The sequence below is a fragment of the Spinacia oleracea genome, chromosome 4 (genome assembly GCF_020520425.1).
Source record: "Spinacia oleracea cultivar Varoflay chromosome 4, BTI_SOV_V1, whole genome shotgun sequence".
In the NCBI taxonomy this organism is placed as follows: domain Eukaryota; kingdom Viridiplantae; phylum Streptophyta; class Magnoliopsida; order Caryophyllales; family Amaranthaceae; genus Spinacia; species Spinacia oleracea.
Window position 1 is genome coordinate 155,507,244 of NC_079490.1, and position 144,179 is coordinate 155,651,422.

At 37.0% G+C, this 144,179-nt stretch overlaps 5 protein-coding genes and 2 long non-coding RNA genes across 8 annotated transcripts; 3 read left to right on the top strand and 4 right to left on the bottom strand.

The window, feature by feature from the left end:
• Positions 1 to 10,874: 10,874 nt before the first annotated feature.
• LOC110797001 (uncharacterized) lies at positions 10,875 to 23,039 on the bottom strand. Its single transcript, XM_056842476.1, has 3 exons — positions 22,346 to 23,039; positions 10,992 to 11,782; positions 10,875 to 10,880 (listed from the first exon to the last, which is right to left on the bottom strand). The coding sequence occupies exons 1-3, from the start codon at positions 23,037 to 23,039 to the stop codon at positions 10,875 to 10,877; spliced, it is 1,491 nt and encodes a 496-aa protein (XP_056698454.1).
• A 9,831-nt stretch (positions 23,040 to 32,870) lies between these two features.
• LOC130460080 (uncharacterized) lies at positions 32,871 to 34,703 on the bottom strand. Its single transcript, XR_008919983.1, has 3 exons — positions 34,466 to 34,703; positions 33,888 to 33,952; positions 32,871 to 32,934 (listed from the first exon to the last, which is right to left on the bottom strand). It is a non-coding gene; the product is annotated as an uncharacterized lncRNA (long non-coding RNA).
• Positions 34,704 to 40,467: 5,764 nt separating this feature from the next.
• On the bottom strand, positions 40,468 to 42,453 carry LOC130472337 (uncharacterized). The gene is made up of 3 exons (XR_008932446.1): positions 42,063 to 42,453; positions 41,485 to 41,549; positions 40,468 to 40,531 (listed from the first exon to the last, which is right to left on the bottom strand). It is a non-coding gene; the product is annotated as an uncharacterized lncRNA (long non-coding RNA).
• A 6,109-nt stretch (positions 42,454 to 48,562) lies between these two features.
• LOC110797012 (uncharacterized) lies at positions 48,563 to 66,534 on the top strand. The gene is made up of 7 exons (XM_022002101.2): positions 48,563 to 49,355; positions 50,826 to 50,904; positions 55,308 to 55,444; positions 55,813 to 55,930; positions 56,043 to 56,228; positions 65,164 to 65,235; positions 65,327 to 66,534. Exons 1-7 carry the CDS (start codon positions 48,862 to 48,864, stop codon positions 66,137 to 66,139), a joined length of 1,899 nt encoding a protein of 632 aa, XP_021857793.2. The 5' UTR covers positions 48,563 to 48,861; the 3' UTR covers positions 66,140 to 66,534.
• Positions 66,535 to 68,001: 1,467 nt separating this feature from the next.
• LOC110797013 (fructose-1,6-bisphosphatase, cytosolic-like) lies at positions 68,002 to 72,557 on the top strand. Of its 2 annotated transcripts, XM_022002103.2 has the most exons (13): positions 68,035 to 68,232; positions 68,337 to 68,511; positions 69,614 to 69,661; positions 69,753 to 69,827; positions 69,904 to 69,965; positions 70,098 to 70,164; positions 70,259 to 70,372; positions 70,560 to 70,646; positions 71,537 to 71,607; positions 71,695 to 71,760; positions 71,848 to 71,934; positions 72,013 to 72,088; positions 72,228 to 72,557. In XM_022002103.2, exons 2-13 carry the CDS (start codon positions 68,353 to 68,355, stop codon positions 72,339 to 72,341), a joined length of 1,026 nt encoding a protein of 341 aa, XP_021857795.1. In that variant the 5' UTR covers positions 68,035 to 68,232; positions 68,337 to 68,352; the 3' UTR covers positions 72,342 to 72,557. The 2 variants fall into 2 exon arrangements, with proteins under 2 accessions (NP_001413379.1, XP_021857795.1); NM_001426450.1 differs by having other exon boundaries at positions 68,002 to 68,511.
• Positions 72,558 to 73,192: 635 nt separating this feature from the next.
• LOC110797011 (uncharacterized) lies at positions 73,193 to 74,614 on the bottom strand. The gene is made up of 3 exons (XM_022002100.2): positions 74,335 to 74,614; positions 74,100 to 74,230; positions 73,193 to 73,555 (listed from the first exon to the last, which is right to left on the bottom strand). Exons 1-3 carry the CDS (start codon positions 74,469 to 74,471, stop codon positions 73,548 to 73,550), a joined length of 276 nt encoding a protein of 91 aa, XP_021857792.2. The 5' UTR covers positions 74,472 to 74,614; the 3' UTR covers positions 73,193 to 73,547.
• A 795-nt stretch (positions 74,615 to 75,409) lies between these two features.
• On the top strand, positions 75,410 to 77,038 carry LOC110797000 (uncharacterized). The gene has a single exon (XM_022002090.2). The coding sequence runs from the start codon at positions 75,410 to 75,412 to the stop codon at positions 77,036 to 77,038; it is 1,629 nt and encodes a 542-aa protein (XP_021857782.2).
• The last annotated feature ends 67,141 nt before the right edge of the window (positions 77,039 to 144,179 follow it).

The following is a 144,179-nucleotide window of genomic DNA, read 5'->3' on the forward strand; positions in this document are numbered from 1 at the left end:
CCAGAGAGGTTACCAAGGTGGTAACAATAACAATAGTGGCCAGAACAATGGAAAGTCTGGGGGAAACTATCAGCAAAATGGGAACCAAAGTAATAATGGAAATGCCAATGGAGGTAGCTATAACAAAAGAGTTGCTCAAGGAAAGCTGAATGTGATCACTAGGCAAGAAGCAGAAACTTCATCCGACATCATAGCTGGTACTTTTTCTATTAACTCCATTTTAGTTAAAGCACTGTTTGATTCTGGTGCGACTTATTCGTTTATATCAGTGAGTGTTTTGGAGAAACTAGGATTAAAGGAACCCGAAGCAATTGAGGTACCCATAGTTATACCAACAGGTAGTATAGTAAAGTGTACCAAGATCCATAGGGATGTGCCTTTAACCATAGCCAAAACCGTGTTCTTATCTAGCCTAATCGAGTTAGAATTGGGAGAACTAGATGTAATTTTAGGTATGGATTGGTTAGCATTATTCAAAGCCAAGATCGATTGTGAGAAGCAGAAGATCCATTTGAGATCTAGTCCAGGGAAAGTAGTGTCCTATCGTCGTTTTGGTAAGCCTAGAAGTGTAAGAATCATCACGAGAATGGAACTCGTGAAGCTAGTCAATAAAGGAAACCCCGTGTTCTTGTGCAATGTGAGAGACCTTGAACATGTTATTAAGGAACAACCTAGGACATTGAAGTAGTGAATGAGTTTCTGGATGTGTTTTCGGAGGAGATCCCGGGAATCGCGCCTAATCGACCTATTGACTTTACCATAGAATTAGCACATGGAACTCCACCTATTTTGAAAGCTCCATACCGAATGGCTCCAGCAGAAAAGAGTGAGTTGAAAGGTCAATTGGAGGAATTGTTAGGGAAAGGTTATATCAGACCAAGTGCATCGTGTAACACCCCGACTTCTAATCAATTTTATTAAGTTAATTAATCTATAATTAGCAGCGGAATCCTAGTTTAGTCGGTGCGTCACATGCCGTACCTCTCTATTGAGAGATACAAGGCGCATAATTCAATATTAATCTAAACTAAGATTAATGAAACAAAAGACTCGTGATATTAACTAAATTGTCATAATACAAACCATAAAAATTCTTAGAATTTAAAACTAGAGTTTTAGTACATAATTAACTAGTGAAACCCACTTATTAAACTGAGTAACCTTGCTTTAACTGATACGTCCTCACCACTAATCCATCCCGTTGTCCTCTTCGGTACCTAAAACCAAAAGCAATATCATGAGCCGAGGCCCAGTAACAACTACCCTAACAACGTAAATTCATTTCAATTCATTTTATTTGCAAACAGAAGGAGAGTAGAATATTGTAAAACCTTTTGCAAATCATTTCATAAAATCTTTTGCAATTCAAGATAAACAAATAAGATAAAATAGTTTTCCATTATATTATTAAAAACATTCATTCATGGTTACTGGCAAGTATGAACAGAATGTAGGAAGTCTCCCACCAGATCGTACCATCATAATCAGACAGAAACAGACGTTACCCATCAAGGGGTAGCGGGGTACGAGGGTACGTGCACGACCAGAATCAGAATCAGAATCAGAACAGAACAGATCAAATACTGCCAGAACCTTGTCTTTCGCCTTTCATTATCATGTTTCGTTTCTTATCCATGCGTTGACAGAATATCATTTCATAATCATAAATCATGCTTCGTAAGGCTCATTGAAATCATTCATACTTTAATAAATTCATTATTGAAATCAAAAGAGAATCCCACAATCCAAACAAGAATCGTATCATAAACATGGTTGTAAATCATAAAGCTTTTCTCAAATTCATAAATCATTTCCATAAACGCATTTGCGAAGGGGATTGTGGGTGTTAGCAATAGATGTTACCTTATACCGCAATACGAAATTCTTACTCCTTAACTTTATTGAAACGTTCGCCTTGAATTCCGAGAAACAAATCTTGTAATGTAAGAATTTAATCACGATGTTAGTAGTTATTCGAACCAATTATAATAAAACCTATCATCGAACTACCCTTATATTCTAAATAATCACCAACTTTAGAATTCACTTTAAGAAAACATTTTATAATGCTATAAGAAAACTCTTTTAAAACAAATAAACTTACCTAATATAATTACTTTAAAATAGTTACTCATATTAGAGAAATATGCTTATTTTGTAAAATACGACATTAATTACTTTAGTTTGAAAACAAATATTCATATTAAACTTGTCATGAAAATAGTATAGCCTATTGTAAATATAATTCATAATAATAAAATAATTAAAGTAATAATGAATAATCTATTTTATTTACTTTAAAAATAGGAAAATGTTATATAATAATAATATTATTAATAATAATGAACAAATAAAACATCGTTATAATTTATATTTCAACATCAACGACTTTATCAAATAAGTAAAGTAATAACGAATATTCCATTTTATTTACTTTAAAAATAGAAAAATGATATATAATAGTAATGGTAACAACGATGATAATAATAATAATAATAATAATAATAATAATAATAATAATAATAATAATAATAATAATAATAATTAATTAATTAATTAATATAACATTATTTGAAATAATAATTCAATAAACAATAAGATGTGAAAACAAATCAAATAGCTTAAATAAATATTCAAACATAATTAAATAAGGAGTGGTAAAATTAGAAAGTAGAAATTGGGCCAACTTACTCTTTAATGGGTCAAAGACTCAAAGATATTATTGAGTTTGGGTATTAAAGTTTACTGGTATTTGAGATATTGGTTTTAAGAAGTAAACGACCAAATTTGGTCTTGGTGTTCAAACGGGGAAGGGGGCACGAAGAAGGGCAGCAGAGAAGAGGAGAAGGGTTCGCGGTGCTGAAGGTGGTCGTGGCGGCGGGTTTCGGTGGTGGTGACGCTGCAGGGAGCACAATGAAGAGGAAGGAGAGCGGAGGGAGTCGCGAGAGGAAGGGGAGAGGAGGAGGGCGACGGTGGTGGAGGGAGGAGCAGGACCAGCGGGAGAAGAAGGCAGAAGGAGGAGGAGGAGGTCGAAGAAGCAGGGTGGTGGTGGTTGACGCGGCGGAGCAGCGAAGCAGTTCCGAGGAGGGGGACCGACGGAGAGGAGAAAGAGGGGAGCAGGGAGTTGGGGGTTGCGAGAGGAGAAGGAAGAAAGAGGAGGAAGGCGATGGTGGTGGAGGGAGGACGACGAGCAGGAGGAAGGAGCAGGAGGCGGAGCGAGGACGGCAAGGCTGGCTGCGGTGGTTGGCGCGGCGGTGCATCCGGCGGAGGAGAACAACAAGAAGCAGAGAAGAATTTGGGAGATTTTTATTTGGTTTTCTTTTCTTCAATTAAATTAACTGAAACTTTGAGTATAACATTGAATTGGTGAATGAATTTGGGTAAGTTCTTGCTCTATTTATAGGTGAAATGGTGTGAGAAATCAGATTGAAAATCAATGTTGATTGGATGATTTGGGTGGTGCATCATATGGTGGAGAGAGCTTGATGATGGTGTTTGATTTAGGTGTTTACACGTAGAAGAAGCTAAGTAGTGAATTTGCAAATTGCAAGAAGCTTCCATGGATGGTATGGTGCATCAAGGTATCATCATGGAATTGAAGAAGGAGTGGTGTGATGATGATGACGATGATGCGTGAGAATGATGATGATGATGGGGTTGGATGTGCAATTTTGTTTTTCCTTTTCTTTTGGTTTAAAATTCTGATTTAGGATGCATTTAGATGGGCTTGAATGGCTTATTGGTTTGGGCTTGACTATGTAATGTTGAAACGTTGACCCAATGAATATATTTTAGAAAATAGTTTAATAAATAACTCGATACGTTTTTAGAAAATAAGTTGCCTATATAAAAGCATTACGGTTTTAAAATCGTAATTTTATAAATTAATAAAGTTTTAGAAATTAATTAAACTTAAATCGTAATAACTTTAAAATCAATAAATAATATAATTTCCGCTTATAGAATGTTAAATTCGCTTTAAAATCATAATTTAGTACATCGATAAATTTAAGGAAATTAAATATAATTTATAATCAAAACATTTTAATATCAATTTAAATAACCGAAAGAATAAATATAAATGAAATATACTTCACTCATTTTATAAAAGAAATTTTAAAAGCTCAAATTAAGATGCTTTAAAAGCTAATAAAGCTAATCATTATTAATAAAATATGTTCATAAATACGGGGTATTACACATCGCCTTGGGGAGCGCTAGTCTTGTTTGTGAAGAAGAAGGACGGAAGTATGAGACTCTGTATAGACTACAGGGAGCTCAATAAATTCACAATCAATAACAAGTATCCTTTGCCTATGATAGATGATCTGTTTGACCAATTGAAAGGAGCGAGAATCTTTTCAAAGATTGACTTGAGATCAGGTTATCATCAGTTGAGAATCGCGGATCACGATATACCAAAGACTGCATTTAGGACTAGCTAGATATGGTCATTATGAGTTCACTGTTATGCCTTTTGGGTTAACTAATGCACCTGCTATCTTTATGGACTTAATTAACCGAGTATTCCATGCATTCTTGGAAAAGTTTGTAGTGGTTTCATAGATGATATCCTTGTGTATTCAAAGAGTGAAGAAGATCATGATGAACACTTAAGGTCTGTGTTGAGTACGTTGAGAGACAACCAGTTGTACGCCAAATTCTCGAAGTCTGAACTTTGGCTGGAGAAGGTTGCATTTTTGGGACACTTTGTGTCTAAGGAAGGAGTTGCAGTGGATCCTGCAAAGATCAAAGCAGTTATTGAATGGCCTACACCTAAGAGTGTCTCGGATATTCGAAGCTTTCTTGGTTTAGCTGGATATTATAGGCGTTTCGTGCAAGATTTTTCTAGGATAGCCAAACCAATGAATACTTTGATGAAGAAAGAAGCTAAGTTTGAGTGGAATGATAAGTGTGAAGAAGCATTCCAAGCCATGAAGACGTGATTGACAGCCGCGCCAGTGCTAACTCTGCCAAATGAAAGTGGTACATATGATGTTTACAGTGATGCATCTAAGAATGGTTTAGGGTGTGTTTTGATGCATAACGGGAAGGTGATTGCGTATGAGTCAAGACAGTTGAAACCATATGAATCCAATTACCCTACCCATGACTTAGAACTAGCAGCCATAGTGTTTGCATTGAAGATATGGAGACACTATCTGTATGGTGTGAAATGTAAGATATTCACAGATCACAAGAGTTTGAAGTATATTTTCACACAGAAGGATCTGAATATGCGTCAAAGAAGGTGGTTAGAATTGATTAAGGATTATGATTTGGACATCTAATATCACGAATGAAAAGCAAATATAGTTGCAGATGCCTTAAGTAGGAAATCGAGCCATAGTGTGAATACGTTAGTAGTTGCTAACGAATTGTGCAAGGATATGCAAAGATTGAATTTGGAAATCGTGAGTGGTGAATGTCTGGAAGGAATGATGAATGCATTAACTAACCAACCGCCAGTGTTTGATGAAATCAAAGAGAATCAGGCTGGAGATGTTAAGTGAAGCAAATCAAGGAAAAGATTTCGCAAGGAAAAGAAACGGATTTCAAGATCCACGAGGATGTAAGCTTGAGGTACAAAGGAAGGTGGTGTGTGCCTTAAAAGTGTGGTTAATTGAAGGAAAGGTTGATGAAAGAAGGTCATAATACACCATATTCTGTTCACCCGGGTGGTGACAAGTTGTATAAGGATCTGAAAAAGGTATATTGGTGGCCAAGGATGAAGAATGACGTAGCTGAATTTGTAGCAAGATGCTTGACCTGTCAGAAAGTCAAGATAGAACATAGGAGACCTCAAGTAAAGGTCCAGCCATTAGAAATTTCAAGCTGGAAGTGGGATTGTATTTCAATGGACTTTGTCACTTGTTTATCCAAGTCAAGAACCGGAAATGATACCATTTGGGTAGTGGTAGATAGATTGACTAAGTCAATAGTGTTTATACCAATGAAGGAAACCTGGAAGATGGAAAAACTTGTCAAGCCTTACATTAAGTATGTTGTGAGATTATATGGAGTTCATAAGGATATCGTATCAGATAGGGATTCAGGGTTTCTTTCGAACTTCTGGAAAAGTGTGCAGAAGAAATTTGGTACAACATTGAAAATTAGTACTGCGTTTCATCCAGCCACAGATGAACAAACGAAAAGGACTATTCAGACACTTGAGGATATGCTTAGAGCTTGTGTCATAGATTTCCAAGGAGGATGGGAAGATAGTCTAGATCTTATTGAATTCTCATAGAATAATAGCTATCATGTCAGTATAGGAATGACACCATTTGAGGCCTTATATAGACGAAAATGTAGAAGTCCCTTATGTTGGAGTGACATTAGTGAGACCGTCGTGTTAGGACCTCAGTTGATAGAGGACACAATGAACCAAGTTAGAACTATTCAATCCAAGATTCAAGCGGCGCAGGATCGCCAAAAGAGTTATGCAGACTTGAAGCGTAGGGATGAAGAGTTCCAAATAGGTGACAAAGTGTTGCTCAAAGTTTCACCAATGAAAGGTGTAATGAGATTTGGGAAGAAAGGAAAGCTTATCCCAAAGTACATAGGCCCATATGAGATCCTGGAACGGATAGGAAAGGTAGCATATAGGCTAGCCTTTCCCATGGACTTGCATAGAGCGCACAATGTGTTACACATATCTCAATTAAGGAAGTATATCCCGGGTAAGTCGCATGTGTTGCAACCGGAGACCATAGAATTAGACCAATGTTTGACCTTTGAGGAAAGACCAGTCAAAATACTTGATAGTCAAGTGCGTAGTACGCGGACTAAGGATGTTAAGATTGTTAAAGTGTTGTGGTCTAACCAAGAATCTGAAGAAGCTACCTGGGAAGCCGAGGAAGAAATGAGAAAGAAATATCCAGAGCTTTTTCCCAACGTTAGTTGAGTTACGGGACCGTAACTCGTTTCTTTTAAGGGGGGTAGAGTGCGGTAGAATTTCGCACTTTTTACCTTATTTTCCCTTATTTTGTGCTTAATTTAGTGCTTTTTATTGAAATTGAACTTCATATTGTCATGTTGAATTACTTAAAGAGTACAACAAATAATTTTTTTTTGCAAAGAAAACGCAATAAAGTCTCATAAAGTCTCAAGTTTTAGTTTCAAATTGTGATTTCTGTGCCCAAGTTTCGGGATGAAACTTCTTTTAAGGAGGGTAGACTGTAATACCTCGTATTTTTTCTGAATTTATAAATATATTTTAATGTATTTATAAAGTATTTTTATGAATTTTAGAATTTAAATTGCATTTAATATGCATTTAAGTGTGGTTTTTAATTAAATAAAATATTTATTATTTTTATTTAACTTCGAAATAAAAATTAAATGAATTTATTATTTTAGTATTTAAGTCGAAAATTATTGGGCCGTATTTCAAAACTATTTTAATTAAATTCCGAGCCCAATCCAATTCAGTTGGGACAAAGCTTTTAAGTATTTAATTCTAACTTAAACCCAATTCCAAAGCCCAATGCAAAACCCTAACCTAAGCCCACTAGGTACTAGAAACCTATAAATAAGACCCCTCCCTTCACTTGATCCCCTCACAAAAATTCAGAAATCTCTCTCTCCTCTCTTTTGCTCTCTTCGTCTGTCCCTCCCTCTTGCCCGCACACACGCAGCCGAGCATCCTTGCTCGTTGCTGTTGTTGTGACGTACCCTCGTGCACACGGCTGCCTCGCCTCTTGCACACTCGCCCTCACTCTCTCTTGTTCTAGCTCTCATGCCTCTCGCACCCCTCTGTCCCTCTCTCATCGCACAGTAGCAACGTTGAGTGTTGTTGCTGCGTGTTGTTGTTGTCGAGTGTTGCGCCCATCCTCTCCCACACTCACACTCACCCTCACACTCGCATCTCTTTCTCTCTTCCCTTGTGCCTGCTGCGCCGAGCCGAAGCCTCGACTTGCTGCCGTGTAATATCCCAATATTTTATGATTTCGTAAAATATATTTTATAGTAGAAGTAAAGTTATAGTTACTAATAATGAATTTTACTTGTTAGTTAGTCTCTTTTAATAATTTCCAAAAGTTTACTAAAGCTATTTTAATTTTAGTATAACTCTTATTATGAGCACCTATATATATTCTGTTAACCCTAAAATTACGTTTACCCTTTTGTGTCAGCCGTTCTCCCTGGGTTTAGTGTTGCTTGCGTGAGTTTCCGTTATATTCATCTTCTTGCCTACTTCATTAATCATTCTTGATATTTTGATTATCATCATCACCATGAATTACCTTTTCATGATCAACCCAATTTCCTCTAAGCTTCCTGTTCCTTGTGTCATATTTTCCCATCGACAAGTTTTCATTGAGCAAATAAATTAAGATGTCGCCAATATGACCGAATGAGTCGATACATGCTCTTCTGTACTAGTTTCGATGTTCGATTATATATTTTTCGTCATGGAAGGTAATCACACGCACCTAATCTTTTCAGTTGTTTGTGTAAATTAATTATTATACGTAATATGCACACGTTTATCTCTTGAAGTTGTATAATATTATGAGATTCATTATTTACTCTATCTGTAATTGTATTTTTAATATATGATTGAGATTGACTATTTATTAGGTGAACTCTTATCTTGTGTTCATATGCGTAAGTGTTTTGTTTGAATATATATATTTATGAGTAGATTGTTTGATTTATATTATAATATATGTGTTTTAATAGCTAGAGTTTTACCGTATTATAGCTTAGGAATTGTTAAAGTTCCGTAAATTTCTTTTGAAAAATAGGTTAAAGTGAGATAAGGTTTTGGAGTTAGTGGTATTATTATGTAGAGATCAAGTGAGAGTAATTTTTGGTACAAGATTTATCACGAAAGAAGAGTAACGTTGGAGAAGTATATAGAGGATCGAATTACGTTGTTATGTTTCGGATTACTTTAGGAACTTGTGCCATTATTGGGAAGAATCAATATTGTCTGGTAATGGGTTTTGATCATATTATGAGGGGAAGGTTGAGAATAATTATATATTCTTGGTTTGAGGCTCATCGTTATATACCCTAGTTCTTGGCATGTTTGGTAAGGAGATGATAACAATTAGTAGAGGAGCAAGATACAATCTTTATTATTTTCTTAAAATCCCCATAGTGGGATTTGGTCCAAAAGTGGACTTGACTCAGAGAGTCTTTCTAGTAGCTATTGAGAGTTTCAAGTTTTTATACTTGTTGGTTTATTATTCGAATTACCCATGTCCAAGGCTAGGTATAGAACAAAGAGCAAATATGGCACCTATTGGTTTGAGTACGTTTAGTAGAGGAAAAGATCATATCAATATATTTGAGGTTCACATGAAGAGAAGAGTTATAGTTTCCATAGAGTATGGAGTTAGTTTTATCTTTGGGATCATACTTGAAATGTAGTTTCATACTACATTGTTTACATGAGCCTTTATTATATATTCTACATTAGTATGTTTTTGTATATTACAGGTGATTACTCAGCTTTTTGCTGACGTGTGTTTATTTTTTATGTGTGTTTGCGGCCATGTCTTTTTCTTATGGTGGCCCTGCGACGATCCTTTTGGAATTTGTCCTCTATGGTGAGCAGTCAAGATGATTAGAGCAGATTGATCGTGAAGGGCTGTCTTTAGAAGTTAAAGGAGCTCAAGTGTTACCGTTTAATCTTTTATGACAGTTGTACGGTTGTAAATAGATCACATAGTAATTGAGTTGTAATAGTTTGAGTTTTGTAAGGCTTAGCACTTGACTATGTGGTCAAGTGTGGCAGTAATATCTCCGATATAGGTGTAAGCTTCCGCAATTTTTATAAAGTCTTTTATATTTCTTATTTATTTAAGGTTAGTAAATCGGGGGTGTTACAAAATGCTTCCCTTGCTGCCGCGCACAACACACGCACTCGTGTGTTGTGTGTGTTGTTGTTGTGTTCCGAATAATTCTTTTGCGCCCAATCACATCAAATTCGTGATTGTACCGTGCTATAGGCCGGTTTGGAGGTGATTTCTAGCCTTGACTGTGATTCGCAAAGTGACCCTCATACTTAGATATTCAAGGTACGTACATGTCTAGGGTGACCACCAACTACATGAGAACTATGTGAAGATTATTATTTGTGAATCATGTGAATTGAAGTATTATGGAATTCATGTTTGATTTGTGAACAAGCATGTTATGGTTTATTGTTGAATTATGAAGCCTATGTGAACAGTCATGTTGTGACCATTTATAACCGTTGAATTATGTCAAGCATGTTATTCCAGTTTATATGCATGTATGAGTGTTTCACATGCAAGGATTATGTTTATGCTATTGTACGGGATGTCTTGCATACTTTAAGCCAAGTAATTGTGCCGCAGTGCATTATTTATTATACCGATGTGTAGAATATGTTTGGGAAGTTTATGTGAATTGAACTAAGGACTATTCGTGCCTTGTGCACACCCCGCTTGTTAACTGGCAATGTCGGGTTATCTCAATAGCATATTGTGAAGGAACAATGGGAGTAATATCACTTGAGTCCTATGTTTGATCACAAGTCCTAAAGTTTTAAAATGAAGTGTCATTGTTTGGTTGCTTGTATTTTATGTCTTGTTGTTATGTCTTGAGTTCACCATGTGCATAAAATACTAAATAACGTAAAGTGCAACCCGAATGAGCTTCAAAACTCTTGGAACGTATATACCTTGAGTATGAACAATGGGGGGGAGTCTTGCCGGAAAACTTTTTTTTTTTGCTAAAAGTAATAATTGAATTAATCAAGAAAGCACAAAACTAGATTATGTCTACGAGGCCAAGCCCAAATAGACACAATCTGAGAAACGTTTTACAACCAAACATGGACCAAAAAACACTAAAAGACTATTAAAAATTACAAAGCTTCAAACCACATTACATCAGTACTGAGAGTGATGGATAGCTCAGTTGGTTAGAGCATCCATCCCGGTTCCAGGTGATCCTGGGATCGATTCTCATCCCCGCCCTTGTGGCTCATTTGCACCAAAAACTATTACATCAGTACTGCTCATATACTTAGGCAAAATAGAGCGAATTCGCCCTTTAACATCAGCTTGAATCTTCAAAATAGAGCTGCTAACTGTCTGCACACGTTTGTCCCATAACACTTCATTCCGTACCATCCAAACTTGATATAAACAAGCACACAGGCCAGCGTACATGGTTGCTTTCTGGAATTTAGATAATCTGGTTCGAGCAATCCACCTACAAAGGTGATTAAATTGCAAACTAGAACATGTGATATTCAACCAAGTCTTAATCAAGCTAATAATGTTCCTGCTATAAGAACACTCAAAAAAGAGACGAGTGTGGGTCTCAGGGAGTTGAGCACAGATGGTGCACTTGTCATCAGCACTGACCCCAATGGTGAACAGGTTAGCAGCTGTACGCAGCCAACCTAGAACACCTAACCAGCATATGAAACTATGACGAGGCACATTCAGCCTATTCCAAACCCACCTATGCCAGTTTACCTTAAAATAGGGACCTTGCAGCCATTTGTAACCAGAGCTAACAGAGCAGAGCCCACTTGGGTGTTGAGCCCAAGCGTTACCTCCATACCCTGTAGCCATAATGTTCCTGACAGAGCAAATGGATCTCCAATACCAACTTGCTGATTTCGATGGAGAATAGCTCCACCAATCAGCACCTTTCATATAAACATGATCCACCCACTTGACCCACAAAACAATCAGCTTTAAAGGCAACATCCCACACATATTTAGCAACAGAAGCGGTGTTCCAACTAAAAATGTTGTGAACACCAAGGCCACCAGCAGTCTTAGGTCTGCAAACCAAATCCCAGGCAACAAGGGGAACTCTAAACCCAACAACTTTTCCTTCCCATAAAAAATTCCTACACACAGCCACTACTTTTTTCCAAATGGTTTTAGGCAAGATATGTTAGGTTATGATACATATGACAATTCATAAATCATGCGGAAAAACCATAAAGCCAGGAAAGCATATTATTTACACATAATCATTTAGCATAGTTTAGATGCATAAACTTTGTTGCGTGCCTTCCCTAGCTGCGCCCGAACCGAACAAGAACAAGTCTTTAGGACTCCAAGTGTCGTCCCTCCGTAGATAGTCCACAGCACGTCCGGATCCGCCTTAAGCTTGACCAACTAGGATCGCCCTTAAGGTACTTAGAATTTTCGGCTAATATAGGCAATTGTATGACTGAATTTTTGCTCTCAAAAATCACTTTGAATACTTGAATACTCTATACAAAATAATGACCCTAGGCCTTTATTTATAGAGGTATGGAAAGGGAATTGTAATCCTATTAGGATACGAATTAATTAAACTAGAATCCTAATAGAATTCTTATTTAATTAATTCATCCTTTTAGGTTTAGGAATTTAATCATATGTCGAAACCTGATAGCTTTAGGATTCGTATAGCACACCAACACACACACGCACGCACAACAGCCCACGAGGGGGGCCATGCGCGCACGCGCAGCCCGCGAGCTCGCAGCCCATTGCCACGAGGCCCACACGCTGCCGCAGCGTTGGCGCGCGCTGGGCCTGCCTTGCGGTGGGCCTGGCGCAGCCTTGGCTGGTGCGTTGTGGCGCGCTGGCTTGCTGGGAGATGGCCCGGCTTCGTGCTGGGCCTTCGTCTGGCAGGCCTCGTCCGATGCTAATTCGTACGACACGCTTCCGATTAATTTCCCGATTCCGGAATTCATTTCCGATACGAACAATATTTAATATTTCCGATTCCGGAATCAATTTCCGTTTCGAACAAATATTTAATATTTCCGTTTCCGGAATTATTTTCCGATTCCGATAATATTTCCGATTCTGACAATATTTCCGTTTCCGGCAATATTTCCGATTCCGGCAATATTTCCATTTCCGATAATATTTTCCGATACGTACCATGTTTCCGTTTCCGGCAACATCTACGACTTGGATAATATTTATATTTCCGATACGATCCATATTTCCGTTTCCGGCAATATCATCGTTTCCGGAGCATTCATTTCTTGCCTGTGACGATCTCAGCTCCCACTGAAACCAAGGTCCGTCGATTCCGAATATCCATAGATGGAGTATTTAATGCCATTAAATACTTGATCCGTTTACGTACTATTTGTGTGACCCTACGGGTTCAGTCAAGAGTAAGCTGTGGATTAATATCATTAATTCCACTTGAACTGAAGCGGCCTCTAGCTAGGCATTCAGCTCACTTGATCTCACTGAATTATTAACTTGTTAATTAATACTGAACCGCACTTATTAGACTTAACATAGAATGCATACTTGGACCAAGGGCATTATTTCCTCCAGTCTCCCACTTGTCCTTAGGGACAAGTGTGCATTTCCTAATTCCTTTGTCGCTCGATGCTTGCTCTTGAACATAAGGTAAGAGTTTCCATCCTTATTATGTCCAGAGGTGTTCCTCGGTTTCAGAGTTCAACTGATCAAATAGACAGATAATCATAGCCTATGATTCATCCGAGCACGGCCATGCATTTCACAGTTTCTAGCTCTCCGAGTGGCCTTGTACAACTTTTAAGCATCTCATCCCGATTTATGGGAGGACAATCCCAATCTTGCGATCTTGAGATTAGACTTCGTTTGATAAGTGATTACCTGAGCGTTGCCTTTATAGCCTCCTTTTACGGTGCGACGGTTGGTCAACGTCAAAGCAACCAGTTCTCAAACAAGTTATCTCAAATCACTCAGGTATTGAGGATTTAGTGTCTAATAATTTTAATGAAATTTACTTATGACAGATTTTCATCTCTTACAGTAAAGTTTCATAGGTCTTGTCCGATACTAGTCTTCCCAAAGTAAGTATCTATGCAAATGATTATGACATTGCCATGTCCACATAGTTCAAGAAACAGAACTACTAGTCATCTTGCATTCTAATCGTCTAACGTTTTCTATGCGTCCAATTTTATAGAAAACTCCGACTAGGGACCATTTTCAACCTTTGACATTCAAGTTCACTTGATAGACATTTCTTAGTCACAGGAATTTTCCTGACAGTCTATCTTGAATATATCGTCAAATTGAAGGGACTCATCATTTAATAAACCACAAATTAAATGGAAAAATGAATTCTTTTCATTTGTTGTGAATGATTAACCAATAATGTTTTACAAAGATTTAAACTCTAAAACTTTAAAACATTAAACAGGGATATCAAAGCCATTCTCCAATATGCTTGATTCCCATAGCTGCAGTGTGCGAGTTGTGCTTCGCCTGCGGCAGAGGTTTAGTCAATGGATCTGATAGGTTGTCATCAGTTCCAATCTTGTTTATCTCGACTTCTTTTCTTTCAACGAACTCTCGTAGAAGGTGAAATCTACGAAGTACATGCTTGACTCTTTGGTGGTGTCTAGGCTCCTGCCTGTGCAATAGCTCCGTTATTATCACAATACAGGGCTATTGGTCCTTTAATGGAGGGGACTACACCAAGTTCACCTATGAACTTCATTAGCCATATAGCTTCCTTTGCTGCTTCATGTGCAGCAATGTACTCCGCTTCAGTTGTAGAATCCGCAATGGTGCTTTGCTTAGCACTTTTCCAGCTTACTGCACCTCCGTTGAGGCAAAAGACAAACCCAGACTGTGATTTGAAATCATCTTTGTCGGTTTGGAAACTTGCGTCTGTATAGCCTTTAACAATTAATTCATCATCTCCACCATAGACCAGGAAGTCATCTTTGTGCCTTTTCAGGTACTTCAGAATATTCTTGGCAGCAGTCCAATGCACCTCTCCTGGGTCTGACTGGTATCTGCTCGTAGCACTGAGTGCGTACGCAACATCCGGGCGTGTACATATCATAGCATACATTATTGAACCAATCAATGATGCATATGGAATCCCATTCATTCGTCTACGCTCATCAAGTGTTTTTGGGCACTGAGTCTTGCTTAGAGTTATTCCATGAGACATGGGTAGGTAGCCTCGCTTGGAGTCCGCCATCTTGAACCTATCAAGCACCTTATTGATATAAGTGCTTTGACTAAGTCCAATCATCCTTTTAGATCTATCTCTGTAAATCTTGATGCCCAATATGTACTGTGCTTCTCCTAGATCTTTCATCGAAAAACATTTCCCAAGCCAAATCTTGACAGAGTTCAACATAGGAATGTCATTTCCGATAAGTAATATGTCGTCGACATATAATACTAGGAAAACAATTTTGCTCCCACTGACCTTCTTGTATACACAAGATTCGTCTGCGTTCTTGATGAAACCAAAGTCACTGACTGCTTCATCAAAACGTATATTCCAGCTTCTGGATGCCTGCTTCAATCCGTAGATTGACTTCTTTAGCTTGCATACCTTTTTAGCATTCTTTGGATCCTCAAAACCTTCAGGTTGTGTCATAAACACAGTTTCTGTTAAAACGCCGTTTAAGAAAGCAGTTTTGACATCCATCTGCCATATTTCGTAATCGTAATATGCAGCGATTGCTAACATTATCCGAATAGACTTTAGCATTGCAACTGGTGAAAAGGTTTCATCGTAATCCACACCGTGGACTTGCCTGTAACCTTTTGCAACCAATCTAGCTTTGAAAACTTCAAGTTTCCCATCCTTGTCCTTTTTCAGTTTGAAAACCCATTTGCTTCCAATGGCTTGGTAGCCATCTGGCAAATCGACCAAATCCCATACTTGGTTTTCAGACATGGAGTCTAATTCAGATTGCATGGCTTCTTGCCATTACTTGGAGCTAGGGCTCGTCATAGCTTGTTTGTAAGTCGCAGGTTCATCACTTTCAAGTAATAGAACGTCATAGCTCTCGTTCGTCAAAATACCTAAGTACCTTTCCGGTTGAGATCTATATCTTTGCGATCTACGCGGGGTAACATTTCAAGATTGACCATGATTTTTACCAGATTCTTCTAAAGATCTCTGAGCTTCATCCTGAATGTCATCTTGAGCATTCTCTAGAGTTTGTTGTTCGACTCGAATTTCTTCGAGGTCTACTTTTCTCCCACTTGTCATTTTGGAAATGTGATCTTTCTCCAAAAAGACACCATCTCGAGCAACAAACACCTTGTTCTCAGATGTATTGTAGAAGTAATACCCCTTTGTTTCCTTTGGATAGCCCACAAGGATACATTTGTCAGATTTTGGATGAAGTTTGTCTGAAATTAATCGTTTGACGTATACTTCACATCCCCAAATCTTAAGAAAAGACACATTTGGAGGCTTTCCAAACCATAATTCATATGGAGTCTTTTCGACAGCTTTAGACGGAGCTCTATTTATAGTGAGTGCAGCTGTATTTAGTGTATGTCCCCAAAATACTAATGGAAGTTTGGCCTGACCCATCATTGACCTGACCATGTCTAGCAAGGTTCTGTTCCTCCGTTCCGACACACCGTTCCATTGTGGTGTTCCAGGAGGAGTCAATTCTGATAGAATTCCACATTCTTTCAGATGGTCATCAAATTCATAGCTCAGATATTCACCGCCTCTGTCAGACCGCAGTGCCTTAATCTTCTTGCCTAATTGATTCTCTACTTCACTCTGAAATTCCTTGAATTTGTCAAAGGATTCAGACTTATGCTTCATTAGGTAGACATAACCATATCTACTGAAGTCATCAGTGAAAGTGATAAAGTAGCTGAAACCACCTCTAGCATTTGTACTCATTGGTCCACATACATCTGTATGGATTAAACCCAATAGTTCATTTGCTCTTTCTCCAACTTTAGAGAAAGGTTGATTTGTCATTTTGCCAAGTAAACATGATTCGCATTTACCATAATCCTCTAAGTCAAATGGTTCTAGAATTCCTTCATTTTGAAGTCTTTCTAAGCGTTTCAAGTTTATATGGCCTAATCGACAATGCCACAGATAGGTGAGATCTGAATCATCCTTTTTGGCCTTTTTGGTATTTATGTTATATACTTGTTTGTCGTGATCTAATAATTAAAGTCCATTGACTAATCTAGCAGATCCATAAAACATCTCTTTGAAATAAAACGAACAACTATTGTCTTTTATTAAAAAGGAAAATCCCTTAGCATCTAAGCAAGAAACAGAAATGATGTTTTTAGTAAGACTTGGAACATGGAAACACTCTTCCAGTTCCAAAACTAGCCCGGAGGGCAACGATAAATAATAAGTTCCTAAAGCTAATGCAGCAATCCGTGCTCCATTTCCCACTCGTAGGTCGACTTCACCCTTGCTTAACTTTCTACTTCTTCTTAGTCCCTGTGGATTGGAACATAAGTGTGAGCCACAACCTGTATCTAATACCCAAGAAGTTGAATTAGCAAGTATACAGTCTATAACGAAAATACCTGAAGATGGAACGACTGTTCCGTTCTTCTGATCTTCCTTTAGCTTTGGACATTCTCTTTTGTAATGGCCTATTCCATCACAATAAAGACAGCTTGATGTGGACTTGTCCTGCTTTGATTTAGCATCGCCCTTGGACTTTCCACTTTTCTTGAACGGTCTCTTTCTAGCCTTGAGTAAATCTTTGGCTTCACAGTCCAGTATTATTTCAGCCTTTCTGACAAGGTGAACAAATTCTGCAACTGTTTCTTCTCTTGGTTCACTTAGGTATAGTTGCTTGAAGCGACCAAACCCATTGTGTAGTGAATTGAGCAAGATAGAGACTGCCATCCTTTCTCTTATTGGTGTTCCTAGTAGACTTAGGCGATCAAAGTATGAACGCATAAGATCCACATGGAACCTTAGTGGGACGCCTACCCTCTGTTTAATGCGAAGGAGCTGAACATGTGTTTCTTGGACTTCCATCCTATAACACCTGTTGGGAGAACTAACCTTTAGACCAGACATTGATTCAATCAACTCATGGACGTTCAGGTCCATGTCCTCCGTGCTTCCACGACAGATATCCCTCAGATTCTTGATGAGCGTAAAAGGTTCATAGGCTACAAACCTTCTAGCCCAATCATCAGGGAAATTGTTCAGCATGAGACTCATAACCTTTTTGAGATCCGCATCCCAGGCGTAAAATCTCTCAGGGGTCATGTCTCTGGCATAGTAGCTTGGCATGGGATGTGATAGTACATACTCAAGTCCATTGAGTTTGACTATTTCAACTAGCTTAGCTTCCCATTCAAGAAAATTTGCCAGGTTCAGCTTGACCATAAGCTCAGAACCCATGATGATGTTTTGATTGTTGTTTGCCATAGTTAAAACTACAATTGTAAAGAATAAACAAATAAATAACCATTCACAGTTTCTCTTAATAAACTTAAATTCTAGCATACATGCATAATTCAATGTTCATTAAGCATTTTATTCAAGTTATGTGTTCCGGCAGGTGTGAATAAAATGATTCCAAGATCCTAAAATCATTGAAGAACTAAGCACAGTTTGTCGACTTAATCCTAAAACATCTTAGGTAAGCAAAAGCCTTTTGCTAATAGTCTAGAAACTATTCTTGGTTGATAGGTACGTCTAAGAACTTATTAGGTAAACCTATCGATTTTGCCACGACATAAAAGGACTCCTTACTTATATCGTTGAGTTTCACCAAAACTAACATGTACTCACAATTATTTGTGTACCTTGCCCCTTTAGGACCAATAAGTAACACCTCGCTGAGCGAAAACTATTACTAGATTGATGTAAAGGATATCCAAGCAAGTGTATATTTTGGCATGGCACCTTTTAACTCAATTTTTAAGTTTGGAACTTAAGGCTCTTACTATGTTGGTTAGATTTTAAGTGAACTAAAATCCTTAATCATGCAACATAATCAAGCTTTTGATCTCATGCATTTTAAGACATATTTAAAAGCAATAAATAACTTAAAACATGCATAAGATAAATGTGATCTAGTATGGCCCGACTTCATCTTGAAGCTTTAACTTCAAAGTCCGTCTTGAAAATCTCCGTGGGAGGCACCATTTTCTTCAAATAGGATAAGCTATAATTAAAACTAATTACAACTATTTGATGGTACGCAGACCATATTTGAATTGAAAAACAACTTTGGTACTTTAGACCAATTACATTCAAATTAATGGTACGCAGACCATATTTTCTATCCTATTTGGGCCATACTAGTCACTTCATAACCTGCAAAACAGTACATATACAATATATATCATTCACCCATTCATTATCATGAATGGCCCACATAGCTGGTTAGTAAAACACATTATGCATCACATAAACATTTGCAGCAATTAATCAAGGGCACCAATAATCTACAAATTATTCAGTCCTTATTAATTCTAATCAAGTTGTTTTAACCTTAAGGATTTGTAGACCTAATCAAGAGTTTATGACTAAAAAGAGCTCCCACTTAAACCAATAAATTCATATGCTTTACTAATTTTAAACATAAAAATGTATTTCTAGTCTAACCGGAAACATACAAATTTAATTAAAATTTAAAGCTCATATAAATTTATAATTGAATCCAAAAAGTTTAATTTAATTTCAGTCGTATTTAAATTAATTCATGATTTTAATTTTAGTAAAATAATTAGAATAAATAAAATTTATTATAATTACAATATTCAAAATTAAAATCCAAGAAAATAATTTAAATTATTAATTTTAAAATTAATTAAAATTACGTAAACTGAAAATTTCAAATTAAAATTTCAAAACGATCTAATCGCAACGCAACAATCCCACGCAACGCACGCCCATGGGCCACACGCACACAGCCATCGCTGGCCATGTGCGCGCAGCCCATGCGCTGCGTCGCATCGCTGCTGCTCACCATCGCAAGGCATCACGCGAGCTGGTGCTCGCTGCGCGCGCCAGCGCTCGACGCAACAAACGTGCTGCCGCAGCCCATCGCTTGGCGCAGCGCTCGTCGCACGTCGCAACAAGCAAGCTGCTCGCCATCGCTGGGCGCAGCGCTCGTCGCACGTCGCAACAAGCACGCTGCACGCCATCGCTGAGCGCAGCGCTCGTCGCACGCACACTAGCGCTCGCTGCGCGCGAGGCTCCGCATGCTTGCGCGAGGCAGTGCGCGTTGTGGCGCAGCTCGCTTGCTGCCCACACGCGACTGCTCGTGCCTTGCTCTCGCCCTCGCCCATTCGCCCATCGCACACAGCCCACGACACAAGGCAGGGCTGCTGCCTTGCGCTCGTGCACCATGGCCTTGCTCATTGCATTCGTACCGCATGGGCGACGAGCTCCCTTGCTCGTCGTCACATGCCCGCACTATACAACACCCCTTAAGGGTAACACGTAGCGTCCATTGCTTTGTGCGTGCAAGTTATATGAGCGAATCGCATAAAAATTTAAAATTTATATTCAAAATTAATGACAAATTAATAAATAATATTAATTTCATAATTTTAGGGCGAAAAATCGAAAATTTATTATTTAACTGATTTCCGATTAACATGGATTCAAGTCTAGGTCATAAAAATTTAAAATTTAACATAAATTTACAACTTTTATGGTGGTTTTTAATCATAGGTATCTAATTAAATTATAACTAATTATGAAAATCAAATTAATTCTAAATTATTCCAATTTTCAACAAATTAATCATAATTACAAATTAGATTGCATAATTAACAAGGCTAGGCATTCAAACTTGTTAAACATATACAGTAGGTCAATCAAAAATTCAAGATTTATCAACAAGAATCGCAAATATTTAATTTAACATCTTAAAATTACGAAATTTTGCATTCGAAAAACTAAAACCTCCGAAAAGTCATAGTTAGGCTTCGAATTTGAGAATTCTGGGTTCGGCCGAAAAATATTATTTTTGTCAAAATTTTAGAATGCCTTTTACATGCGGAATTGACACAAAAATCACTCGATTTGGATGAGTAACGAAGAAACTGCCGAAAAACTGCGTACGTATAATTAAATAAACGCAATTTGCAATTAATTAACAATTACGAAAATTAATCACCCTTTTAATTCTAGCAAATTTGTAATATTTAACCATGTTCATGCAATTTAGATTATGAAAATAATAAGAGGCTCGTGATACCACTGTTAGGTTATGATACATATGACAATTCATAAATCATGCGGAAAAACCATAAAGCCAGGAAAGCATATTATTTACACATACTCATTTAGCATAGTTTAGATGCATACACTTTGTTGAGTGCCTTCCCTAGCTGCGCCCGAACCGAACAAGAACAAGTCTTTAGGACTCCAAGTGTCGTCCCTCCGTAGATAGTCCACAGCACGTCCGGATCCGCCTTAAGCTTGATCAACTAGGATCGCCCTTAAGGTACTTAGAATTTTCGGCTAATATAGGCAATTGTATGACTGAATTTTTGCTCTCAAAAATCACTTTGAATACTTGAATACTCTATACAAAATAATGACCCTAGGCCTTTATTTATAGAGGTATGGAAAGGGAATTGTAATCCTATTAGGATACGAATTAATTAAACTAGAATCCTAATAGAATTCTTATTTAATTAATTCATCCTTTTAGGTTTAGGAATTTAATCATATGTCGAAACCTGATAGCTTTAGGATTCGTATAGCACACCAACACACACACGCACGCACAGCAGCCCACGAGAGGCGCCATGCGCGCGCGCGCAGCCCGCGAGCTCGCAGCCCATTGCCACGAGGCCCACACGCTGCCGCAGCGTTGGCGCGCGCTGGGCCTGCCTTGCGGTGGGCCTGGCGCAGCCTTGGCTGGTGCGTTGTGGCGCGCTGGCTTGCTGGGCGATGGCCCGGCTTCGTGCTGGGCCTTCGTCTGGCAGGCCTCGTCCGATGCTAATTCGTACAATACGCTTCCGATTAATTTCCCGATTCCGGAATTCATTTCCGATACGAACAATATTTAATATTTCCGATTCCGGAATTAATTTCCGTTTCGAACAAATATTTAATATTTCCGTTTCCGGAATTATTTTCCGATTCCGATAATATTTCCGATTCTGACAATTTTTCCGTTTCCGGCAATATTTCCGATTCCGGCAATATTTCCATTTCCGATAATATTTTCCGATACGTACCATGTTTCCGTTTCCGGCAACATCTACGACTTGGATAATATTTATATTTCCGATACGATCCATATTTCCGTTTCCGGCAATATCATCGTTTCCGGAGCATTCATTTCTTGCCTGTGACGATCTCAGCTCCCACTGAAACCAAGATCCGTCGATTCCGAATATCCATAGATGGAGTATTTAATGCCATTAAATACTTGATCCGTTTACGTACTATTTGTGTGACCCTACGGGTTCAGTCAAGAGTAACCTGTGGATTAATATCATTAATTCCACTTGAACTGAAGCGGCCTCTAGCTAGGCATTCAGCTCACTTGATCTCACTGAATTATTAACTTGTTAATTAATACTGAACCGCACTTATTAGACTTAACATAGAATGCATACTTTGACCAAGGGCATTATTTCCTTCAAGATAAAAATACTAGCCCAATAGGAATGCATTGAAAGAAGCACAAAATTCACAAGTTGCACTCTGCCAGCATAAGAGAGAGACTTAGAGCCCCAAGATCTCACTCTTAAGGTGATTTTATCAACCAAAATATCACAATCCTTCACATTCAACTTTTTAGAAGAAATAGGGACTCCAAGGTAATTAAAGGGCAATTTACCAAGCTTGAATTTGGACAGATAGACCAAATCATCTAACACATCAGGTTTCACATTGGCAGCATAAATAGAAGACTTGGCCTCATTAGCCTGTAAACCAGAAGAGGCAGAAAAAGTAGAGAAAGCACTGAGTAACAACCTAACTGATTGGACATCCCCTTTGCAAAATAGAAGCAAATCATCCGCAAAACAAAGATGGTTCAACTTCATATTTTTGCAACTTTGATGAAAGGAAAACTCAGGTTTCCCACCCACAAACATAAGCAATCTGGACAAATATTCCATATAGATAACAAACAACAAGGGAGAAAGAGGATCCCCTTGCCTAAGACCACGTTTGCCAGGGAAAAAACCGTTCAAAGATCCATTAATAGAAATGGAGAACATGGGGGAGGAGACAATGGACATGATCCAAAGAACCATTTGCTTAGGAAAATTAAGAGCAAGCAACATTTCCTCAACAAACGGCCATAAAATAGAATCATAAGCTTTCCTAAGATCGATTTTCATCATACACTTAGGGGACCCAATATTCCTAGTGTACCTTTTAACAATATCTTGGCACACTAAAATATTTTAGACAATCTTCCTGCCAGCAACAAAGGCCCCTTGAGTAGGAGCAATAACATCAGACAAAACCAATTGTAATCTAGAGCACAACAGCTTTGAGATACACTTGAGCAACATAGAGCAACAAGAAATAGGCCTAAAATCCATCACAGAGGTAGGGTGAGAGCTTTTAGGAACCAACGTAATGCTGGTGGCATTGATTTCTCTCAAAAGTTTCCCACTAAGAAAGAAATCCTTCACAGCATTACAAACATCAGGACCAACAACAGACCAAGAATCCTTGAAAAATTGACTTGTAAAGCCATCAGGACCTGGAGCTTTATTCCCATCAATGGAGAACATAGCTTTCTGGATATCCACATCAGAGCAAGGAGCACAGAGAACAGCATGCAAAGAATCAGGAACAATAGAGCCTAATTGAACCACAGAAACCCTCACAGGTTCTCTATGATCAAGGGTGGCCCCCAACAAGGATTTATAATACATGACAAAAGCATTGGTAACCCCATCAGGGGACTGAATACAAATTCCACTTCCATCTTGGATAGAATGGATGCTATTAAACTGTCTTCTCAACTTAATGCTTCGATGGAAAAAACTAGTGTTCGCATCACCATCTTTTAACCAATGAAGTTTACTTTTTTGCCTCAAGAAGCTAAGGAAATCAGTATGGGAAACTCTATAGCTCTCAGCAGCAGCAGACTCAAGAGAAGACATATAGAAGGATCCCCAGGAGAAGCATGCAGTTTCTCTTGGCAATCCCTTAAATGAAGCAAAGCCTCATTCTCAACTCTCTGAATATCACTAAAACTATCCCTGTTTAACAATTTTAGAACATGTTTTAACCTTTTGAGTCTAGAGACCAACTGGTACATGTGGACACCATATAAGGGAACATCCCAACTCTCCTTAACTCTGTCTAAGAAAGAAGGGTCAAGACCCCACATGTTGAAGTACTTAAAAGGTCTCTTACCCGAGGGGAGAAGTTTCTGAGTACAAACAATAGCAGGACAATGATCAAAGAGACCATCGGGGAGAAATTGAGCAAGAGAATCTGGAAAACTAGACATCCATTCATCATTTCCCAAAACTCTATCAATTTTACTAAAGACCCTAGCACCACCACTTTGCTTATTATTCCAAGTGAAAAAGCAACCATCAGATTTAATATCAGAGAGCCCGCACAGGCCAACACAATTTTTAAAACCCTCAATTTCAACAGCATAAATGGGAGCTCCCAATCTATCTCCAAAGTTCAAAGGATTATTGAAATCCCCACACACAATCCAAGGAAAAGAGATCTTATCCCCAATTCTAATTAAATCATCCCACAACTTGTATCTATCATTCAGGTCATTAGAGGCATAAATGAAGGTACAGAAGAAGCTGATAGAAGAAGAGAGACAAGAAACCAAGCAATGAATAAACTGACTGGAATTTTCAACAATATTGACATAAAACCGAATAGGATTCCATCCCACAATGATTCTGGAAGTAGAGATATGCTGAATATTGGTTGAGACGCCCCAACCCTCACAAATGGACTGGTAAACACTAGGGAAACCCCCTAGCTTTACCTTGGTTTCCAAGAGACCAAACAGACCAACATGATTGGAAAATAGAAGATTCCTAACCTCACCTTTCTTGGTCTTATTGTTGATCCCTTGGACATTCCAACAACATATACTATCCATTAGCCGGAAAACTTCTGCTCCTTGAATGATACAAGCCATTGTTTCATTCTTTCTTTTATTCTTTTATGCACTGGAATTCCGTCGGTATGTCCCCACTGTCGGTAGGAGTCTGACCTTTACTTATTTTAGTGTATGGTTGGCTTCCATCACCATTTTCTTTTCTTTTATGGATATTTTCTTTTACCCGTTCGAAGCTAATTCTTATTAATCTGTGAGTCAAGAGTCGTGTCAAGTGTCGAGTCTTGTCTCTGCGATTACTTGTTATTAAATGGCTTTTGCATGTGGATTATCATATTGTTGAGTAAAGCATATTAGACTAGGATTTCGTTCTAGCTTATTCGTACTCAGCTTTTTGTTTCTTTCGGTCATGGCCTTTGCCTTAGTGACCCTATGATGATCCATCATTGCATTTGCGTTGTTGGGGAGTAGATTTTAATAAACAAGTTTGTAGAGATAACTTGCGGGAGAAGTTATCATGGGATTGTGTTTGAGAGACTGTTTTCTCTTCCGTATTTATAAACTCTACATTTATTTTCTAGTCATGACTACAATATTTATCTAAACTTTAGTTAATAGATTTCAAAACTATTTAATGTTTGGTTTTTGGGCCTTAGTGGTTCCAAGTTGTTAAACGACCATTAACTATTTATTATGTTTGAAAGTTAGTAAAATTTCGCTGCGTAATTCTGGTAAATAACCTTAGCCGTTATCACGGTGGCAGTAATATCTTGGTAATTCCTTTGTTTTAAGTTAGATTTTTTTTTATAAAAACAAGGAATTATTAGGGTGTTACAAGTAGACTTAGCCTAATTTGAGATTGGTGGGCGCAGGTCTCTGACCCTAGAATCAAAGGGCCCAATTTTTTGGACCACTCGGTAGATATCAAATTAGAAAAGGTTGGGTCAAAAGTCCACGATGGTTTGAATTTGAAGGAAGCAAGAAAGGTAATGGCTTTGATGGTTCGGAGTATAATGGGGTTATGGTCTGGTTGAAGGCTAGGGAGATGGGTAACACTAGACGCAAGAAACATGGACAACCAATCAGAATTATAAAGAGCACGGTCTAGCCTTTCAAAAATGGGTGTCAATTTTCTACGGTTATTCCAGGTAAAGCGTTGACCATTAAAACCCGCATCAATTAAAATACAGTCATGAATGCAATTAAGGAAGCTTGTAATTTATGCATTTTTGGATGTTTCCCCCCAAACTTTTCCACAAGAGAGGTTATTTCATTAAAGTGCCCAATTGTCAACCATGGACCTGTAATTTATTGAGAGAAAACACGGAGCTCCTCCCACGCAAATTTCCTATCTTTAAACCCCGGGCTAGCATAAATAGCTGACAAATAAAAATATTTGAGGAAGAACATACCTGAATCACCCTATTCATCATCTGATTACTCTTCCTGATCACCGTAAAGGCGACATCGGTGGAGTTCCAGAGGACAAGGATACCCTCTGCAACTCCAATCGGCTCAACCATCTCAAAGTTATCATACGAAACACTCATACGAAATACTCCTCAAGATCTTCTCCACATTCTTCCGACCAGTACACAGCTCCGTAACAACAATAACCTCGGGTTTATGGCAATGGATTAGGTGATTTAGGTTCCCTTTGAATGAAGGGCGGGAGACACCCCTTGCATTCCATGCTAATGTGGTCATGGATTTAAGCACTAGTGGTGTTGCAAAGAGATTGTACCTCTCCATCCATTGAGTCGTTTCCCGGATATCTATTGTCTTCCCCGACTCTTTGATGTAGAGTAAATGGTCGTTGCAAGATATTTGGATTCGGGTTAGGAGGCTCGATCTCCCTATCTTGGAGTCTGTTTTTGCAGTCAGCCCTACTTGGTTGTACCCGTAGGCCGTCCTCAACATTTTGAGTTGGTTGGACCACCCCTCCAAGGTGAGAGAGAGAGAGAGAGGAAGGGTAGGGTCAACATACAAATTTCCCTCAAGGGAGGGAGAATCGGGGCCGGGTCGCATAATTGGGTTAGGGGTGGCGGAATGATTTCCCCCGGAGGAATATTGCTGTGTTGCGTATCAACGCCCATTTAAGGACTACCGGCGCCGCTCCCTGCATTTCCTCCGAATCCGAGAGATTAGTGAAATGCGCGGGCACCAGGTTCAATAGGTCGGGTAGGATTGGCGGTTCTTTTATCGGTGGTCACGTCATCAGAAGATTGGAGAGATGCGCTGGAACAGTGTGTGGTTCGCGGATGATTCTTCTCATCACCGCCGAGCTCATCCTCGTTGGTGGATCTGATGGGTTCTTTGGTGGTCTATAGTAGTGAACCTCGTTTGGAGAAAACTCATGTTGGGTCCATAGGGGGGATAAGGCGTAGTACATTATTTCCTCTTCCCTTGAGAAGTAAACATGAATTGGGTTTGGTGGGCTTGAGTGTGGTGGTGGGAGTCTTGCATGGTAGATCCAGTGAGATGATGGGAGGAAGAAGAATTAATGATGAGAATTGTGGTATATAGATGTGATTTTTGGTGGTGGACGACGCTAGGTTGGCCGGCACAGGGTTGGTGTTTTCATGTGGGTTGGTGGGTGGAATTTGGATGGCGGTGAAGGAAAAGGAAGGTGGGTTCTGGTGGGGTAAATTTGTGTTTTTACCTTTTGGGTATAACTGGGGTGGGTTGGTTTGTATCATGCTTTCGACACGTGTCACACTCAAGTCATGACTCACCGAGTTGATTTCCGAGTTCAAGTTTCCTTTTCGGGAAATTTCCCGCCAATTGCTGGTTTTATTTTTGTTATCACTTTTGGTCCTTGTCTCTGTTTTTTTCATTTTTTGTGACCTTCTTCCACCCTTCTCTTTCCGGTGAGTTTGGATTTTCCGACATAGTGTTTTGCGGGTATCACTCGGTTGGTTCTTCTCGGTGGTTTAGGAGGGCAGTGGTGGTTTGGTAGGTCAGGATTATTGCATCCGGTGCATTTGTTGTAGAAGACAGCGTCGATTAGGGTTTTTTTGAAGTTTTTGATCCAGATAGAGGAATGCACCACTCTATCTTCGTTCACTTGGCAGAAGATGCGTGCATACGAAGCTCTGTTAAGTTCCGTACCTTAGAAATCAGTCTTGGAATATTTTCCAATAGCATCTCCGATTGATTTGAGCACGTCCAACCTATGGAATTCAACCGGTAATTCTGGCAGGTCAAACCACTTTGGTATGGCTTGGGCTTTGGCTCTTGAAGGGTGGAATTCCGGTTCCCATCGCCTTATGGATAGGAAGAATTCGTTGATAAACCACAATCCATCTTTCAGGAGCCTGTTTGCTCCTTTGATAATAGGTATTTTAATCGAGTAAAAGCCTTTCCCCAATCCTATTAGAATTGGTACCATTTTCAATTTCCACAATTTCTTGAGTTGTTCCGAGAGGAAGTCAGCGGCAAAGGAGGTACCCATGACCTTTATGATAATCGTTGATTTCCAAGGGTTTTGGATGGCTTGTAGAAATTTTGGGGAGAGCGGAATAATCACATCCGTAGATGCGTCAAAACCCCTTGGAGGTATGAGGGTGGGCTGGTTGGGGGTGGTGTTGCTGGAGATGGCTGGAAGTGTTGAGGTTAAGATGTCTTTGATGGATAATTTCTGGGGTTGTTTCTGTGAGTCTACATTCATGGGTTGGGGTTGTTGATGGGGGTTAGGATGGCCTGAGGCTTGGTCAATATTCTGGCTGCCGGACTTGCTGGAGTTACCTAAAGCTGGAGCAACGGTTATTGGTGAAGATGTTGAGGAGGTAGACGATGATAGCCATGGATGGTCGAGCGAGGTTGGAGCAAGGGGGTTCAGGAGGTTTCATTTCAGTTTTTTCTCATTTTTCCAAATAGTCATTATTATATGGTCCTATTACATAACTTTGTCTACTCTTCTTTGATTAAGGTCCATTGAAGAATCGAGGTAAGTTCATATCGCACATTCTCTATACATCATCTCATAACTTTATAGAATTCGAAATAATTTTTATGTACTCCAACTATTTGTTTTTCTAGCTTGTTGTTTACCTTTGTAATTGTGTTCTTCTTAATAAATAAATAAATAAATAAATAAAAGGAAAAATTACTTTAAATAATCCAACCTTTTGACGATTTTACGTTAATAATCCAACCTTTGAATTATTATATAATAATCCAACTTATGCACCCCATTAACTTTTGTTGCACCTATTTGACCGGTAACCGGGTAAGAGGGTAACTTTTTTTTTCCTCTCCTTTCTCTGTTCTTTCTCCTTCCCCCTCTGCTCCCTCCATTTTTCAGCGTTCTACCTCCTTCCTCTTCCTCCCTATTCTTCTTGGAGACCATTTTCTCTCTCCCCTACAATCAATTCTTTCATCTCTATCCTACAATAAGTTAAATTCCTAGCTCTTTTCCTTAATTTCTATAAAAATCAAATCTTTTTTTTTTTTGGGTAATTCATTTTTAGGTTTGTAAATTTTAGAAAAGAGTTAATTACTGGGTTTTGTTTGATTTTATGGACTTTTTGATGGGTTGTTCTGAGATGGTGTGGATTGATTATAACCAAATAAAGGAGGTGACAGAAGCAAGGGTGGTTAGTTAACATTGCAGCCTACCCGCATTTGCACCTTCATATATGTATGAACCCAATTGGCCTACCTTGAAATCTCCATTTCCCAGTTCCCACCCATTCGATCTCACATTTCCGTTCTTTATATAATCATAGATATCCTTGCTCATACTCAGTGGTTTATAAAATTTCAATAGAAATTCGTCAATTCTTCATTATCTATCTCTAATACCAAATAAACTTTGTAAGTTCTTTTATGTTGTTGATTTCTTCAAAAAATAAACTGAAATGGATGGTGCTTTTTTTTGTGATTGATTATGAGTTTTTCACACTTGCAATAAACCACGAATCATAATCATTTTAGATATTCAATCTAGGATTACGCGAGTCGTTGAGTATGATGTTACCGGTTCCTTTGCAATTGATGGAATCGATCACAAAAAATTGGACAACTAAAAGGTTCAGATAGACGGAGTTGTGGGGAAAGGGGGGTAAATGTTGAGGAAAGCTTGGAGTATGATTTTTTGAGTGAAATTGATGTTATATGGATTGGGCCGGATCCTTTGATTTTGGGAAGAAAGAGATGATGGGATGAACAAATTAATGAAATGCAGAAATGGGGAAGGAGGAGGAATGGAGGATAAATTAAAGACAACAAAAACATTAAGGAAAGAGGAGAGAGATAAGGAATCTACCAGTTGCAGGAGCAAGGAAGATGATAGGAAAAAAATTAAGAAGGAAGATGAAAGAAAAAACAAAAAACTTAGAACAAATTATTGCATTACACGTGTATGGGTAACCTGTTGTATCAGGTTGGTGACCTGTTGGGTGCAATAAAAGTTGATGGGGTGCAAATGTTAGATTATTAGATAATAATCCAAATGTTGGATTATTAACAGGAAATCGTCGAAAGGTCGGATTATTTAAAGTAATTTTTCCTAAATAAAAAGCATGTCATATGTGCATGTTTATACTTCTTACTCTCACCTATTAAAAAAATGGTTTTTTCACCAAATATCCTCGAGCTTTAACTTAATTCACCAAATACCCTCGTGTTTTCAATAATTCATCATATACTCCTGAGGTTTTAAAAATTCACGAAGTGACCCCACCGTCAAGTCACTGTTAGAATTTAGGTTTTTTTTAAAAAAAATCTTCTTCCTCTTATCTCTCCACCTCCATCATCAAATCAGAAGAACACAAAGGCTAATGACTACTAGAACTTCCATTGTTGTTGAGAAAAAAACCAAATAACCAATTCTGCTAAATTTTTGAAAGCCCAAAAAACCATTTATTAAAAACCCAAAAAACAAACCCAAAAAACCAATTCTAAAAAAACCCCAAATTGCAAAAGCTTAATTCTTACTTCGAGACCCCAACAATGGCGGACGAATCCCCAACACCATACCACATTGATATCAAACTCCTCCCCGATGATGATTTGAATGGAAAATCAAACACACTAACCTACAAAAGTTCAATCCGTTCTGCTCCAATAGACACACGATTTTCCCTATTCAACCACTGCAATTATGTTCGAAGTAAAATCGAGAAAAAAGGGAAAATCGAGAGAAGAGAGAGCGAGTCAAACTCGGTGGCAATGAAGTGGAAGAAGATGGTAACGGAGGAGAGAGAAAACATAAGACGATGAAGAACTTAGAGACTATGAGTAAAACGACGACTTTCCATCTCCACCAGTGATGATGGACCGACATTTGCTTTCTTGAATAACAAATTCTTATTCTTCTTAAATGCTATGATAATCCTGAATGAATTTCTTTAAATTCCTTGATGATTAATTTCTGAAAAGTAATGCAAAATGCAATTGATTTTGATTGAGTGTAATGATTCTAATTTGGTTGAGAATGATTTGATGAATTATTGTTGAATAATTTGATTGAATAATGATCCGATGTAATGTTTTTAATTCTGGAAAGTAATACAAAATGAATTGGACGGAGATAGGAGAAGGAAGATGGTGAAAACTAACAGAAACTTGACGATCTTAAAGCAATAAGGGCAAGTCGTGAATTTTTTAATATCCTAATGGGTATATGGTGAATTTTTAAAAAGTCAGGGTGTACGGTAAATTATTGAAAACTAGAGCATATTTGGTGAATTAAGTTAAACCTTGAAGGTATTTTGTGAAAAAACGAAAAAAATCTTCTGTAATACCTCGAAAATTTTAAACGTGATTTATTAAAATTAAAAATATTTATTAGCTTGATTTTGTTTTAAATAATTACGAATAATCGAATTTCGTTAATTTAAACGTTTTTAAGATTTATTTTAAACGATAAGTTTATAAACAAATATTTATTTATTTTTTGATATTTATATGAAAATTATTTTAGTTAAACATTTCTATTTTTAGTAGTTTCCAAAAATAGCAACAAAATTCTGAAATTGGCCTAATTTGGTGATTACGAAAATGCCCTTGAAAGAGAAAAATTCATTTTCTCTTCTTCTTCCTCCTCTCCACGTATGTTTCATCCCTCCCTTTCCTTGAAAATCAATCCAAGTTCATGCCTTGGAGACCAAGGACTTCTCCTTCTTCTTCACTCTACCTATTTACAAAAATCAGATTTTCCAATTCAATTTCAATAAATCAACAAAACACAAAATTCAATCTCACTCTCCTTGATTTTCTGTGATTCAAACCCACTATCACCAACAACCACCGTCAGCCACCACTGCAACCACCACTGTCCACCACCATTATCACCACCACCCAACACCACCCAACCACCTTCGACCACCACAACACCTCCCTCACCCTCTCCCTCCTCCGCACGCATCCCCTGCCCCGTTCCCCTGTCTCCCTCCCCTTCTCTGCCACGCTGCACCACCCACGCCACACACCACCACCTCCAGCCACCATCACCACCTTGCCAGCCAACTTTCACTCCTAAATAACCCGACAAGCCGCCTTACTTCCGCCCAAAAACCGCCACAAGCGCCCCTCAAACTCCTCTGTTTCCTCCCTTGTTCGCACCTCCATCTCTCTTCTTTTGACCGTCATGCCGCCGCCCAGCCTCCACCATCACTGCCGCCCTCCGACGCGCGCACCGCGACGTTGAGCCACCCACCCCAGCCTTCCTTCCTCCCTCTTCCTCGTGCCCTGCCTCTTCGTGCCTCCTCCCTCCCCTTTGTTCGTGCCTCATTCAAAAAAAAAGGAGGAGAAGAATCAGTTTCAATTGAAACTTGATTCATTTTCCTCCAATCCAAATTTAAGTTGGGCCAACCTTCCATTTGGGCTTTAGTGTAACACCCCGACAATTCCCATTTTCTAAAATAACCCTTTTTTTAAATATAACTGTGGGGAATTATCAAAGTATTATCGCCCGTGTGAAAACGTACGGCTTATTCAGAGTTTTGCAGCGGAAAACATAAAACTAATTTGAGGTTTATAGGTAATTGATTACAGGTTTAATCCCAAAACCAATAAACGAAAATGAGGAAATATAAATAGTACGACAAATTTCAAATCCAAGTTAACAAATTAAATCACTTAATTAAACAAATAGAGCTACAAGCTCTCTAATCCCGATCCCAATGATGCATCATCTTCGAACCTGTAGATGGGCAACGCTTATTAATCCTTAGAGACTGCTCACCAAAGATGGGTCATCACAGGATCAATAGGCATAGCCATGATCAACACACACAAACAAAGCACGTAATCAGCAAAGCTGAGTACTACATACTAAAGCAATAATAATCCTAACATGATACTATTAAACATAATTAAGGCAGACGAAGCATGATAATCTGACGACCATACTTAACTAGACTAGGCTAGACTGGACTAGACTTTTATAACAATAATATTATTTTAATTGAAATAGGCAATGGACCGAGTTTTCTAGCTAGACGAGGTACGGGCGCGACTCCGTAACCTCAGTGACCTGCGATATCGAGGAACGTTTGACTGAAAATAGGACGCGGTGATCAATCCGGTCCGAATGAAAGGCCATGGGCTACCACCATGAACCCCAACTCCTGTTTGTCCGTCACTTTAGACGTGCACAGTCTAAAGCTATTGCTACTCAGTTTCACTTTACATGATTTACAAATTGACACCCTGTTATGACTCAACAATCACATAAGGCATGCAACTCACATTTATTTACAACTGTTTTTATCTTGGAATTGAGTAAGTGATCACAAAGGCATCAAACAAGACTCATTCCAATTAACTTCAATCTTTTCTTTAATACTGATCAACCCCTGTATATGGGTATAAGGTTTCAACTTACTAAATAAGGTCCTCCGCCCTCATAAAGTAGTGAAAAGCTAAAAGGGAACAACAATTAACTGATCTGAATTATATACTGAATAATCTAGTGTTCCCAATCAAACATGTTTGCATCAATCTTCCATACTAACATGTTATAATCCTCAAAATGCAATAAAGGTTTAATATGCTCATCCAATAGTATCAAACATGCAATTTCAACCTGACTAAGTTCATCAATAACATTAACATAACCAAGTTCATCAACAATTCAACATGGTTTCAACAATTAGCACACATTCCAAGCACACAGGTATGTACGTACCTTGTGTAAACAAACTAATAGGCCACTTTAACACTTTCAGAAGTCGCCTAAAGAGAATTCTCCGCCTAAAACAACCAACAAATATTCCCAATCAACTTCTAATCACTCACAACAATAACAAAGCATTCTAAATACATCCTAAACATATTTAGAACATTCCGTAACATTGAAACGTGCACATTTGATTTCCTAGCATCATAATTATTGAATTAGTGATTGAAATTCGTTGAAAACTCTTCGCAAACATTATACTTTAAATTTCCAGCAATATAAATTCGTTTAAACTTCGTCAAGACCAAAGTAACAAGCTTAGAACATCCCAACAATAATTTTAATAATCCACAATCATCCTACCATAATTTAAAACCATTAAACCCTTAAAATTCATACTTTAAATAATTCAAACTCTTATTTCAATCAAATTATATAATCTGAAAATTAATAATTTAATTATGCAAACATATAAATATGAAATTCGTAAGTAAATCATAAAACTATAAATTTAATTCAAGAAAACATAAATTAAATTAATAAAACATAATTAAAACATGAATTAGTTTTAAGGGTTTAAAATTAACCAAAGAGAGAGGAAGAGGAAGTGCTGGCCGGCGGTAAACAACACACGACAGCGGGCCTGGCGGCGGCAGGGCTGGGCGACGCGGTGGTCGGCAATGGTGGTTGCGTGTTCGAGCAAGAAACACAGAAGAGAGGGAAAAGTTGCTTGCGTGTGTGGAGGAGAAGGATGGAGGCCGACTGGGCAGCAGCAACGGGTGGTGCGGCGCAGCGTGCAGGGGAACGACGAAGGTGGCTGACGGTCCTCGGTGGTGGCTACAAGAAGGCAACACATTAAGGGAGAGAGAAATTGCAAGGAATAAAGAAAACAAGGAGGGATAAGGACGACGAAGGAGAAGGAGGTGAGACCTTACCAGTGGCCACGGCTGGTGGTGGTCTGACGGCCTTGGTGGCTGCAGCAACGGACGTGGAGGCGGGAGGGAGAACGACGAGAAGAGAGGATAGAGTTGTTGAGTTGTACGTGAGTTGAATGAGGATGGAGGGTTTTGGGTGTTTGGTTTGTACGTGAATTAGAAAAGAGAAGAGTGTAGTTGGTTTTATTGAATTGGGCTTTGCCCAATTGGACTAGGACTAGAATCTAGGTTGTTGAATCCAAAGTGGTTAGGATTAAATTCAATCGAACGTGTTTTCGTAAAACGAATTGTTTCAATGTAAAGTTCTAAAATTATTTTGATTTCATAAATCGTTAAAAATTTAAAATGTAATTAACTTAAATAAATATACGTTAATTATATATTTATTATTAAAATTCGTAAATTCTATTAAAATATAAATAACTATACGTTAAAATATATTAATAAAATCTATAAGTTTACGGGGGATTACAATCTACCCCTCTTAAAAGAAGTTTCGTCCCGAAACTTGACACGAAAATTCACCCATTTTTTCAAAGGTTTTCAACTTATTCTTACTGGAGAAATACTCTGTGCCATTCTTGTGCACTCTTTTGCCAACTAAAAGTTACTTGTAATATTCAAGAACACATTTTCTTTTGCGGAGAATCTATTTACTTGCATCAACATGTATAAGTTGCTAAAAATAAGCATAAAATGCATAAAATTGCTATAAAATAGGTAAAAAAAATGCGAATTTCTATCGCATTCTACCCCTCTTAAGGAAAACGAGTTACGCCCTCGTAACTCATCTTAGGGAATAAGTTTGGATATTTCTACTTCAACGAATCCTGTCCCCAATGCTATATTTCCACTAAAATCGAAGCAAGTGGGATTTCTACACTTCTTTCCACACAATTCCTCAACAGGTGCCATCTTAAAGCTTGCATAGTAACTATTGTTGCAAGAAATTCAATCGACTCTAGGTGGTTTTACTCTAGGTGATTTTCCCAATTACCCTTAAAGTCAATAACACGGGTTTTCAACATAAATTCCGTTAGTAATCTCAATCTGTCTATCGGTTGCAGGGTGGAAAGCAATATTCATTTTCAATGTTGTCCCCAAGATTCAACTGGACCTTATTGCAAAAATTTCAGCCTTTTTGTTCTCGGTAAGGATCTTACATGTTGCCCTATAAAGGTAATGTCTCCAAATATTCGTAGATAACACCATAACAGTTAACTCTAGGTCATGGGTTTGGTAATTAGCCTTATAAGGTTTCAATTGACGCGACAACAGCTAAATCTAGAAAGCTTCCTCACATTTCTCACTTCACTTGAAATTCTATTCCTTTTTCATCAAGTTGGTCATTGGTTTTGCTCTCTCGAAAAGTCTTTCACAACCTCCTATAATGGTCATCTAGGCTTAGAAAACTTCAAGTATCGGACACGTTCTTTGGAGTAGGTCACTCACTCACAGCTTGAATCTTAGCATGATCTACAGAAACTCTTTCTGGTCAACTTTTCCTTTTTACCAAACCTCCTTATGTCATAACTCTTGGTCTTAACTCTTAGCACTTCCACCAATTCATACATTCCCATCTTTTCAAGACAACAAATGATTTCTAACGATCCTGGACCACACGAATCTTCTCTAAATTTTATTCCCTTAAGTAACGTAGTTTTCAATCAATTTAATCTTCACTTTTCCGTCGGTGTCACTTATACACACATGACTTCAAGATTTGTATACTTCATTTAATAAAACTAGATTCTTTCTAAGCGTCTCCAAAACAATCCTCATGTGTTTGTCATGCTCTTTCTCATTCCTTGGATAAGTCAGGATATCATCAATATAATAACGAACTTAATTCGGAATTCGTGGAAAATCTTATTCATCAAACCCATAATTATGGCAGGTGCATTGGTTAACCCAAAAGACGTTACTCTAAACCCTTAATGACAATAACGAATCCTAATGAGGTTCTAAGTATATTCTTACCAGCTACTCTCAATCGGTGGTACTTTAAACCCAAATCAGTCTTCGAGAACACACTCGCCCAATTCAATTTGTCCAATATGTCATCTATTCTAGGCAAAGGATAACTTCTCTTGATGGTGTTTAGTTCCCTAAAATCGATGCATAATTCCATACTCTTATCTTTCTCCTTAACAAACAACACATGAGCACCCCACGGTGATGCACTAGGCCTAATATATTCCTTGACCAAACAACTCTTGCAACTTTGTCTTAATTAGCTCATTTCAGGAGGTGTCATTCTATCAAGTGCTCTGGATATAGGTGTCGGTCCGGGATTCAACTCTATTGTGAACTCAAGGGCTCTAGCTGGTGACGTACTCGCAATTTCACTCGGAAACACACCAACGAATTCATTCACCATGGGAACATCCTCGATCTTCACTCCAACTTCTTTACTCACATCTAGCACAATACAGAAAAATAGTTCACACTCTCTATTCATCAATTTCCTCACTTGCATTATAGAAATCACTAAAGGTTCTTGGACTTCTCAAAACATTCACATGAGGTCAACCTTCCCATAGGGTTCCTTAAACTTACTTTCGGAATTTCACAATCTACCTTAGCCTTGTAAAAACTTGGCCAATCCATTCCCAGAATTACATCTAGGTTTCCCATTAAACTCTATCAAGTTAGAAACGCAATCTTTTATCTTCAAAGGAAAGTTCTTAAATAACTTGGTACACCTTAAGGTTACACCAGTAGGTATACTAACAGGTAAATCAATCATTTCAAAATCTACTAACTTCAGACTCTTAATAACATATGACAAAACGAAAGAATAAGTTGCTCCCGAATCAAATAATGTTTTAACTAGCACGGAGTTAATAGAAAAAGTACCATGAACTACGTCTGCAGAATGTTCAGCTTCATTTCTAGTCATCATGAACGGTTTTCCTGGAGCCTTATTCTGGTTGTTGTTATCATTTGCAGGTTTATTATAGTTCTCTTGATTGTTTTGTGCCCCTCCAGGCTTTGAATTTTGACCTCCAGACTGGTTAAATCTCACTTGGTTCCCATCTCCATTACTATTTTGTTCCTTTCTGTGCTTAGTGAAGCACTCATACTCCCTATGCCCCCTTTTCTGACAATAGTTGCAGGTCACTAATTCTCCTTTGCAATTCTTACCAGGGTGATTATTGTTGCACCTCTTGCAGTGATACATTGTCTCAGATTGGTTCCTATTGTTGTGCCCCTGTTTGTTCCTTCCTTAAAAGTTTCCATATCCATTCCCATTCCCATTTTCATTCATATTCCTCTTGAAATTCCCTTGGTTTTCCCCAGCATTAAACTCTTTTCTTTTCTCCCCAAGAACAATATTTTTCTTGTCCCTTCTAGACTGCAAACCATAAATATGAGCATCTTTCCCATACACAATCCGAAGATGTAAAGGTTTCCCCACCTAATCCTAATTGGATCTCCTCAGCAGTGCTAAGCCTAACTCTATTCTCTCTCCACCATAAATCAGCTTCATCTTTCAAATACATGACAACTTGACCCACTCTCATATTCTAAGGACAGTTCACAGCCTCAAACAATTTCTCAAATTCTATAACCTAGTTCTCTAAAAGTAAGATCAGTTTCCCCCTTAAAGTATGGTGACTTAACTTTGGCTAGTCTCTCAAACATGTCCCCAGCAGAATCGGGACGCTCAGTTCTCTCTAGGATCAGCTTTTCCGCCAAGAGGCGAATAGCAACAACTAAGTCATTATTGTTGGTCATTCTATAACACGACCTGAAATTAATATACTCTATCTTAGGTTCTAAACATCACTTACATGTCATTCTATATCAAGCAATATTTGATTTGACCATAGAGATCGCCTCAATAAACAATATTCACATAAAATCATTTACAAAGGTGCAACAATCATTGCAAAATAATTCTCCTCTATCATTTGCGAACGACATTCACATAAAGGACATCCGATCGAGGGAAACAAATCAAATTCAATCATCACAAATAATAATAATAAAAGAAATTATTCCTCTTCGCGTGCCCAAACTAAATCATTGACCACTTGGATAATTAAATATTTAACTTTAATTCCTCAAAAGAAACTTGTATTTCCTAAAGAAAATTTTATTCCTCAAAACAATATTAATAACAATTTCTAAACCATAATAACGTACTTGTCCCAAAATAAAATAAAAGCGCTATGCAATAAATTTAAACTACCGTTGGCGACTTGTCCCACAATATTCCCAACATAAATAAATAATGAAACAATCTTAGAGAGAAACATTATCAATCTTGTTCTTTGATTCCTTATAACTTTCTAGAGTAAAGGGCTCGTATTTAAATTCATCATCATCCTCGGTATTAAAATATTAAGCTAGTTTTCTCTGCCTTGTGGATCTTCGTAGCCTTTGAGACTAAGGTCATCCTATTCTGGCTCAGTATCACTACATTATAAATATCAACTCTAGTATGCCCTCTAACACGGTCAAACTTACGAATGGCTTCCTCATCCCTATCAGGGTCTCCTTTTCTTAATATATGACGCATAGTGCGTTCAAAGCTGGTGCAACTATTAATGTCAGACTCATAATCCATTTCATTCTCATGATCACTTAGTACAATTGGGTTGCTCTTGAATCCTAGCAAGATATTCACATCTAAACACCACTTTCTTCACAAAAATATCAGTGGTCTCTATATCGATCTTTCTCGAGAGATCCTATGTTGGTATACTTAGAAAGGAATATTTTATTTCTGAAATAAACAATTTCAGGCCTCACTAATGACTTCCCAACCAAATCATAATCAAAAGTCGATAACACAATAAGTTTGGTGGAAGCAAACAATTTTTATTATGCACATATAATTACAACATTTAAACAATAAACACATGCACGTACATAACAATTAATTTCTTATGCTAGCATTACTAGAACATTTAATTCTATCTTATATGCCCTTCTTATACTACCCATCTCTCGTAATAAATCAAAATAAGTAAACATTGAAACGCTTAAAATAAAACAAGAATGATTAATAAGAAAGAATTTTTTTTTTTTATTAAACGAATATATAATAACGAATAAATAGAATAATGTCTTGTTTTTTTTTTTTTTTTTTGAATATCTTTAATTTAAATTCGAAAAGAAGAACGTACTTAATTCACATGAACGTAAAGTTTCGAATAAATAAATTACTTTCAAACTTAAAAAAGAAATATTAATATACTTTGTAAACAAAATAAAATGAATTTGGTCCCCCAAAAAAAAGTACGCATTTTTGAACGATATAATGAGTAGGAGCTCAATTCTAGGAAATTCGTTTTAGAAAACTAGCTAGTCTAGGCGCCTAAAATCATTGAAATAAAACCATAAGCTTCTAGATACCACTTTGTAACACCCCGACAATTCCCATTTTCTAAAATAACCCTTTTTTTAAATATAACTGTGGGGAATTATCAAAGTATTATCGCCCGTGTGAAAACGTACGGCTTATTCAGAGTTTTGCAGCGGAAAACATAAAACTAATTTGAGGTTTATAGGTAATTGATTACAGGTTTAATCCCAAAACCAATAAACGAAAATGAGGAAATATAAATAGTACGACAAATTTCAAATCCAAGTTAACAAATTAAATCACTTAATTAAACAAATAGAGCTACAAGCTCTCTAATCCCGATCCCAATGATACATCATCTTCGAACCTGTAGATGGGCAACGCTTATTAATCCTTAGAGACTGCTCACCAAAGATGGGTCATCACAGGATCAATAGGCATAGCCATGATCAACACACACAAACAAAGCACGTAATCAGCAAAGCTGAGTACTACATACTAAAGCAATAATAATCCTAACATGATACTATTAAACATAATTAAGGCAGACGAAGCATGATAATCTGACGACCATACTTAACTAGACTAGGCTAGACTGGACTAGACTTTTATAACAATAATATTATTTTAATTGAAATAGGCAATGGACCGAGTTTTCTAGCTAGACGAGGTACGGGCGCGACTCCGTAACCTCAGTGACCTGCGATATCGAGGAACGTTTGACTGAAAATAGGACGCGGTGATCAATCCGGTCCGAATGAAAGGCCATGGGCTACCACCATGAACCCCAACTTCTGTTTGTCCGTCACTTTAGACGTGCACAGTCTAAAGTTATTGCTACTCAGTTTCACTTTACATGATTTACAAATTGACACCCTGTTATAACTCAACAATCACATAAGGCATGCAACTCACATTTATTTACAACTGTTTTTATCTTGGAATTGAGTAAGTGATCACAAAGGCATCAAACAAGACTCATTCCAATTAACTTCACTCTTTTCTTTAATACTGATCAACCCCTGTATATGGGTATAAGGTTTCAACTTACTAAATAAGGTCCTCCGCCCTCATAAAGTAGTGAAAAGCTAAAAGGGAACAACAATTAACTAATCTGAATTATATACTGAATAATCTAGTGTTCCCAATCAAACATGTTTGCATCAATCTTCCATACTAACATGTTATAATCCTCAAAATGCAATAAAGGTTTAATATGCTCATCCAACAGTATCAAACATGCAATTTCAACCTGACTAAGTTCATCAATAACATTAACATAACCAAGTTCATCAACAATTCAACATGGTTTCAACAATTAGCACACATTCCAAGCACACAGGTATGTACGTACCTTGTGTAAACAAACTAATAGGCCACTTTAACACTTTCAGAAGTCGCCTAAAGAGAATTCTCCGCCTAAAACAACCAACAAATATTCCCAATCAACTTCTAATCACTCACAACAATAACAAAGCATTCTAAATACATCCTAAACATATTTAGAACATTCCGTAACATTGAAACGTGCACATTTGATTACCTAGCATCATAATTATTGAATTAGTGATTGAAATTCGTTGAAAACTCTTCGCAAACATTATACTTTAAATTTCCAGCAATATAAATTCGTTTAAACTTCGTCAAGACCAAAGTAACAAGCTTAGAACATCCCAACAATAATTTTAATAATCCACAATCATCCTACCATAATTTAAAACCATTAAACCCTTAAAATTCATACTTTAAATAATTCAAACTCTTATTTCAATCAAATTATATAATCTGAAAATTAATAATTTAATTATGCAAACATATAAATATGAAATTCGTAAGTAAATCATAAAACTATAAATTTAATTCAAGAAAACATAAATTAAATTAATAAAACATAATTAAAACATGAATTAGTTTTAAGGGTTTAAAATTAACCAAAGAGAGAGGAAGAGGAAGTGCTGGCCGGCGGCAAACAACACACGACAGCGGGCCTGGCGGCGGCAGGGCTGGGCGACGCGGTGGTCGGCAATGGTGGTTGCGTGTTCGAGCAAGAAACACAGAAGAGAGGGAAAAGTTGCTTGCGTGTGTGGAGGAGAAGGATGGAGGCCGACTGGGCAGCAGCAACGGGTGGTGCGGCGCAGCGTGCAGGGGAACGACGAAGGTGGCTGATGGTCCTCGGTGGTGGCTACAAGAAGGCAACACATTAAGGGAGAGAGAAATTGCAAGGAAGAAAGAAAACAAGGAGGGATAAGGACGACGAAGGAGAAGGAGGTGAGACCTTACCAGTGGCCACGGCTGGTGGTGGTCTGACGGCCTTGGTGGCTGCAGCAACGGACGTGGAGGCGGGAGGGACAACGGCGAGAAGAGAGGATGGAGTTGTTGAGTTGTACGTGAGTTGAATGAGGATGGAGGGTTTTGGGTGTTTGGTTTGTACGTGAATTAGAAAAGAGAAGAGTGTAGTTGGTTTTATTGAATTGGGCTTTGCCCAATTGGACTAGGACTAGAATCTAGGTTGTTGAATCCAAAGTGGTTAGGATTAAATTCAATCGAACGTGTTTTCGTAAAACGATTTGTTTCAATGTAAAGTTCTAAAATTATTTTGATTTCATAAATCGTTAAAAATTTAAAATGTAATTAACTTAAATAAATATACGTTAATTATATATTTATTATTAAAATTCGTAAATTCTATTAAAATATAAATAACTATACGTTAAAATATATTAATAAAATCTATAAATTTACGGGGGATTACATTTAGGTAAGACCAATCTGAATTTTCAGATTTTCAATTTGTCAATATTTTATGTTTTAATGAAATTTTATGATATAATTATTTACTAATAAAATTGTTATTATTTTCAGGTTTAATTATTGAATATCGATTTTACTAATTACTAGCTTTACTTAACAAAATAGAATTTAAATAATATTTTCATGAAAATCAATTTATGAAATATAAATAAATATTTCGATTAATAATATTTACATTATGAAATTATATTTTTATTAAAATTCGTTATTTATAAATTCATTACTTATAAAATACATGATTTATAAAATATTAATTTTAAATTATTTATCGATTTAGTACTAATTTAATTATTTATTATTTTGAAAGAAATTGGGTTTGGAGCTCAGGACGAACGAACCAAGGAAAGCCTTAGCAATCACAGAGTGTAGGTAACGGCTATTGCTAGTACCCGCAATTCCCTTATAAATGCGATTATGAAATTACAACGTTATGATTGATTTATGAACTGAATGTTTTTGATATGTTTTATGAATTGCGGGAAATAAAACATGGTTTGATTGAATTATTTATTATAATATGATTTGATGGAATTATTTCTTATAATATGATTGATTGAAATTCTTATAAAATGATGTTTATAAGAAACCATGAAAGAAATGATGTTTATATGATGGTAGGAAAGAAATGATATTTTATTGATCCTAGGATCTAAATGATGTTTTATTTTGATCACATGATCTAAAGGAATGATGTTACTTCAACTGAAGTAAAAAGGTTAAAACGTAAAATTAAACGAAACATGATAAAGGAAAGTGAAAGACCTAGTCCGTTTGGCAGTATATGTTCACAGGTTACGATTCTCGGTCATGCATATACCCATGGGGCATCCGCCCATTGAGCCAAGGCTCTCATGTTTTCGGGCCAAGGCCCCATGTTTTATGGACAGTGGTTCATCGTGGAAGACGTTCCACCATGTCATACTTGCCACGGCTAGCATGTGCACCCAAAAGTTATGAATGAATTAAATAAAGGACTTTATAAAATGTTTTACGTTATTCTATTTCGGCTCACCGTTTTTGTTTTTGTTTTCTGTTTTAGGTACTGCTGGATACGAAGGGAACGAGTAGTGGCGAGGATTTCACTTTAATAATATTCACCTAGTGTTTTAATGGTTTAATTAAAGACTCGTAGTAAGTTATGTATTTTTATGTTGGTAATATAAAGGATTATTATTGAAATTTTGGGATTTAATAGCTTATGATTGATGGTTGCCTTGTAATTCCCAAGAGGGAGTTACGGCAGGTAATGTCCCGACCAAATTAGGTTAATTCCGCTGCTAATTATGCTTTAATACTTGAATTAGAGGTCGGGCGTTACATCTTCTTACTCACAATTCCAAACACCCAAAAGTAAAAAATAATTCCTCCAATTTTTAATACTTGCAACGTTTGTCACTTTCAGGCATGCCTATGTACAACTTTAATCATTAACATCTTTGATTCTCTTGTAGCAAAAATTATAAAAAGTTAATATTTTGAAAATAAAAATCGAGACGAATTTAACAAGATCCTACATGATTATGTTTTATCTTGTATATAAATCATCAACAATAGTCAAAATAGAATATGTGAATAGTGCAAAATACACCAACGTTGCGAGTATTAAAAATGGAAGGAAGATAAAAAACAAAATTCAAAACTCTGAGTTTACAGCAAGAATATCCGGTCAACTTTAATTTTGAAATACCAAAAGTACCCCTATCGTTATCTCTCACTGTGCTTAACTAACTTAGCTCTAAATCGTCATTACCGTCCCCCCAATTTCACTCCAATTCCACTTGCATGGACCCGGTCCACCATAAGATTACCATGGACCAGGGTAATTAGGTAATTTTAACAGTGAGTAAATTATAGAAACTGTAGGTTCTGTAAAGTAACTATATCTCCAGAATAATAACTATGAACATAATAATGATAAGAATAACTATTCTATCCAAAGAGTAACTATATCATATAGAAAAGTAATTTTAACTGTAAAACAATTACTACTATATATTCATTCTTGCAGACAAATAGAGTAAATTATAGAAACTATAGGTTCTGTAAAGTAACTATATTTTCAGAATAGTAACTATGAAATAAATAATAATAATATAGTAATTTCGATGAGAACAATTATTCTATCCAAAGATTAACTATATTATATAGAAAAATAACTTTAGCTGTAAAACAATTACTATATTATAAAAATAAACAATATGATATAGATGGTTTAGAGGTCATATAGTATTTTTTTCTATTATATATCACATAATTACTGAAATATAAAAGAGTAACTATATCAAAAGTAACAATAATTATAACTCTTGAACAATAATAAAGAAAACATTAACTACTTGGTTAGTTGTTTTAGCTACGACATTCTAATTCTTTGCATCTATTAAATAAACCATGTTAAACTCAAATATTTTTTGAACTAAAAAATACTAATCGACACGTCCACGTGGACCACATCTCTTTTTTCCACCAACACGTCATGTCCTTCCTCTACCACGTTCTTGGTTTCCATTGTTGTCAGGATTTTCTTCTTCTCCTCCTGCTTTTGTTTTCCTTGCAGAATTTATTCTTTGCACGATTTCAATTCTGGGTGCATCATCTTTGTATTTCTGAATCAATAATATTTAAACTAAGTTAATAATTTAACATTTAAATATGAAAAAAATAACATAGTAACTATGTAAAATGTGTAGTTTCTATTATGCATCATATAGTAACTCTTACAATTAACGATGGTAAAATACTTGCAGAATTGCATATATAGTTATTGTTATTGTTATAGTCATAGTTACTGTCAAAATAATATAGTCACTTTTATTAATAATAACATGGAGTACAGAGAAAGATCATAAAAAGAACATAATGATAAGATAATAACTATTAAAAATATATAGTTACTATTATATATGATATAGTAACTCTTAATATTAATGATAGTCATATACGAGCAAGGTTGTAGATATAGTTATTGTTATGATCATATAGTTGTTGTGATCATAGCATACTAACTCTTATTACTAATAACATAGAAGACAACAAAGAACATGAAAAGAACATTATAATATACATAAAAAACTATACCAAACATATAGTTACTATAATACAAGATATAATACCTATACATATTATTGATGGTCATTTAGTCACAGAGTTGCAGACATAGTTGATGTGATAATAATATAGTAACTCTATCCATAATACAATAACTATATCATTAAAAATATAGAATAACATAAAAACATGCACATAACATAATAAACTAACATAGTACCTATTTCAAAAATATAGTAACTATATAAAACGTACAATAACTATTAAAGAAAATAAACATATGGTAACAAGTCATGATAAAATAAACATAATATCTATTTCAAACATATAGTAACTATATAAATAATATAGTAACTATATAAATAATATAGTAACTATTGAAAAAAATAAACATATGGTAACACATCATGATAAAATAAACATAGTACCTATTTCAAACATATAGTAACTAATATAATAATATATTAACTATTGTACACATATAGTAACCATTATAATCACACAACAACTAGCTTAACATATAGTGACTATTATTATAATATAGTAACTATTGTACAAATATAGTAACCATTATAATCATATAGTCACTATCTAAGAAGCAGACAAAAATATACCCGAAATAACATATTACATAATGTAATCGTATAGTAACTATTATTTATCAAAAAGTCACTATAAACTGTTCTTAACATAGTAACTATCTTAAACACATAGTTATTGTTTTAAATTTATAATAACTTTCTAAAAAATATAGTAACTATTTTAAACACATAGTTACTGTTTTAAAGTTATAGTAACTTTTTAAAAAATATAGTTACTCTAAAAACTACTACTAACATAAACACAATGAATATTCCAATGACTATTAAAAACATTATTTCGCAACATAAATTAAAGGTAACTATATCATTTATATACTAACTATATGAAACACTAACCCTAATTTCACCCAAACAACAAACACTATTTCTACCTCTTGTGCTTTGCTGCATCAATTCTTAAAGTTCACAGCCTTTGTCTCTTTTTTGTAAATTTAAGGCATTATTTCTTCTTATACAAATGATATTGTAAAGTATTTTTGGAGATTCGTCACTAGATAGTGCAACTTTAGGACCTGGAATAATATGTGATTGATACTTCGTATTATTTTCTTATACAAATATCAAATATATAGTAACTATATAAACCATATAGTAACTATATAAAACATATAGTGACTATTATTAAAATATAGTAACTATTGAACACATATAGTAACCATTTTAATCATATAGTCACTATCTAAGAAGCGGACAAATACATACTCTAAATAACATAGTACATAATGTAATCATATAGTAACTATTATTTATCAAAAAGTCACTATAAACTGTTCATAACATAATAACTATCTTAAACACATAATTACTGTTTTAAACTTATAATAACTTTCTAAAAAATATAGTGACTATTTTAAACACATAGTTACTGTTTTAAAGTTATAGTAACTTTTAAAAAAAAGTATAGTTACTCTAAAAACTACTACTAACATAAACACAACGAACATTCCAGTGACTATTAAAAACACTAATTCGCAACATAAATTAAAGGTGACTATATCATTTATATACTAACTATGTGAAACACTAACCCTAATTTCAACAAAACAACAAACATTTCGAATCACTCAATAAAATAATAACTATTGTACACATATAGTAACTGTTGTACACATATAGTAACCATTAAAATAATATAGTAACTTGTACACATATAGTAACCATTAAAATTACATAGTACCTCTTTAAACCATATAGTTACTGTATTACTCATATAGTTACTATTTAAAATCGTGAAGTCACTGATCGAATTCGCGAAGTGAAAACGATACTTCGGTAAAACACAAACATTACATTCTTCAAAACAACAAATATTTTCAATTTTAAATAAAAATAGACTTAAAATTCTTTAAAAAACAACAAACCGAGATGTGATCTCTAAAAATTCTTGCGAAGATTTGTAGGCGAGCGCAAATTCTTCGATTCGATTTCGGCAACGACGAACCTCCTTCTTGATCTACTACTTCCTCCAATTTTTCCTCATCAAATAGATTCGATCATAAGAATTATAAGATAATTACGAAAACAATCGAACAAAACCTAGAAATTTGGGCTAAATTTTGAAAAGCATAGAGAGAAAATGAAGAGAGAGAAAATGAAAGAGAATGAACAGAATGTAGATCTGAAATTTTGAAAAATAAAAAGTTTAAAACGTATATAAAGTGGGCTAGACACAAATCGCATTAAAACTCTTCAAAACATATAGTAACTCTTTAAAACACATAGTTACTGTAATACGCATATAATTACTATTTAAAAATTACAAAATAATTGTCACGTGACAGTTACATATATTACCCATAAAAATTACTCCGTTGCCCTGGTCCACGCTAAGTTAGCATGGACCAGGTTTATATTAGTGTAACCCATTTCCCTCCACCACCAGAAATAAAAATAAAAAGAAAAAAGGAAAAACCTCATCTCATTTATACGACGTCGTTTTCTAAGAAGCGCTAAACCAGTAAACCCCACCTTTAACCGTCAAAATACAAAACCCCTCTCTCTCCTCTCCACACTCTTTCTCTCTCTAAATTTAAGAAATTTTTAATCCCCAAAAAACAGAATTTAGGTTCATAATCTTATATTTCCATTTCTAAAGATATCCCATTTTTAATACACAAGATTTGCATTTCCAAATCCAATTTCAATTCTAATTCCATTCGAATTAATATTTTTGGATTTGGAATTTGATTAATTGACAAAGAGAAGAAAGGATCAAAGTCGATCATTTTATTTATTTATTTTTATTTTGGAATTTTGATTTGTGAATAATAATGGCGGATCAAGAAGATGAATTACAGATGGCGTTGAGGATGAGTATGCAGCAGCAGCAGCCAATCAGTTCTCCGCCGGAACCCAAGAGAAGCAAGCCTAGAGAAATGAACAATTCTTCCGCCGGAGAGCCGCCGTCGGAGGTGGAGAAGGAGTCACCGGAGTTGAAGACCCGTCGTATTCAGCGGGAGCTCATGGCTGCCGCGGCTGAGAAGAGGATGATGATGATGACGGGGACTATGTCGAAGACACCGTCACCTCCGAATGTGAGCGTAAGCGGGGCTGATGGCCGGAGTGACAGCGAGGTGAAGACGAGTGAGGAGGTGAAGGTGAGTGAGGTGAAAATGAGTGAGGAGGTGAAGGTGAGGGAGGTGAAGATGAGGGAGGATTTAGGGGAGGAGTTGTCGGTGGAGGCGGCGAATCAGCTGTTTTTTATGGTTTTTGGTGAGAGTGTTACTAAGGAGGTTCTTGCTCAGTGGACTAATCAGGGTATTAGGTATGGCTTTACTAATTCCTTCGCTATTTTACTGGTTTTCTGATTTTCTTTTGTACTGTATTTATTATGTTGGTTTTTGGGTGAATGGAAAATCATGGGCTATATTATACATTTATGATTGTATCTTATTATGTTGGGAAATGATTGTTGACGTTGATATACTGTTCAAGGATTTATTGAGAAAGAGTTGTGATTTATGTATTTTATGGTGGTATTGAAATTTTGATTTACTTGCAAAAGTGCATCAATGTTGATTGTTGGTGTTGAATTGTTGATGATCGTTGATATGTTGTACAAGGATTAATCAATAAACTGGTGGGACTTTGCATTTTATTGTGGCATTGCAAATTTAATTTGTTTGTGACAATGTCAATTCGACATGATTGAGTATTTCTTCTATACAACAACTCATGTTGAACCAGCATACAGCAGGGTTTCTGCTCAAGTTTGAGTTTGTCAACTTGTAAAGCGACTATCTTTCCGCAATGTAGGCAGTGTTTCACTAAGTAGGCCTTTACTTTTAATATTCTCTGAAGTCAGGCAAGTGCTTTCAGAGTAAGGGTCTAATAGAAAGACCGAAAGACCCTCACGACAACTGCGTAGGTAAAAGTTAGCCTCTTTGTAATATTATGTGTGTTGCTGACATTTGACCTTCCAGTCGCGCACCTCATCTTAGGGGGAATTGTTGTTGGAGGCATTAGGGAATAGACTAATAGTATAGGACTATTAGTGTAGGAGGTTGTGTTTTTTTAATTAGTAGAAAAGGAAAGTAAAACTCCTCCCCCTCTGGTACATATTAACAATAGCAGGGCCGGCTATTAGGTGCCCAGTCGGAGCTCAAGAACACCAATTTTTTTTTTTTTTTTTTAAATCGCTGGAAGATCTTTTAAAAAATAAATTTAATGCTTTCTTCTTGATTCCCTAGTTCCCTTGATTTCGCGAAAGCAGCATTTCCATTTAAACCCAAATTCTCCAAGTCTCTCCCATTTACATTATTTGATTTCCAGTAAAGTAGTTGATGCTCTCAATTATCACCCACCAAGAAATTCTATGAATTATATCCTTAATTGAGTGAATTCTTCTTCTTGTTTTTCGACAATAATGAAGAAATTATTTGATTTTCTCAAACAACTCATCTACAAGTATGTTGTATGTTGTCAATGGAAAATTTTCTTATACGCTTTATAAGGGCCTACTTTTGTACTTTGCACAAGGCCTCGTAATCGCCGGAGTCAGTCCTGAACAATAGCATCTTTCATTGAACTTTCTGTCCCATAGACCCTTCACCCCTTGCTTTATGCCCTCTACTCATTGATTATAATATAATACTTAGTCTGATGTGATCTTATTTTTTTTTCTTGTTTCTAGGAATACTACTCACTTATTTGTTGTATCATATTATGAGGGGATGACAGGTAAAAGATTTGTTGTTTTTGTTATCAGTTGAATTGATAGGAATCCTTATTGTAGGTTTAGCCCTGATCCGGAAACTTCTATGGGCCTGGTGCAGCACGAAGGTGGTCCATGTGGCGTGTTAGCAACAATACAAGTATGAGTTGATTTCTTGCTCATTGCAATAGTTGGCTCTAAGAGCCTTGACACTTTCATTCTGGGCGTCTTCATCTTATGATATTATAAATGATCTGTTGTAAATTTTGTGTATGCATGATTAGATTAAAGAAATACTTGCGTCATAGCATGATCAATCAGTATTCTTACTGTAAGGATCACAATGGTGTCAAGTGTTAAACTAGAAATTAGCTAGTTCATACGTCTAAATGTTTTCACATGTAATCCCTTTATCTTATTTTTTAAATCTGAAATCGCTGTTTTACTATGTTTTGGTTGTTTCTACCTGATGTCTGCTTGGTGTTTAGATACTAGAAAATTGGGGACCGTGGGGAAGTTTGTATCTCTTTCTTGTACGATAATGCGAATATTACTTGAAGCTGTGACTCTGTGAGCATGCTTGTGGAATTATGACCATGAAGTGCATGATGGCTTCACAAAAGCTTATAGAAAATCTTTGAGCCATCATTAGTATTCTTGAAATTTATCTTTGGAAAAGAGGTTTCTCTCTATTTTTTGCTTTGATAAGAAAAAGATGACAAATCCTGTAATATAAACCCCTTGAGAGAATTCTGTGGCTGGCATAGGTGTAGGAATTTAGGAAGACACACGAAAAGAAGATATTAGATGACATTCCAGATATTAGACTATGGACCTCTTTTCTTGTATTCTGAAATCAGAATTCCGGAGTTTGATCTTGACACGTTTTGCTTTCTCAAGATTGAGGTTACTTAGTGTCATATCTTCTCTTTTTCTGGAAAGGCCAAAGCTGGAAACGCAGATCTTATAGTTAATTTTTGTTGTGGGGGAATTATATTTACAAGTTCATGACCTCTTTCAGAGTTTGACAACCTCCTTTAGAATGGCACATCCAATTCCATCAAGTTGATTAGTCCGTACATTATCGATTTGGAATTTCATCTGCTACCAATAGTCTAATACTTCCTCCATTCCCCTAATATTGCAACAAGGGGGTTGAGCACAAAATTTAAGGAAGTGAGTGTGAGAGGTGAGTAAGGGACCAAAAAAAGCATGGGAGATACCCACAGAACCAAGAGTAAGAACTAAGGAGTAAGGAGTTTAGGAAATGCCAATAAGTGCAAATTAGGTATTTGTAGTGTGAAGGAGATATTGGATTTCCTTAAATAGAGATATTGCAATATTTGTGAAACTTTCTTAAATGGTATTGTTGCATTATTAGAGGAACAAAGGAAGTACTAGATAACCAGTGGACGATAACTAGGCCAGATATTATTTCCGAACTGCTTATTTATCATACGCAAGATGACTTGTAAATCTGTTGAGCTTATATCAGTTATTACTAGCTTGGACTCAACTCATTTAGTTGGAGTCGAGTTTAAAGCACAGATTGAGCTCGACTCTAGTCTCGCACGATCTGAGTTAGTTCTTGGTAGGATGGTTGATGTGGCTGATTTGACTAATTAATACCAATAAGTCAGCCATAAGAAAGTAAATCTTCATTTTATTAAATGCTACACCAAGAAAATTGGACAACAATCATACGAAGTATCTTTTACTAGTGATTTCATATAAGCCAGAGTGCTTTGAATCACATAACTCTATTTCTATATAGGTGTGCTTTTGATGTTGCATATGTATCTGCACTCATCGAATGTCTGTTTATCATACCAGTTATATGCATGGGATGCGCACGCTGATGTTGACATGCAACATTGGTAACACAAAATAGCTTTAAAGTATTAATACATAACTTGAAAAATTGACATTTTAAGTTTTTGACCAATGACCTTAGCTAACATCTATGAAGTGTAATAAATTAAAAAAAATTAACAGAAGTGTAGGTTCAAAAGCAAAATTAGTAGAATAGAAGGGGAAACAAATTACGGAGTAGTTAATACTCCCTCCGGATATTTTAAATGCGTCACTTTGACTTTGTCACTAATGCACTATTCATATGCGAATTTGATTTGGTTTTTTTACCAATATATACAAATGTTATTATATAAAATGTTGTTGGATTAGTCACAATACATATTTTCATAATATCAACTTTTTATAAGTTTTACCAATAGAAAATTAGAGATGTTTAATGGTCCAAATGATGCATTGACAAGTCACAAGTGTGCCGGTCCAAGTGATGCATTTAAAAATAACCCAGAGGGAGTAGTTTATATCATTTTATGTGGTCCGTTCTATATATCACAATCACAATCTCAATCTCACATTCTCTATCTTGTTCCAGTGCATTACTCATTCACTCAACCGAAGATATTTAATTGATTTTAGTTACTTATCAAAATTTTATTTTTAATTTTGCTAATTTTTGAGATGAATTACTTGAAAAATTGTTTGCAGATCTTGATAAATCTTATATTTCTTTCTTTCATAAAACGATGCAGAATCAGACCTTAATTTTTTTTTATTTCACAAGGGGACTTACATGCTTTGCATGAGACAATCTCTATTTCCATCAGGCCCTATGATGTTATCAATTGTCTTTGAATTACTTTTTTTCCCGCTCTGCGATTAATTATCCTTGATTTTTGCTCCCTAATTGAATTCGTTTCAATTTTGGTTGTAAATCAGTATTTTGCTTGGTTTTTGCTCCCAAATTGTAAAGTTATCTATTATGGTTGCAAAATTGAATTTTGTAAGATTTGAGGCATATTTACGTCAGTGATTTTTGCTCTTTAATTTTTGGTTGTAAAGTTTAATTTGATTGATTTGGAGTATATTTATGTCAGTGATTCTTTCTCCTTATTGCGAACCGTCTTTGAGGTTTTTTTTATCATTTTCTTTAACAATTTAAATGCAAAATGAATAGGGGCAAGTTAAACAATTCATGCGTGGAGACACCTAAATGGCTTATAGAATAGAGAAGAGATGTGGCGGTAATCTTTGTGCTGGCCAATAGTTAGATTCCTTGGGCCGACATGTGACCCAGGTATCAGTAAATCAGAGTTCTTTTTTTGTGGGGATCGGAACATAATTGCAAAGGATCAATCATTTTTCTACCACTTGAGATTCTTTATCCCCCGTTCGAACACATTGTTGGTTAGTTAATAGGTGAAGTGTGAGGAGAAAATATGAGAAGACAAGCTGTAAGGATTTCTTGTGGAACATGGTAAATTTCTTGGATTTCATACCTCTTTAGTGTTTTCGAGACTTTAACCAGCTCTGGTTACCCGGAAGCCTTTATTACGACAGAGTTGGTTTGATTTTTGATTGACCATTACTGAACTTTGATTTTTCATAATGCTCAAGTAGTCAAGTGCTTTAATCTTTTCTTCTCAGTGAAATCCAAATCTTTAACCTGTTTCTCAAGTCATGCCCTCATTCGATCTGCTGAGTGCTATATTGTCTCTTGTGTTCGTTCCTAAACTCTAGGTGAATGAGAGGCCTTTATGTGAGCAATTTTTTGGTAATGCTCTTTGTGGCTATTGGCTTCTTGGTAAGCTTGAGTTTTTGGTAGGTGTGTAGGTGGTAGTTTGATTTGGTGTTGTTTTATGGGTGGTGTACATACATTTCTTTGGTTACTTTTTAATACAATGCTTATTTACCAAAAAAAACAAAATATTTTGCTAATGCAATCAGATAAAAGACAAGGAAGTACAAATGCTTTTTTTGTTTCTATGTGATATTGTTACCTTTGTTCTCCATAAACAGTTGATTTTATTTTTAGGCCAAGTGAGTTTCTATCATGTCTTGAATGGCAGTTCAGAAAGCATATCATAGATTAAACAATTACTTTATGGTCTCAGAAAGACTGCCCTACACTTAAGTTTGTGGGAAGAGAAGGTGAACATAACAGTTGAACTTTGATATAGGAGCTAGGCTAGTCATGAAAACGTTGTTCACATATTGTAAGACATGTGTCCCAGATATCAGTAAATCACAATTCCCGGATATCAGTAAACCACAATTAAAGACAAGACTATAGTCTCTTCTTGGTTTTTCATTGGCCGATTCCCTGTTTAAGTTACATAAGACTGCATACTTGTGCTATCTTTCCTGCATGTTCTTCTGACTACACACACACACACACACACACTTCCGTTCCCGTAGCTAATATTTGAGTGCTATCTTATAGCCAACTTTGGGTTTTTGTTGTTATGGAGAGAAGCTGTTGCTTGTATTGATGGGAAGGGAATTCCGTGGGCATTAGAATTCAAAAAGTTCTTGACTATTCAATTTAGCTTTCAAATTGACCAAATATGTCACTGCATATGTCTTGTTTCTGTAAGGGATTTTCCTTGGATGTTATCTGAAGGGTGACATTAATTTTTGGATGGCTGAGTGTATTATTTATGTGCTGCAGTTTGTGATAAAAAGTTGTATGATGTCAAAAAAATTGAAATGTTGGCTTTCTTGGCTTTATGCTTTTCTTTCCAATTTTTGCAGGGGTTCGTCCTAAAATATCTTCTGTTTGTTCCAGAAGAGTCGAGCGATAATGCATCAAGAACATCACCGAGGTCTTGGAAACGTGAATCTGTTACACCAGAAAACTTTGCTTCCCTCTCAGAAGATATTAGAAAAAGGTGACAAATAGAAGCCCTTATGCTTCTAAGATTTCATGCTATAAGTGGTCCTGTTATATTCCACTGTTGTTTTCTGGATAAGTAAATTCTTCTTATAATCAAAAGGATGACGTGGCTAACAAAGAGAGGAGGACCAGACGTCAACCAATATCAAGCAATGATATCCCGTAGTATTTTTATACACGCCATGATAAAGTATAATGCACCATTTCAGAGCAATTTACTTGATGGTTCTCGTTCTCAGTTTTTTTTTCCTTTTTGAAATCTTTCCAACATAAGGCAATGATGCTTTCACTCCTTGATATATTAGGTCCGTGTTCATAATGTCCACAGTTCATAGAGATACTCAAACCTTCTTTAATTTCCAGGGCACTTGTCAAAAGTATGGCAGAAATATTATTTCGTTGCGGAAGTAATAAAAAGGCGGTGGTAGCAACTCTTGATGTCCTGGACCATAATGATGAAAGTGATGGACCGCTGGATGAGGTATGTTCTTGTGATTTCCTACAATTATGTAACCGCTACAGCCGAAAGGCGTGAAAATTTTACCCCTCTATGTTGTATTCAGTTGACGCTGTAATCTCTTTCTATTTCACAGATAATTTTAAGAGCTCTAGAAGGATTTTCAATCGAGTGTGCTTCAGATTTGCAGAAAACCCTGAGAGTAACTTCATATACTTCATCTGTCAGTGCCATGCAGGGGCTTGAGACAATGCTTCCTATGTTTGAAAGTCGTATGGGGGCAATGCTGTTCCTTATCTCAGCATTGCTTTCTCGAGGACTGGTATGCCTGTTACCTAGCCGTTTTATTTTATTAATTGATGTAGTATACCATCTAGTGCGTGAAGCCCCAAGGCGTCAAAGTTGTCTATGTTGGTTATGCGCCTCTTTAATTCTTTGTTGCATTCATCTTTTCCCTCTTTGCAATCCTGCATACTTGGAGAGGTTGGTGTCACAATTCAAAGAATATTTGAGTGTGCTCCTCAAAGAGCATCCTGTGTTTTATTTTACTTTTTGATGTGAAATGATTATTTATCTAGCAGTCTTATATTATGTGGAATCGAAAGGGAGTGGGAATGGTGAATACTGAATGCTGGGTGTAAGTCTGAGACGCTTAGAGCTGGATAACAACTATAATTTGTTTATTTCTTGCTGATTGCTTATTTTCTTTTGATAAGAAAAATATTAAGAGAAGGGGAAGAAAGGGGATTCAGGAGGACCACAAAGTTCACCAAAATGAGATGGGAAAAACTCCAATCATGACATACATTAGAGAGGATCAAGGCATGTATAATCCCTTGAGATCGAGCCTAGCATGAAGTTAAAAGTTTAACCCAATTCCATCAAGAAGCTGAACTGGAAATCCAAATTTGTGATATCCTTTCATTTCTTTTCAGCCAAATAACCCACAGAAGAGCAAACTGCCATCAAATGTCTGCTCTTTACAGGATATATTGGATCTGCAAATGGTTTAATTGTTAAGTTATAGTTTGATTAGCATACCCAATGTCAGCAACACCAAGAAGCCTTTCAAAAGGTCAGTCAACATATTACCATGCAAGAACAAGTAACTGAAACATCAAGATATGAGCATAACTTTACTGATTTTTTTGGGTGGAAGATGATATTTTACCCTACAAAACATCTATACAAACTTTTTCAAAAGGTGAAACTTGGTGTTTCACTTGTTTTCAGACTTACTTGCCAACAAGGGAATGGAAACAAGTTATTAAGATCATCAATTTTCAAGAATCACTCTTGAACTTCTGAAAATTTTACAAGATGATATTCTTGGAGTGGCTTTGCCACGCTTTGTACCTAGTTGATTTCTTTTGGTGATATTTGTTTTTCTGGGACTTAGGTGCCGACCCTTTGCTTGAACCAATAATAATAATAAACCTTTTTCAAACTAAATTAAATTTCAAAATCGTTAATGGTTGAACTCTATTCATCTATCCAAAGACAATGATTTCCAGTGTGGTATTATGAAATCATAAACTTTGTCAGATTTTGGATTTTCACTCAAAAAACTTAGATTTGAATACGAAGGTATTAATTGAAGAAAAAGAGATACTTGGTTGGGAATTCGTTGTTGAAACCTTCTTTCTTCACCCCTTCAATTTTCTTTTTATCGTCTTTCCCTCAATTCTATCTTCAAATAAATAAGGGAAATTGACATCAAATTTAGCAAGTCTACAACAAAATGGTTGATTTAAAAAAAAATTCTAGGTCAAAACTCTTATCTTCTAGTATTTTCAATTTCAACTTTTTTCTTGGATCTCCCCTCTTTTTTTTTATATATATAGTTTTTTTATCCCATTTTTTTCCATTCACATTTCCATGCTATGTAGTTTGGGATCCTAGCTTTCCAAATAAGGGTGCAAAGAGGAAAAAGATGCTATGTATGAGTCTCTTATACTCCCTCCGTCTCATATTACTCGTTACACTTTCCTTTTTCATCTGTTTCAATTACTTGTTACACTTTCAAATCAGGAATGGTCCCATAATTATTATATTGTCTCGCTCATCCCATTAACAAAAGTTTGGTTGCATACCCTCTCCCATTCAATTAAAAAAATTCTCACTAACTCCTATCACGTCTACCTTTTCAATAAAATAACATTTGATAACCAAACAACCACTTATCACCTAAAACTTTGTGCAAAGATAAGTGTAATGAGTAATGTGGGACGGAGAGAGTAGATGTCTATTAAGGGAATGCCTGAGGTTTTGACGTTTTGACGTTTTGATGGCTCTTGTGAAGTATCTATTATACCCTTATTAACGTGCTAAATTTGTTTAAATGAAAAAAAAAACTATATCTAGAAAAAAATCATTAATTTTTTTTTATAGAATCTTTCTATTCATTTAAAAAATCACATACTCCGTATTGTTTTACAAAATTACAATATTCATGCACGCATCACATGCAAAATCACTAGATATAGAATGGAGGATAAGTGAGTGAAACCAAAGTGTTAACAAGTTTAATTATTGTCTTGGATTTATTTAAAGAAACAAAGTGAGTGAATATCGGACTGAGTGGTTGGCTCCCTTAACTCCATTACAAGGTTTTCTTTTGAAGTCTACTTTTCAAAGAGAAAGGAAATTGGATTGTGAAGAGTGTTGGACAATCTGCGGAGTCTAGAAAAGAGGATACCAAAAGGGTGCTCTGTTGTCGAAGAGCAACATGGTTCTCGTCAACTACCTTATATCTTACAAAAGGAAAGAAGCATTACAAAACCTATACAAACTTCCATAGTCTAGTGTAGGAGACATGGACCTTTTTGAGATGCTACGTATCCATTCTTTTTATAATCATATCTCCTTCAAATTCAGTACATTGCCAAAGCCATTTGTCTTTTAAGGAGATGCTCTTAGACAACCAACTGTCGAACCCAAATCTTTACTCCACGTAGACTTGGACAACAACTACTCTCATAACGTATCATAATATTAAACCCACTTGGATCTTGCACTTGGAAGCATTTAAGGACTTGAAATGATCCTTGCCAACAAAAAATATCACGGGAAATACAAACAATTTACTTTTTTTTTATGATCACTTTCATATCTATGTCCCTCTTTCCTCTAGGCTAGCCTAATATTCCAACCAAGTTTTCTCTAACCACTAGGCTAGCCTAATATTCCAACCAAGTTTTCTCTAACCACCAACCTTCTCAGGTCCCTTGCCCCTAATCTCCGATTACCATAGGTGTCATTAAATCCTTAATATCCCTCGTGCAAAGGACTCGAGATTTAAATTCATTCCACAGTTATCCCCACCCTCCCCACCATCCCTTTGCTCTTTCCTCACACGAACTTGTAAGTTGAAGCCCTTTCTAACTAAAGAGGCCTTTGCTTGTTATCATAGTTGCCCCTCCTATAGTCAGGCAAACAGCCAAGGTGTTAGAATCCAACCTTCGTTTACTTGTATTTTGCTTATCTAATGCTTTATAGGCTTCTTAATACTCACTTCGTCCCAGTTTTGACAATTATGTCACATAGATTTAGGAGATAAGTTGTTGTTTGATTATCATTTTTTTTTTGGAAGAGTAAGTGTGAAAGGAGATAGTTGGTTATTATTTTATTGAAAAGTAGGTGTGATAGAAGATAGTGGATTATTTTTTTAATTGAATGTGCAAGAGTGTAGGACCCTAACTTTTTGGTAGTGGAAAGAGAGAGCTATTAAAATATTTGTGGTGTCTTTCCCAAAGTAGAAGTGTAAAAACTAATCTATGACAGGCGAAAATGGAAAGTGTAAAAATTAATTTTGGATAGTTGGAGTAGGTTTCTAGGCTTTAGATAGAATTATTACGTTACTGTCAACTCGGTGTTCACCGGTAGTTTGTAGCTTATTTAAAAATAAGCCTCTATGAGGAGGGGTAACGAATGGAATGAAAATCTTAATTTTCATCAATTGTTTCCCTTGCTTTATTGCTAGTGTTTTGTGATAGACCTTTATGAATATTGTGCTGCCACTCGCTCTGTAGCACCCAAAATCCATGGAAGTCCCGAAAACAGATACATGCTCATCGTTGGTCCCTCTTATCTGTTCGCGCACCCAAGGGCTTCGATCGACCCTTGTCCCTTGCTCTTGTCACCGATTGGCAAGAGTAGCCATTTCGAATCAAACACTCACCCGTGCCCCTACGATCCTCGAGACACTCATTCCAGCATAAGGCTTGCACCCTTGCCGCCAAAAGAGTTAGTACCCAACTCGAGGGAATTGGCTTGGCCAAGCAAAAAAAAAAAGACAAACTCGCTCATGCAAGAAAGAGGTATCCTCCGTGAACAATTTCGCTTTGTTAAGGGACAAACAAATGAGGCACTAGACAAGTGCGCAACACTGATGCCACTGTGGCGCGAGGAGGTGTGATGAAGATCAAACGTCCAGGACTATAGTGGCGCGAGAGACTCGAAGGAAGTTGGTAATTTTCTCTTCGACATGGAGCAGTACTTCAAAATTTGTAGCCGAGTGACGATCTAGAGGTGGGCAATGCGACCATACACTTGTCAGAGGATAAAAAAACTATGGTGGTGCTGGGATGCTCGGACTCGCCGCACCACCCCGCCGTACTGGTGTCGACACGACACGACGCGGGTGCGGACAGGACACGGTATCCGGACCAGACTCGCTATGGAAAAAATGGGCTCGTCTTAGGGTTTTGAAAACCTAGATCTGAAAATAGAGGCCTGAAATCAGGGATGTGGAGACCGAGACCTTAGGGCTTTTGGTCGCTTGAGAAACGCGAGCTCAATAGGATATTCGCCGGCTGGGTTGATGCTCTTGAATATGGGTTGATGCTCTTGAATATGGCAGACAGACTCCATGGACGTCGACCTCCATGGAAGTTGATAGGTTTAGGGTTTTTTTAAAAAAAAATAAGGAAGCAGGATTGGGAGTTTGGGACAGGCGTGGACAACTGTCAGCTACAATCTCCTCTTTAAAAGTGAATTAAAATAATAATAACATGGGATAATGGGCTTGCCAGCTGTTCTTATATATATATATATATATATATTTTTTTAAAAAATTTTAAAAATCACAAAAAAATACTAAATACTAATACAGTAATTATAAATATTTTTTTAATGGTTGTCGTGTCCCCGAGTCCTTATCTGGATTTTGGACGCTTCTAAAACGTGTCCCCGAGTCCTTGATTATAAAAAATTTCGGGTCCAACCCTTGGACCCGTACCCGAGTCGGACACCCGTACCCGAGTCCGAGCATCCTAGTGGTGGTGCACCAAGCACGCTAACATCGAAGCAGGAAAGATCAAGTAGATACATGGAGGAGTTCAAGAAGAAACTCAAAGATCAGTTCAAAGAATACTCGACTTGAATGTTGACATCGGAGACATGAATGAGAAAGATCACTTGTTCAACTTTTCACGGGCTGAAAGAATGAGCGCAATGTGAAGTTATGAGGGCAAAGGTTGATAGCCTTTCGATCGCTAAGATTGTTGCACAGCGACTACTCCGTGGGAGAGGGCCATAGCTCATAAGAACCTAGGGAGACGCCTACACGCTTGTGGGCTCGACTCCAAACTCACTCAAGAGCGCTCGAGGGTGTCGTCCAATTGTGTCGGGAAGTCCTGTCGTTGCCATCCATCAACAAGAGAATCCAAAATTGGCAAGTCCGTGGGAAATATTAGTAGGCTTAACTGCTTGTTATATTTAGATCCTCACAAATAGTGGGAGTGCAAACACAAAGGAGAGATTAATAACCTGCGTAGAAAGTTGTCGGCCATGACCGTTGAAGAAACCTGAAACGAGTAAGCTGAATTTGAAGAAGAAGATGAGCAACACCAGAGATTAGTGCATGTCGGTAATGCGAGTGATGAAGCCTCGGAAGTAGACAACCTTAGAAGAAATCTGATATCGGTCAGCAATGCGAGTGATGAAGCCTTCGCACCAGAAACGCAACAACGCTCGTGATGGAGCCCCATCACGAGGAAACATCCCTTCCTAGAAGCACCCTAGCATCATATATCCACCAACACGAGAGATGGATGGAGTCCTGCACCGGGCAAGAATCAAGATTTAGGACACCCCAATTTAGCGATGAGCCAAAATTGAAAAAATTTGTGGACACCTAAGAAGCATCAACTCAGGGAAGCAGTGCTCCACAAGACTTCCGCAGAAGCTCGCTCACCAGCCAAGAATAGTACCACATACAAGAAGACTTCTGTAACCACCATCAACCAACGGCGAGAGACTTTACAACTTAGAATAGGAAATTTTCCTTTATCTATTGTAATTCTTGTAAGTTGACGAGGACATCGACCACTTAGGTGGAAGAGGATGTTAGAATCCAGTCTTCTTTTACTTGTATTTTGCTTAACTAATGCTTTCTAGGACTTTTGTACTACGTTTCTAAGCTTTAGATAGAATTATTATAGTTTGTAGCTTATTCAAAATAAACCTCTATGAGGGGTAATGAATGAATGATATTCTTACTTCTCACCAATCATTGCCCTTGATTTATTGCTAGTGTTTGCTTAAGGTCTTTATAGATATTGTGCCGCCACTTGCTGTAAAACACCCAAAATCCATCAAAGTCCCGGCAGATGCATTTTCATCATCGGTCATATGCTTGTGCCTGCTGTGCACAAAAAATCCCCGATCTACCCTCCTTTCTCGCTCTTGTCGCCAGTAGGCAAGAGTGTTGTTTTGAATCAAACACTCGCTTTTGCTCGTGTCCCTACGAGCCGCGAGACATCATTCTGCATAAGGCTTGCGCAATTGCCGCCAAAATAGGCAAGAGCAAACCGCTTGATCTAGTGTCAAAACTGTCGTATCGTGACACATGGTGTATCCCCTTAAGTAGGCTGGTGAATTATAAGTCTATCAGAGGGGTGGAAACAGCAACAACCTCCCCTGAAAACTAGGGTTCTGGCAACTGCTTTGAAGAAACTTCTACATGTTTCAGCACTTCCGGTGAGCCTTAGAGGCTGTTGGTTGGCGTTTTCTTGCTGAGATTTAAAGGTCGGCGGTCAGTTAGTGTTGGCAGTGTATAAAAACGAGGCGCAGAGAGACATGGGTCATGCGCCTTTTTTTTGATATAGGCGATGCGATTTGTTAAGGCACAACTGCTTCAATGCGCCGCACCGAGGTGCATGTGGCATACCTAAGGGCTAAGGCACTGGGAAACCCATATGGGGCCTATCGCCTTGGCCTGCCTTTGCGTTTTTATACGTTGGATGCTAGCTGGCGACAAATACTGGTAGCTGACAATTGACAGCAGCTATCAAGATCCAAGGATACATTTATCTGCTTGAATGGGTTCTGAAGCTTCAGGTTTGCTGCAACGGTAGTGCTACCTGTTTACCAAGCCTAGAGTAAGCAGAATAACTATTGGGCTGGAGTGAATCCAGGGACGAAGCTACGTTGGGGCCCAAGGGGGAAAAGTTTTAATATAGAATTAATTCTAACAGTTATCACCGAGAATGGGGGTGTGTTGCAGTGGTTGGGAACTTGACGATTGATCCGCTTGGTACGATGTTCTATTCGTGACAACTGCAAAAAAAATTCCTCCTTGGCAGTTTTCACTTCTATTTTCCTCTTTTCTTTATTTCCTCTCATCTTACCTTTAATTTGAAGTAATTTCTTAAATTAGTTACTGCCTTGTTTTATCAAATTTTTTTTTCTAAGTTGCAATTTTTTTTAAGAGATAATATGAATCGTTCATTCATTATCATTACCCCATTGCCTCAAAGAGGAGGTCGGACGTATGCAACCTTACCCCTGCAATTGCAGAGAGGTTGTTTCCATAAGATAATATGAATATTTGTATAAAATAGAAGAAGTTAATAGTAGCATACTTAGCTGTCAAAAAAAAAAAAAAATAGTAGCATACTTTACGAATGAAACTTAACAACTACGTAAAAAATCCGGCCCCCGTCAAGATGTATTTATGGCTTCGTCCCTGAGTGAATCTGACCCATGAAAGAGAGCAGGGGGCTTCCATCCCTATACCCTTTGTGTAAGGCATGTCAAATGCTGGTGCACATCCATCCCGCTATAAACCATAACTCAACATGCCATTTTCAGTCAGCCCAGTGTTTGAGTTGGAAATGTAAGTTGATAGGGTGGACGTCTTCTTAATGGACTCTTGTGAATTTCTTCACTGTCCTTTTGACTCCTGAACCTCTGATGATGAACAGAACGCTGTCCAATCTCTGCCGAGCTACCAACACTTGAACCTTTGTCAATTAAGACAAGATCAACTGCAGATTTTTTTCAAGGCCCATAGTAGTTTGTAGCACCCATTGGCCTCCAATCCTCCATGCCTTCCTCAAAAACAACAAGGTCTTGGTCCCTTAACATTGTACCTTTTGCATTACCAAGATATGACTATCACCTTTTAAAAATCCAACCCACTTTTGAGAACATAAAGCACTCATTCTCTTGTGCGATCCAACTCCAAGCCGCTTGAGTGGTGCAAAAGAGCAAAGACACAGTCTCGTCACTGTTTGAACTTGATTTTTGAATACATCATCCTCACAAGTGTCTAGACAATCAACAACCAGAATTTGCTAAATTCTCATTGAGTCACCAATTGATTTCTAAAATTGACCTAAGCAATATTAATAAATTAAGGACGGGACCTGCTTAAATACAACAGCGAGAGAAAAAAGAGGAAGATCTGGGAGAAAGAATTGTTCCATTTTTCTCGGGGAAAGTGTTTTCAAGATGTTAAATTTTTCTGCTAACATAAATCTGACTTTTACTACACAACAATTTTATTTCACCTTCATTCCAAATGAGGAGATTCTAAGGAAAATTACTCTATGCTACCAGGTTTCTAGAAATCTGATTTCTGAATTATTCTATCATGTCAGAGCCCCTGAACATAACAAAATGATTTGTCCTTTCAACACCAATAAAACCAATCTACACACGCCCAAGATAGATGGAAGACTCACCAATCACACTGTCACAATCTCAAACAGATTTTACTTGAAAGGGACCTGGCCTACTTACAATACAAGAACAAATGGTTCTCTGTGGTCATCCATGCTTTTTTTTTTTTTTTTTCTCTTGCCACTTCTTGGTTTGTTGGGGATAGAAGGGGACAGTCTTGATGCTTATGCTGTAGTTTCACCCCACCCCCCTCTCCCCAGGTTTTTGTCTTCTGCTTATTTTACCTCCCAGTAGGTCTACTTTCTATGACTTGACTCAGCTTGGCCTAATCTGGCATTCACTTAAAACAGGAATCAGTTCAAGATGACAGGGATGATCCAAGCCTACCATTAGTAACTGCTCCCTTTGGTCATGCGTCGCAGGTAAATATTGGTCTTGCAAAGATATTATTAGTTTCTCTGGATACGTGCGATATGAGTAAAGTTGTTGCTAATCTTGAATAACATGGTGCAGGAAATTGTAAACCTTTTGCTGTGTGGGCAGGCTGTTGCGAATGTGTTTGATGAAAGAATAGACTTAGGAGGTGGCATGTTTTTGAAGGGTGTAACCACTGATGTGGAAGTTGGATTCCTCACCCTGCTTGAGTCCCTTAACTTTTGTAAAGTTGGACAACATTTAAAACGGCCAAAATTGCCGATATGGGTTGTGGGGAGCGAGTCACATTATACTGTTCTATTTGCTTTTCATCCTTCTGTTCAGGATGAGAATGAAATGGAGGAGAGAGAATCAAGAATTAGGAGAGCATTTGATGCACAAGACCAGAGCGGAGGTGGTGGCTTCATTAGTGTTGAGGGTTTGCATCAAGTCCTCAAGGAAACTGGAATAAACCTTCCTAATGATAAGCTTGACCGCCTTTGCAGTGCTGGCTTTATAGTCTGGAGTGAGTTCTGGCAGGTCCTTTTGGATTTGGATAGAAACTTGGGAGGTTTCAAAGATTCCTCGGGGTTAATGGGAAAGAAGGTGTTTGATCTCTACCATTTTAATGGGATTGCAAAATCAGTCTCAAGTGGGAACCAAGGTGAGACTCCCTTTCAAAGACCGCGGATTACAAAGCTGAAAGTCTCAGTACCACCTAGGTGGACACCCGAGGAGTATATGGCAGAGGCAGCGCCCCCTTCAAGCTCTAGTGGCAGTGAATCTGGTGGGAAAGATGCTGTTGTAACAGTTACAGAGCCTCCGCAGCATGCTCCTCTTGTAGACTGCATTAGAACAAGGTGGGCCCGTGCAAATTGCAATTGGACTGGGGATCAGCCAAGCATCGTTTAACTTTTATATGATGTGTTGGTTCCTTTCACCGGCTCTCATTTATATATTCTGGAGTAGTGGGCAGTCTAAAATCAAGAGTAATGAGTTGAGGATGCTTGGGAGGTGGGACTGTTATTCGCAGAGCACAGCTTTGGTTGAACAAACTTTTCACTGGTGGTGTTGGTTTGTGATACAGATAGGCACCAAATTTTCGTGCCCTGTTGTAACTGTCATATTTGATATTGCTTTCAATTTGTCAGAGTATTTCTGGGAAGAACTTCCCTGATAAATTTGTTAATAGATTGTGCAGATCCTTGGATGCATTTGTTAGCATAAGGGAGGTTTTCTTCTTAAAGCTGAAGAGGATGTTGTAGTTTCAGTAACAAAATTATTATGTATATTCACTGCCTTGGTCCCTTCTGCTTCTCCAGAAATAACAATGATGTGTTTGCAGGAAAAAGGACTAAAGTCTGTAACTTGGAAGTGGACTGCTAGAATAGAGGTGTATATCATGTACTGAGGTATTATCTAGACATGGGTTTTACACAAAATTTTGTGACCAAAACTAGATTTTTATTCGAACCTGTACACCTTGATAAATCTAGGTAAAACTCAAAAAGTCATTTCATTAAAACTAATGAAATGAGATATTGAGAACTTTCTTGCACATTTATTTAGCTGTTAAATTTTTTGAATTTGGTTATGAAGACTATTTCAATAATGACTTCCTAACTGAGATATTTCTTTTGAGGGACTCGCGACATAAATTATAGGAGTACTCGGAGTAATTTATTTAGTCAATAATAAAAGTGTTTTTTACGTATTTTATTTAATGGTGTATTTTGACTGACACAAAGTTTAAGGAGGATGAGTTGATTTTATTAAAATAAGATACAAGTGTGGTAAATGGAAAATAAATCATTATAATAATAATGGGGGTATCAAATTATTCAAAGAATGTAAATGGTAAAGAAAAAATAATGAAATAGGTGTGAGAGTATCCTAAGAGGAAAAAGAGATATATTATTGTAATGTCCTCCTTAACATTTTAAATTATATACTTCGTAATACTAAAAACTAGAAGTAGAAAAATTTACAATTAAAGTCTATGATTCCTTAACATGTTAGTTACATTTTCATCCGGACTTGACCTGCCATTTTGACAAATCTACGCAAGATATAAACAAATGGTTTATGGTGTTGGGGATGTACTCCCTCTGTCCCTTAATACTCGCACCGGTTTGACCGGTGCGGAGTTTAAGACATTTTAATTGACTTATTAATTTAATGGGTGTTTGTTGATAGTGGGGTATTTTTTTAATATAGTTAGTGGGAAATGTGTAAGGGGTGGGGAGTGGTGAGTGGGGGGTGTTGATTTTTAAATGATTTTTGTAGAGAATAGGGGTGTAGGTGGAGTAGTAGGTAAGTGTGAGAAATAATATAATATTAGTAAAGATTTCCATTTATAGAAGCGGTGCAAGTATTAAGGGACGGCCCGAAAAGAAAAGCGGTGCAAGTATTAAGGGACAGAGGGAGTAATAACTAGGATTATGTTCTCTCAAATAATATCCTACCAATCTACCATATGCTATTTAAAATAGTATTACAAAATGGTTTATGGCCAAACCTAAACTTCAAATAACCATGACCTAATGACCTAAATGATAAACAATTGCAATCTCCTGTAAAGGGGTTGATGCACTTGAAAGTAGAAGAAAAGAGGAATAAATAGATAAAGTATATGAGTGTATATCTAATTGGCAAAGAAATATCATAAGATGACATGTCAAATTGTCATTTGGCCATCACCATCCTCGTCAAATAAGTTAAAAGATTAGATAAACCAGCACATAACATCCATATATATATTGACAATTTTTAAACATTTTCCTAAAATTAAAACCTCTAACACTCGTATCTTCCTTCAAATGATAAAAGGGCCCACATAAAAAAAAGCCTAAAGTTGAAGCAAAAACGCAACCAAAACAAAAAGGTGTAATATATAACCGTGGAATTAGGGGTGGAAATCGAGTTGTTTGATTCAGGTTGAGGTCGGTTTCATAATAGTGACGAAATTCGTTATCTGCAGAGTAACTGAGAGGCAGGCATAGAGTGTACCTTCGAAACCCCATACCCCACTCATCTCTATAAAATTTGTGTATTGTATTGTTCGGTTGCTCTTATTATTATTATCTCACAAAGTGTTCCGAATTTTAAGGAGAGAGAAAAGGAAGATGGATCATGCTGGGGATGCAATGCGTACGGACTTGATGACCATAACACGGTATGTGTTGAATGAGCAGTCCAAACGCCCCGAGTCTCGTGGTGATTTCACAATTCTTCTCAGTCACATTGTTCTTGGCTGCAAATTTGTTTGCTCTGCTGTTAACAAGGTTCTTCTTCTTCCCCTTTTCATTATTTTTTTTGTCTTCAAATTTTTTATCATTTTAATTGGAAATGAACCATTTCTTACTTTATCCTATTAATTCGGTATTTATGTTCTTCGAGATCTTTGAAACGTGTTTATGTACTCGGGTCCACCTAAAGTTATGCGTATACATAGCACAATCGGTTCACGTAATTCCGGTACAAGCCGTACAACTAGGATTTTGCATAAAAATTGTGGGTCAACCTTGTTTTAGGGGAGAAAATTTATTGGTGGGGTCGTTTTTATTAATTTTTCAAAAATTCCCAGCAAATTTCTGAGCGCTAATGGAGTTATGGTCCCTTTTGCTATCAACTTTTGATTTTGGACGATGATAAAATTCCAGCAAATCTATTGTTCTACCATATTTTGGTAAATGATTAGAACCTAAGTTTTGAGTTGATTTTCGCGTCAAAAAAAAAAAGTTGAGTTTTTTTTATTTTTTTTTTTTAATTTGGTTGTGCCCAATTTGATGGATTATAGTACTTCGAAAAGGTTTTTACTCCCTCCGTCCCGGAATACTCAACACAGAGTTTAAGAGACTTGAATTGACTTATTTAATTTAATAGATAGTAGTTGATAGTGGGGGTATTATTTTAATGTAGTTAGTGGAAAATGTGTAAAGGGGTGGGGTTGGGTGAGAGTAGGGGTTGAATTTTTAATTATTTTTTGTATGGAGTAAGGGGTAGGTGGGTTAATAGGGGTGTCGTGAGAAATAATATAATATTGTTAGAATATTTCCATTTTTAGAAACAGGTCAAGTATTAAGGGACGGCCCGATAAGGAAAACAGGTCAAATATTTCGGAATACTTTTTAGCAGTATTTAATTTGATGTATTATACTAAAATATACGGAGTACTCCGTGGTACTTAAATTTTACAGATATATCCGTACTCCATTGACTATTTTGGATGGATATAGCTAAGAAGTTTCTGATGCAACTACAAATGATGCAATTATCTGTATGTTAAGAAGACGGTATACAAATGATGCAGGCGGAATTTGATGACATGATTTTTGTCGTGAAAAATCATTATTAATATACTAATTACTAATGTTTGCTTAACAGGCTGGTCTTGCCAAGCTCATAGGACTTGCAGGGGAGACTAACATTCAGGTATTAACATTTTGAAAAACAGGTTTTTGTCAGAGACATTGTGAATTTCCCCTGTTGTTTGATGTGCTTTTGATTGCATTTTACTTGATAGGGTGAAGAGCAAAAGAAGCTAGATGTGCTCTCAAATGAAGTTTTTGTTAAGGCTTTGACAAGTAGTGGCCGAACTGTAAGTAGAGTATGTGACTTTTAGCCTTAATTTTTGATGGTGAATTCCTAAAGTAATCTGTGAAACATGTTTGCAGTGCATCCTTGTGTCTGAAGAGGACGAGGAGGCAACATTCATTGAGCCATCTCTGCGTGGAAAGTGTGTATAGCCACTCTCCTAATTATTTCTTTCCTTATGAACTGAAAAAGATAGTTTTCATGCAAAAGACTGGCAGAACAATGTTGCTTATGTTAGATGTTTAAGATGAAGTCTGTCCCAATATATTTTCAGGTATTGTGTTGTATTTGACCCTCTGGATGGATCTTCCAACATTGACTGTGGTGTTTCAATTGGCACGGTAATATTGGAGTAATGTTTCTTTTTCGAATAACCTTTTATTATGTGCTTTGATGTACTGTAATTAACAAGCTGACATGTGTTCTTTCACCCAGATATTTGGGATTTACATGGTCAAAGATTTTGAAACTGCGACTCTTGAAGATGTCCTGCAACCTGGAAAGAATATGGTAGCTGCTGGTTATTGCATGTATGGGAGCTCTTGCACGGTACTAACTGTTTCCTTTGTACTTGCTTGGTCCGTCATTGTGTTGAATTGTTTGAATTTGCAAAATTCTAGAAATCAAATTATATGGCAGCCTCCTCCTGTTTTCTTTCTTTTTCTAATTTCTGCACAATTATTTCTTTGTTTATATTGAGGTGGTTAAAACATGGCAATTTTTGTTGTTTTTACAGCTTGTTTTGAGCACTGGAAGCGGTGTTAATGGTTTCACTCTAGATCCATCTCTTGGAGAGTATATTTTAACTCATCCAGACATCAAGGTATATACGTACACTTTCTGGATTGCTGGTGTATGGCTTTTTGAATGAATATTCTGTGAATTGCTGCGTCTGTGTTTATACGAACCATTGCTGGGAAAAAAGAAAAAAAAAAATCGTTTTGTTGTTAAGCTTGATGCTGAGATTGTGTTAAAAGTGCTGGTAGTAGGGCAGTGGTTAGGTAGATGTATTTGTGGGAGTTGTTATTTCCCTAGAGGTTTCCCTACGCTTTAAGTAACGTGTTATTAGATGCTTACCCTGCTTCCCTTCCTCACTTTTTGACTGTAAAGCAGAGAATGTTTGCACTTTTAAGAACTCCATGTAAACCCATAACTCTCAGGATCTTACTATGCAAAAAGAAAGAATTGATATCTTTACTTTAGTAGGATCAATTAATTTTCAAGTATGATATCTGTGGTACCTAATGTCACCATAGTATTAGCCATCACTATTTACTTGTGTGGAAAATAGCATCAAGATTTTAAGAGATATTATGCTCCAAAAACATAACAACTCACTTTTGTATAATGGTGGTTATTTGAGACAAAATAAGAGTGCGCTCTTGGAGCCACTTGAATGAAGTGTGCTATATTGAGTCAGGAGAAGGTAGTAAATGTCCTTTATGGGTGATTAATTTTACATGGATCCCTACTTTCGAAGGAAAAGGATTCAAAAGATTGAATTGTCTCCTCTTCTTCTTCTTGCTAGAGAATACTATGCTTAACAATGAAAAACTGGGCTATCAGATTGAACTGTGACTTATGTCAGATTGTGTTTTTCAGTATCAAACAGTCCAGAAATACCATTGTATTTATTAACTGATCTCTCTAAAACTGTAATTGAAGGGGTGACATGATATAATACCACAAGTTTTATGCCATTTTCTTGTGCAGATTCCAAACAAGGGTAAGATCTATTCAGTGAATGAAGGCAATGCAAAGAATTGGGATGGCCCAACAACAAAGTACGTACATCTTTGTTTAACTTATGCTCGTCTTAATTTGATGTGATTCTGCTCTAAATCTCTAATGGACTTCCCATTGATTTTTAGGTATGTGGAAAAATGTAAGTTCCCGACAGATGGTTCATCACCCAAGTCTCTCAGATACATTGGAAGGTAATAAATAATCAAAGCCTCTATAATGTACTGCAATAACAGAGGCTTGCTTATATCCATTTATAAATTTCACATATGGTTGTGTAGTATGGTAGCTGATGTTCATCGCACTTTACTATATGGTGGCATCTTTTTGTACCCTGGTGATAAGAAGAGCCCCAACGGAAAACTAAGGTAAGTCTTGCACTTTTAAAGATGATATGTACGAGTGCTCCAAGCAATCTTATTTCTGTTATTATTATTCTGAATCAGAGTTCTCTACGAGGTCTTTCCAATGTCCTTCTTAATGGAACAAGCTGGCGGACAAGCTTTTACCGGCAAACAACGGGTGGGTATATTCACTTACTTTCTTCTACCTTGTACTCCTTCTAAGTTTACCTAGTTTATAACAAGTGAACTTTTGTTTCACTTGATTTCTACTATATCAACTGGTTAACTAAGCCTACTGTCATTTTTTTGTATGGCAGGCACTTGACTTGATCCCGACAAAAATACATGAACGCTCACCAGTATTCCTCGGCAGCTATGATGATGTTGAAGACATCAAAGCCCTCTATGCTGCTCAAGAGAAGACGGCCTGAACGTCAGCAGTTGTTAGATCCATCTTAAAGTAACTCTTCCTAAAATTACATCTATCATCACACAGTGCGTTGCAAGAATACTTTGTGCTCTTGTATATTCTCCATAAATGTGCATAACATAGGAATACTTTACCTTTGGATGAGCACTCATCGATCTTGTCAAACACACTATATTTCTTACTTAATGTCATTGGTAATTCACCTTCGTTTCACTCATATTACTTTGCCTATCAGATTAACTAAATCACACTTGCTGACTTCAATTCACTTGGACATCTGATGATTATACAATATTCCCTGGAGTAAATATGGTTTTGGTTATGCATATCATGTAATATCTACACTCACTTGCTTAAATAAATGTTGTCCTAACCAAACAGGGTAACAAAAGATAAACATCTAATATTGTTTAAAGGCACCGTGCTTAATTTGACTATGGTCAGTCTGATCACTGTTAAATCCTACAAGTACTTAATTTGACAATTTTATGTTAACAACAGGAGACTAACATCAGGATATCATGTTAACTTAAAATGCCCCCATAATGCAGCTAAAGTCCAGCACCCAGAATCTTTTATCCTACCAGTAAACACCCTTCCTTCAAGAAAATAAAATAAAAAAAAACCTTTGCATAGCCTAACTGGTTAAAGAATAAAGACCACATAACTTACGACAGCAATCTCAAAAAAACATCTGGTCAATTCCTAGATTGATACTATTTGAAGCACTATTCAATTATGCATCTATGTAATGGGGTTATAATACCATTTACGTCCCAAGATGCATTTGTCATTTTCAAAAAGATGACACCAATTGCCCTGGACATGGGAGGGAGGGAGGGAGAAAAAAGATAGAAATCTTGATTCACTGAATATAGAGAAAGAAATACATAACTCCGAGTCAAATAATTAAAATGCACGCACAACAGAAGACAACCTATATTGTGTTCTTTTTAATTCCTTCAACAAAAATCACCTACACAAAGTATTGACAAAAAAATTATTTATACAAGAATTCAAGGAAATTTTTACTTCATTTTCACCAGGTGAGTTAGAGTAAGCTTTTCATCGAAACTTAAGGAAAGTTTAGATAAAACCTATTTCTGACTTCTGAGACTCCTGCTGCCTACATCAGAGTGCTCCTTGCACCAATTCTACCATCAACTTGAGAGAATTCTTTTGTTTCCCCGTTAGCAAGTCGGGCAATTCAGCTACCTAAAACATAAGAAAAAGAAATTAGCAATACAACGTGAATCAAATTGTTTTGAGACATTTTCTGTAAGTTTGAAATGTAAGAGAACTAAAAATCAAGATCATCTTCTCAAGTCTAAAGCCCTTTAAAGGAAAGGACATATCTTCCCTATTTTTCGAGCTAGCTTTCCTGAAAATTATGCCTTCCTAGTTCCTAGACTAAAAATTACATGCATTTCTTCCCTTAAAAAAGAGTGCACCACTACAACTACAAGTGAAACACATGTCTCACCGTGAGGTCCAGAAACCCCCTGCATCACAGATATTTTACTCACGAGATTTCCTAACTATTCATTCATCCATGGTCAGAAAAACCTTGCAAGTTCATACCAATGCACATTGTCTTCCAAACAGCCAAAGAAAATTGTCTCTCTTCAAGTAGGGAAAATCTTAAAGTTCAAGGCGCGCTAAAGAACTAATATCATTCATGTTCAAATCTATCTTAAATCTAAATAGACCTGTTATCAAATTCAAGTTGAGAAGAACTATTAACATCAATAATTAGTACCCTTAGACAGCTGGCAACAAGCCCTGGGGTCGAATTCAATGCGTGATGTCAATCGAGCGTCTGTCACCGCCGCCACCACCACGTTATACATCGGCATCAGCGATTGAACGCATCCCAATACCTCAAGGCTCCTGAATAATTGCAGCATTCATACATGTTACTACTTGCAGAAATGCAATTGAAAGTTAGAGGGGGAGAAATCAATGAATTGAAAACTGAGAGGATGAATCGGTACCTAGGATTCGTGAAAGAGAGGCGGCGAGAATAAGGGAGAAGCGGTGAAGGAGGGCGGCGGACGGCGGTGGAAGGTCGGATGGAAGGAGACCTTGTAGCGTTGAGGAACCTTGACGCTGATCCAGTTCGCCACGCCATTGTTGTTCCTTCTGTATTGGGAGCTGATGGTTGTGGGTTTTACAGTACTGATTAGGGTTTAAGGGAATGTGAATGTATGGACTATGGACGTATGGTACCATACTACCATGGCGATTTAATTATACAAGTCACACAACTCGTACTGGACAAACGACCCGACAGGTCTTTGGCTCGTGGATAAGGAGGAGATTTTAAGTCACTTGGGGATTAGGGGTGCGTTCTGTTCAACTTATTTGACCTGAACTTATCTGAACTTATCTGATCTTATCTGAATTTATCTGAACTTATCTGATCTTATCTGAACTTATTGGAACTTATTGGAACTTATCAGAACTTATTGAAATAAATAATAAATAATAAATAATACTCCCTCCATTTCTTTTGTTGTATCCACTCGAGAAAGTGGGGAGTTTTTAAGAAAATATGAATCTTAGTTTGTATTGGTATAAGTGTAATGATTGGGTGTAAGAGAAATAATTGTGTGTAAGAATGTGTAAGAGATTCTTTTTGTAAAGAATAAAGTAAGGAGAGAGAAAATATTAAAGAATTAAAGGCAAGGGGATATTTTCAATTAATTAATCAAAAATCAGAAAAAAATCTGATTAAAGTGGGACCAAATTACATGAGGTGGATTTATTTCATCCAATGAGAGTTCATCAACAAAATAAAAAACGGAGGGAAGACTTCCCAAATTGGGAAAGTCCACTTCCATCTTTTAACTTCCCTCCAAAAACAGAAACTTCCAAAAGTTTTCCCTCCAAACTTTTGTCTGAAATTTTTCCCTCCAACTTTTATCTAAATAAAGCACACACCCTTTATAAATAGGGGAGACTTTCTACCAAAAAACCTCATAAATACCAACTGATTTTAAGAGCAGTTACAACAACAAAAATCCAAAAGCAATAAATTCACTAAAATTAAACATCAAGGGGACATTAATGACTTCAGATCAAGAGGAGGACGAATTCTTCGATTTTTCCGATGATGAAGGAGACGGCACGAACTCTGATTCAGATTTTGATGATGATGAGGCAACACAATCTCTGGCACAAAATGCTGAAAGTGAAGTAAATGCTCATCAAATTGGGGACTTTGAGCAGTACCAAGAAGTGCCAGACCTTAATGAAGTGCCACAAGAAGATGCATATGAATGTGAAGTGGTACCACAACAAACATCAGGTATTTCAGAACACCACTTGGTTCCATATTTGTTTGACTTGAACATGCCAGCACAACAAGAGTTCCCACCATCTCCAATTCATCAAACAGAAACAGAACAAAATCATCACAAGCCTAAAACCCCTAGGATTAACAATGAATTAAGGCTGGAAATCTTGTTGTTCCTTCTCGTAAGGAAAAAAAATGATTCAGATGAACTTAATTATGGGACAATTAGGCAGGCTGTTATAAAGTTTGATTACACAAGGCAAACAATTAGAAAAATATGGCAGAGAGCAGTAGAACAAAAGGCAGCCATGGATTCATATCTTTGTGAGAGCAGATATCACAACTGTGGGAGGAAGAGAATTCAAGTAACATATGAGTCTATAGCATCTATAGGCATGGGGGACAGAACAAGCATAGTTGATCTTGCACAGATGCTGCATTTGAGTCCATCAACAGTTTGGAGAATGGTGAAAAGAAAACAGATCAAAGCACATTCAAGTCTCTTGAATCCAGGCATTTCAGATGAATGCAAGGTGGCAAGGATGAGGTGGGTACTTGGTCTCATTATGGACTACTCAATACCAAATGATCCCACATATTACAGCATGTATGATTTCATTCACATCGATGAGAAATGGTTCTATCTTACGCAAAAAAGTCAAAGAGTCTATTTAGCAAACAATGAACCATTTCCACATAGGAAGGCAAAATCAAGAACTAAGATTCCAAAGTTCATGTTCATGGAAGCAGTAGCAAGGCCAAGGTGGGGACAAGATGGGCAGTGTGAGTGGGATGGCAAACTTGGCATATTCCCATTCACAGATTCAGTGGCAGCAAAGAGAACATCCAAAAATAGAGTAAAGGGGACAATTGAGACTAAACCAATCAAGTCGGTGAATCAGATTGCAACTAGGGCCATGCTAATCAACCAATTAATTCCAGCAATTAAAGAGAAATGGCCACCACATGAGGGGGAAAAGGTGATATACATCATCCAAGACAATGCAAAGGCACATATTTTGCAAAATGATCAAGAATGGCAGCAACACTACAAGCAAGATGGATTCACATTGATTTTGACTCAACAACCAGCAAACAGTCCAGATTGCAACATCTTGGACTTGGGTTTTTTTAGGTCAATTCAATCACTTATGCACAAAAAGATGCCTAAAACAGTTGAGGATTTGAGTGGTGTTGTGACTGATTCATTTAAGGAACTACATCCAAAGACTCTATCTAATGTATGGATGTCACTTCAATATGTTGGAAATGAAATTCTGAAACACAAGGGGGACAACAACTACCAACTCCCACACAACAAGAAAAAGATTTTAGAAGATGAGGGCAATCTGCCAGAACAAGTGAAGGCACCAAGGTGGGCTGTGAATGAGTGCATATAACTTGTTGAAGCAAATCAGTGAAGTAAGGAGCAAGCATGCATAGATAACTTTTTGTGTTTTGGGGACATGTTTTAAAAGTTACAAGAACAAATAGAATGTCACTTTTGTAAGCTTGAATGAAAGCATCATATGTAATCAAAACATTTTGGAAGCAACATATATTTTGGAAGCATGAATGAATGAATGAATTTATTGTTGTTAATCATAGTTTAGTTTTTTGTTCATCATAATCACAATCATGTTTTTTTCCTAAGTGTAATTGAAACACAAAACATCAAGTGAATCAATCTGCCAATCCTTAAACCATGAAGGGGACATGTTTTAGTTTTCAAGGCAACACATTAATTCATTTTCAAGACAAGGCAAAGCATGGGGACATGTTGTTCTCAGATTGTAAATGTTTATCATCATTGAATCCTACACTTTAATATCCTCCTCCCAAATGGAGTGAATGACTAACACAAACAGAAATGGGAAAGGAAAGTCACTCCATTTGGCAGAGGATACTAAGAGTTCAGGAAACTCAGGACATGAAAAATCACAACTCATCATTGAACAAGGCATCAAGAACAAGGCAGCAAAGGCAAGGTAGTTAATTACAACATGCTTAGATATCAGATATCAGGACACTCCATTCCTTAGGGAATACTAAGATATCAGGACACTCAGGACATACAAAATCACAACTCTAAACATATCAGCTTCTAAATGGAAAGAATGAATTTAACATCAATTTCAGATGGAAAAGCGTCCCATTTAGAAGCCGATGTGCCAAAAGATGTAATATTTGTGTTAGAAAACCAATTCATCATTGAACAAGGCAACAATGAACATGGAAGCAAGCAAAAAGCAGCATACTTCATGGCAGCAAGCACAAGGCAGCAATGAACATGGCAGCAAGCACAAGGCACCAAAGTACAAGGCAACATGAAAGGATGTAACTTTAATATTGGTGTTGTTCTCAGTATTTAGTTGTTTATCACCATTGAATCCTATGACTTTAATATCCTTCTACCAAATTGAGTAAGTGACTAACTCAAACAGAAATGGAAAAGGAAAATCACTCCATTTTGATAGAGGATACTTAAAGTTCAGGAAACTCAGGACATACAAAATCACAACTCTAAACACATCGGCATCCAAATGGGATGAATGCATATCACATCATTTTCAGATGGAAATTCATCCCATTTAGACACCGATGCGTCAACAGAAGCAATATTCGATTTAGACAACCATTTCATCATTGAACAAGGCATCAATAACAAGTCAGCAATAAGGCAAGGGTAACACAATGTTGTTGTTCTCAGGTCAAGGAAACTCAAACAGAAGCAATTTCTAAATGATTAATAACCTCATCACCAATTTACCAAAGGGGATACATGATCACTCAATCATGTGAAATGATCTCTATTCCCTTTGGGAAATGGTGATGAAGGACATGTTTAGAAACAAACAACACACAAAGATCTCAGAATGTCCCCAAGCATCCCTGACACAAACCCCAACCACTAACACTTAGCTCCTTAAAAGCATTATTAAAGCTAATGGCGCATGAGTGTTAATGGAATAAAGGGTTTGAGTCTCAGCAAATGATAACTCATCATTGATCACACAAAAGCAATAACAAGGCACAACAATCTCAAGTAGGTTGATTTACACCACATTCAAACATGTTGTTTTAGTGTTATGGTGCTCCTTCCAAAGGGAATTGACAAATTGTGAATTGTCGCATTGGATAGTTTAACAATCAGTCAATCCCCTTTGAAGGACCACCTAATTAACAAAAGTCAAACATGCAAGGGAATACACAAGATCATTTTCAATCTCAGTTAGGTTGAATTACATCATTGACCTTGTTTGTTTCTTAATTTTTTCAACCTCATCACCCTTTCACAAAAGGGAATACATGATCACTTTGTCTTATGAGTAATGAAAGTTATCCCCTTTTGCAAAAGGGGACGAAGGAATGATTAAGAAACAAATATCTCAGATCATCAACACTTACATCATAGATCAAACAACAAATGTTGCATTCATGCAAGACAACAATATTCATCTCAGAATGTCCCCAAGCATCATTGAAACAAATTCAACCTACAAACACTTAGCGCCTGAGAACCATCATAACTGATACTAATGGCAGCACGAGTGAGTGTAGGTAAGTAAAAGTGTTTCTCAGCATATAAAAGACTCATCATCGATGTTACACAACAAAGGAACTTAAGGGGACAACTAACCTCTAAGTAAACAAGACATGAATTGCCTCCCCGGTCTAATGCCAGTTTATATGTGACGGATTCAATTTCATTGATTCCTAAGACATTAAAACTGGCAAAAGATCGGAAAGCCAAAACAAATCATGTTAAATTTGGTCTAAGATGTCCCCAAGCTTCATTGAACCACACCATGTTCACAAACCATTAGCACACAAAAGCCTCATACAGCCTACGGCTGGATGCTAATGGCGCACTGTGGTTTATGAAACATGGATAGTTTCTCAGCAAACTGAAAGACTCATCACAGACCTCATTCAAACCCTAAGCCACTTATTGTTAAGGGACACACAAGAACACCAAGCACTCATGAAAGGCAAACAATAAGAGGGGACTTTAATGATTATTTTATTTCCATTCACATGTTATTCTTTAATTCATAAACCCATCCCCGTATGCTTTCACCCCTCTCAAGGCAACACTAATCAACCAGCAAACATATCACAGTTGATAATCAACAAACAGATCACAGTTGTTAACCAACAAACAGATCACAAACATATGTTTTTATACCAATATCACAACATTTTTATACAGGCAACATTTTTTAAACAGGCAACATTTTATCAAGCAACAAGGCAACATTCATCAATCAACAAGGCAACATGTTTCAAGCAACAAGGCAATAAAAGAGGACATGCATACACTCCAAACCCTATAACATCATCAACAAAACATCAACACCCCTTGCCAACAACAGATCACAGTTGTTGGCTACTCCACCTTATGTCTCCACAGCTAGCCAGCAATCCAAATATAAATAAAAGAGAGTTTTATAGAAGACAGACTTGTCTCTAAGCATCATCAACACCCTTAGGTGGCTTTTGTTTTATTTCATCTTCCTTCAACTTTGGGGACGAAGTCGAACATTGCCCATCAGACACCCCAGGAACACCATTCGTGTTCTCACACTCACCCACATAGTATAGGTCGAATGAATCATATTTATTGGGTTCCTTGCAAGCAAGAGGGGACATAAATGGTGATTAATATATTCCAGATCATCAAAACAAGATCATGCAAACAAGATCATCAAAACAAGATCAACTGAACAAGATCAAATGAACAAGATTTTCACAACAACCATGGGATTGAACATGCAACTGAAATAGATCATCATAACGAGATCAACTGAAGAACATCACCAAAAACATTCATGGGATTGAACATGCAACTGAACTAGAACATGCAATACATGCAACTGAACAACGTCACCAAAAACAATCGTGGGATTCAACATGCAACTGAAACATGATCATCAAATCAAGATCAAGTGAACAACATCATCATAACAACATCATCATAGCAAAATCATCATAACAACATAACCATAGCAATATCATCATGGGATTGAACATGCAACTAAAAAAAATAAAACATTCATTCCTGATATTGAACATGCAATACAAAAATTATATAGATTCACAAGGATAATCAAGGGACCGAGGACATGCAATTCAAAAATAACATAATTTATCATGAAATATCTGACATGCAAATCGAAAACTCATCACTTAAAAAAATAAATCAAAATAATTCATGATAATACCATCCGATGAACAAATTTCAGACATGCAAGTTGAAAAAATGCTAAAAAAATTTAAGTTATGTTTATTCAAAATAAATCAACAAAAATCACAAAAAATCACCAAAATTCACAAAAATTCAGAGTAAACCTTAATTTCATTACATATCAGAAATTTCAACCAATAATCACAAAAAAATCCCAAAATATCAGATTCAATCCCAGAAAACAGAGTAAACCCGAATTTACTAAGAAATAAAAAAAAACCCAAAAATAAAAGAAATATACCTCTTCAGATTCGTCGCCTCCAAAGAATCTCAGATCTGCTGGTGTGGGTACTCGATCGTCGTATTTCGACTCCACCTCTTCACCAGGCTCCACTTCCCATTTCTCGTACCAAGCTTTGAGATAATTTCGGGTACTCGTGTTCTCCTTCTGGGCCAACCTCAAATTATTCAAATACTCGCCAGGATACGAGTGGTCGTTGTTGGGACAATTGCATTTCGACCCCCAATCACAGTTTGGGTCAGGAATTCGTTGCCCAGAAGTACCCACCGAATAACCCGGCTGAGATTTGGAGGAAGAAGATCCCATGAAAATATTCAAGGAACCCTAAAAAACTTAGATTATTTCCCCCAAAAAAATTTCGACACAAAATCGTTTACCAACGACGATTTGGGACAAATCAGGGGACAAATATAGAGGGGATCTTATCGGAATGTGATTTCGTTTAAAATTTTAGAACAAATTTGAGTGAAAAACCCAAGGATCTGAGAGATCTAACCAAGAAACACGAAGAACAGAGGCGGAAAACCTTAGGGTTTTGAAAGAAACAGAGAGGTTTTTTGAGGAGAGAGAGGGAGAGAGTTTAGAGAGAGAAAGGAATTCGGAGAGAATGAGGGAGAGAGAGGGGTGAAAGGGACGGTTAATAAGGAGAGAGGGAGGGAAAGCGACGTTAGGGTTTATTGAATTAAATAAGGGTGGTTGGGTAGGTTAAATTAATTTAATATTGATTTTGGGGAAATTTAGGTAGGGAATCTTTAGGTATTATGGTAATTAGATAGAAGTGTAAGGGTATTTTAGGATAAAATGTATGTCCAAAAATAGAAACGGATACAACAAAAAGAAATGGAGGGAGTAAATAATAAATAATAAATAATAAATAATAAATAATAAATAATAAATAATAAATAATAAATAATAAATAATAAATAATAAATAATAAATAATAAATAATAAATAATAAATAATAAATAATAAATAATAAATAATAATAATAAATAATAAATAATAAATAATAAATAATAAATAATAATAATAAATAATAAATAATAAATAATAAATAATAAATAATAATAATAAATAATAAATAATAAATAATAAATAATAAATAATAAATAATAATAAATAATAATATATAATAAATAATAAATAATAAATAATAAATAATAAATAATAAATAATAAATAATAAATAATAATATAAATAATAAATAATAAATAATAAATAATAAATAATAAATAATAAATAATAAATAATAAATAATAATAATAATAATGAATAATGAATAATAAATAATAAATAATAATAATAAATAATAAATAATAAATAATAAATATAATAATAAATAATAAATAATAAATAATAAATAATAAATAATAAATAATAAATATAAATAATAAATAATAAATAATAAATAATAAATAATAAATAATAAATAATAAATAATAAATAATAAATAATAATAATAAATAATAAATAATAAATAATAAATAATAATAATAAATAATAATAATAAATAATAAATAATAAATAATAAATAATAAATAATAAATAATAAATAATAATAATAATAATAATAAATAATAATAAATAATAAATAATAAATAATAAATAATAAATAATAAATAATAAATAATAAATAATAATAATAAATAATAAATAATAAATAATAAATAATAATAATAAATAATAAATAATAAATATAAATAATAAATAATAAATAATAAATAATAAATAATAAATAATAAATAATAAATAATAAATAATAATAAATAATAAATAATAAATAATAAATAATAAATAATAAATAATAAATAATAAATAATAAATAATAAATAATAAATAATAAATAATATTATTATTATTAATATTGCAACTTATTGGAACTTATTGTAACTTATTGAAACTTATCTGAACTTATCTGAACTTATTGAAACTTATTGGAACTTATCTGAACTTATCTGAACTTATTGGAACTTATTGAAACTTATTGGAACTTATCTGAACTTATTGGACCTGAAACTTATTTTTTTAAGGTGAACAGAACGCACCCTAGATTAGACACGATTTATATTAACAATGAGTATGTCATTATCTGAATAAAAAAAATGAGTATGTCATTTTTGATAACGCTAGTGACTCGTATTGGTATTGCTTAATACGGAGTAGTGAGTTAGTACACCTATACGGCTATACTACATTAATAAGTACCAAAACTAAATTAATGAGTATCAATAAGAGTCATTCCCGTCCATTTTGGACATAAATCACTTCTGACATAGATTTTATAGGAGGGTTTGTTTCTCGACGAGTGTTATCATAGGCGTGAACGCCCTAGGAGGAACTAGAAAAGTCACTTGGAATGAACCCCAAATTTCCAGCAGTGCGAAGTGGGCATACATTGATGGCCGATCCATTATCCACTAGAGTCATAGGAATGATTTTGTCTTTATATTCAACGGCCAGATAGAGTGCCTTATGGTGGCTCGTCCCCTCAGGTGGAAGGTCTTCATCCGTGAAAGTAATCCCCTCTTCTAGATTTGCTAACAACCCTACCAATTCATCAGGGGTAACCTAGGGGGTGATGTTCAATTTGGCTAGAGCATTGATCAGGACAGTGCAATGCTCAACGGAGGAAGTTATGAGCTGCCAAATGTTAACTTCTTCTTTTGTACGCTTCAATTGCTTGATCAGGGGATTCTCCTCAGTGAGTGGAGGGATATTAGTTGCTGGGACAACCCTGTTGACTGGCTCTTGAATTATGTCGGATCGAGTCATGACCTGAACACTGTTTTCTGCCTTTGTGCCCAAGTACCAATCGGCGTTCACAATTTCTTGGCACTCATCATCAGAGATGCTCTCGATAGAAGGGCAATGGTATACATCTTCATCGTCGTTATCCCATATCCCACAGATATCCTCTTGAGGAAACCCAGTAAAGAACCCAGACTCTGAATCTTCATTTGCCACATTAGATTGCACAGGATCAAGTGCAGGTTCCAGGTTGTTGAGATAGCTCACAGGGGTGCGGGAAATTTCCTCCACCTCGAAAGGGCCTACAACATTGAAAAGAGTTTCTTGATTATCTTCGAGAGCCCTTATCCGAGCTTCAGCTTCATCAACGCGGTCATAGAGCTCAACGATAGCTGCTGCCAGTGACGTCATCTTGAATTGTATTCTGAGATAATGAGTCCGAGCACCTATGAGATACGCGACTTGGATTTAGAACTTGGACTTCCCGACACATGATATGTTATGCATGCAGATGAATGAGACCTAGACTTGACTCCAAGTACCACTCCAAAGATTCGGGATTTTGGATATTGGGATTTGCAACCCATTGGAAATATTTCAGAGGAACTTTAACCCATTGGAACTTTGTATTGGAATTTGTACTTGTATCGGGATTTACAATCCGTTGGAAATATTTGAAAAGGAGCTTCATTCTTTTGTGGAAACTACTTTCTTTTGAATAAAAACTTGGAATTTTTTTAGGGGAATTTCAATCCGGCAATAGAACTTGGAATATTTCAAGGGAATTTCAACCTGACAATAGTACTTGGAATATTTCAAGAGAATTTCAACCCTGCAATAGAACTTGGAGTATTTCAAGGGAATTTCAACCCGACATTAGAACTTGGAATATTTCTAGGGAATTTCAACCCGATAGAATTTGGAAATCGAATTTGTATTATTTCAAGGGAATTTCAACCCGAGATAGAATTTGGAATATTTTAGTGGAATTTCAACCCATTGGAATTTTGGAAATCAAATTTGTAATATTTCTAATTAGGATTTTCAACCCGAGATAGAATTTGGAATATTTTAGGGGAATTTCAACCCAGTGGATTTGTATTAGTAAAGGGGTTTGGATTATCTCAAGGGAGTTTCAACCCATTTGATTTTGTATTATTTCTAGGGATTTTCAACCCAAAGGTTTTGGAATTATTTCTAGGGATTTTCAACCCGAGGGAGATTGAACCTTGTATTATTTCTAGGGAGTTTCAACCTAATGGAAATATTTTTGAATTTTGTATTATTTCTAGGGATTTTCAACCCGTTGGAAATGTCTTTGGAATTTGTATTTGAGAGTGATGGTAGATAAGAATCTTTGTAGCTTGAATATTGAATTTTGATACTTGAGTTTGATTTGAAATTCGAAAAGGGAAGTTCTATATAGTAGATGAGACCTTGAATTTGGAATTTGAAGGATTTAGAAATTTTGAACTTGAAAGTCCGGCATTATGCTGCCAAAGGTTTGAGGCATTTGAAGTTGGATTTGGAACTCGATATTTGAAAGGTTTTGAGTAAGGATTTCAAAATTCGGCATTACGCCATCATATATTTGGAAATTTGAACTTAGGATTTTGAACATAGGACTTGACTTGGAAATTTGACTCGGAAATCCAGCATTATAACGCCGTTGGATTCGATTTTTGAAACTTGGATTTGGAATTTTGACTTGGTAAATCCGGTATTATAACGCCGTTGGATTGGATTTTTGAAACTTGGATTTGGAATTTTGACTTGGAAATCCGGCATTATAACGCCGTTGGATTGGATTTTGGAAATTTAACTTGGACATCCAGCATTATGACGCCGTTAGATTGGATTTTGAAACTTGGATTTGGAAATTTGACTTGGAAATCCAGCATTATGACGCCGTTGGACTGGATTTTGAATCTTGGCATTTGTGCGTGAGGCGTGTTTAGGGGTTTTGAGTCAAATGGAGTGACACTCCTAGAAGACCCTAAATCGACGATTTTAGAAGCATGAGGTTTGAATGATGCTCTTAGAGGTTAGGTTTCCTAGTTGGGGGCTAATGATTTTGGAAAAGCTAGAACTCGAGGTTAGCCATTCACGCATGTAAAGACACCCAAACAATGCACAAATAGCACGTTGTCACACTAGCATGAAAATGAATGCGACATGCAAAGTTCTCAACCTAAGGTCGGTCTAAGTTTTGTATGATGCAAGTGGTCGGCTTAGGAGGGAAAAGGCCCTTGACTGAGAGGCGGATCCGGCAACAATCATTTCACCTCCTCCTAGAGGAAGTGTTTGTTGGCAAACGACCTCCATGAAAGATGTCAGGAACATCAAGAAAATGTCAAGGTTCGGTGGGCTCGAAAGTGGTCAAACACTTTGGTCAGGAACCGTATGGAGAGTGATCACTCCTTTACCCCCAGGGCTAACCCGAATGTAGAACACATTCATGTTGGGCAAGGTAGGAATTCATTTTGCACAAATAGTATTTTCGAAAACATGCATGAGATGCTAGAATCACAATTGTATTTGAATATTGTATTGAAAAGCTTACCTTTCGGCGTTCGTTCTCGAAGTTTGGGAGTGCTCTTTCGAAGTTCAAAATTTGAGCTAAACTCCCACTCGAATATTTGGGCAGAATGGGCAACCAGCCACTGGAAGCCACTATGCTGAGAGCAGGCAGCAACGCCAGACGCAGGCCCTGCGCCCAGCGCTACTGCTGACACCCAGCACTTGAGCGTAGCAGTGGCATATTTCTCATAAGTTTATCGTCTACTCGAATTTGAAGTTTAGGACTCTCCGGTTGAAGGAAATAATGCCCTTGGTCCAAGTATGCATTCAATGATAAGTCTAATAAATGCGGTTCAGTATTAATTAACAAGTTAATAATTCAGTGAGATCAAGTGAGCTGAATGCCTAGCTAGAGGCCGCTTCAGTTCAAGTGGAATTAATGATATTAATCCACAGCTTACTCTTGACTGAACCCGTAGGGTCACACAAATAGTACGTAAACGGATCAAGTATTTAATGGCATTAAATACTCCATCTATGGATATTCGGAATCGACGGATCTTGGTTTCAGTGGGAGCTGAGATCGTCACAGGCAAGAAATGAATACTCCGGAAACGATGATATTGCCGGAAACGGAAATATGGATCGTATCGGAAATATAAATATTATCCAAGTCGTAGATGTTGCCGGAAACGGAAACATGGTACGTATCGGAAAATATTATCGGAAATGGAAATATTGCCGGAATTGGAAATATTGCCGGAAACGGAAATATTGTCAGAATCGGAAATATTATCGGAATCCGAAAATAATTCCGGAAACGGAAATATTGAATATTTGTTCGAAACGGAAATTGATTCCGGAATCGGAAATATTAAATATTGTTCGTATCGGAAATGAATTCCGGAATCGGGAATTTAATCGGAAGCGTATCGTACGAATTAGCATCGGACGAGGCCCGCTAGACGAATGCCCAGCACGAAGCCAAGCCGTCGCCCAGCGAGCCAACGCGCACCATCGCACGCCAAGCCTCGACCAGGCCCAGCGCAAGGCCAGGCCCAGCCAAGGCCTTGGGCGCGCGCGCGAGAGCACAGCAGTGGGCCGAGCGCTGTGCGCCTAGCGTGGGCCGCAAGGCTTGCGCGGGTGTACGGTGCTCGTGCAATGCTTGTGCGGGAATCCTGAAGCAATCGGGATTCGAAGTATGATTAAATCCTAAAACTATTAGATAATGATTATTTAATTAGAGTCCTAGTAGGGTTATAATTAAATAAATTAGTATCCTAATAGGATTCCAAAACCCTTTCCATAACTCTATAAATAGGTGCCTAGGGTCACATATTTTCATAGATTATTCAAGTATTCAAAGTGAGTTTTTGAGAGAAAATTCAGACACATTCCTTGACTAAAAGTGCCGAAAATCTTTAGTACCTTAAGGGCGATTCTAGTTGGTCAATCTTAAGGCGGATCCGGACGTGCTGTGGACTATCTACGGAGGGACGACACTTGGAGTCCTAAAGACTTGTTCTTGTTCGGTTCGGGCGCAGCTAGGGAAGGCACGCAACAAAGAGTATGCATCTAAACTATGCTATATGATTATGTGTAAATAATATGTATTCCTGGCTAAATGGTTTTTCCGCATGATTTATGAATTGTCATATGTATCATAACCTAACAGTGGTATCACGAGCCTCTTATTATTTTCATAATCTAAATTGAATGAACATGGTTAAATATTACAAATTTGCAAGAATTGAAAGGGGTGATTAATTTTCGTAATTGTTAATTAATTGCAAATTGCGTTTATTTAATTATACGTACGCAGTTTTTCGGCAGTTTCTTCGTTACTCATCCAAATCGAGTGATTTTTGTGTCAATTCCGCATGTAAAAAGCATTCTAAAATTTTGACAAAAATAGTAATTTTCTGCCGAACCCAGAATTCTCAAATTCGAAGCCTAACTATGACTTTTCGAAGGTTTTAGTTTTTCGAATGCAAAATTTCGTAAATTTAAGATGTTAAATTAAATATTTGCGATTCTTGTTGATAAATCTTGAATTTTGGATTGACCTACTGTATATGTTTAACAAGTTTGAATGCCTAGCCTTGTTAATTATGCAATCTAATTTGTAATTATGATTAATTTGTTGAAAATTAGAATAATTTAGAATTAATTTGATTTTCATAATTAATTATAATTTAATTAGGAAGCTATGATTAAAAACCACCATAAAAATTGTAAATTTATGATAAATTTTAATTTTTTATGACCTAGGCTTGATTCCATGATAATCGGAAATCAATTGAATAATAAATTTTCGATTTTTCGCCCTAAAATTATGAAATTAATATTATTTATTAATTTGTCATATAAATTTTTAAATTTTATGCGATTCGTTCATAAAACTTGCATGCACAAAGCAATGGACGCTTCGTGTTACCCTTAAGGGGTGTTGTATAGTGCGGGCATGCGACGACGAGCAAGGGAGCTCGTCGCCCATGCGGCACGTATGCAATGAGCAAGGGCATGGTGCACGAGCACAAGGCAGTAGCCCTGCCTTGTGTCGTGGGCTATGAGCTATGGACGAATGGGCATGGGCGAAGGCAAGGCACGGCAGTCGCGTGTGGGCAGCAAGCGAGCTGCGCCACAACGCGCACTGCCTCGCGCGCAGCGAGCGCAAGCTCGCGTGCCACGAGTGCTGCGCCCAGCGTCGATGCCTCGCGCAACGAGCGATGGCTCGCGCACATCGAGCGCTGGCGAGCGCGCACAGGGAGCAATTGCTCGCGCACAGCGAGCGATGGCTCGCGCACAGCGAGCGATGGCTCGCGCACAGCGAGCGATGGCTCGCGCACAGCGAGCGATGGCTCGCGCACAGCGAGCGATGGCTCGCGCACAGCGAGCGATGGCTCGCGCACAGCGAGCGATGGCTCGCGTACATGGAGCGCTGGAGCGAGCGCGCACAGCGAGCGATGGCTCGCGTGCATCGAGCGCTGGCGCGCGCGAAGCGAGCACCATCTTGTGCGATGGCTTGCGAAGGGTAGAAGCAGCAGCTATGCGACGAGCGCATGGGCTGCGCGCACATGGCCATCGATGGCTGTGTGCGTGTGGCCCATGGGCGTGCGATGCGTAGGGTGTTTGCGATGCGATTAGATCGTTTTGAATGTTTAATTTGAAATTTTCAGTTCACGTAATTTTAATTAATTTTAAAATTAATAATTTAAATTATTTTCTTGGATTTTAATTTTGAATAATGTAATTATAATAAATTTTATTTATTCTAATTATTTTACTAAAATTAAAATCATGAATTAATTTAAATACGACTGAAATTAAATTAAAATTTCTGGATTCAATTATAAATTTATATGAGCTTTAAATTTTAATTAAATTTGTATGTTTCCGGTTAGACTAGAAATACATTTTTATGTTTAAAATTAGTAAAGCATATGAATTTATTGGTTTAAGTGGGAGCCCTTTTTAGTCATAAACTCTTGATTAGGTCTACAAATCCTTAAGGTTAAAACAACTTGATTAGAATTAATAAGGACTGAATAATTGGTAGATTATTGGTGCCCTTGATTAATTGCTGCAAATGTTTACGTGATGCATAATGTGTTATACTAACCAGCTATGTGGGCCATTCATGATAATGAATGGGTGAATGGTATATATTGTATATGTACTGTTTTGCAGGTTATGAAGTGACTAGTATGGCCCAAATAGGATAGAAAATATGGTATGCGTACCATTAATTTGAATGTAATTGGTCTAAAGTACCAAAGTCGTTTTTCAATTCAAATATGGTCTGCGTACCATCAAATAGTTGTAATTAGTTTTAATTATAGCTTATCCTATTTGAAGAAAATGGTGCCTCCCACGGAGATTTTCAAGACGGACTTTTAAGTTAAAGCTTCAAGATGAAGTCGAGCCATACTAGATCACATTTATCTTGTGCATGCTTTAAGTTATTTATTGCTTTAAATATGTCTTAATTATGCATAAGATTGTGGCTTGATTATGTTGCATGATTAAGGATTTTAGTTCACTTAAAATCTAACCAACATAGTAAGAGCCTTAAGTTCCAAACTTAAAAATTGAGTTAAAAGGTGCCATGCCAAAATATACACTTGCTTGGATATCCTTTACATCAATCTAGTAATAGTTTTCGCTCAGCGAGGTGTTACTTATTGGTCCTAAAGGGGCAAGGTACACAAATAATTGTGAGTACATGTTAGTTTTGGTGAAACTCAACGATATAAGTAAGGAGTCCTTTTATGTCGTGGCAAAATCGATAGGTTTACCTAATAAGTTCTTAGACATACCTATCAACCAAGAATAGTTTCTAGACTATTAGCAAGAGGCTTTTGCTTACCTAAAATGTTTTAGAATTGAGTCGACAAACTGTGCTTAATTCTTCAATGGTTTTAGGGTCTTGGAATCATTTTATTCACACCTGCCGGAACACATAATTCGAATAAAATGCTAATGACTTGTTTAAATTGCATGATTGCTTTCATTTTCAAGTTATTATTCATGATAAATGTTTAGACTTTGCATGCTTCAATGTATGTTTTAATTATTGTTTATAATTAAATATCTTGCACTGCAATAAATCCTTTTAGAAAGGTAACAGTAAATTTCCTCGATTGGTAGTGAATTCAAGAACGATTCACGGAAATGAGAGAAAATGAGCGATTTAAAATGTACGTTTCTTTTAGCGACTTTTATGGTTGTTTTCGAGTATCAAAGTCGAATGGCAAACCGATTGGTGCTTGTGAATTCAAAATACAATGTAGTTTTGAGATCATAAATTAAAGCATTGAGTTTAAACACTCAGCTTTACCAATGGTTAACAACCTAATATCTTTGTCCATTTAATTCTCGAATGAGTCTAGTCCCTAGACAGTCGAATAAGATCGATGCTTAAAGAACTTTAGAAGCTTCTGGTAAGATCATCTAGTTGAAACAGAATATTCAACATAAATAAAATGGTAAGAACTCTGTTGGAATGACATCGGACATGTCTAACAAAGTATAAAAGTCAACACTATAGAATTCAATTCTTAAGACTATAAGAAAGGGTACAAGAAATAGGAAAACAAAGGAACAAATGAAAGGAATTTACAATTCCGTTTCTACCTATAAGTTTACGTTTAAAAGAGCAGTGACCTAGCAATCAAACTTCCTTGGTATCATATACCGCTTGAGGTTCTTACTTCGGTAATAACTCAAACAATGGAAGCTAGGATACACTAATGACCTACAAGTGGGAAATGAAGCATGACAATGCTACATTAGTTGTAGGGTCATCTAGTTTGTTTTAAGTCCTTTCAAAGGCTGGAACTTAATGGTTATTTTGTTCCATAATCAACATACCTAAATTTCTGTTTTCAAACACAGAAAGACTCGCATTCAATAAAAACAAAAACAATGTTTGTTTGTTTATTTGAAAGAAATGGTCAATTACAGGTTGAGTCAATATGCTTGATTAAAACAAACAACTCTTTAAAGAACTTTACTAGGTTCAAATCAACCCCTTGATTTGAGTTCCACTAATCTTTGGCATTGTTGCTTAGACCATATCAACAAGTTAACATTCAAAAGTTCTATTTTGATGGACTTTTGAAAGTTGATTGATTTCTAGATCATTTTAAGACAACTAGTCTTACTTGTTGAAAGTAACAAAAGATATGAACTATTTTTAGAACGTCTAGACAATAGAGTTCAAAGCTAAAGAAAGGTTTTATGACTTTATTATTTCACATGGATTTGAGTGAATATAGGTTTATTTACTCAAATGTGATATAAGTTGAATCTGTTTGGCTAGTTCAAAGATTCAGAAGTATAAAATCCACTTGGCAAGAAATCATAAAGATCTAGGTTAGATCATGTTGATGATTACTTGAGACCAAATATGATCATCAATGATTGTGTGTTGTAATTTCACAATCTAGGTCCATAAGATATGGCATATCTTAGTTGGAATAATCGAAGTCAATTAGTACTTGATTCGATCAATGATGGATCATAAAGACTTTTCCTATAATTTCTAAAACAAAATGCTCAACTACCACCAAACTAAACCAAATTCGTCAAAGCTATTGAAAAGTAATTTCAAAATATCTTTTCATAATATATCTAAAGAGTTCCTAAACTCAGTGGGAGCTTAGTGTTTGTTATTCAACAAACTAAGGCCCCAAGTATAGATATATGTTTCATTGTGATTTATTCAAATGAGACCAAGGGTATTGTTTCTACCACGAATTTTTGAGAACATAATGTTTGTTTGCTCGAAATGATGTCCTTTTGGAGATTCGTTTCCAAAATGACAAGTGGGAGAAAATAGACCTCGAAAGTCTTCGAGGCGAACAACAAACATAGACGGACATTCCGGAGGATTTTCGAAGTTCTTTAGAAAATCCGAACACGTATTCTTTAAGGACTTTAGAAGTGGCTTTAAAGAATAGACATCTCTTAAAAGACTTTACAAGTGCTTCAAGGAGAACAGAATATTCAAAGGACTCTCAAAGTGCCTGTTGATATTCTATTGTTTGATACCCAAGTAGACATAGAGTTCAGGTCAATGAAACTATGAGATTCTTCTATTAATAGTGAAGAAACCTACAACTTGCAGTCAAACTATTAATGAGTTTGTGACCTGTAAGAAAGCTATGACGAAACCCAGATTCCCTAAAATGGTTAGAGGCCATATATAGACTCAAATGTTTTAGATGGTTAAAGGCCATAAAACATAACCAATGTTTTGATGACAAAATTGAAATTTTGTTGATTTGCAAGAATAGTTTCACACCTATTGGTTGCAAGTTTGTTTTAAGGATAAAAACCATCAAACATGGAATTGTGTTCACACACAAAGCTAGATTAGTTGCTAAAGGTTACAAGCAAATTCATGGCATGGATTGTGTTGAAACCTCATGCATAATCGTAATGCTCAAGTCTATAACTCAAGCAATGATTGCATATTGGTACATATGACAATTGGATGACAAAACGTATTCCTAAATCAAATGTTGGAAGAAAACTATGTACATGGAATGTCATAGGATTTGTGGATCCAAATAAATGCTTAAAAAGGAATGCTAACTTATGAAATCTAAGTACAGATTTAAGCAAGCAATTGGGAATTGGAACTGTATTTTAGTGAAGCTAATAAGCATTTTAGTTTCATAAAATATTCATGATTCTTATAGATATATAAGAAGTTTAGTGGGAGTACGTAAAACTTATTTGGTCCTATGTGTATCACACATATATCTCTATTGTGAAATAACATTCAAATGCTAATGACTTAGGTTTGAAATTATTCATCAATGATGGACCAAGGCGAAACTTAGTACATACTGGGTATTAAGATCTATTTACAAAGATCTTATGATATTGTTTAGTAATGGCATTTACTGAATCAAACACGAAAGACTCCATTGGAGATATTCGATCCGTATGAATAAATCTAAGTAATGAATGTTTGAACTATGTATAAGCATTTACTAAGTTAAACATCAAAGAATCTAATGAGATTCTTCACCTATATTATATGTCAAAGAATTTAGTTGGATTCAGTATCTACTGAAACTGAATGAGCTAAAGTTACATGAATAGAATTCAATTGGGAATTATTCTGCAAAAGAATTTATCATGTATATAATATAATATGAGGATCGCCGAAAACGTATCGTATGACTTTAGGCATGACGAACATATACCAATCTCTATTGATCTAAGTGAAGATCAACTAGATTGAGATCAAGAACACTTATGGTACTTGAAAAGGTACATAGGAATAGTTCTTGATTCAAGGAAATAAAGATATGCAAAATATTGATGCTACACGCATAAACACTGGCAAAGGATCAAGCAAGACCCTTTGGAGTTAACCATTGACAAGGACGAGCTAAAGAGCATCGTGTTTTGAAATGGCAACATGGATTAAAGACCATGAGTTGTTGCGTGGGAAATTAAAATAATAATTTCTATGTTCTAAGATATAGTTGGAGAGTCTTCCACATATCTGTGAACTGCTTGGATAAGTAGATCCAAACAAAGCATCACTAGCAACCTATACAGTTGAAGTAAAAGTAATTATTGCCTAAGAAGCAATAAAATAGAGTTGTTTATATGAGTTCTTCATTGAACTTGGGAAGATCACATGTCTGTTGACTTAATGGTTCTTCATTGCAAAATGCGTAGAACCACTAATGTAGCAAGAAAGACTAGATCACAAAATAAACATACTCAAAAGTTCTTATCATCATATCTCGAAGAACATTCGATGAAAAGGATGTTAAGATTGGCAAAGCGTGATAACTAAACCTATGCAACAAGTGAGAAGCAACACTCACGTTGTAGCACTGGAAATCAAGCATAGCTTTGAATTCCATGAACTTTTTTAAAGATGGGTTTGAGGCCCATGGTTGTAAAACAATGGGGTTGAACATTTATCATATATGAAATGTATTTTCATATTCCATTTAATCTTGGTTTAGTATTAAATGATGAGTCCCTTCAATTTGACGATATATTCAAGATAGACTGTCAGGACCAGTCCTGTGACTAAGAAATGTCTATCAAGTGAACTTGAATGTCAAAGGTTGAAAATGGTCCCTAGTCGGAGTTTTCTATAAAATTGGACGCATAGAAAACGTTAGACGATTAGAATGCAAGATGACTAGTAGTTCTGTTTCTTGAACTATGTGGACATGGCAATGTCATAATCATTTGCATAGATACTTACTTTGGGAAGACTAGTATCGGACAAGACCTATGAAACTTTACTGTAAGAGATGAAAATCTGTCATAAGTAAATTTCATTAAAATTATTAGACACTAAATCCTCAATACCTGAGTGATTTGAGATTACTTGTTTGAGAACTGGTTGCTTTGACGTTGACCAACCGTCGCACCGTAAAAGGAGGCTATAAAGGCAACGCTCAGGTAATCACCTATCAAACGAAGTCTAATCTCAAGATCGCAAGATTGGGATTGTCCTCCCATAAATCGGGATGAGATGCTTAAAAGTTGTACAAGGCCACTCGGAGAGCTAGAAACTGTGAAATGCATGGCCGTGCTCGGATGAATCATAGGCTATGATTATCTGTTTATATGATCAGTTGAACTCTGAAACCGAGGAACACCTCTGGACATAATAAGGATGACAACTCTTACCTTATGTTCAAGAGCAAGCATCGAGCGACAAAGGAATTAGGAAATGCACACTTGTCCCTAAGGACAAGTGGGAGACTGAAGGAAATAATGCCCTTGGTCCAAGTATGCATTCAATGATAAGTCTAATAAATGCGGTTCAGTATTAATTAACAAGTTAATAATTCAGTGAGATCAAGTGAGCTGAATGCCTAGCTAGAGGCCGCTTCAGTTCAAGTGGAATTAATGATATTAATCCACAGCTTACTCTTGACTGAACCCGTAGGGTCACACAAATAGTACGTAAACGGATCAAGTATTTAATGGCATTAAATACTCCATCTATGGATATTCGGAATCGACGGATCTTGGTTTCAGTGGGAGCTGAGATCGTCACAGGCAAGAAATGAATACTCCGGAAACGATGATATTGCCGGAAACGGAAATATGGATCGTATCGGAAATATAAATATTATCCAAGTCGTAGATGTTGCCGGAAACGGAAACATGGTACGTATCGGAAAATATTATCGGAAATGGAAATATTGCCGGAATTGGAAATATTGCCGGAAACGGAAATATTGTCAGAATCGGAAATATTATCGGAATCGGAAAATAATTCCGGAAACGGAAATATTGAATATTTTTTCGAAACGGAAATTGATTCCGGAATCGGAAATATTAAATATTGTTCGTATCGGAAATGAATTCCGGAATCGGGAATTTAATCGGAAGCGTATCGTACGAATTAGCATCGGACGAGGCCCGCTAGACGAAGGCCCAGCACGAAGCCAGGCCGTCGCCCAGCGAGCCAACGCGCACCATCGCACGCCAAGCCTCGACCAGGCCCAGCGCAAGGCCAGGCCCAGCCAAGGCCTTGGGCGCGCGCGCGAGAGCACAGCAGTGGGCCGAGCGCTGTGCGCCTAGCGTGGGCCGCAAGGCTTGCGCGGGTGTACGGTGCTCGTGCAATGCTTGTGCGGGAATCCTGAAGCAATCGGGATTCGAAGTATGATTAAATCCTAAAACTATTAGATATTGATTATTTAATTAGAGTCCTAGTAGGGTTATAATTAAATAAATTAGTATCCTAATAGGATTCCAAAACCCTTTCCATAACTCTATAAATAGGTGCCTAGGGTCACATATTTTCATAGATTATTCAAGTATTCAAAGTGAGTTTTTGAGAGAAAATTCAGACACATTCCTTGACTAAAAGTGCCGAAAATCTTTAGTACCTTAAGGGCGATTCTAGTTGGTCAATCTTAAGGCGGATCCGGACGTGCTGTGGACTATCTACGGAGGGACGACACTTGGAGTCCTAAAGACTTGTTCTTGTTCGGTTCGGGCGCAGCTAGGGAAGGCACGCAACAAAGAGTATGCATCTAAACTATGCTATATGATTATGTGTAAATAATATGTATTCCTGGCTAAATGGTTTTTCCGCACGATTTATGAATTGTCATATGTATCATAACCTAACACCGGTGGAGTCGCCAGATTGTAAGGGTTTTTTTTGTATTTCTCTTGAATTGCATTTTCTCTTGTAATGATATTTTTCGTATTTCGTATAATTTCTACATTGAATTTTGTATGCAAGTTATGAGAGCTTGAGGAGTCTCGTTTAAGACTCATCAAAGTCTCTAACTTGTCCAACTTATCAAGCGTGTGATCGACTAGGTTTGACTTGATCGTTTCAATCCCACCCCAAAAGGGGAGCCAAATCCTAGGTTCACACAAATGACGTAGTTGGATTTGAACATAGAAAAATCAAAGTTCAAGGTATAAGAATGTGCGCAAAATACCCCTACGGGCTTTCAAATATTGAACTTCGACGGAGTTGCCACCAAACATTTTAAGGGTCCGGTTTGGAAGGACCAAAGTTGACTCTTTTTGGATAAGGCATTGAATCTTGAAACCGAATGTGTGAGATTCGGGTACGGGAACGAAGCACTTATTTTGGAAAGCTTTAGAAATACATTCAAATACAAGACAAGGATCGTTTTCGTGGAATCCTAATCATGGCACTAGGTTGGTTGAATCATGCATTTTAGAACATTCAAATTGCTACTTGTACGTGGTCACTTTGCTTTAAAGTTAATTAAGGGAACCTAAGGCCGGTTTGTCCAAAAATTATCTTTGTTAAGCGTGATGTAACCTTTTTTATATTGTTGTATTTAGCATGTTAGGTGATGAAAGCGATAAACATGTAAAGCATCATCACAAATAAGAGGAATTATCGAAATGCGTACAAAACCACATCGCCTTGAAAAGACGAGTAAAGAGTGAGATATTGAAATTGTGATTTGAAATTGCGAAGTTGAAATGACGATATTGAAAGTGAGATATTGAAATGACGATATTAAAATTGTACCATTGTATTTGAAATCCGAACGCCAAGCAACTTCTTAATAATAAGTGTGCCTGACACGGATTCAATTCTCTAGAAAATCTTAACTTTAGATGAGTTGCTCATCTTGAAGCATCATTGATTTTGAATATATTATTTGAAATGAAACTTGAACTTGAATATAGAACTTGAATATTGAAATTAGGAGATTTGACTCATAAATATTAGACCTTTCCATGTTAAAAGGCCTCCCCTTTAATATGCTCCATGACTTGAAATTTATTCTAGTTTAAGGAGAAATTGATCTCACTTAAACATCATTGAATATTAAATATAGAACTTGAATATTGAAGATAGAAATTGAAATGCTCATGTGTTCTAGTTTGGAAAAGGGTTTGCACTTTCCCAAACGTCCTTGAACTTGTATAAATTTGAGGTTTTTTGAAGATTTGATGATGATTGTTGTAAGGAGTACTTTCAAGAATGAAAGCTTCAACTTACTAATCATGTTTTTTGAAAACAAAGCATAAAGATTGAAACTTGAAACTTGTAGAAGGAGTTTGGAAGATCATTTGAGGGGCAGTTTCAAGTATGAAATCCCCTCAAAGATTACTCCTTTTTTGACATTTCCTAGTTCAAGTGTGTATGAACAACACAAGAAAATCATTGGATTAGTAAACTTGAAATAAGAAAGGTAGAAATTTGGATAAAATCATGGTAGTTTGTATTAAGGATTCGGTTTACCTTGCTAGGTTTAGGCTAGTTTTCCGACTTGTACTCCCAATTGCTTTGATATTTTAGAAAATTATAGGAAAATTGAAAGTTTGAAGATTGAATTTTGTGTTTGAGTTTTGAGAGAAAAAATGCGTATTACGACGTTGTATTGAATTGTCCCCCCCCCCCATTTGGGTAAAAATGAGGGGATTAAATAGGACATTATCCGGCTAAACGCCAAGCCACGACAGTGCTCAGCGCAAGGGCAGCGCCAGGCGCAGGTGACGTATCCCAGGTCCCGCCAAACAAGGATGATGACGTCATCCTTTTCTTTTGTATCGTAGCTTTGTACTTTTGTACGAGTTTTGCAGCGTAGCATTTCTTGGTGGTTAAGGCATTTTTGCGATTAAAAACACACCTTTTTCGTATCTGGGTTTTGTATTTTGGACTCGAATTTACGGGACGGGGCCCGACATGCTCGATTTTATGGGTCGGCGCCCGATTTTTGATTGCTTAATGGTATTTCGACTGGAAATAGCCTTGTAAAACCAATGGAGAGGTCCATTGGGTGAGATTGTGTTTGAATTTTGAATTTGATTTTTGGAAATTGAATTTTGTACTGAGTTCCGGAATTGGAAAGGTCTCGGGAATTGGACTTTGGATTTTGGATTTTGGAACATATCTTAGCAATTGGGACTTCCGCATGGAGTTGTACCAACCACCTAGCAAGGGTAATGGTTTCGTCATTATCCCATTAGGGGAAACACAAATTAGGTGTCTACAATACTGATAGCGAGCTTTTGTGACTTGTGTGACCTAACCAAGGTCATCATGGCCCGACTCAGTCTGAGAAATCACCGGGTTTTAGTTTTGACAGAATTTTTTGGTCTTACTACCTTCGTTTCATAAAAATGTTTATAATTACTATTTGCATAAAGATTAAGACAAAAGTAGAAAAGTTGGTTGAATAGAATAAAATATGGATAAAGTAGGATAAATGTGTAAAAAAATGGGTGGTTGTAACAAAAATATGAATTAAGTAAGAGAAAGTGAGTGGAAAATTGTAAATATTGTTGGTTAAGAAGGGTAAGTTAGTAAATTTTCATATCAAAAAATAGAATAAAGCAAAGTATAAAGAATACTATGAAACGGAATAAAACGAAAAATGTAAAAATCATTTTTAATATCTTTTTTGGAACTTGGACATTCCAAATCGAAGTTTTTGTTATAAATTTAACCCGGTGCTAAAAGAGCCTGAAATATCCACTTTGTTGGCCCAAAATTGCGGTTTTTGGTTTGTGGTTTGACCTGATTAGTCTTGATAATTTGGCCTGAAGCAAGTCATGATTTTTGGCCAAAGTATGTTCCGACCCGTGATCAGGTTAGGCCGGGGAAATGTACAACTTAATATGTATACTCCCTCCATCCCTTAATAATTATCTCGCTTTTCTTATAAAGTCGTCCCTTAATACTCGTCATGTTTCTATAAATGGCGTGTCTGTACTAATATTATATCATTCCTCTCACTTACTATGAACACATGTATATTAATAATTCCTAAAAAAAATTCAAAAAATTCAACTCACCCCCACCCCAACCCTTTTATTTGACAATTTTCCTATCAACTATATTAAAAAACACTCCACTATAAACTACTCACTACGTCTCTTTTTGTTCTTTACGTTTGGTATTTTGCACTCATTTTAACGACTAATTAATATTCATTGAGATTCCTCTATTTTTTTTATTTAAACAAAACATATCACGTTTAGGAAATTTTTGTATTTACTACCTTAAAAATACACCATTTTTGTATTTACTACCTTATGAAATTTTTATTTTAAATTTTACTTACTACCTGTAGACGCCTACATTTGTCCCTAGGCCCAACACGGTGTGTTCAATGATGAAACCAAACTCCGCTTGACTAAGCTTTCCTAAATATGCCGCGAACTATCCATGACTGACTGATAATCCTGTAAACCATATTTCCATTTTTTAGAAACTGCTATTTATAGTAACTGCTATGCTTGAACGCCGCCCAGAATAGCAACCATGTAAGATAAAATATCTAAGTGTTTGAATCGCCTTATGATTCATCATTAGGTAAGGAATAAGAGTTGCAGCCCAACTCGTGTTCCTAAAGGATAGAAAACGTGAGTAAGATTCGGTAAAAACCGATAAGACTGGAAAAGTGAAGTAAAACACAAGCGTTGGAAAATTCCAGCGCTGGCAGCCTGAGCGTCATTTTATTCCAGCTCTCAAACCATAAGCGCTGCTTTATTCCAGCGCTGCAGTTTGCTTATTACACAATCACACAAAAGATAGAATTGATCCAGCTGTCACCAGAACAGATCTGACGCAAAAAATGCAAGCGCTAGAAATAACCAACGCTCCTGATCCAAGCGCTGGAATTTTCTAGCGCTCAGCAGATCTTAGTTGGAAAATTCCCATTCCGAAAGTTATCTTATTTTGGCCTATTTTACTATAAATAGGGCCTCTGAAAACCGGAAAATAACACACAATTCCAACCCTAAACCCTTAAGCTTGAGTATTGACCGAAGATTTTTCTCTGTCCCGTATTTATTCGTCTGCCGTATTTAACACACTGTTAAGCAGACCCTGCCCGCATGACCGCCTGATTGCTGAATACTGTCAAAGTGCTGCTGAAACCTAAACACAGTCCTTAAGCCTAAAATACTCAAAACTCTGGAAGAATCTCGTCCTATACTTAGTCAGTCATTGGAAAGTTCTAAAGCAAAATGGAAAGCTAGCAAAGTCAAGTGGTAGGCTTTCCTGAGAACCGCAGTAAAGCCTACGCTTTGCTGTAACGTGAATTTATACTTTTATTGCTTTCCCCACTGTATAAATCTGCTAACTTTAATCTGTTATATTGCCCACGCTTAAATCAGATAACTCTTGGACAAATCGGTATTGTTAAGCTCCTTAAATCAATCTAAATCAGCGTTTTGACATCTGTTTAGTAAATATATGTGCATTAAAATCAATCAAGAGTAGTAATGTAGCATAACGCATGTCCCATCATCGTCACAATTTAACTAGTAAGGACCACGCCGCGTGGGATAATGCTGGGCAATCCCCGCATTAGTAAACGTCCCCTGAATTCTCACTCTTTTCTCCGGTGGATGTACGTTGAGGGATCTTCACCCCAAGGATCACAAGGGAATCTATGGCCGTTGTGAATCACATATGTTTGCATTCCAGGCATATCACGACAACTGGATTTTGTCAGTTTTCTTAAACTGAATGACGACTCCTAAAGACTAGGAAAAAGAGGCTAACGCCCATAGTTAATCCCTGTTTACTTAATATGCTTGCCACATCCAGAGGGGAAAAGTCGTGCGGATCGTACACTCTTCCTAAGAGGCGACCCGTCGTGTTTTTCGACCCCCTCACAGTGGCGACTCCACTGGGGACAATATTCAAATAATCTGTGCAAGTAGTGCGTCGGTGAGGAAGCCGTATAGCAAAAATCGAACGCTACGCCACAATTATTTCCATATTAAGTTGGGACGACCTGAATATTCAATGTGATGAATGATCTGCGACAGAACCGCATAAACGAATCTCGGCTTCCTTGGCATGTTACATCTCAGAAGTCTAGACTAAGGACACTATCAGCCCGGGGGTGCACGCGCTACGGATGTTATCCACTCGATGCATTCACAATGTAGCACATCCACCAAAACTAAACCGCTTATCTCCTAGGTCCATTCATGGTATATGCCACTCCAGCACGTACCGAATAGGCCTTGATAAAATTCATCATGAACCTGGCTACTCTGACAAGGGCCTGTTGGGGGATTGGCGATAGGTTTGGTACACTTTGACACCCAAGCCTTTTTGAACCTTAGAGACTAGCATAAAATAAGTGTGCATTATACCTGAAATCATGTTCGTTGTTAGTTTGATGTAGATTTTTATGTGCTATGTGAAACTAATCAACCAGACGCTTAGTTTAAGGTCAACCATGCTTATCAAACTCCTAAAACATACTCTAAACGTCGAAATATATTAAAGCTATGAATCAGAAACGAAATTCCGCAGTCAGGAGCCCAGCGCCAGAATAAAGTAGCGCGGCCCTGACCTGCGCTAGAAAATTCCAGCACTCGGAAACCGAGCGCAAGAAAATTCTAGCGTACGCGACGAGGAAAAGAAAGATAGTCACAATAGCCAGTGCACAAAATTCCCACGCTATCCAGAACTGTGCTGGAAAACTCCAACGCTGCCAATATGTGCGCTGGAAATTTCCAGCGCACACTCACTTTTCCTCGCATTTGAATTACTTACCAGAACTCGAAAATTCAGAACCCAGTTCATCGTGCAACCAAATCTAAAGACCAAAATACGCATTTGCCTTAAAGCACTACGTAGAGCTGAAAATACCCATTCCGGAATGCATGTTCAAAATTGCGCCGAAGGTATTTCCACGGAATTGAAGTCCCCTTAAGTCAAAACTAAACGAAAATCCGCAATTGGCTTTTACCAATCCGACCCAAAGGCCAGTACTCGCAAATTACTTATCACTTGCGTCGGAATGCTGAACTCTTGAGCGCACAAACGCTCTAACGAAGGGTTCAGTTTTGTAAAATTCAAGCCACAGAATAAAACTGACTGAAAGGAAAAATCTGCACAATTGCCTGCAAGCGCTGGAATTTTCCAGCGCTCCACAGGCGAGCGCTAGAAAATTTCGACGCTGCTAATTTGAGCGCTGAAATATTCTAGCGCAGCTGGCTTCATCCTTGACAATTTTTGCGTGCTCTGGCCTAACTTAAACAAAAACGATTCGTAAAGTAATCGTTGGCTCACCAACGATACTTATGAGTGGCATAACACCATTCAAGCTAAAAAATAAATAATCTGGCGTTCACCTGAGTTAAGTCTTTGTAAGAAACTACCCTTACCCAAGAAATTGAGCCATTCCGAGTCAGTGTTAAGTTTGCATCCTATAGTAAACAAATCCGTCATCCTAAATAGTTGTCTTGTAACATAGGGATAATATTCTGCTACTTGGCGCTAAATCAACACATTAATTACAGAAATACTACGTCGCCCCCATGATCACTAACCAAGGACATCTACCGATGGAGGATCAATTCCTAATGATGGCCTCGAGCCACGACTCCACAAGGCCAATCGCCTCTGAAAGTGCACCAAAACTTAGGACAGGGACTCTACCTGCCCGTGACACCCGAAATGACAAATGTCTGGATCAGCACGCCCTCGGGCTACTATTCGGACTCGAAAGACGCCCCACTCAGGGAAAAGCCGAAATAATGACTCTGGCACTGAAAGATGAGGAATTTGATCCCACCAAGCTGATTACGTCCTCCCCAAAACCGACCGCGCAACTTAACCGTGGCTGGCGCAAGACCTTCAATGGACCAACGCCAAAGGAATAAAATTTAAAGTGTCCGCTGGAGAAGGACAAATGTTCGATGAGTCTGAATCTGAATCTGAGTCCCACAGTGATGAATCCATGAATACCCTTAAATCTAGCATAGATCCTAAGACTTCCACCCCGGAAGATCTCTTTAATGTAATGATTAACGATTTTAATAAAATGAGTACAATTCGCGAGTATACGCCCCCTGAAAGGCTGGACAAATAAAACGAATGCCTTGCCAGTAACGAAACTAAAAACGAATATAATGAATTAATCAGCGACGCAAATGAGCAAGAATATGAGACTCCCATAATCGAGGACACTGAATCAGTAAACCTTGGAACTGACGAAGATCCTAAGATAATAAAATTTGGTTTAACTTTAACTCCCGCTGAAAAGGCCGACCTGATCTCCACCCTTAAAGAATTCATAGGCGTCTTTGCATGGTCCTACAAAGATATGCCCGGAATAGATCGAGAAATTGCCGAACACAAAATACCGCTGGATCCTAAAATGACACCGGTAAAACAAAAACTACGAAAGCTCAAACCCGAAATAGCTCTAAAAATTAAAGAAGAAGTTAAAAAACAGCGAGAAGCAGGATTCATTAAAGTATCCAACTATCCAGAGTGGGTGGCTAATGTAGTCCCAGTGTCCAAAAAAGACGGACGAGTACAAATGTGTGTAGACTTCCGCGATCTTAACAAAGCAGGATGACTTCCCACTACCACACATCGATATACTGGTAGATATTACTGCAGAACATGCGCTTCTCTCCTTTATGGACGGGTATGCTGGCTACAATCAAATCCTCATGGCTGAAGAGGACATGGAAAAAACCACCTTCATTACCCCTTGGGGCACATACTGTTACACCGTTATGCCGTTCGGACTAAAAAACGCAGGGGCCACCTATCAACGGACGACCACCACGTTACTCCACGACATGATGCATAAAGAAATAGAAGTCTACGTAGACGACATGATAGTCAAATCCAAGGACTGGCAAGGACACCTACCGACCCTAAGGAAATTCTTTACCAGAATCTTGAAATGCAACATGCGACTGAACCCGCAGAAGAGCGCGTTCGGAGTGACTTCAGGCAAGTTGCTTTGCTCCGATACGTAGTTAGCACACGGGGAATCGAGATTGATCCATCCAAGATCAAAGCCATAACTGAAATGCCACCGCCAAAGTCTGAAAAACAGATATGGGGCTTCTTGGGCAAACAACAATACATTAGTAGATTCATTTCCAAACTTACTATGATGTGCGAACCCATCTTCAAAAAACTCAAAAAAGAGGACAAAGATGAATGGGACGAACAGTGTCAAAAGACCTTCGATAAAATCAAAGAATATCTAAGTAACCCTCCAGTTCTATCCCCACCAAGGTGGGGCATTCCCCAACGCCTCTACCTAACAGTCACTGACACAGTCGCAGGTGCAATGCTCTTGCAAAATGTAGAAGGTTCCGAACGAGCCATCTACTGAAGGAAATAATTCCCATGGTCCAAGTATGCATTCAATGCTAAGTATAATAAATGCGGTTCAGCATTAATTAATTATGCAAGTTAATAATTTAGTGAGATCAAGTGAGCTGAATGACTAGCTAGAGGCCGCTTCAGTTCGAGTGGAATTAATAATGTTAATCCACAGCTTACTCTTGACTGAACCCATAGGGTCACACAAATAGTACGTGAACAGATCAAGTATTTAAGTGAATTAAATACTCTAATTATGAATATTCAGAATCGACGGATCTCGGTTCCAGTGGGAGCTGAAATCGTCAAAAGGAAAAATATGAATACTCCGGAATGATGATATTGTCGAAAACGGAAATATGGATCGTAACGGAAATATAAATATTATCCAAGTCGTAGATGTTGCCCGAACGGAAACTTGGTACATATCGGAAAATATTATTGGAAATAGAAATATTGCCGGAATCGGAAATATTACCGGAAATGGAAATATTACCGGAGTCGGAAATATTGTCGGAATCGGAAATATCAAATATTTGTTCGAAACGGAAATAAATTCCGGAATCGGAAATATTAAATATTGTTCGAATCGGGAATGAATTCCGGAATCGGAAAACGAATATGAAGCGCGACGTACAAAATGATCGTCCGACGAGCTTGCTAAACGCAAGGCCCGTCACGAAGCCAAGCCCGCGCCTAGCGAAGCCCGCGCGCAGCAAGGCCAGCGAGGCCCGCAAGCAGCGAGCAAGGCGTAGCCAAGCCCGCAGCAAGCGAGCCAGGCGAGGCCCAGCAACAGCGCCCAAAGATGGGCCGCGTGCTGCCAGCCTGCCTTAGGCCGAGCCGCGCACCGTGGCCTTATGGGCTGCGTGTGTGTGTGCTTGTGCAATGCTACGAATCCTTGATCGTTTAGGATTGCTCGATTAATTGTTTTCCTAATTCCACAAGAATTAAATGTTTGATTAAACATTAAATTCTAATGGATTAATTTAACTAGAATTCTAATTGAATTAGTAAATTGAATTCTAGTGGAAATCTAAGTCCGATATTTCCTCCCTATAAATAGGTGATTCATAATCATAAATTATACACCACAATCAACAAGTATTCATATACTTTAAGTTTAAATTAACTTAAAATTTGCCTAAAATATAATTAAGCTTTCGAATAAACATATAACCTTAGATAATGTTCTAGTTAATTGAATCTAAGGCGGATCCGAACGTGCTGTGGACTATCCACGGAGGAGCGACATTTGGAGTCCTAAACTTGTTCTTGTTCGGTTCGGGAGCAGCTATGGAAGGCACGCGTCACATGTGTAATACCTCGTATTTTTATAATATTTATAAGTATATTTTATTATATTTATAAAGCATTTTACGATTAATTAGAATTTAAATAATATTTAAATGTATTTTATTTAAATGTATTTTAATTAATTAGAATATTTATTATTTTAATTAATTACGAAACAAATTTAATTCTTGAGTCGGGAAATTAAATGGGTTGCAAATGATTTTTAAAGGCTTCGGGTTTTAAATAAAAAGTCCAATTCCTTTTATTAAACGAGCCCAATCAAAAGAGTTTAATTCAAGTCCTAAGCTAGCCCAATCATTTAATTCCCTAAGCCCAATTCTAATTTCCTAAGCCTAGCCCATTGAAAATAGGGAGCCTATAAATAGGACTCCCCATCATTAATTGAGCCCCTAAAATCTCATAAACCCTCTCTTTTGCTTTGCTTGCCCATCACTCTTCCTCTCTCCTCTTTTGCTCGGCTCATCCGCACGCCCGCACAGCCCCGTGCTCGTGCCTTCGTGCTGCTGTTGCGTCGTGCTGCTCGGCCTCACGCCCCAGCGCGCGCTGCACTCCCTCCCTCGCTCCCTCTCGCGCACCAGCGCCCAACACCCCCTCTCGCTCTCTCGCTCTCTCTCGCGCGCCAGCGCCCTACACCCCCTCTCGCTCTCTCGTCTCTCTCTCGCGCACAGCGCCCAGCACCTCGCGCCCTCGCATATCCGTCCCGCGCGCCCAGCGCGCTGCTGCTGCTGCCTCTCCCCTTCGTCGCTGTGCGCACCCGCACACAAGTTATATGTGTGTGTGTGTGTGTGTGTGTGGTGTTGTTCGTGTTTTGTTCGTTCTTGTTCACTCTTTTCGCCCAATCACATTGATTTGTGGTTGTTCCGTGCTATAGGCCGGATTGGTATAATTCTCTTCTTCCTTGCCTATTCTATTTCAATTCCGTATTTTAAATTATAATATTAATATTGTTTTGAGTAATTAAAATGCTGGGAACCGGTTATGAATACCGTGGTTTGAGGATTTGCGTGTTGTGATTCATTAGGCTTGTTTTAATTATTAAAGGACGAATTTTCAGATTTGTTTATTGAATAAAGAATTGATTTTTATGATAATAAATTAGTTTTATTGGGATTTTCAAGTTAGGGTTTTAACCTAGACCTAATGAGTCAATTGATTAGCATAATTAAGTCATGATTTTAATTATGATAATCAATTATATTTTCAGATTTGAATAAAGGCTTAAAGTGTTGATTTTTATTGATTTTAAAGGCGGAAAAAGTATGTTTTTGTACAAGGGATTGATTTTGCAAATTGAGACGATTATATTATTGAAAAACGATTGAATTCTAAAGTTTAAATGAGGTTTTAGATTTTATAAAGTTGCTGGAAATTTAATGAACATGGAAATAATTTAATTTTCATTATTTTGATGATAGGAGGTGATTTCTAGTTGAGTGCTCGTTATTGTAAAGTGTCCCCTACGCTTAGGTATTCAAGGTACGTACAAGTCTAGGGCGACCACACCTTTTGTCAATGACATTACATGATTGTTGATGATGTGAATTATATAATGTGGATTCATATATGCGTTGGTGAACGATCATGTGGATTAATGTTATTGGAATTATTGAATTGTTGGTTGAACAAGCGTGTTGAGTTTATTATGAGTATAGATTTCATTGTCAATCATGTTGTTCAATATTTATGCATGTATGGTTTGTTGCACATGCAAGGGATGAATTATTTATTTGTATGCTATTGTACGGGATGTCTAGCATTCTTTGAGCCAATTATTCGTACCTCGTCGTACTATTTATTTTACCACATGTGAAGGGTTAGCTCGTGTAAGCCACCACACATGTAGGGTTCAGTTGGGAATATTATGTATGAAATGAATTAGGATTTGTCGTGCAAGGGCACAACCCTCATGTTAATGTGCATGATGTGGAGTCTCACTTTGGTGAGGAGGAACATGGTAGTAATTTCACAAGAGTCTTACTTGGTTGATCACAAGTCTTAAAGCATTAAAATAAGATTGTTTTGGTTGTCGTTTATTAACTGTATGTATGTATGTATGTTTGTTGAGTCTCGAGTTCGGCTTTAATAAAATATTAATAAACGTAAAGTGCAACCGGAACAAGCTTCAAAACTCTTGTAACGTATATACCTTGAGTATGAACAATGGGGGGAGTCTTTCCGGAAAGCTCGTACTCCTACTAATGATACACGACGTTGTTTCATTTATATTATGCGCAGGAATTCCGTCGGTATGGCCCGACACTTGGTGTGGCCCGATTTTATTATTTATTATTTGGTGTATGGTTGGCTCCCATCACCTTTTCCTTTATGGAACTTTCTTTTGGCCCTTTCGAAACTTATTCTAATTGAATTGTGAGTCAAGAGTTGAGTCAAGAGTCGAGTCTTGTATTCATGATTGATTGTTTATTATTATATGGCTTTTCCATGTTGATTAGTACTTAGTGAGTGATGCATGTTTTAGTTTCATTCGCTCTATGCTTGTAAGTACTCAGCTTTTGCTGACTACGTGCTTTGTGTGTTTTGGTCATGGCCTTTTCCTTAATGACCCTATGATGATCTATCATTTGCACTTGCATTGATGGGGAGTAGAATAATATAGCAGGTTGGTAGATCGGAATCATGTGGCTTGGGATGATCGAGAGAGTTGCATGTTTTCGTACTTTGAAACTATTTAATAATACTTTAATTATGTTTGAAATGTTTGAACTATTTATGTTTTGGTTTTGGGCCATTATGGTTCCAAATTGTAGGAGGCCTCGATATTTTATTAATTATGTTTTTAAAAGTTAGTTAACATTAAATTCCGCTGCGTAATTCTGGTAATAGCCTTAACCGTTATCACGGTGGCGGTAATGCTTTAGTAATTCCTTTATTTTAAGTTGGAAAATGATTTTATAAAAGTAAGGAACTATTAGGGTGTTACAAAGTGGTATACTAGAGCTTGGTTCATTCCTTCTTTGTAGTAATCAATACTACAAAGTGGTAATCGGAGACTAATGCGGAACTTTAGGATTTTTAAATATTATTTTTCTAAAGTCAAAACGTATTATTTTGAGTACTCAATATTTTAAGGGTCAAATATTAATTATTATGGGTCGTTTGAAATAAGTTGAAAAGTTGGATTATTATTTAATTTAATTAGTTTTTCCGAATTTTTTTTTATTTCGAAAATTTCGAATTAAATTCGAATTTATTTTATTAATTTCGGAAATTCTTTTATTTAATTATCCGAATTATTTTAATTATTTATTTATTTATTTATTCGAGTATTTTTCAATTTTTTTTTAATTTTAATTTTCGGATTTTTCTTTTCTTATTATCCGAAATTTATTTATTTATTTATTTAATTAATCAATAATTCTTATTAATTTTCGATTTTAATTTAAATAATTTCAACTAAGTTAGGAGTTATTTCTTAATTAATTTCGAAAATTAATATTATTTTCAAGTGAGAAATGGGTAGACTAAGAAGGGCATATTAGTTTAAGTATGCATTTTATGTGATTATGTGGATTATTAATTGCCATGTATATGTTCTAACCATGTTTTATCTTGCTTTATGTGATTAATTGCATCATATTTCATGTTGAGCATATATTTGTGCATTGAAAATTGTATGGCTCCACGAACTATTTATTGTATCCTTTTGGGGTTGGAATTTCTATGGAAACGCGTTAGTAAGACTTTTTAGTTGTGAATTTTCAGGAATTGAGGATGCTACCTTCTAAGTTCATCAGTCTAGGATACTTAGAGAAGATGGATAATGAGACTCCTCGCATGTATGTTCAGAAGATCGTGTTTGCTTGTGACTAGTTGGCTTCGACCAAGGATATGCCCCATCTTAGGCACAAAGATATGATGGCTAGTATGGTTATACATTGTTAGCCCCATAAGAACCCTTACATAGACCTCAAGAACAAGTTCAGTGACATGCATTTTGGTGATGGTACCCCTAATTGGTACAAATATGGGACTAGTGATGGTAGGTGGAAGTATGATTCTGAGGTTCTTGCTACTATCTTAGAGGTTGCGGAAAATAGCTATGAGGATGGGAAGTATTCTGCGGGTCTAGGTATGGGCTATGGAGGAATAGAAAGTGATGGTGAGGATGGCATGATCCATGATGAGTAAGCTAGTGAGGTTGAGGAGGATAGTGATGATGATGTGGTAGAGATTGAAAATCCTAATCCTATAGTTCCTGAACCAACCATTGAGATATCTAGTGGATCTGAAGATGAGCTTCAAGAGAACAATGTGGTTGATAGTGAGCCACAGCAAAATGATGAGGCTATGGATGAAGACTCGGATCCGGAAGAAGACTTGGATGATCCTAATGATCAAGACTTTACTCCAGAGCAATACAAGGAAAGAAATAATCGTCGTGACGACGTTAGTCTCTAGAGAAATGTAATCCTTAGTTTTATTTTTCGTTGAATAATAAAGTGACAAAGCTACTATTTACGGTTTTTAGTTTTATTATAGTTGGAGAATAAATGTTATGGCATTAGTGGATGTAAGACTTATTCATTGGAGTTTTAATAAAAGAATAGAATTTCCTTTTTCGTTATCTCTTAAGTTCAATTCTCAATTCTAAGTCTTGTGGGTATCGCAAAGGGATTAATTGTTATTTCTTCAATGAAATTTTATGTGCAAGGTGGTCTAGTAGCAACCATCTAAATTTATTTGCATCGAATAGTGGGGTGAGAAGGCCCAAAAATGGCGCCAACTCTTCCCCTAGGGTGCGCCTAAACGTGTTCTTGTTGTGAGTAGGTTCGTTGACGAACTAGTACCTTAGTAATGTCATGTCCAACCAATATTAAAGTTAGCCTTTTTATTTTATTCACGAGAAGGGATATGGCTAACCAAGAGATTTCTGAAGTGGTTAGACAACTAACTGAGGTAGTTCGAGACCTAGCTCAAACTAGAGCCAACCTAGTGCATGATCCGGCTGGGGAAATGTTTAAGAAAATAGCTCAAAGTAAGCCTCCATTGTATAGCGGAGAGATTGAACCAAGTGTGCTTGAAAACTGGTTGAGAGAGTTTGATAAGCTCATTGTAGCTGTGAATTGCCCCAAAAACCTTAGGGTGAACAGTGCTGTGTACTAACTGAGAGGTGAAGCTGATTTATGGTGGCAACGATGTGAGAATATCCTTAGAGCCACACCTAACTTTGGGTGGGAAGCATTCAAAACTGCACTAAGGAACAAGTTTTACCCACCTTATCTGAAGAAGCGAAAGGCGCATGAGTTCATTGAACTCAAAATGGGGGGTCTGTCTGTGACAGAATACTATTCTAAGTTTATAGAGTTGTCTAGGTTTGCACCTGAAGTGGTGGCAACGGAAGAGCTCAGGGCTCAAAGATTTGAGAATGGTTTAACCATGGACTTACAGCTGTTGTTGTCGGGAGAGACCTTTACCTCATTAGACACCCTGTACGGGAAAGCTGCTCACCTGTATGGGTTACAACAAAGGAAGAATGGTAGTGCTGAAAAGAGAAAGGATGGCGGAAGCTCGAATCAAGGGAATAACTATCAGAATCAGGGGAATTTTAAGAAGCACAAAGGAAATGGGAATTTCCAGTTTAGGGCTAACAATGGTGGTAATTGCAACAACCAAGGTGGTGGAAATCAGTCTGGAAGGAATGGAGTACATACCTACAACAGTAGGCGCTGTAACATGAATCACCCTGTAAAGGATTGTGATGGAAACTTAGTGACTTGTAGATTCTGCCAGAAGTTAGGCCACAGGGAGTATGAATCCTATTCTAAGAATGGGAATCCTAACCAAGGTAACCACCAAGGCAATAATCGGAACAGTCAGAACCGAAATGGGGGAAATGGAGGTGGAAACCAAAGGAACCACCAAGGTGGTACCAATGGCAACAACAATGGCAATCACCAGAACCATGGAAAGCCTGGAGGAAACCTACAGCAGAATGGGAACCGAAACAACAATGGGAACACCAATGGAGGTGGCTATAACAAAGGAGTTGCCCAAGGAAAGTTGAATGTCATATCTAGGCAAGAAGCAAAAACTTCCTCTGACGTCATAGCGGGTACTTTTTCTATTAATTCCTTTTTAGTTAAAGTTCTATTTGATTCTGGTGCGACTTATTCTTTTATATCAGTAGATGCTTTGGGGAAACTAGGGTTGAAAGAGCCTGAAACAATTGAAGTACCTATAGTCATACCTACTGGTAGTATAGTGAAGTGTACCAAAATCCATAGAGATGTGTCTTTGACCATAGCCAAGACCGTGTTCTTATCTAACCTAATCGAGTTTGAGTTAGGAGAGCTAGATGTAATTCTAGGAATGGATTGGTTGGCCATGTTCAAGGCCAAAATAGATTGTGAGAAGCAGAAGGTTCACTTGAGGTCTAGACTAGGCAAAGTAGTGTCATATCGTCGTTTTGGTAAGCCTAAGAACATAGGAATCATCACGGCAATGGAACTCGTGAAGCTAGTCGGAAAAGGGAACCCAGCCTTCTTATGCAATGTGAGGAACCTAGAGCATGTGATCAAGGATCAGCCTGAAGATATCGCAGTAGTTAATGAATTCCTTGATGTATTTCCAGAAGAGATCCCGGGGATGTCTCCCAATCGACCTATTGACTTTACCATAGATTTAGTGCCTGGAACCGCCCCTATTTCAAAAGCACCTTATCTGATGGCTCCAGCAGAAATGAATGAGTTAAAAGGCCAACTAGAGGATCTATTGGAGAAAGGTTACATTAGGCTAAGTGCATCGCCTTGGGGAGCACCAGTGTTGTTTGTGAAGAAAAATAATGGAAGTATGAGGCTCTGTATAGACTACAGGGAGCTCAACAAGGTCACGATCAAGAACAAGTATCCTTTACCTAGGATAGAAGACCTATTTGACCAACTAAAAGGAGCTGGAATCTTTTCAAAGATCGATTTGCGTTCGGGTAATCATCAATTGAGAATCGCTGATTACCACCTACCAAAGACCGCATTCAGGACTAGATACGGACATTATGAGTTCACTGTTATGCCTTTTGGGTTAACCAATGCCCCTGCAATATTTATGGACTTAATGAACCGTGTATTCCATGCCTATTTGGACAAGTTTGTAGTGGTTTTCATAGATGACATCCTAGTGTATTCAAAGAGTGAAGAGGATCACGCGGAACACTTGAGATCTGTGTTGAGTACCTTGAGAGATAACCAGTTGTATGCCAAGTTCTCAAAGTATGAGTTTTGGTTGGAAAGAGTTGCATTTTTGGGACATTTTGTATCTAAAGAAGGAGTGGCAGTTGACCCTGCTAAGATCAAAGCTGTTAGTGAATGGCCTACACCCAAGAGTGTGACTGACATTCGTAGTTTTCTGGGATTAGCTGGCTACTATAGACGATTTGTGCAAGACTTCTCTAGGATAGCCAAGCCCATGACTACCTTGATGAAGAAGGAAGCAAAGTTTGAATGGAGTGACCAGTGTGAGGAAGCATTCCAAGCCTTAAAGACGTGATTGACAACCGCGCCAGTGTTAACCTTACCAGATGAGAGTGGTGCATATGATGTGTATAGTGATGCCTCTAAGAATGGTTTAGGGTGTGTATTGATGCAGAATGGGAAGGTTATTGCGTATGCGTCAAGGCAGTTGAAGCCATATGAATCCAATTACCCTACCCATGATTTAGAGCTAGCTGCTATAGTGTTTGCATTGAAGATATGGAGACACTATCTGTATGGCGTGAAGTGTAGGATATTTACGGATCACAAAAGTTTAAAGTACATCTTCACACAGAAGGATCTGAATATGCGCCAACGAAGGTGGTTGGAGTTGATTAAGGACTATGATTTGGATATCCAATACCATGAAGGAAAAGCCAATGTAGTTGCGGATGCTTTGAGTAGGAAATCAAGTCATAGTGTTAATGCGTTAGTAGTTGCTAACGAGCTGTGTAAGGACATGCAGCGTTTGAACCTGGAAATAGTGAGTGGTGAAATCCTTGAGGGAATGATGAATGCCTTAACCATCCAGCCGTCAATATTTGATGAGATTAGGGAGAATCAAGCTGGTGATGTAAAGTTGGAGCGAATCAAGGAAAAGATTTCGCAAGGTAAAGAGTTAGAATTCCGAATCCATGATGATGGAAGTTTGAGGTACAAAGGCAGGTGGTGCGTGCCTCAAAAGTGTGGGGAAGTGAACGAGAGATTGATGAAAGAAGGGCATAATACGCCATATTCTGTGCACCCAGGTGGTGACAAGTTGTATAAGGACTTGAAAAAGGTCTATTGGTGGCCAAGGATGAAGAACGAAGTGGCTGAATTTGTGGCTAGATGTTTGACTTGTCAGAAGGTTAAAATTGAGCATAGGAGACCTCAAGGGAAGGTCCAACCTTTAGAGATTCCAAGCTGGAAATGGGACTGTATTTCTATGGACTTTGTCACTTGTTTACCTAAGTCAAAGACTGGGAATGATACAATTTGGGTTGTAGTAGATAGGTTGACCAAGTCAGCAGTGTTTATACCAATGAAGGAAACCTGGAAAATGGAACAACTTGCTAAAGCCTACATTAAGAATGTTGTGAGGTTACATGGAGTTCCTAAGGATATCGTGTCGGATAGGATTCAAGGTTTCTTTCAAATTTCTGGAAAAGTGTGCAGAAGAGCTTTGGTACGACATTGAAAATGAGTACAGCCTTCCACCCAGCCACAGATGGACAAACTGAAAGGACTATCCAAACCCTGGAGGACATGCTTCGGGCATGCGTTATTGATTTCCAAGGAAGTTGGGAAGATAACCTAGATTTGATTGAGTTTCCCTATAACAATAGCTATCATGCTAGCATTGGAATGGCACCATTTGAGGCTGTGTATGGACGGATGTGTAGAAGTCCACTTTGCTGGAACGACATTAGTGAAACCGTAGTGTTGGGACCTCAAATGATAGAGGACACCATGAACCAAATCCGAACCATCCAATCGAAGATTCAAGCGGCGCAAGATCGCCAAAAGAGTTATGTAGACTTGAAACGTAGGGATGAAGAGTTCAATATAGGTGATAAAGTGTTACTCAAAGTGTCACCAATGAAAGGTGTCATGAGATTTGGAAAGAAAGGGAAGTTAAGCCCTAAGTACATAGGCCCATATGAAATCTTAGAAAGAATCGGAAAGGTAGCTTATAGACTAGCCTTGCCTATGGACTTGCATAGAGTGCATAATGTGTTCCAAATATCTCAGTTAAGGAAATATATCCCGGACAAATCGCATGTGTTGCAACCGGAGACCATAGAATTAGACCAAAGTCTAACCTTTGAGGAAAGACCTGTCAAAATCCTTGATAGCAAAGTGCGTAGTACGCGTACTAAAGATGTGAAAATTGTCAAAGTGTTGTGGTCTAATCAAGAATCCGAGGAAGCTACTTGGGAAACGGAGGACGAAATGAGAAAGAAATATCCCGAGCTTTTTCCCGAGGTTAGTTGAGTTACGGGGTAGTAACTCGTGTCTTTTAAGGGGGGTAGAGTGCGGTAGAATTTCACGCTTTTTACCTTGTTTTCCCCTATTTTATGCTCAATTTAGTGCTTTCTATTGAATTTGCACTTATTATTGTCCTGTTTAATCATGTAAAGAGTACAACAACTTAATTTTTTTGCAAATGAACGCATTGAAAGTCTCATAAAGTCTCAAGTTTTGAGTTGAATTTTGATTTCCGGACCCAAGTTTCGGGACGAAACTTCTTTTAAGGAGGGTAGACTGTAATACCTCGTATTTTTATAATATTTATAAGTATAGTTTATTATATTTATAAAGCATTTTACGATTAATTAGCATTTAAATAATATTTAAATGTATTTTATTTAAATGTATTTTAATTAATTAGAATATTTATTATTTTAATTAATTACGAAACGAATTTAATTCTTGAGTCGGGAAATTAAATGGGTTGCAAATGATTTTTAAAGGCTTCGGGTTTTAAATAAAAAGTCCAATTCGTTTTATTAAACGAGCCCAATCAAAAGAGTTTAATTCAAGTCCTAAGCTAGCCCAATCATTTAATTCCCTAAGCCCAATTCTAATTTCCTAAGCCTAGCCCATTGAAAATAGGAAGCCTATAAATAGGACTCCCCATCATTAATTGAGCCCCTAAAATCTCATAAACCCTCTCTTTTGATTTGCTTGCCCATCACTCTTCATCTCTCCTCTTTTGCTCGGCTCGTCCGCACGCCCGCACAGCCCCGTGCTCGGGCCTTCGTGCTGCTGTTGTGTCTTGCTGCTCGGCCTCACGCCCCAGCGCGCGCTGCACTCCCTCCCTCGCTCCCTCTCGTGCGCCAGCGCCCAACACCCCTTCTCGCTCTCTCGCTCTCTCGCTCTCTCTCGCGCGCCAGCGCCCAGCACCCCCTCCCTCTCTCTCGTCTCTCTCTCGCGCACAGCGCCCAGCACCTCGCGCCCTCGCCCATCCGTCCCACGTGCCCAGCGCGCTGCTGCTGCTGCCTCGCCCCTTCGTCGCTGCGCGCACCCGCACACAAGTTGTACGTGTGTGTGTGTGAGTGTGTGTGGTGTTGTTCGTGTTTTGTTCGTTCTTGTTCACTCTTTTCGCCCAATCACATTGATTCGTGGTTGTTCCGTGCTATAGGCCGGATTGGTATAATTCTCTTCTTCCTTGCCTATTCTATTTCAATTCCGTATTTTAAATTATAATATTAATATTGTTTTGAGTAATTAAAATGCTGGGAACCGGTTATGAATACCGTGGTTTGAGGATTTGCGTGTTGTGATTCATTAGGCTTGTTTTAATTATTAAAGGACGAATTTTCAGATTTGTTTATTGAATAAAGAATTGATTTTTATGATAATAAATTAGTTTTATTGGGATTTTCAAGTTAGGGTTTTAACCTAGACCTAATGAGTCAATTGATTAGCATAATTAGGTGATGATTTTAATTATGATAATCAATTATATTTTCAGATTTGAATAAAGGCTTAAAGTGTTGATTTTTATTGATTTTAAAGGCGGAAAAGTATGTTTTCGTACAAGGGATTGATTTTGCAAATTGAGACGATTATATTATTGAAAAACGATTGAATTCTAAAGTTTAAATGAGGTTTTAGATTTTATAAAGTTGCTGGAAATTTAATGAACATGGAAATAATTTAAGTTTCATTATTTTGATGATAGGAGGTGATTTCTAGTTGAGTGCTCGTTATTGCAAAGTGGCCCCTACGCTTAGGTATTCAAGGTACGTACAAGTCTAGGGCGACCACACCTTTTGTCAATGACATTACATGATTGTTGATGATGTAAATTATATTATGTGGATTCATATATGCGTTGGTGAACGATCATGTGGATTAATGTTATTGGAATTATTGAATTGTTGGTTGAACAAGCATGTTGAGTTTATTATGAGTATGGATTTCATTGTCAATCATGTTGTTCATTATTTATGCATGTATGGTTTGTTTCACATGCAAGGGATGAATTATTTATTTGTATGTTATTGTACGGGATGTCTAGCATACTTTGAGCCAATTATTCGTACCTCGTCGTACTATTTATTTTACCACATGTGAAGGGTTAGCTCGTGTAAGCCACCGCACATGTAGGGTTCACTTGGGAATATTATGTATGAAATGAATTAGGATTTGTCGTGCAAGGGCACAACCCTCATGTTAATGTGCATGATGTGGAGTCTCACTTTGGTGAGGAGGAACATGGTAGTAATTTCACAAGATTCTTACTTGGTTGATCACAAGTCTTAAAGCATTAAAATAAGATTGTTTTGGTTGTCGTTTATTAACTGTATGTATGTATGTATGTTTGTTGAGTCTCGAGTTCGGCTTTAATAAAATATTAATAAACGTAAAGTGCAACCGGAACAAGCTTCAAAACTCTTGGAACGTATATACCTTGAGTATGAACAATGGGGGGAGTCTTGCCGGAAAGCTCGTACTCCTACTAATGATACAAGACGTTGTTTCATTTATATTATGCGCAGGAATTCCGTCGGTATGGCCCGACACTCGGTATGGCCCGATTTTATTATTTATTATTTGGTGTATGGTTGGCTCCCATCACCTTTTCCTTTATGGAACTTTCTTTTGGCCCGTTCGAAGCTTATTCTAATTGAATTGTGAGTCAAGAGTCGAGTCAAGAGTCGAGTCAAGAGTCGAGTCTTGTATTCATGATTGATTGTTTATTATTATATGGCTTTTGCATGTTGATTAGTACTTAGTGAGTGATGCATGTTTTAGTTTCATTCGCTCTATGCTTGTAAGTACTCAGCTTTTGCTGACTACGTGCTTTGTGTGTTTTGGTCATGGCCTTTCACTAGTAGAAAAATATTGATTTGAGGCGTCACTTTTATATTGATTTGCGGCGTTTTAGGCGTAGCAGCAAATAGAGTGGCAGCAAATGAATGGTATTGATTTGCGGCGTTAAAAAACGCCTCAAATCAATCATTCATTTGCGGCGTTATTAAGCAAAAACGCCTCAAATTATATGAATTGTATGGCGGCGTTTCTACCTGAACGCCTCAAATTTTTGTAAAATTGCGGGAGTTTATACGCCGCGAATAATTTGTAATTTTTTTATAATAAATAATATATTTTTTGTGAATTAAACAACCGCAAAAATATAGAACCTGTACTCACGCCACATTTATACAACGTTCAAAAGTGTCATCAACCACCAATAACTTCCAAGAAACTTTGATTTTTACATATAAGTTAACCATCATATGTTTACAAAAATAAACCACCTAAATAGTTTCAAGTCTATAATAACTATATCTTTTACACTTCATACGTTACAAAATTGCACCAAAAATATAATAAGGCAATTATATATGATTTTAATAGCATGAAACATCCACAAAAAGAGATCGATGAAGCGTTAATTACACACAATGTTCGGTGAAGTATGATGCCCATTTGTCTCGTATTTCATCAATTTGCTCATCGGTGAAAGGATCTCCACTCATTGGTGTGCAAACCTAACAAAATAATATATATATCATAAAATTAGTTATCTTCGGTTAGATGATCTAAAAAGTTGTTGCCTCCTAGGTCCTCGAACCATGGCTAAGCATAGAAGGGCGAAGCCCTTAGAATCAAGAACCTTGACAACATGACAACAACATTATTCATGACAATAAAGGAACCAAAAATTGTGTGTCTTTCCATCAATAAAACTTAGTCCATTGAAACAATAAAGGTCATATTTTGACTGTTATAGTCATATTCATGACAATAAAGGTCATACCCATTGAACTTAGATTGGTATTCTAAACGCTTTAAATTTTTAATATAATTAGTATTAGGTTACTTAGACTCATTCTCATCTACTTTGGTCAAGTTATGCGCGTTTAAGGCTTTATTGATCATTATAGGTCATATTTTGACTGTTATAGTCGTTTTTGCTTCCAACTCTAACCTGTGAACTTAGATTAGTATTCTAAACCCTTTAAATGTTTATTATACTTAGTATTAGGTTACTTAGACTCATTCTCATCTACTTTGGTCAAGTTATGCGCGTTTAAGGCTTTATTGATCATTATAGGTCATATTTTGACTATTATAGTCCTTTTTGCTCCCAACTCTAACCCGTGAACTTAGATTGGTATTATAAACCCTTTAAATGTTTAATATACTTATTATTAGGTTACTTAGACTCATTCTCATCTACTTTGGTCAAGTTATGCGCGTTTAAGGCTTTATTGATCATTATAGGTCATATTTTGACTGTTATAGTCGTTTTTGCTCCCAACTCTAACCTGTGAACTTAGATTGGTATTCTAAACCCTTTAAATGTTTAATATTCTTATTATTAGGTTACTTAGAATCATTCTCATCTACTTTGGTCAAGTTATGCGGGTTTAAGGCTTTAATGATCATTATAGGTCATATTTTGACTGTTATAGTCGTTTTTGCTCCCAACTCTTACCCGTGAACTTAGATTGGTATTCTAAACCCTTTAAATGTTTAATATACTTAATATTAGGTTAATTAGACTCATTCTCCTCTACTTTCGTCATCTACATGTTTAATTACTTAGTATTAGGTTTCTAAGACTCATTCTCATATTTTTTGTCAAGTTATGCACATTTAAGGTTCGTTTGTTCGTTACATGACATATTTTGACTATAATGATTGTTTTCGCTATTGTATGCTCTTTAAATGAACATTGCAACCAAACCAAAACAGAACCAGAAGCAAAGTAACCAAACCAAAACAGAACAGAAGCAAACAGAACAAGACAGAACCAAAACATAACTAAATTAAATTCCAAAAATAAATTAAACAAATAACAAGGATAACACCCTTACCTTCTCTAAATCTGAAACATCATTGCAGCCGGAGACTAAATCAAACATGTACCACATTACGTAAAATCCACGCTCAAGGCCTCCCTTTTGTTGAGCGCACTAGAAATAAAAAATTAGAATTTAGATTAAGTAAAAAATAAATATATACAAACTATAAATATCAAATCTTATTTACGTGGAAGTTACCTCCACACTGCAACGCTGGTCAACTTTGACCAAAATCTCAAAAAAGTCAATCCTGGTCAACTTTGACTAGAACTAACATGTAATAGAATAGATGCGTGTGTTCTGTTGTGTGTGTGTTCTGCTGTCAGTGTTACCTGTGTTGTGTGTTTGAGTGTGTTGTGTGTATTTCAGGTGTGTGTGTGTGATGTGTGTGTGTTCTGCTGTGCTGTGTCAGATAAACGTACAAATAGCTGGAAAAAAAAACAGAAGCTTGCATCTGATCAAACCTAAAAGTCTAAAACTGATCAGAACTGAAAGTCTAATCAGAAAAAAGCTTGAACTGATCAGAACTGAAAGTCTGAAACTGATCAGAACTGAAAGTCTGATCAGAACAAAGCTTGAACTGATCAGAACTGAAAGTCTGAAACTGGTCAGAACTGAAAGTCTGATCCGAACAAAGCTTGTGTTTTGTTTCTTTCAACTGCGCCGATATGAATATCCTCCCAGGAACATCATTCATTCTTATCTTTAACATTTGAGATTCTCCGGTAAGTAAAAATATTTTTTTTACCAACTATTAAATACTTTGCAACTACAAAAAATCTATTTGAGGCAAAACGTACCCAAGAAACAATGGCTACTCAAGAAATAAACGAAGCAATCCTCTTCAAAATTTCAAGTGGCAGCAGCTAGTTCAGGAATCGGCTGAATGCCAACAACGTTATAGCAGCGAGGACAAAGAGTCGGATGCTCGGTGAAGGAACCAACTTGTGTTGAGTAATTCCAGCATCTCTCACATTTTGAGCCTTGTGCTCTTGACACACCAATCCAAACCTTTTTATCACTTCCTTGAACAACATACTCCCCGGTATATGGTATCCCACTAGGAATGTCCTCTATACACGAAATAATCTTGGCCTGTACATATAATCCAATTAATAACTGGGTAAATAAATTTGAAACTTTAAATTACACAACAAAACAAGAGAAAAGAATATCTACCCTATAAAGATGTGAAAATTACCTGAGAGGTAATAAAGAGATGATGAAGTGAATCAGCATCGATCTCTGTTTCACACATCTCATGTAATCTGTTGGAAAGGCTTGCATCCGGGGTGTGAATATAAACCTTTGCTTCTAAGCTCGGCCCAATTAACTTCTCAGTTCGTGCAAATTCCAGTACCTTATTTACCTTAGTTCTCAACTGCAAATATTCGTGTTCATTCTCAGATATTAGATTGTTTAGGTAGAAAATAAGAACACACATACACATGATGAGTTAAAAAGTATAAAACACGGACATAATGAAATAAGAGTAGCTCAAACATGGTCAACGAGTCATAGAACTCAGACCCTTAGTTTTCTTGTGTTGTATGAGTATTAAGTCACTGTTCTCTTCACCTAAAATGAAATTATTTTTACTGACTAAAACTAATTTTTACTTACTTAAATTGATTCCCTAGTCTTTTGAATGCCAAAGTAACAACACAAAAACCCTATAGATGATCATAACAAGTTTATCAAAAAAAAAGATGATCATAACAAAAAATAGTTTCCATTTCAGAAACTAATGGGTCTAAATGAAGCAATCATTCGCAGAGAGCATAGGAATGATAAAAATTAAGACTGATTATTCGAGAAGTTGTCGCTTAACATCGTTGGAAGAGCATTTTTATCTTTTCTTTCTCTCTCCTCCCATATTGGAAACTCAAACTCAAACACTCCTCCCTTCCCCTGCTCCACCTCCTGCAGTAGCATCACCGCCACTAAAACCACTTTCACCATCCGAAAATAGAAAACATCAAAACAATCCCTTTAAAAGACAATGTTTAGCCTATATTGAAACACTGCATCAGAAACCAAAGCCGGATAAAAGTTAACCAGTAGCTAATTTCGGGTTACCTAATAAGTGTATAAAAGATTTGTCTGTTCCATAGAGGTGTTACCAATCTCCTAAATTAAGCGATTGGAGAAGAAAAATAAACGAAACCTCGAATAGCCTTCTCCAACGACATCCATGTTGAAAATAAATCAGAAAAACTAGCTCAACAGATAACTCTGAGAAGGGCAGCAGCATCAGCCATCTACTCATACACATCAAGACGACGCAAATACTGTGATAAATTTAGAACAGTACAGAACTGTGATATTTTGCTGTACAATGAGATATAGGTAAAAAATTGGTATGTCTGGATTATACATATACGATTTTCACCAATCCATTAATTAGTTGGAAAGACCAGCTGCACCGGATACTCTTCAATTTATTCTAACATGATTCTTTCAGTCTTTTATTGCTTAATGGTAGTTTATATAGAGTAATAGGCAGAGTATTTGTTTTGTTGTTGGAATTTTAGAAGCAATATTGTTTCTGAAAATGGGACTAAAGATAGAAGAACATATCAAACAGAAAGAATATGAGGTTGCAACAACCTCCATGTTTTTTCAGACCACAACAAATCAATAAATTTAATTAAAAAATTCACCTTCTGAATTATCTTCTAGATCTTGAGGTTGCAACATCCTCCATCATTTCTGCACTCATTTCAAATCAAACCCAGAAAATATAAATAAACAATTCAACAATTAAAGTAAAACTCACAAAATTAAGTAGAATTTTAGCAAGAAAAAATATGTCTTACTAGAATAAAACTTGTGTTTTTCTCAAATTTGTGATATTCTTTCTTCGAAGCACCTCACCTAAATATAAAATTTGCAAAAGAAATTAGACATACGAAATTACCTTACCTCAACTTCGAAGCTATTTTAAGGTTCTTCTAAGCCAAAATTTGAATTTGATAATTAGGGTTTATATTTTCGGTGGAGAGAGGAGAGGAGAGGAGAGAGCAAGAGAGATTCGATGACTCATACACAATTCATGTTAATTGAGAGACTGAAACAAGGGGAATTGAACCGAAAAAAGGCAAGGATGAGGAGGAGTCAGTGGAAGCACAATTTACCTTAAGTAAGAACGAAAGTAGTGGAGATGAGGTAGAAGGACAAACAGTGACGGTGGAGATGAATCTGAAGCTTCACTTTCCCGGTGAATTCGGTGGTGGAGATGAGGCGAAGGACAGACGGCGATGGTGGAGATGAGGTTGAAGGAAGAAGAATGTGGGTATGTGAAAGGACGAGAAGCAAAAGAAAGAACCTAAACGCGGGTGAATATATTTCTGTACGACAACACTTTGCGGCGTTAAACGTGATGACGCCGCAAATTAAAATGGTTTGAGGCGTCATAATTCAAGATAACGCCGCAAAGGAAGAATTTTTCACCTAATTCATCTATTTTGTCATTTAGTTAGAGGCGTTCTCAAATTAACGCCGCTAAGTCATGGCAGCAAATCAATATTTTTCTACTAGTGTTTTCCTTAATGACCCTATGATGATCTATCATTTGCACTTGCATTGATGGGGAGTAGAATAATATAGGAGGTTGGTAGATCGGAATCATGTGGCTTGGGATGATCGAGAGAGTTGCATGTTTTCGTACTTTGAAACTATTTAATAATACTTTAATTATGTTTGAAATGTTTGAACTATTTATGTTTTGGTTTTGGGCCATTATGGTTCCAAATTGTAGGAGGCCTCGATATTTTATTAATTATGTTTTTAAAAGTTAGTTAACATTAAATTCCACTGCGTAATTCTGGTAATATCCTTAACAGTTATCACGGTGGCGGTAATGCTTTAATAATTCCTTTATTTTAAGTTGGAAAATGATTTTATAAAAGTAAGGAATTATTAGGGTGTTACAACATGTATGTATCCTAAATTATGCTAATTGACTATGTGGCAATTAATTTGGATTCCTGGCTTTATGGTTTTTCCGCATGAAATATATGTTTTATATTTGTCATAACCTAACAGTTGTATCACGAGCCTCTAATTAATTCCATAATCATTTATAGTTAACATGGTTAAATTTTATAAATTTGCAACGAATTAAAGGGGTGATTAATTTCGATTTTTGTAATTAATTGCAAATCCGTGCGATTATTTAATTATATGTTCGCAGGATTTTCGGCAGTTTAGTCAATAATGGTCGAAATCGTATAATTTTATAGTGAATTTCGCATGTAAACGACGTTTTAAAATTTTGACTAAAATCAAAGATTTGATGCCGAACCCAGAATTCCCAAATTCGAAGCCTGACTATGACTTTTCGGAGGTTTTAGTTTTTCGAACGCAAAATTTATAATTTTTTGGATGTTAAATTAAATATTTGCGATTCTTGTTTGTAAATCTTGAATCTATGATTGACCTACTGTATATTTAATGCCTAAGCTTGTTAATTATACAACCTAATTTGTAATTGTAATTAATTTGTTGAAATTCGAATAATTTAAAATTTGATTTGATTTTCATAATTAATTAGCAATTTAATTAGGATCCTATGAATAAAAACCACCATAAAATTTGTTAAAATTGAAAATTTTTAAAATTTTATGACCTAGATTTGAATCAATGAAAATAAATATAATCGGAAATTAATTTGAATAATAAATTTTTGATTTTTCGCCTAAATTTATGAAATTAATATGAGCTATTAATTTGTCAATAAATTTAAATTATAAAAGTTTTAATTTTTATGAAAATCGTTCACGAATCTTGCACGCATGAAGCAATGGAAGCTAAGTGTTACCCTTAAAGGGTGTTTCATAGTGCGGGCATGCGACGACGAGCAAGGGAGCTCGCCGTCCATGCGGTACGAGGCAGCGAGCAAGACACGTGCACACGCGCGCGGGGGGGCTGCCCTGCTGTGCGGTGTGTGCGGTGTGCAAGTGAGCGAGAGGCGAGATGGAGGCAACGAGCACACAGGCCGAGCGCGCAAGCGAGGAGCGCTGGCACGCTCCAGCAAGCACTGGTCCGCCTAGTGCGCGCTGGCTAGTCCCAGCAAGCGATGCTTGCTGCGCGTAGTGCGTGACTTGCTTGGCTTGCTGTGTGCTACGCGTAGCCTGCTCGATGTTCATGCTACGACCAATGCGGTGGCAGGCCATGGGCGCTGCATTCGTGCACGCGGCCCATGGGCGGTGCTACTACAAGGCCTCGACGAGGCATGGGCGCAAGCCTATGGCCTCGTCTTGATCCGATTGGTTCGTTTTAATTTTAATTTTGATTTTCGATTGGAAAACGGTTTTAATTAAATTTAAAATTCGTAATTTAATTTTTTCTCGGAATTTAATTTTTAATAATTTAATAATTATAAATTTTATTTATACTAATTATTTTACTAAAATTAAAACCTTGATTAAATTTAAGTTAATTAATTTAATTCAACAAAAATAAATTATAGGATTTAAATAATAATTTATATGAGCTTTAAATTTTAATTAATTTTGTAAGTTTCCTGTTAGACTAGGAAATACAATTTTATGTTTAAAATTAGTAAAGCATGTAAATTTCTTGGTTTTAGTGGGAGCGTTTTAGTCATAAACTCTTGATTAGGTCTACATTCCTTTAAGGTTAAAACAACTCGATTAGAATTAATAAGGATTGAATAATTTGTAGATTGTTGGAAGCCTTATTAATTGCTGCAAATATTTATGTGATGCATAATATGTTCCACTAACCAGCTATGCAGGCCAATTATTGATAAATGAATGGATGAATGGTAAATTGTAAGTTTTGCAGGTTATGGAAAGTGACTAGTATGGCCCAAATAGGATAGAAAATATGGTTTGCGTACCATTAATTTGAATGTAAAATTGGTCTAAAGTACCAAAGTTTTATTGCTTTAAATATGGTATCCGTACCATCAAATAGTTGTAATTAGTTTCAATTATAGCTTATCCTATTTGAAGAAAATGGCGCCTCCCATGGTGAAATTCAAGACGGAGTTTCCAATCCATTTTCAAGACGGAGTTTGACGTTGAAGCTTCAAGATGAAGTCGGGCCATACTAGATCACATTTATATCTTATGCATGCTTTAAGTTATTTATTGCTTTAAATATGTCTTAATTATGCATGAGATTGTGGCTTGATTATTTTGCATGATTAAGGATTTTAGTTCACTTAAAATCTAACCAACATAGTAAGAGCCTTAAGTTCAAAACTTTAAAAAAAATTGAGTTAAAAGGTGCCATGCTAAAATAACACTTACTTGGATAACCTTTACATCAATCTAAGTAATAGTTTTCCGCCATAGCGAGGTGTTACTTGTTGATCCTAAAGGGGTAAGGTACACAAATAATTGTGAGTACATGTTAGTTTTGGTGAAACTCAACGATATAAGTAAGGAGTCCTTTTATGTCGTGGCAAATGAGATAGGTTTAACTAATAAGTCCTTAGACGTACCTATCAACCAAGAGTAGTTTCTAGACTATTAGCAAAGGATTTGCTTACCTGAAATATTTTAGAATTGAGTCTAAATACATAATGTGCTTAATTCTTCAATGATTTAAGGATCTTGGATTCATTTTATTCACACCTGCCGGAACAATAAATTCGAATAAAATGCCAATGACTTGTTTAAATTGCATGATGGCTTTAATTTTCAAGTTATTACTCATGAAAAATGTTTAGACTTTGCATGCTTCAATGTATGTTTTAATTATCGTTTATAATTAAATATCTTGCACTGCAATAAATCCTTTTAGAAGGGTAACAGTAAATTTCCTCGATTGGTAGTGAATCCAAGAACGATTCACGGAAATGAGAGAAAGTGAGCAATTTAAAATGTACGTTTCTTTTAGCGACTTTTATGGTTGTTTTCGAATATCAAAGTCGAATGGCAAACCGATTGGTGCTTGTGAATTCAAAATACAATGTAGTTTTGAGATCATAAAGCATTGAGTTTAAACGCTCAGCTTTACCAATGATTAAACAACCTAATATCTTTTATCCATTTAATTCTCGAATGAGTCTAGTCCCTAGACATTCGAATAGATCGATGCTTAGAGAACTTTAGAAGCTTCTGGTAAGATCATCTAGTTGAAACAGAATATTCAACATAAATAAAATGGTAAGAACCTTGTTGGAGTGACATTGGACATGTCTAATAAAGTATAAAAGCCAACACTAGAGAAGTCAATTCTTAAGACTATAAGAAAGGGTACAAGAAATAGGAAAACAAGGAACAAATGAAAGGAATTTACGATTCTGTTTTTACGTATAAGTTTATGTTTAAAGAAAAAGTAACCTAGCAATCAAACTTCCTTGGTATCATATACCGCTTGAGGTTCTTACTTCGGTAATAACTCAAACAATGGAAGCTAGGCTACACTAATGACCTACAAGTGGGAAATGAAGCATGGAAATGCTACATTAGTTGTAGGGTCATCTAGTTTGTTTTATGTCCTTTCAAGGCTGGAACTTAATGGCTATTTTGTTCCATAATCACCATACCTAAATTTCTGTTTTCAAACACAGAAAGACTCACATTCAAGAAAAACAAAAACAATGTTTGTTTGTTTAATTGAATGAAAGGTCATTTACGGGTTGAGTCATGTATGCTTGATTAAAACAAACAACTCTTTAACTATAAGATTTACTAGGTTCAAATCAATCTCTTGATTTGAGTTCCACAAACCTTTAGCATTGTTGCTTAGACCATGTCAACAAGTTAACATTAGAAAGCTCTATTTTGATGGAATTTTGAAAGTTGATTGATTTCTAGATCATTCAAGACAAAGCAAGTCTTACTTGATGAAAGTAACAAAAGATATGAACTATTGTTAGAACGCCTAGAAAATAGAGTTCAAAGCTAAAGAAATATTTTATGACTTTATTATATCACCTGGATTTGAGTGAATATTGGTTTATTTACTCAATGTGATATAAGTTTGAATCCGTTTGGCTAGTTCAAAGATTCAGAAGTATAAAATCCACTTGGCAAGAAATCATAAAGTTCTAGGTTAGATCATGACGATGATTACTTTAAGACCAAAAATGATCATCAATGATTGTGTGTTGTAATTTCACGATCTAGCTCCATAAGATATGGCATATCTACGTTGGAATGATCAAAGTCAATTAGTACTTGATTCGATCAATGATGAATCATAAAGACTTTTCCTATAATTTCTAAAACAAAATTCTCAACTACCACCAAACTAAGCCAAATTCGTCAAAGCTATTGAAAAGTAATTTCAGAATATCTTTTCATAATATATATCTAAAGAGTTCCTAAACTCAGTGGGAGCTTAGTGTTTGTTAATCGACAAACTAAGGCCCAAGTATAGATATATGTTTCATTGTGATTTATTCAAATGAGACACACGGGTATTGTTTCTACCACGAATTTTTGAGAACATAATGTTTGTTTGCTCGAAATAGTGTCCTTTTGGAGATTCGTTTCTAAAATGACAAATGGGAGAAAATAAACCTCGAAAGTCTTCAAGGCGAACAACAAACATAAACGGACGTTCCGGAGGCTTTTCGAAGTTCTTCAGAAAATCCGAACACTTATTCTTTAAGGACTTTAGAAGTGGCTTTAAAGAATAGACATCTCTTAGAAGACTTTACAAGTGCTTCAAGGAGAACAGAATATTCAAAGGACTTTCAAGTGTCTTTGATATTCTATTGTTTGATGTTCTATACCCAAGTAGGCATAAAGTTCAGGTCACTGAAACTATGAGATTCTTCTATTAGATAGTGAAGAAACCTACAACTTGCAGTCAAACTATTATCATGTAGATTAATGAGTTTGTTACTTGTAAGAAAGCTATGACGAAATCCAGATTCCCTAAAATGGTTAGAGGCCATATATAGACTCATTGTTTTAAATGGTTAGAGGCCATAAAACATACTTAATGTTTTGGTGACAAAATAGAAATTCTGTTGATTTGCAAGAATAGTTTCATACCTATTGGTTGCAAATTGATTTTAAGGATAAAAACCATCAAATATGGAATTGTGTCTTCACACACAAAGCTATATTAGTTGCTAAAGGTTAAAAGAAAATTCACGACGTGGATTGTGTTGAATCCTCATGCATAATCGTAATGCTCAAGTCTATTATTCAAGCAATGATTGCATAATGGTACATATGGCAATTAGATGACAAAACTAATTCCTCAATCAAATGTTGGAAGAAACTATGTACATGGTATGTCATAGGATTTGTGGATCCAAATAATGCTTGAAATGAATGCTAGCTTATGAAATCTAAGTATGGATTTAAGCAAGCAATTGGGAATTGGAATTGTATTTTAGTGAAGCTAATAAGTATTTTAGTTTCAATAAAATGTACATGATTCTTATAGACATATAAGAAGCTTAGTGGGAGTACGTAAAACTTAATTGGTCCTATGTGTATCACACACATATCTCTCTATTGTGAAATAACATTCAAATGCTAACCACTTAGATTTGAAATTATTCATCAATGATGGACCAAGGCGAAACTTAGTACATACTGGGTATTAAGATCTATTTACAAAGATCTTATGATATCGTTTTAGATTAAGTAATGGCATTTACTAAATCAAATACGAAAGACTCCATTGGAGATATTCGACCCATATGAATAAATCTAAGTAATGAATGTTTGAACTATGTATAAACATTTACTAAGTTAAACATCAAAGAATCTAATGAGATTCTTCACCTATATTATATGTCAAAGAATTTAGCTGGATTCAGTATCTACTGAAATTGGATAGCTAAAGTTACATGAATAGAATTCAATTGGGAATTATTCTGCAAAACAATTTATCATGTATGATATAATATAAGGATCGCCTAAAATTTATCGTATGGCTTTAGGCATGAAAAACATATACCAATCTCTATTGTTCTAAGTAAATATCAACTAGGTTGAGATCAAGAAAAACTTATGGTACTTGAAAAGGTACATAGGATAGTTCTTTATTCAAGGAAATAAAGATATGCTAAATATTGATGCTACACGCATAAACACTGGCAAAGGATCAAGAAAGATCCCTTTGGAGTTAACCAATTGCAAGGACGAGTTGTAGAGCACCGTGTTTTGAAATGGCAACATGAATTGGAGACCATGAGTTGTTGCGTGGGAAATTAAAATATTATTTTCTATGTTCTAAGATACAGATGGAAAGTCATCCACATGTCTGTGAACTGCTTGGATAAGTAAAATCCAAATAAAGCATCACTAACAACCTAAACAGTTGAAGTAAAAGTAATTATTGCCTAAGAAGCAATAAAACACAGTTGTTTACATTAATGTGTTCTTCACTAAACTTGGGTGGATCACATGTCTGCTGACTTGATGGTTCTTCATTGTAGAATGCGTAGAACCACTATTGTAGCAAGAAAGACTACATCACAAAATAAACATACTCAAAAGATCTTATCATCATATCTCGAAGAACATTCGATGAAAAGGATATTAAGATTGGCAAATCATGATAACTAAACCTATTCAACAAGTGAAAAACAACATCACATTGTGGCACTGGAAATCAAGCATAGTTTTGAATTCCATTAATTGTTTTAAAGATGGGTTCGAGGCCCATGGTTGTAAAACATTGGGGTTGAACATTTATTATATATGAAATGTATTTTCATACTCCATTTAATCTTGGTTTAGTATTAAATGATGAGTCCTTTCAATTTGACAATATATACAACATAGACTGTCAGGACCAGTATGTGACTAAGAAATGTCTATCAAGTGAACTTGAATGTCAAAAGTTGAAAATGGTCCCTGGTCAGAAGTTTTCTATAAAGGTGGACGCATAGAAAACGCTAGACGACTAGAATGCAAGATGACTAGTAGTTCTGTTTCTTGAACTATGTAGACATGGCAATGTCGCAATCATTTGCATAGATACTTACTTTGAGAAGACTAGTATCGGACAGACTTATGAAACTTTACTGTAAGAGATAAAAATCTGTCATAAGTAAATTTCATTACATTATTAGACACTAATCCTCAATACATGAATGCTTTAAGATTACTTGTTTGAGAATTGGTTACATTGACGTTGTCAACCGTCGCACCGTAAAAGGAGGCTATAATGGCAACACTCAGGTAATCAACTATCAAACGAAGTCTAACCTCAAGATCACAAGATAGGGATTGTCCTCCCATAAATCGGGATGTGATGCTGAAAGTTGTACAAGGCCACTTAGAGAGCTAGAAACTGAAAAATGCATGGTCGTGCTCAGATGAATCATAAGCTATGATTATCTGTTTATTTGATCAGTTGAACTCTGAAATTGAGACATACCTCTGGACATAATAAGGATGAATACTCTTACCTTATGTTCATGAGCAAGCATCAAGCGACAAAGGAATTAGGCAATGCACACTTGTCCCTAAGGACAAGTGGGAGACTGAAGGAAATAATGCCCATGGTCCAAGTATGCATTCAATGCTAAGTCTAATTACTTATGCAAGTTAATAATTCAGTGAGATCAAGTGAGCTGAATGCCTAGCTAGAGGCCGCTTCAGTTCGAGTGGAATTAATAATATTAATCCACGGCTTACTCTTGACTGAACCCGTAGGGTCACACAAATAGCACGTGAACAGATCAAGTATTTAAGTGAATTAAATACTCTAATTATGAAAATTCAGAATCGATGGATCTCGGTTCCAGTGGGAGCTGAAATCGTCAAAAGGCAAAATATGAATACTCCGAAAACGATGATATTGCCGGAAACGGAAATATGGATCGTAACAGAAATATAAATATTATCCAAGTCGTAGATGTTTCCCGAAACGGAAACATGGTACGTGTAGACACCTACTTTTATCCCCATTCCCGAAAGGGAAGGTTCGATGATGAAAACATAAATCTCCACTTGACAACGCATCTCCTATAAAATAACGAATCTCAATTCCCCTTTTCATTTCACCCGAAACCTGCTATTTATAGAAACCTGCTATTTATGGAAACCTGCTAAAAATAGTAACTGCCGTAATGGGTAGTTGTTAAAAGTGGCAAGTCATAAAAGATAGAAACCTGTCAGAATTAGGTGTTGCACTTCAACATAAATCCTAAATGAAATAGAGATTATGAGAGAATCTTGTTCCTAATATGATTCGAAAATAAGAGTCACGTATTAATTAAAATCCTAACGAGCCTAGAGTTCGTAACGGGCCCAGACGCATTCCGTCACAAGGTCAATACGCACTAAAAGACTCGATTAAGTCTCAAACACTCCAGATTCTAGGAATCCGAATCTGACTAAGAAAACAGCCCAGATCCTATTTTCAACGCCTGGCTCTGGGCGCCGAAATCTTCGGCGCCCAGGCCTGGGCGCTGAAATTACCTGGGACGTATTCTTTCCTAATTCCTAGTGGATTAGAGCTCTACAATTCTATCTTTCCACGAACTCTTTTCTATAAATATAGCCCAAGTTCGACGTGAAAAAAGGAACACACATTATTATTCCGAGTATTGACTCTAAACCCCTAAGCCTAAGCCTCACGCTGCAAAACTGATCACGCGTTCTATCGCAATCGATCCATAAATCGAACAGAGCGTATCCTGTCCCATAATTTGAGATTCGTTAAATTAAAGGAGAAATAGCAAAGTCAAAGTGGTTAGTTTTCTGAGAACTGTGACGCACCTCTCAAGGGTGCGTCGTAATGTGTCCCTTTTCTATGATTTAATTGCTTTCCTCGCCCTTTTATGAACTGTTAAACTAACTAAATCTGATTGTTCGATCACGCCTAATAAATATGATATTTTTGGGAAATTGGATTATCATGCTAGGTCCCTTCAAACAATCTAAATCAGATAATCGCGCTCGATCTAGTACTATATGTTGCATATTGTTAAAATCAACTCAGATTAGTTTAATAGTTAACACATGTCCCTTCAATTATTTATGCTGAGCTAGTAAGGATATCCTGCCTCTGGAGTTATCGAAGAGCGAGTACTCCTCTCGGTAGTTACAGTCCCCCGAACCCTCAATCTCTATCTTGCGGGTGTATGTTGGGAGATCCCCACACCAGGGATCACAAGGGAACCTACGGCCGTCGTGGTCAAACATAATTGCACTCCCTTTATGTCACGATAACCGGGTTTTGTCAGTTTTTCTCATTGTCGTTAAAAACTGGATGGCGACTCCTATATTACTAGTCAATTGGGTGTAAACTCACAGGAAATCCAATTACACTTGATTTGACAAAAAGAAACATCACACCCACGAGGGACAAGGTCACGCATTAGCCTCGTGCTTTTTCGACCCCCTCACAGTGGCGACTCCACTGGGGATAGTGAAGGAAATACTCGTGCTCGTAGGTAATCAAAATAGCCGAAGGGTGAAACTATCCTACCCCGCGTTTATTTCCCCATCAAGTTGGGACGACCTGAAAATCAGCATATTAATGTGAACGGACAGAACCGCATAACGAATCTTGGCTCCCTTAGATGTTTCATCTCGGGAGTTGGGACTAAGGATACCCATCGCCAACCGGCGGTAGTACACCCGTCCCAAACCCAATCGCTCGCCCATTAGGTCCCTCTCATTGGTGCATGCCCCCTTGGCTTACATCGTGATTGGCCTCTTGGGCGAAATTCGTCTGTTGAAGACACTACCTTGACCGGGGCATGTGGTGGATCTGCGATAGAAGCGGTACCAAGCCAGGCGCAATAACTACCCATAGAAGCCTATCATAAACTACATGACATATTATTATTTCCTCATGATGGAATGTTAGTTATGTGTAGCGAAATATGTGATTGTGTGTGACAAACAATGTTAGCAAACCATTAACCTTAAAAAAATTGCCCAAACATTCATAAACCAATTTGCCAAAGAGTTATACCGAAATACGTGTTCCGCAAACCCGAACGATCGCCACAAAAATAAGCGACGCTCGGGATGGCCTGTAACGAGTCCCACAAACGCTACACAACGCGTAAAGGATGTTATTGGGCAAGCACGCAAAATCGAAGTCGCATAAACAAAAGTAGACGCAAACAGAAAACGAGAACCATCCAGGGACGCATTTTCAACGCCCCTGGCTGGGCGCCATAATTTCTCACGCCTTACGCTGGGCGCTGAAGTTGATGCTTGGCCTTCTGGTCAGGCGCAGCAGCCTCGGTGCCCGCGCAAAAGGAAAATACGTAGCACAAAAAACCGTTCGTAAAAAAAATTGCTACGAGAGCGTAAGAAAAAGCACTCGATTCTAGAAGCGACTTAAAAAAAATAAAAAAATAAATAACTCTTTGCGTCGTTGTTAGACCTCCTACGACGACAATGCTCGGCACCAAAACCGAACATGCTAATAACTATGAATGTCACACGGGCAAGTGTTCCGAAAATCCAAAGAATGACCAAAAGAAAAAAAAAACTATAAGTGTACCAACAAAAAAAAGAGCGAAAAACCAATAGAGAGAGTCAAAGTCTAGACTAAGTAATGCTTGAAACTTTGGGGCCTAAACTTTAGCTTATCTTATGCATAGGACTGGTCCTGCCACTTGGTGCCGATCGGGAAATCAAAGGTTAGTACGTCTCGAAGATACATCGCCAACACCAGGTTTAGTGACTCCAAGCTCCGTCCGTCATCCCTCATTTCAAGGATCTCCGCTTCCCCAACCTCGATTCGCACCCTCAAACATGTCCATCGAAGAATTGCGAGACCAGATGGCTCAAATGACCCAACTCATGGGCCAACCAGAAAATAAGAACTTCGACCCTACGGTACATTACGCCTCAAGGTGCACCACTCGTTGTGGTCCCTATGGATTGAATCGAGAGAGAAGTGTGCGGTGTGTGGGATGATGATGCTGAAGATATTTACCTATCTCAAGTGTCGGGCCAGGACCTCTTTACTGATACTTGGCCCGGGTATGCTCACATTGACACCACCCCTCAGGAGCCCGAGGTCGACAACCTCACCCGATCCGGAAGGATATACTAACCGGATATTCGCCCACCTCCTATGGACGATATCCCAGTTAGGCAAACTCCTGAGAATGGACGGCACGCCACCGTCGCAGAAGTCATTGAAAATCTTCTCTTGAAACAACTAAAAAGAACCAAAGCCGAAATCACCATCTGGGATCTCATGTGTACTTCAAAGGAACATCGCGAAAAGCTTATTCGCTCACTCGACCTCATCTCAGTACCTACAGATATCACACCTGACTCATTGGTTAACCACTTCAGGAGAGATGCCGGAGAAAAGGCCATAGTTTTCACTGACAAAGACTTGCCCAAACAGGGGGGTGCTCACAATAAAGCCCTCTATCTAGTAGTTGGATGCAAAGGACAAAACATCCCCCTAGCGCTCGTAGATAACGGTTCGGCGGTTAATGTTTGCCCATTGCGAACCGCCCATTGCTTGGGGCTAGGAAACGATGACTTCCAAACCTCCACGCAAGGGGTACAAACTTATTATAACTCCCGAAGGCCTGTGTTGGGAAAAATCAACCTTACCATACAAACCGGGCATGTGGCACGCACCACGGAGTTTCAAATAATCGACATCAAGCCCACTTTCAACCTCCTCTTGGGGCGACCTTGGCTCCATGACTTAGGAGGTGTGGCTTCTACCTTGCACCAAATGGTTAAACTTAACCATAATGGGGTAATACTAGAAATCCGCGCCCCTCCTCTCGACGTCAGTTGTACTATGGTTGGAACGGCTGAAACTGCAGACGACCTTTACGGGTTTCAAATGGAAGAAGCAATCCAGTTCATCGAAGATTATGATCCAGCATTCCTAGACCCGCACGCATCCCGAGTCATCCCTAGAATGCTGTTAGCTCAAGGTTATTTCCCTGGAACCCCATTGGGCATAAGGAAGAAGGAATGCACATTCCATCCTTTACCCAACAAATCTACTCCCTTTGGCTTAGGCTATGAACCAACGGAGGAAGATATTGCTGACCGCCTGTCTGGGCTACGCCTTAACAAGGCCAAACAAACCACCCTCCTTCCCCCGTATCAAAGAACCCTTAACGGGATGTTCGTTCGGGAAGGAGAAGGACACCCATGCTGTGATTTCCCTGAACCCTTCGTTCAGGATGGCTTGCTAAAACCAGGATTCGAAATCTTCCATGACTGCCACACCTTGGATGAGGCACCCCACCTCACCAAGACTAAAACAGCTGAAGTATTGGACAACCAGGCTTTATGGACATTGTTTAACGAATCGAGGCCTATGGAGGACGAGACTGTGATGACTACCCTAGCTATACAAGATGAAGGTTTCGATCCAACCCGGTTAATCGCTCCTGCATCAACACTAGAAGAGATCGAGAACGGATGGGTGAAGACATATCAGTGGGTCAATGCAAAAGGAATAGAATTCAAGATGAGTACTGGTGAAGGACCAAAGTTTTACGAGACTAAACCCAAGGCTTGAGCCACATAGAGCACCTTAGTAAAAGCGCCTAGTAGTTCTTTAGATTGGTAGAAAAAAATAATAAAGACTTTAGATGGTCCTAAGACCCCTTAGAACATAGGTCAATTTTATTTCAGTGTGTTTCCCTTACTTTCCAAATTAATAAAGGCGTAATATTTCTCCTAAAATTTTATTCTAACACTAAGTAAGCACCAAATGCACTTGCAAAATACAAAAATAAAGAGGCGGCCCACTCTAGGCCCAATAAACGAGACCCACTCGGTCTTGAAATCGTGCCATGGGAACCAATTCCCGAAATCCACAAAATAAACCGTACCATCCCCTTCATATCCCCAAAACATAAAAGTCAACCAGTGTCATCATAAAAGTCAATCCATGCAACCCAAAGAAATCAAAGGAAATCAAAATCCAAAACAAATGCAAATATTGCTTAAAAAGGGAATTAATAAAATGTAACCCCACCATACCCTTCAAAAACGACATGCACCTCAAACCCACCCAAAAGCCTACACAAAGATCTTCATAACTCCCGCACCCTAACTCCATTTTCAAAGCCGTTTCGAGTCACTAATAGAAAAAATTAATCCGGACAAAAATGTGTCACACGCTAACAGTCAAAAAAGCCTCCGAAATAGCCTCAAAATCAATTTTTATACAAGTAAAAAGCAAAGCACTAAAACGAAGAAAAAAAATAAATGCAAGAACACGTGAAGCAAAGCGTCAAAAACGACCGCCAGAAATCATTTTCAGCGCCCAGGGCTGGGCGCCGAAATCTTTGACGCCCCAGCCTGGGCGTTGAAACTCTCTGCCTGCCTAAATTTTTTAGAAGTGCTCGTCATTTTATCCACACATAACGGAAAAATAACGAACACTTGGGGGGTACAGCACGTATCCAAATAGGCTCACCAAAAAAATATAAAAAATGTCAAAGTTTTAAGGTTTATTCATTCCTTGCTAAAAAATGTCAAAGTTTTAAGATTTATCCATTCCTTGCTAAAAAAATGTCAAAGTTTTAAGGTTTATTCATTCCTTGCTAAAAAATGTCATTATCCCATATTTCGTTCTCAAAAAGTCAAAGTTAATTAAGTGTCCGTTTTCAAAAAGCTCTATTCTGCCAGGTTGAACGTCTTCAATGACTCTGTGAGAAGACCGTTCAGTTAAGTAAGTCCCCAATGACTCGTGAAGGAACTATTGACATTTCCAGTGATGACCCTTCAGTCAAATTTTATCACTCGGGGGCTCGCGAGACCCTCGTTCAGACTTAGTTTTAACCAAGCTAGGTCCCAGATGCATTCCATCTACCAATACTTTGATTGTCGTCTTGCTCAGACTCAATCAAAGTGGGTGCTAACTGTAGACGCCTACATTTGTTACTAGCCCCAGCACGGTGTGTTCAATGATGAAACCAAACACCGCTTGACTAAGCTTTCCTAAATATGCCGCGAACGATCCATGGCTGAATGATAATCCCGTAAAACATATTTCCATTTTTTAGAAACTGCTATTTATAGTAACTTCTATGCTTGAACGCCGCCCAGAATAGCAACCATGTAAGATAAAATATCTAAGTGTTTGAATCGCCTTACGATTTATCATTAGGTAAGGACTAAGAGTTGCAGTCCAACTCGTGTAAAGGATAGAAAACTGATAGGTTATGATACATATGACAAAACATAAATCATGCGAAAAAACCATAAAGACAGGAAACATATTATTTACACATAATCATTTAGCATAATTTAGATGCATACACTTTGTAGCGTGCCCTCCCTAGCTGCGCCCGAACCGAACAAGAACAAGTCTTTAGGACTCCAAGTGTCGTCCCTCCGTAGATAGTCCACAGTACGTCCGGATCCGCCTCAAGTTAGACCAACTAGAATCGCCCTTAAGGTTACTAGGAAATTCGGTTAAGTGTTTGCAAGTGTTTGGCTTATTTTTCTTTCAAAACTTACCCTTAGAATACTTCAATCCCATGTTCATAAATTATGACCCTAGGCCCTTATTTATAGAGGTTTGGAAAGGGAATTGGAATCCTAGTAGGATACGATTTAATTAAACTTAGAATCCTGCAAGGACTCTAATTAATTAAATAATCCTTTTAGGAATAGGAATTTAATCATACACCAAATCCTAATAGATTTAGGAATTGTGCATGGACACAAACACACACACGCACGGAGCCACGAGGGCGCCCACGCGTGCGTGCGCTCGGCCCACGCTACGCAGCCCACGCTACGCAGCCACGCCTTGGCGCGCTGGGCCTGCCTTGCGGTGGGCCTGGCGCTGCCATGGGCTGTGCGTGTTGGCGTGCGTCTTGCTTCTGGGCGATGGCCCGGCTTCGTGCTGGGCCTTCGTCCGGCATGCCTCGTCCGATACTAATTCGTACGATACGCTTCCGATTAAATTCCCGGTTCCGGAATTCATTTCCGATACGAACAATATTTAATATTTCCGATTCCGGAATTAATTTACGTTTCGAACAAATATTTAATATTTTCGTTTTCGGAATTATTTTCCGATTCCGATAATATTTCCGATTCTGGCAATATTTCCGTTTCCGGCAATATTTCCGATTCCGGCAATATTTCCATATCCGATAATATTTTCCGATACGTACCATGTTTCCGTTTCCGACAACATCTACGACTTGGATAATATTTATATTTCCGATGCGATCCATATTTCCGTTTCCGGCGATATCATCGTTTCCGGAGTATTCACTTGCTTGTGACGATCTCAGCTCCCACTGAAACCAAGATCCGTCGATTCCGAATATCCATAGATAGAGTATTTAATGCCATTAAATACTTGATCCGTTTACGTACTATTTGTGTGACCCTATGGGTTCAGTCAAGAGTAAGTTGTGGATTAATATCATTAATTCCACTTGAACTGAAGCGGCCTCTAGCTAGGCATTCAGCTCACTTGATCTCACTGAATTATTAACTTGTTAATTAATACTGAACCGCATTTATTAGACTTATCATTGAATGCATACTTGGACCAAGGGCATTATTTCCTTCAGTCTCCCACTTGTCCTTAGGGACAAGTGTGCATTACCTAATTCCTTTGTCGCTCGATGCTTGCTCTTGAACATAAGGTAAGAGTTGTCATCCTTATTATGTCCAGAGGTGTTTCTCGGTTTCAGAGTTCAACTGATCAAATAAACAGATAATCATAGCCTATGATTCATCTGAGCACGACCATGCATTTTACAGTTTCTAGCTCTCCGAGTGGCCTTGTACAACTTTTAGCATCTCATCCCGATTTATGGGAGGACAATCCCAATCTTGCGATCTTGAGATTAGACTTCATTTGATAGGTGATTACCTGAGCGTTGCCTTTATAGCCTCCTTTTACGGTGCGACGGTTGGTCAACGTCAAAGTAACCAGTTCTCAAACAAGTAATCTCAAATCACTCAGGTATTGAGGATTTAGTGTCTAATAATTTTAATGAAATTTACTTATGACAGATTTTCATCTCTTACAGTAAAGTTTCATAGGTCTGTCCGATACTAGTCTTCTCAAAGTAAGTATCTATGCAAATGATTATGACATTGCCATGTCCACATAGTTCAAGAAACATAACTACTAGTCATCTTGCATTCTAGTCGTCTAACGTTTTCTATGCGTCCAATTTTATAGAAAACTCCGACCAGGGACCATTTTCAACTTTTGACATTCAAGTTCACTTGATAGACATTTCTTAGTCACAGGACTGGTCCTGACAGTCTATCTTGAATATTTCGTCAAATTGAAGGGACTCATCATTTAATACTAAACCAAGATTAAATGGAATATGAAAATACATTTCAAATATGATAAATGTTTAACCCTAACGTTTTACAACCATGGGCCTCAAACCCATCTTTAAAACAGTTCATGGATTTCAAAGCTATGCTTGATTTCCAGTGCTACAATGTGAGTTTTGTTTCTCACTTGTTTCATAGGTTTAGTTATTATGCTTTGCCAATCTTAATATCCTTTTCATCAAATGTTCTTCGAGATATGATGACAAGATCTTTTGAGTTTGTTTATTATGTGATCTAGTCTTTCTTACTTCGATAGTGGTTCTACGCATTTTGCAATGAAGAACCATCAAGTCAGCAGACATGTGATCTTCCCAAGTTCAATGAAGAACTCATTAATATAAACAACTCTTTTTTATTGCTTCTTAGGCAATAAGTACTTTTACTTCAACTGTTTAGGTTGCTAGTGATGCTTTGTTTGGATTTACTTATCCAAGCAGTTCACAGATATGGGGAATACTTTCCAGCTGTATGTTGGAACATAGAAATTAATATTTAATTTCCCACGCAACAACTCATGGTCTCCAACCCATGTTGCCATTTTCAAAACACGATGCTCTATAGCTCGTCCTTGCCAATGGTTAACTCCAAGGGAATCTTGCTTGATCCTTTGCCAGTGTTTATGCGTGTAGCATCAATATTTAGCATATCTTTATTTCCTTGAATCAAGAACTATTCCTATGTACCTTTTCAAGTACCATAAGTTTTTCTTGACCTCAATCTAGTTGATCTTCACTTAGATCAATAGAGATTGGTATATGTCCGTTATGCCTAAAGCCATACGATACATTTTTGGCGATCCTCATATTATATCATACATGATAAATTCTTTTGCAGAATTATTCTCAATTGAATTCTATTCATGTAACTTTAGCTCATTCAATTTCAGTAGATATTGAATCCAGCTAAATTCTTTGACATATAATATAGGTTTAAGAATCTCATTCAGACTCTTTGATGTTTAACTTAGTAAATGCTTATACATAGTTCAAACATCCTTTACTTAGATTTATTCATATGGGTCGAATATCTCCAATGGAGTCTTTCGTGTTTGATTTAGTAAATGCCATTACTTAATCCAAAACATTAATATAAGATCTTAGTAAATAGATCTTAATACCCAGTATGTACTAAGTTTCGCCTTGGTCCATCATTGATGAATAATTTCAAATCTAAGTCATTAACATTTGAATGTTATTTCACAATAGAGATATATGTGTGTGATACACATAGGACCAATTAAGTTTTTATGTACTCCCACTAAACTTCTTATACATCTATAAGAATCATGTACATTTTATGAAACTAAAATGCTTATTAGCTTCACTAAAATACAGTTCCAATTCCCAATTGCTTGCTTAAATCTGTACTTAGATTTCATAAGCTAGCTTTCCTTTTCAAGCATTTATTTGGATCCACAAATCCTATGACATGCCATGTACATAGTTTCTTCCAACATTTGACTGAGGAAGATGTTTTGTCATCCAATTGCCATATGTACCAATATCCAATCATTGCTTGAATTATAGACTTGAGCATTACGATTATGCATGAGGTTTCAACACAATCCACGCCGTGAATTTTTCTTGTAACTTTTAGCAACTAATCTAGCTTTGTGTGTGAACACAATTCTATGTTTGATGGTTTTTATCCTTAAAACCAATTTGCAACCAATAGGTGTTAACCCATTCTTGCAAATCAACAAAATTTCAATTTTGTCATCAAAACATTGAGTATGTTTAATGGCCTCTAACCATTTAAAACATTTGAGTCTATATATGGCCTCTAACCATTTTAGGGAATTTGGGTTTCGTCATAGCTTTATTACAGGTCACAAACTCATTAATCTACATGATAATAGTTTGACTGCAAGTTGTAGGTTTCTTCACTATCTAATAGAAGAATCGCATAGATTCAGTGACCTGAACTCTATGCCTACTTGGGTATAGAACATCAAACAATAGAATATCAATAGCCACTTGAAAGTCTTTTGAATATTCTGTTCTCCTTGAAGCACTTGTAAAGTCTTCTAAGAGATGTCTATTCTTTAAAAGCCACTTCTAAAGTCCTTAAAGAATACGTGTTCGGATTTTCTAAAGAACTTCGAAAAGCCTCCGGAATGTCCGTTTATGTTTGTTGTTCGCCTCGAAGACTTTCGAGGTCTATTTTCTCCCACTTGTCATTTTGGAAACGAATCTCCAAAAGGACATTATTTTGAGCAAACAAACATTATGTTCTCAAAAATTCGTGGTAGAAACAATACCCTTGTGTCTCATTTGAATAAATCACAATGAAACATATATCTATACTTGGGCCTTAGTTTGTTGAATAACAAACACTAAGCTCCCACTGAGTTTAGGAACTCTGTAGATATATTATGAAAAGATATTCTGAAATTACTTTTCAATAGCTTTGACGAATTTGGTTTAGTTTGGTGGTAGTTGAGCATTTTGTTTTAGAAATTATAGGAAAAGTCTTTATGATTCATCATTGATCGAATCAAGTACTAATTGACTTCGATCATTCCAACTTAGATATGCCATATCTTATGGAGCTAGATTGTGAAATTATAACACACAATCATTGATGATCATTCTTGGTATAAGTAATCAACAACATGATCTAACCTAGATCTTTATGATTTCTTGCCAAGTGGATTTTATACTTCTGAATCTTTGAACTAGCCAAACAGATTCAAACTTATATCACTTTGAGTAAATAAACCTATATTCACTCAAATCTGTGTGAAATAATAAAGTCATAAAACCTATCTTTAGCTTTGAACTCTATTGTCTAGGCGTTCTAACAATAGTTCATATCTTTTATTACTTT

Coding starts and splice junctions, on each gene's coding strand:
- LOC110797001 (XM_056842476.1), bottom strand. CDS start 23,039: ATGAAAATCGATCTTAGGAAAGCTTATGATTCTATTTTATGGCCGTTT. Junction 11,783..22,345: donor AATGCATTCCTATTGGGCTA/GTATTTTTATCT, acceptor TTTGGTTTGCAG/ACCTAAGACTGCTGGTGGCC.
- LOC110797012 (XM_022002101.2), top strand. CDS start 48,862: ATGGCGGATCAAGAAGATGAATTACAGATGGCGTTGAGGATGAGTATG. Junction 56,229..65,163: donor CATTGCTTTCTCGAGGACTG/GTATGCCTGTTA, acceptor CACTTAAAACAG/GAATCAGTTCAAGATGACAG. Junction 65,236..65,326: donor CCTTTGGTCATGCGTCGCAG/GTAAATATTGGT, acceptor AACATGGTGCAG/GAAATTGTAAACCTTTTGCT.
- LOC110797013 (NM_001426450.1), top strand. CDS start 68,353: ATGGATCATGCTGGGGATGCAATGCGTACGGACTTGATGACCATAACA. Junction 69,662..69,752: donor CAGGGGAGACTAACATTCAG/GTATTAACATTT, acceptor TTTACTTGATAG/GGTGAAGAGCAAAAGAAGCT. Junction 70,647..71,536: donor TAACTCATCCAGACATCAAG/GTATATACGTAC, acceptor TTTCTTGTGCAG/ATTCCAAACAAGGGTAAGAT.
- LOC110797011 (XM_022002100.2), bottom strand. CDS start 74,471: ATGGCGTGGCGAACTGGATCAGCGTCAAGGTTCCTCAACGCTACAAGG. Junction 74,231..74,334: donor CTCTCTTTCACGAATCCTAG/GTACCGATTCAT, acceptor GCAATTATTCAG/GAGCCTTGAGGTATTGGGAT.
- LOC110797000 (XM_022002090.2), top strand. CDS start 75,410: ATGACTTCAGATCAAGAGGAGGACGAATTCTTCGATTTTTCCGATGAT.